The sequence below is a fragment of the Eumetopias jubatus genome, unplaced genomic scaffold (genome assembly GCF_037043125.1).
Source record: "Eumetopias jubatus isolate StellerSeaLion01/CBP00866 unplaced genomic scaffold, mEumJub1_p1.0 scaffold_6, whole genome shotgun sequence".
NCBI classification, from domain to species: Eukaryota; Metazoa; Chordata; class Mammalia; order Carnivora; family Otariidae; genus Eumetopias; species Eumetopias jubatus.
The window spans coordinates 106,266,528-106,408,869 of record NW_028274812.1 but is presented as its reverse complement, the minus strand read 5'-3'; the positions used below and the strand labels follow the sequence as shown (position 1 = coordinate 106,408,869).

Here is a 142,342-nt window from a genome sequence, read left to right as displayed (position 1 = left end):
GCCGAACTGGTGGCAGGCAGTAGAAGGAAAGCCTAGCATTTATTGAGAAATTACTGCATGCTGGGCATGCTGCTAGAGGGTATCATAACCATTATCTCGAACCCTCAGCATCCCAGGCACTTTACAGATAGAAAAGGAAGGCTTAGGGTGGATGGGTCATTTGTCAAGGGTCACACAGTGATCAAGCCCCAGAGGCAGGTTTGAATGCAGGTCTGTTTGATGCCCCAGCCCCTCGCTGTGCCCTCTTCAGCTGGCCAAGATCCACCAGGGCGAGGAGAGGAACTCTTGGAAGGAGATGCCAGGGTAAGAACCAGGGTGAGAGATGGGAAATGGAAGGATGGAGAGAAAAATGAAAGGATGGGGTAGGACTAGTGTGGGGAATACCGGAGATGGGAGCCCTAACCCTCCCCCTTCTCCCCAGCTCCTTCCACCCCTCCCTCTTCCTTGAGGCCCCTCCACCCTCTTCCCATCCTTCAGTCCCCTGCCAACTGAGAGCCTGTTGTCCCTCTTGTCATTTCATTGCACCTATCTGGCAAAGCTCCAATTCTGGATCAAGCCCACTCTCTGTTTTCTGCATATCGGTGCCCAAGCAACTGATGTGATGGAAAAATGTCACAGGACAGGACTGGTTGGTATCGCTGGAACCACCAATAGACCCTCAATGCTGTGTGCCAATCCAGCCCTGTTTCTCTGGACAACATGCTCTCTCCTCCTCTGAAACAATGACTTCAACCTTCTTCAGCCTCCTCAAACTTCAGGGGGCCACCGTACAGCCTCCTTTCAGCAGTCAAGTCTCCTCCTGCCTCCCCAGCCATTGAATGAGAACCCCTCACTTTCCTAATACCGAACAGCAACCCACTGCTACCCACCACATCCACTCTCTCCTCTGCCCAGAGCCAACTGTCCCACCTCGGTCCTCAATTCTACCTCTCCTGCCTTCTCAGGAGCCTTCCTCCGTCAATGAACCTGTGCCTTTCTCCTGGACTCGGCCGCTTTCTTGCTATTGGATGGAGCTCTACATTGGTTTTAAACACATGCAAATATCTTTTTAAGAAAACCCAAACCCTTCATCTATTACTGATTTCCTCTTCACTCCCGTCACAGCCAAGTTCCTGAAAAAGCTGATCACAGCCATCCTGTTTCCTCACTTCCCACTCTTTCCATAAACCACTCGGATCTGGTCCCTGTTTCTGGCACTCCACTGACAGTTCCGGCTCTGTGACCTCCGAGTTTGCTAAATTCGGTCCTCAGCATCACCACCCCCCATTGCTGCCTGCCCCTTTTCTTGAAACGCACCCCTCCCTTGGCTCTGTGACTCAGGGCCATGTCCCCCTTTTCTTCTTTCTCTGATTTTTTGGCAGCCTTTCCCTCTCCCAACCAGAATATTTGGGACATACTTCACCCAAAAAATTACTCGTTGTGTATTTGAGTTTCAAATTTAACTGGATGTCTTGTATTTTTATTTGCTAAATCTAGCAAGCCTATCCTAGTTGTAATTTTGCATTTACATGATTGCTGATGAGTGCCTTTTATCCCACCAGACTGTTCGCTCCAGAGGGCACAAATGGTTTAATTTTGCTCCTGTTGAATCTTCAGCACCTAGGATAGGGCCTGGAGCGCAGATGATCCTTGGACGGATAAATGGCTCGTGAACTGGGAAGGCAGTGCCTTGTTCATCTCTGCACCCCCAGAATCCGGCTTGGTGCAGGGTGCATTAAAGGACACTTGGTCAGTGAATGAGAAGGAAACGGGAGGGAGAAGATGGGGATGGAGGAGGAGGAAGAGGAGGGGAGAGGGAATCCAAGAGGCGCTGAGGATGGGAGGTGGGGGAAGGCTGGGCCGACGGGTACCTTGAGGGTGTGGCATGCCTTGATGGTGGCCGCCAGGGAGTGGCAGTCCCGATAGGTGAAGAGGAAGAGGTTCCCCTCGAAGTTCATGCCGCAGTCCTTGACCCCGTACACCAGGTCGAGCTCCTCCAGGTGGCTCAGGCCAGCCACCAGGTCGCGCAGTTGGTAGTGGTCGGTGGCGGGCTCCTCCGTCTCCCCATCGCTGCCCGAGTCGGACAGCTCCCCGCTCCGGGGTGGGCCGGGCAGCTGCACGGGCGGGAGGAGCTGGTCCACGCGCAGCCGGCGCACGTAGCTCCGGCAGAGCGGCAGCAGGTCGAGGAGCACGGTGGGGTCCGTGGTGCTTGGGATGAAGTGCTTTATCAGGTTCTCCAGGTGCCGCTCGAAGAACAGGCGCTTCCAGCTGCCGCCGTGCCTGGCCACGTGGCACACGGGCCAGCGGTGCATGCAGCAGCGGCGCCAGTAGTTCTCATCGTCGATAAGGTTGGCCGTCACAGCCAGCGGCAGCTCGGGTGACAGGTGGCTCAGCACCTTCTGCTGGTGCTCTGGACGCAGCTGCTTCAGGATAGGGTTGTCTTTGGGAACAGGAAGGAAAGCAGGAGTCACAGTGTGGGTGAGCCCCACAGCGTGGTGCCCTGGGTCGGGCCTGCCTAGGGGCACCGAGGAAATGGAAGACCCTCCCCGGCCCTCGGGGAGCCCCAGTCCGAGAGGGGCGACAGCCTTTACTCCCAGGGATGCTCAGGCTGAGACAGGGCATGCAGCCCCTGGCTTTGGGGTGTTCCTGCCTGAAGTGGACAGCGTAATATCTGGTTTCCGGGAGCTCCCAGTCTGAGCAAGAATCTCAGGTCTAGCCCTCAATTATCACTTGGTCCGATGCAGGACATAATCCTGAGTTCAGAGATTCCCAAATGATTTGATTCATTCATCTCAAAACAAGACAATGTTTGACCACCTCCTGTGCACCAGACACTGTCCTAAGTGCCGCGGATATAAGAGTGAACAAGACAGAGGAAGCCACTCCCTCTTAGGAGAGGAGGCAGACAACAAATCAGTCAGGTGAGTATATTGTAGGTAGGGTGGCAGTAGGTGCTGTAGATAAAATGATGATCCTGTCCTCAGAGCACCCTGTCTGGTAGGAGAGGTTGGCAACTCATCTTTGAAAGGGGTGACCATTTACAGAGTGCAGGGTACAGAACAAACCAAGAGCCTATACACACTGTGGAAGGCTCCAAGAGAGTGGAGGATGGTCCACCAGGGAGGGCTTACTGGAGGAGGTGTTGGGTAAACACGGTTTGGGCTGGCTTTGGCTGGAGAGAGTGGGAAAGGTGAGGAGAGGCCATAGGCGTGCAGGGCACAGTGTGGGTGGGAATCTGGTGGGGCCTGGAAGTGGGGGCAGTGGGAAAAATCATTCTGGCCCCAAGGGGGAAGGGCAGTGTTGAGCAGGGATGAGAACACAGTGCGGAAGGGCCCGGGCTGTGCCGGGACCCAGCCGCTGAGGTCTTGCTGAGGCTGGCCTCTGGGCAAATCCCACCCATCCTGCCCCACTCCTGGCCTTTCCCTCCTGCCCAGGGCAGGGACAGACTCACTCTGGAAGTTCTTGATGATGTGCTGAATGCAGAGCTCTGTGAGGAGGGGCACGGTGGCCAGTGACCATTCAGGATCTTCAGCTATGATCCTGCGCATCCGACGTACTTTGGTCCCAGAATTCCAGCCCTTGGACTTGCCGGGGGGTGGGATGTTTGAGGGCCTTGAGGGCTGGGGGCCTGTGCTTGAAGTTTGGTCTGCAGTGGAGAACATTTCCTGCGTGGAGATTGAGGATCGGCGGGGGGCTGACAGTGTCGATGTTGCTAGGGTTTCCTGCATGCTGTGGACTGGCAGCCTGGGGGCAGGTAGCCCCTTGGTGATGGCCTTGTGACGAGGAGTCTCTCACACTGGCAGGTCCTTGATGCCCTGGAGGGAGAGGAGGGGTGGAGGTCTTAACTTTGGAGTGGGCATTTAGCAAGAGAGGTAGCACAGAGTGGTTCTTAAGGGTCCATCTCTGGAGTAGAGGTGATCCAGGTACAGATCCCATTGGCTAGCTGTGTGGCCTTGGGCAAGTTACTGAATCTCTTATAGTTTCATATGCTTCCTCTGTGAAATGAGGATGGCAGTTACCTATAAGAGGAACGGGAGAAGTGAATAAAATAATGCATCCAAAGAGGCACAGTGTACTGTGACACATGCAACTGTAGTAAGAAGCAGGCCCACATTTTGGATAATAATACCTACACAGCAATGATAAGTAATTGATATATGTTGGACACTTACTTATTTACTTATTTAAAAAAAAGATTTATTTATTTATTTGAGAGAGAGAGGGAGAGCGTGCAAGCATGAGCAGGGGAGGGGCAGAGGGGGAGAGAGAATTTCAAGCAGACCCCCCCACTGAGCATGGAGCTTGCCGTGGGGCTCGATCCCATGACCCTGAGATCATGACCTGAGCTGGAACCAAGAGTAGGATGCTCAACCGACTGTGCCACCCAGGCGCCCCTGGACACATTTCTGCAAAAGTTCTTTATGCATATTAACTCATTTAATCCTCACAAAAGCCTTTTTGAGATAGGTACTCATATTTTTCCCATTTTTCTGATGTGAACCTGAAATACAGGTTAATTGACTTGCCCCACGTCACACAGCTTATAAATAACAAGGATGGATTTAAATTCAGTCTATCAAGTTCATACCTTTTTTTTTTTTAGATTTTAAATAATCTCTACACCCAACATGGGGCTCGAACTCACAACCCCCAGATCAAGAGTTGCATGCTCTACCGACTGCGCCAGCCAGGCGCCCCTCAAGTTCATACTCTTAACCCTACATTGTACTGCCCCTCTGAGGGTGAGGCGTGGGGGTGTGCATTGCCAAAAGACCGAGGTATAATAAAGAACCATTTAGTTCAAAACAGCTCCCAGTGTTAAGTATTTTACAGAACAGCAACTGCCTAACCAGGAAGATGGAGTTGAGAACAGCACTGCCAAATAGAAATGCAATACATGTCAAAATGCAAGCCACATATACTGTTTAAAATTTTCTAGAATCCACATTTAAAAAAAATGGGTGAAATTAATTTTATGTTTAACCCAATATGTCCACAATATCATCATTGAAATATGTAATCAATATAAAATTAATGAGATATTTTATATACACTTTTTCATGCTAAGCCTTCGAAATCGGATGGCTCAATAGTCACGTGTAGCTAGCGGCCTCTGTTTTGGATAGTGTAGGCGGAGACGAAGACGGGGGGGGGGGGGGGGGGGAGGGGACCAGACCCTGGTCTGTCCAGGGTGCCTGCACCTTCCCTCTTCCCCTCTGAGAGCTCTGGCTCCGCCCCCCTCCCCCCCCCGCCCCCCATCTCCCGATCCAGTCTTCCTAGTTCTCCCAGCCTCCCGACATTCCAGACGGCAGCGGGAAGGCGTGGGAGGCGAAAAGGCAGCTAAATCTGGGGCTGGAGACAGGAGACAGAGGATGTATCCGGGGCTGGGGACCCTCCTCCACATCTGTCCATTCGTGCCTCCCTGCTGCAGGTGCCCCTGCCCTGAGGCTGCAGGCTGAAACGGGGCGGCTCCGCACGGAGCTCCTCTTCCCGGCAGTTTCCCCTCGGATTTGCTCCCTGACTCGGTGCACTGTGTAGTGCCCGGTGGGAAGGAACACTCTGAACCAGCAAAGGTGTCCTTGGCAGATGGAGGGGACCAGATGGTACTCCCCAGTCCACCAGGCATCTCAAGGAGGAAAAGCCTGGCTGTGTGTGGGGGGAGGTGGGGGGCAGAGAGAGAGACGGGGGTGAGGGGGCATGAGGCAGTGTAGGGAAGACATCCATATATTTGTGACACCCTTATGCAAATCAAATGCAAATTCACAAACCACTTGTGTCCAGATTTGTGGAAGAACCAGCTGGTGTATTTGACTATTAGCCCCTCAGAGGGTGTGGCTGGGAGGGGATGCTGCTTAGAGGTGCCAGATGACTTTGCATTTCTGGCTTTGCCAGTGATTTGCTGTGTGACCTTGGCCAATTTACTTAACCTATCTGAGCTTCAGTTTCGCTATCTTCCTTCTGCAGGCGGTTATGGAAATTCCTCTGAGATAATGTTGAAACGAGTACTGGGGGTGGGGGGGTGTGGAGGATGGGGGACAGGGGTCTTGGGCTGGGGAGAGAATACCTCGGAGCCCTACCTCTGAGTGCTGACCTGAGATGGTATCCTTGAGTGAGGCCCTTCCCTATCTCCAGGGAAGAGGCAAGAGGGCAAGGTGGCTTTGGTGGTGACTGGGGCTGCATAAGGATGGAGGGGCCTGGCAGCCTGGGCACCAGGAGGAAAGAGACAACAGGCCAGCCCTATTCCTCCCAGCTCTGTCTCTGGGCTCTTGGGGCTCCCGCCAAAAGTTCCCTCCAGAGTTCTGGCTCAAAACATTCCGGCATTCCCTTTGGGCCCAGATGTATCCCAAGACACGCTGTGGGCCACACCCAAGGGAGCAGGACCCAGCTTGGCGGGGGGAGCCTCAGGTTTGTGTTGCCCTGGAGCCGACTGACTCTCCAGATATTTCTCACAACGCTGCCCAGACTCACCATCCAGGTAGGCCCTTCCCTCTCCTTCCTCCTGGGAGGCCTCCTGCTGGGGAAACCCCACCTGGGGGCAGGCAGGCCACCCTCTGGAACAGGGCCGCTTTTGCTGGTTCTACTGTCTAGTGCTTCATTGTCTTAGGACCCGACAACTCTTCCTGAGGTCTGCTCTTCATCTTTCTTGCTGCTGGTTGGAGCTGTGGTCCCCTCTGGGCATGACACTGCAGGACCCACCCCGTGGTGGGCTCCGGGGTCCTGAGCCCCCTCCTCAGAAAGAAGAGGCAGATGCGCTCCAGGTACATGGTGGGTATCAAAAAGAGTCCCTATTGTCCTGCAGGGCTTACAGAAACCTCCATACCACGGGGTCTGATGTCATTTGTAAGGTTAAAGTGTGAAACCATTAACCTCATAATAAGGTCAGAGTTGACAGTTTTCACTTTCCCCATCACCTATATAACCCAACCCCCACCCACTTCCCCTCTGATAACTATTGTTTGTTAACTAACTGGAATTAAAAAAAAAAAAAGATGATATAAAGCATGGTCCCTCCCTGCCCAGGCAGTTCATCTGACCCCTGCCCTTTATCAGACCTCTGTACTGCTGTCCCTTCAGTGATCTGATTGATCACCCTCCATGCACATCCACCCTAGACTGTGAGCTCCTTGAGGTGCAGGGGCTGTTTCTGATTCCTTTTTTCTCCCTAATCCCTGGCCCATGTTAAGTCAGCTTTACAGGAGGTAGCTGGTGTTCTGAGCTGCCCCGCCCCCTTCTGAGAACAGACTCTGGCCAATAGGAGTGTCCCATACTGGTCAGGGTGACTGGCTCAGGGGTGGCCACCTGATGCAAGCCAATCAGGGCCCTTCTTGGGATTTGTTGGAGCAGCCGCAGAGGTGGAGGTAGACACCAAGGACGGATGTGTATCCTTGAAGGATACTCCTCTCCTGCTGCTGGGGGCTGTTTCCCTTCACATGGAGCCCTGTCTGCCGCAGGAGGGAATGAAGCCTGGGGGAGACCAACAGAAATGAGAGGTGGACAGAGAACACCCGGTACCTTTGGTCCCCAGTCTCATGCTCCCAGGCCCCCGAGAACTGCCTGGCTCCTCGGCAGTTCCTCTGGTTCTGAGACCTCCTTGGCAGCCTTCTAATAGGTCCCTTTTGCGGAAACTGAGTTGGGTTTCTGCCCCTTTGTGGCCAAAGCGTCCTGACCATTTGGGCAGGCTCACAGTTTGGTGAATGGAATTATGGAAAAAATCCTAAATCAGTAGATGAAATAGTTCAGTGGGATGGCTGAGAAGGGCCAGAGGCCCCCAGGTTCATTATACACAGGGCCTGGCATCTCACTCGGGGGCCTCTTCCTCCCCCGGCCACCCTGGGCCTCCAGCTTCCCTTCTCATCTCTCCAGCCGCAGGATAGATCAGCAACCTGACCTACTCAGCATGTAGCAGTTAACAAGCTCCTTTCAGAGCTTTGAGGTCGTTTGGGTCTTACAGCCACTCTGCTGGGGAGGCAGGGCAGGCTTCTCAGCCCCATTCTCGGGATGGAGAAATGACTGGTCCTCAGACAGCTAGGAGGGCTGGGCCCAGGGCCTGAGGGCAATCATCTCCCTCTCACCACAGACACTGCCCACAATTTTCCACCCTCCGCCAGGAAAGAAGGCACGTCCCTGCTCCCTGGGAAGCTAGGGGCCTATCTTTATGCAACGAGAACCTGTCAGGGAAGGCCTCTCCAGGCTGAGAGAGCAACCAGACCTTGGCACCCTGCTATGGAAATTTCAGGCCCCTAACATATAGATATCTCCCTTCTTATCAGTCATCCACACCTGAGTGTGAATGAATTTCAGATTCAACAAGCCAAGTTAGGAAGGGAGCAAGGAAAATACACCACTGAATGTGGAGGGCCCACAAGTCAGGGGCCCTGTGATAACTCCCCCTACTTCACGGGGTGGCCTCGTCTGGCCCAAGCATCACCAGTTTGCAGCTGAGGGTGGTAGCAGATGGCACTACCTTCCCCGGAAGCCTGAGGCATGGCTAGACACCCATTAGCCAGGGGCCCAAGGGCACCCCGACAGCTCCCAAGGGCCCAAGGAGGACAGCCCCAGAAATGGCAGCCACCTTCCTTTTTGGAGCTTTGTCTCCCTAGGGAACCTATGGGGCAGACAGAGAATCCCAGAGTTTGAAGACTGGAAGCGTGTTAAAGACCCTGATCCTTCTTTGGGGCAGGAATCTTTTCTGACATTCCAGAGAGAAGGTCAGGGCCATGGGGAGTGACTGCCTCATGTGCCACCACCTGGGGTCCCTAAGGGCACAAGTTACCCTAGGATGGGGAAAGTGGGGACATGTCCTGTGACCTTTTGCCTCCTGGCACCTGTTTCATGGGCCTATTGGGTTTCACATGCTGTGTCTCCAGCATCAACCCTAACCCCACACAGGACCACAGTCCCTGTAGAAAGGCCAGTCCTCCCCCCAACCAGGTCCCCACTCTGTGTCCTTAGGACCAGGGTCCAGGGTCCTGAAATCACGTTCAGGCCCTAACTCAAAGGGTTAGGTGTTAAAGTCCGCTCTCTATGTGCCCAAGCACAGGTAATATAAAGGGACAACATGCCCTAGTATGGCCAGCTTGTCCTCGTTTTTGATGGCTTGTGTCTGCTGGACAAGTGTTCTGGGAACCAGATCCTTGCCTATGTAACAGCTATGATTTATTGAGTGTTAGGCTGTCAAAGTGTTTGCAGCTGGCTAAGGACTCAGGAATTACACTGCCTTAGGGCCAATCTGCACTCTGCCCCGGAGCATCTGTGAGACCTTGGGCAAGTCATTTTACACCCCACTAAGCCTCCATTTCTTTATCTGTAAAATGGGGATGGAAATGAATAGTACCTACTTCCTAAGATTATCCAGAAGATTAAAGGAGCTGATGTGTGTGAGATGTTTCATGTAGTGCTGGGCCCAGAGCCAGCATTCAAAATAAGTGATAGATATTGTGATGAAGATGTTACAAGGCCTCACCTACATAAGTTTATTAAATCTTCAAATTTATTATTGAGGGCTATCATTGCTATTATGACACTATTATCCCCATTGCACAAACGAGGAAATAGGCAGGCTTAGAAAGCCTAAGTAACTTGCTAAGCATCACATAGCTAGTAAGTGGGAAAGCTAAGGTTTGAGCTGATATCCGTCCATTACTTCCATGCACAAAAGCATAGGCAAATAATGAGCTGTTGGTGTTGCTTCCTAAATTGTCCAGACTTGGTTGTTCACAGCACTTTTCCAGCGGGCCTCCCACTTTCTCCAGCTCATGATCTCTCGCCATCTCGGGGTTACCCTTTTGATGCTGGCCTAAACAGCTCAGGCTCCCTCAGCCCCTAAATCACTGCCCAGCACGAAGTCCTTCCACAGAATTGGGCCATTGCCTGTATGCTTCAGCCCGAGGCCTTCTGGGGACCCAAGAACATCCCGCAGAGCTGCGCTCTCCTGGCCCATGATGTTCCTCACAGACCTGGGATTCAGTGCCTGAATCTAGCACATTCCCTCCTCTTGGACATCTCAGACTTCTCAAGTCCCCAGTTAAATCTAACCATTGTGGGCAGAGGCTTCTCCCTCTGCCTGAATGGTAAAGTTGAAGAGACTGGGGGAGCACACTCTCCCCTTCCTGCTCATCACATCTCTGGCCCTCATTCCCCCCCCCCCCCCCCCCCCCCCCGCCTTCCTCTTAGCGGAGGAGCCAAAGCACCTCTGTGCCCCTGGGCACCACCCTCCGGGCTGGCTCAGCTAGATGGGTTCCCCCCTCCACCCACTTCTCCCACTGTGCTTCCCCTACCTTCTCAGCCACCTTCTCCTTCACCTTAGGATCCCCAAGGAGCACCCTCCGTGGGCATGTCCTCAGGGGCCCTGGGCATTTGTCTGACTTCCCCTGATCTCTTTCATGCCCCTATCAGACCCTAGCTCGGCCCATATCACTCTCGAATTCCCATTTGGGAACTCCCAGTTTGTGAAATCACAAAAGAGGGACAACAAAGTACTCCGACAGAGCCCGGCCCAGCTTGCTTGGTGATTGGCCCCAGTGAGACCGCATACTTAATCACACCCCTGGGCCTGGCCCTCCTCCTAACTCCTGAGCACCTTGGTCTGTTGTCTTTAAAAGGACTCCAGAGTATTCATTCCTCACCCCTCACTCCAGCCTTGGGCTCAGACACCCAGCAGGGAAGCTCACCTCCAAAGGCGAGCAAGTCTCTCCCCCAACCTGCCTGGGGTGCAGAGGCCCTTGCTGTTCCTTGGTAACCAAGGGAAACCAGCCGTGCTGTGGGAGGGAGGGTGGAAGGGAGGTCCCGAAGCTTCTGGACCTGCAGGAAGGACTGCAGCCCGCAGGAGCTGGGCATGGGAGTCAGCCTTTCTGAGAAGCCTGAGGCTCCGGGGCTCAGGACAGGTCTGACCTACCCATGCCCCACTTTCCCCTTTGTCCTTCTCACGGTGCCCTCCCACCCCCACCCCAGCACCCCTTTACTCGCAGACCCTAAGCCTCTGGGCCAGTATGCAGACAGTGACCGTAGCTGGGGGAGAAGGCCAGAGTCCCGCCTCAAATGGGTGGGGGTGGGGGGCTTCCTGTGGGGACAGACCGGCCCGGAGCCAAGCCAGCCTCAGCCGGGCGGGAGTGGGGGGCAGGGGGAGTTAGGGAGACCCGGGGTGGAGCGTCCTCTCTTCCGGGGCTCACCTCACCCACTCTCGGTGCCCGAGCGCTTACCTTCCTGCAAGGCCCCCCGCGCTGCCGCGCCGGTCGTTAAGGACGCCCCGCGTCGCCAGGGGGCGGGGCCGAGGGCCGGTGCGCATGTGCGCGAGTACACCCGCGTGTGCACCGGCTCTCCACCGCGTGCGGCCGTGCGGGGACCGCGAACTCAGTGGGGGGAGGGGGCGGGAGCGGGGGGCGTGCTTTCTGGTTCTGGGGGACATGTTTAGGAATAGATGGGCTTTTCTGGGGGGAAGGGGAGGAGTGGGAGCCAGGGTAGGGCTCCTGGACTGGAGTGCTCTGTTCCTTCTTGCTACCTTTGTGTGGAAACGGGGGTGTGGGGTGACGAGTGGAAAGACGGTCCAGGAAAAGCATCGGCAGTTTCTTCTGGAAGATGAGGAGATGGACGGGCACCTGCAGGGGTTACTGGAACTCCTCTGAGGCCTGCTGTTGACCCCGGGCCTTGCAGGAGAGCTGTGGGTTGCAGCATCCGTGCAGAGTGGCACCTTCCACCTTTCTCCAGAATGTAAACAAGGCTGATGTCAGGCACCAGGCAAGAAGGTTCCAGGTCTCCACAGCGCTCCTTCACACAGACCTAAGCGTTATGTCACCCCTCCCCCCCTCAGACGTTTCACATGGAGGTAGTTTAGCTCCACTTTCAGCTCTCCTGATTACTAGTATGTTAAGTCTAAGTTAACATCTTAGAAGCTCGCTTAACTCATCAGAAAACAGGGGCGCCGCCACAACTCCTCCCCCTGGTGTTCACGGTAAAAAGCTGGGCTTCCAGTGAGCACCACTGAGATGTGGCTACTGTGGCAGTTGCCGAGGTCCGGAAGTACAGTTTTGTAAGCCCACAGGGCTGAGCAAGCAGTCCGGCCCTGCAGAATTCCCGGCATCCCATGCAGGCAGGGACTAGTCCCCTTGCAAGCCCTTTCACCGGTGCAATTAGAATGAGAAATCGTGTCAGAAGCCACGCTCTGCGCTTATAATTTTAACGAAACAGCCCCAGAACTTGGTCACCAGGGAGCCTTTGACTTGGAGATGGGTCTCCTGAGGTCCTTTCCCTCCTCTAGCAACGGAGATCTGGGAACAGAGGTGGAGCTCCCGAGCCTGGGTGGGTGCTAAGTGCATTCATTCTGGTAGAGAAGGAGGGCTTCCTCCCACTCTGAGCTGCCATTTCTCAGCTTTAGCTTCAGCTCAGTTTTGGGGCAGGTGCTGTGCAACTTGTCTTTAAGAGTCAGGTGTCTCTGGCCCCCTGCACTCTCGCAGCTCCCTGTGCCCGCTCACCTCCCCTGCAGGGCCCCTGCCCTGGCTGTGCCACTCCTCCCTCAGATAACCTTGTGGCTCACACCCTCCCCTCAGGTACCACCTCCCCGTGAAACAACAGTCACCCACCCTCCGGATCCCTGTCCCACTTTCTCTGCAGACCTCATCCTTGCCTTACATCCGCTTCCTTCTCTTTATTGCGTATTTCCCCACTAGCAGCAAGCTCCACAAGTGCAGCAAGTTTTAGGCCTTTGGTTCTTGCCGCATTCTCAGCAACTGACCAGTTACCCGTTGCTCATTTCATCGACGGGGCCCTTATGAAAAGCCGCTGTTACTGAAACAAGCGGCACCGGAGAGGATCTGCCCTGTTGTCATGACTTTCCTAGGGCACGTCTGGCTCTTGGTGGCCAGGGAGGCCCTGGTGGGTACCGAGAACAGGCTGGCTTTGGAAAGCCCACTGAGCAACAGAGGCGAGGAGGATGGTTCTGATGTGGATGCTGGGTGGGGAAAGCTGCTCCTTTTTAAGCAAAACACCTCCTGGAGCTTTCTAGCCTCGGTGAAATACTTTTTTTTCTTTTTAAAGAAAAAAATTTATTTACTGACACAGAGAGAGAGAGAGAGAGCACAAGCAGGGGGAGAGGCAGAAAGAGAGGCAGAGGGAGAAGCAGGCTCCCTGCGGGGCTCGATCCCAGGACCCTGGGATCATGACCTGAGCTGAAGGCAGATGCTTAACCGACTAAGCCTCCCAGGTGAAATACTTTTTAATGAGCAATCACAGCCGAGACAGTCCGTGGCTCCACATTCATCCAGTGAGAGGGGAGTATGTCTCTGGGTCCACTCCTGCCTCCTGTAGCCCTATCTCGTGTCCGCACGGGGCCTAGCCCAAGGTGGCCCTCCTGGGCTTAGCTGCTTGGCCTCCAGCCTTCAGTCCTTTGCTTCAGCCTCCGGGGAGGTTCTGCTGGCTCCTTCAGGGCTCCTGTCATGGGTCCGTCGGCTGTCTGTTTAGTCTATGCAAGTCCCTGGGTGAGCCGGGTCAGAGTTGGTCGAGGGCATAGGCTCGTGCTGTACTGAGGGCAGCTTCCAGGTCAGCAGTGGTTCCGGTGCCCTGGGCGACCACCTGAGAGCCCCAGGCCTTGCCCCCCATGTGGCTGCATACTGCCAGTGCCCAGGCCTCTGCTGTGAAGGCTGGCGTGGCACTCTGGGGACAGAAACAGAAGCGGCAGGGATGCAGGGCAGCCCTGCCCACCACCATCCACTCCACCTGCCCTCAAGAGTGGCATCATGGTGATTAGCTGGGTACATGGTAGGGGAATCAAGTAAGGAGATGGGAGAGCACTGGGCTGGGAATGTGGATGGAGGTTAATGAATGTCTGCTACTTGTTTGCAAGGGATGTGTGGCCTGGAGGGAGGGTGGTGGTAATTAGGGGAGCTCATGATGCCTTCTCTGGTCGGGGGGTGTGGTTAGGGCTAAGAGATGGCCCTATCCCCGTTCTGGGGTGTCCCCATTGATACCCTCTACCCTGCCTTGGAGCAGTCAAAGGCGTGGAACCAGAGAGCTAGACCGGAATGGGTGGCGGGGGGCAGGGGGGGGTTGCTCTCCTCCGTCCCTCACCTGGGTCACCTGACAGGCACACAGCACGCGCCCCAGTGGCTGGGGGCTGAGGAGGAGCACAGAGGTGCCAGGCACCCGCTCACACAGCTGCCGCACCACTTTCACCAACACCTGCGCAAGGGAGGGCAGATGGTGACCCTGCCGTTCTCTGGATTCCCAGCTGCCTCCCACTCAGGACTCTCCTCCTCCCGGACCCTGGGGCCACCCCCCCCCCCCAGCCCCAGAGCTCACTGAGAGGGACTCGGCAGCAACTGTGTCCACAATCAGGGGCCCCTGTGAGTGCCGCTGCAGCAGCTCCTGGGTTTTCTGTGTAGCCTGGGGGTGGAGGCAGGAAGGACGGCAGGGGCATCAGGCGGGAAGGCAACGGGGCCCCCCCTCCACACTGAGCCCCAGTCCAGAAATCCCCACCCCCAGCCAAGATCTTCGGCTTTGAGCAGAAGTGCCAGTGGCTCTGCCTCGAATGGCCTGTGTCCTCCCTCTCCCCACCCCCCACCTCTTCCCCTTTCGCCACAGCTCCAGGCCCCCACAAATAGGCCATTGAAGGTGAGGGCCTAAGGCTGGAGCCCAGATGGACGAACCGAGGCTGGGGGGGGCGGGGGGAAGAAGCCGGATCCAAAGTCAAGGAGTAATGCAGGCTGAATGGCCTTATCAAGTCAGTCGGCTTCCTGGAGGGAGAGTCTGAGCCAGACTTGGGAGGTGAAGGAGAGGCACAGTTTGGCAGAGAGGGAAGTGGGGGGATGGCCTGGTGATGGTGCCCAGCTGACGGGGGAGGGAGGAGCTGCCCCCCGCCACACGAGGCCCGGAAGCTTCTCGGTGTGCGTGCTGCAGCGTCTCTGACCCTTGCTGGCTGTCAGCTGAACCTCCTCTTACCTGGCCCAGCTCCAGCTTCCGGACGGCCGTGTTGGCACGCCGCTGCAGCACCTTCAGTGCGGCCTGCAGTTCCCGCCGCTGCCACTGGGGCATCACGGCCGTGTCCACCGCCTACCGCCAGAAGCCTATGAGCCAGGCCCTTCCCTGGGCCACGGACTCTGAGGCGGGGGGAGGGGGGGAAGACATCACCCCCCCCCCACCCCCACCCCCTGCAGACCAACATCGAGGCCAGCTGGAGTCCAGCAGGAAGCCTGGGGAGTGACAGGAAGGGTCTGGGGAGGCACGGGGAGGGGAAGAGGACCAGGAGAGGGTGGGGAGCAGCTCTGTGGTAGGGGTGACCCTCACATCAATAAGTCGTCCCATGTCCTTGGAGAGTCTCTGAGCCGCCACCACATCCTGGCTGCCCCGACTCAGCCGCTCTGTGGCAGCTTCGACCTCCTGGGCCAGGCTCTGGCCCACCTCTCGGGCCTGAGGAGATGGAACAGGATGCTCGGGGCTGCTCGGCTTACTTTCGCCTCCCCAGCACAGGGGCTCTCAACCTATTGCTAGTCGGGGCCAAACTAGAAATACTGAACCATCAGGACCAATCAAGGCAGCAGATAATCACGCCAGGGGCCAGCAGCTGGCACGGCCCCATCCGCACACCTGTGCAGACACTGCTTCTGCTGCTGGTGTCCCCTAGCCTGAGAGTGTCAACTGTGTGCCCCCCCCCCAATCCAGCGGCCTCCTGGACCCTGCTGGCACGCCAACCTGCTGGGCCTGCTCCCCAGTGACGGCCAGCAGGCGGGTGGTGCCCTTGGTGAGCTGGCGCTCTGCAACGATGACCAGGTCCCCTATAGCCCCTGTGCGCAGAAGGTGCCTGAGGGCAGAGGGAGGGACAGGGAAGTCAGTGGGAACGCTGGGATAGGAAAGAGCAGCCGAAGCTCCGAACCAGGGGCTGATGGCTCCAGACACTAAAGAAGGGTGAGGATCCGGGGGCCCCGGGTCAGGAGAGGCAGGCAAGAGTGACTCACGTCCCACAGCACAGCTCCACAGAGGTCTGCAGTGCAGCTCGGGAGCCTGGGTCCAGCGCACGGGCCACAGGCACCCCCACTGACACCACCCGCACAGGGTCTGGGTATACCTGAGGGTGTACGGGGACAAGTCTGTTAACCAGCGCGCGCGCGTGCGTGCACTGGTGTGTGTGTGTGTGTGAGTGTGAGTGTGTGTGTGTGTGTGTGTGTGTGTCAGGGGGCAGGTGATCTTCACCAAGGGGGGGGTCCCCAACTCACCTCATCCAGGGAGCGCAGGCCAGGGACACGGGCAGTGCATGCCAGGGCCACGTCCTCCATGTACACTGGCTCGTCCTGCCCCACGGCGTCTTGCACAGTGCCTTCCACTGCCCGGAGCTGTTCTGGGGTCAGTGGAGCCTGGTGGGGTGGGGAGAAAATGGACAGACTGACAGGTCAGTTCCATGCCTCTAACTGATGCGGTAAGAGGCAGTAAATGTTCACGGACTATCCTCAGGTGCCAAAGCAGTGGCTGGCACATAGCGGTGCTCACTCAACCTTGGTGGAGCAGACAATTCTTTTCCTTAGCGGGGCCTGCTGGCAACTGCAGGCCTTTCATTAGGCACTAAAAGTTGATGAAGAAACGAACACGCTCTTCTGTACCGAGGGAGCTCACAACAAGGGGTGGCCCAACGGAAGAGAAACCCGGGATGGGCGGATGCGGGAGCAAGGGCGGAGCCCGTGGCGCGGGGAGGAAAGGGAGCCAGGGTGGCAGGGAAGGGAGGGCAGCTCAGTTGGAGCAAGGAGGGCTTGCGTGACAGCAGCAACAAGGAAGCTGGGTGGCTGGAGGTGGAAGGAGGGCTCTGGACACTGTCTGGCCGCCCACCCCCTCCCCAGTGCACAAGGAGCCTGAGGGCAAGAGCCACGGCCTCACAGTGAATGAGGGACAGGGGGCCCGGGTCCTAGGACTGGCCAAACCCCCCTGCCACCTGACCACCTCTCTGTAAGCCTGCCGGCTCACCTGAAGCCTCTCTGTGCCCCGCTCACCTGGGTGGCCACGTCAAAGCGCAGGTGCTCGGGACTGAGACAGGAACCTCGCTGCTCCGTGCCAGGGCCCAGGGCCTGCCGCAGTGCCCAGCTGAGCAGGTGGGTGGCTGTGTGCTTCTCCATACAGCCTAGACGCCAGGCCTGAAACACTGTTGTCACCCAGGAGCCTGGGGTGTGGGGAGAGCCCAGAGGCTGCAGGATATCCTGAGTATCAGGGGTGCGGTCCTTACCTCATCCACGTGTAGCTGCACCTGGTCCCCCACCTTCAGGCCCTCAGGGGCCACGGCCTCGTGTAGGATGAAGCCTCCACAGACCTGGGCCCGGGCCACTGGGAACAGCACATCCTGGGGAAGGGCGGGGGGCCAAGGCACTGGAGTGACGTAGCTCTTCCCTCCCCTTGGCTCCCTTCCCAGCTCAGGCCCGCCATGGGCAGAAATTAACTTGTGTGTGTGTATGGGGGCTCACCTCCTGGCCCACCCGCACCAGGTAGCCTCGGTCTGAAGCCTGACCCCCCTGTTCAGCATAGAAGTTGGTTTTGTCCAAGAGGAGGCCACAGCGCTGGCCCTTCCCCACAGAGGCCACGGCTGTCCCGTCCTCTGCATACAGCTGGAGCACCTGGGCCTCACAGGTGCTGAACTCTGCCAGGGAGAAGCATGGTTATCAGTGCTAGGCAGGGCTGTGGGGCCCCGGGTGTGGGTCTGTGCCTTACTTGAAGGCAGCAGGCACGGGGCTGGGGAGGACGGGGCACTTTCAGGCGCCACAGCGACCCCTGGGGGCTACCCCAGGGAATGCCCAGAGCTGGGAGCGCCCATTGCAGACAGACATCCCTCCCTATCACCCCCACGTACACCTGTGGCCACCAGCCTCGGTCCAGCCTCTCACCATAACCCCCGCTGGGTCGCAGGGAGTAGCTGTACTTGGGACTGTCGTCAGTTGGGGGCACCCCTCGGCGCTGCAGCTCCCCCAGTGCGTGGACATTCAGCTGCAGTCCCTGCTCCTGAATGGGCTCGGCCTGCCGTGACCCGTGCTGCGGGATGGGCACATGCGCATGGAAGGGGCATGTGTACGGTGCGATGGGACCTGAGCCTCCCCAGAGCCCTGTCCCTGCCACACAGCTATGTGCACCCTGCCCTCCCCTTGGGAATAAGCCGTCAGGGCTTGGCTGGCTGCTAGAGACCCTGGGCTGGCCAGTGAACCACCCAACAGGCAGGGTCTCGAGGTCAGGCCTCCCTCCCACCCCTCACCCACTGCTGCCCTTGGAGGTCCCCTCTCTAGGACGCTGCGCTGGCCTCTCACCTTCTGCTCTGGCTTAGCCCACTGCACTAGTGTTCTCTCCAGGCCTCGGGGACAGACCCTACCTCAGCCTCCTGTTGCCCTTAATAGTTGCAGCTCCTCCCCCAGGAACTCAGGGCTGGGGAAGGGGCTGTCCCAACAGAACCCTGGGCGGGGGTGCCCCAGCCTGTACCTGGGCCTCCTCCTGGGCCAGCCGTGCCAGCCCAGCCGAGTCCAGCTGCACCCCTTTCTCCTCCAGCATCAACTCCAGCAGGTCCAGGGGGAGCCCCAGGTTCCCAGACAGTGATAAGGACCAGGCCACTTCAGCTTTGAGGAAGGAAGACAAAGGGTGTTCACGGGGGAGGGGCAGGATAGACCGAAGAGGAAGGAATGGGGGAGAAATAAGGGCCAGGGCTTTTCTAAGCACACACAAGCCACCGGATGCCAAGCACAAGTGTCCCCTCCCTACATCAGGTGGGTCCAGGAGAGGGGTTAGGCTTCAAGCTCTAAGGCTATAGGGTACTCCTTTGTCATCTGTCATTTCAGAGGCGAAGGGAAGCTCATTCTAGGCATGAAGCCAGCCTTTGAAAGCAAGGACTGGAGGCAGGGCCAGCTGGGGAGTGGGGAAGTGGGGAGAAGCAGGGTGGTGTCCAGCTGCAGAGAGGTCTGGGTGCTGGAGACAGTGCAGGGAGAGGGACATGGGGGGAGGAGGGTGTGGATGCTAGGCATAGGCCTGCCCTGGCTCACCTAAGTGAGGCCCTCACACCTTGGCTAGGCACCTCACTCACCAGGGAACAGTTCAGAAGGCCCCAGGCGCCTCAGGGTCCGATCGATGATCCGCCGACCCCGCTGCAGGGAGGCCAGGAAGGCTGCCTCATCCTCTGACACCAGGTTGGTTATCTGAACGGGGGCAGGGCAGGACTGGAGCTAGGCCTCCTCCGAAGGACAGCCGCTCTCCACCTGTCTCGTCGGCTCCTCCCTCCCCATCTGAAGCCAGTACCTGGGCTGAGTTCTTCTGTAGTTCTGGATAAGCATCCCCCTGAGGGAGGTAGATGGCTGAGAAGTGTGAAAGGCAACCTACCCACTCTGCACCTCCCCACCCTGGGCCTCCCTGAGGACACCTGCCTTGGAAGCTCAGCTCAGGCCAATGGATGGGGAATGGACCCAAATAGGGAATACAGGCAGAAGGGGGTCCCAAACTTAAAGGCTCAGCCTTCAGGCAAGGAGACCTCCTGAGGGCTCCCTGCTTCTCGTATGCAATCCCAGCTTTCTCAGCCCCACAGGACCTGGACTGGACATTTAGGGTGGGGAACCTAGGCTGGGGGCACTGTCTGGGCTCAGCTGCAAGCTTCCCGAGCACCCAGGGAGGCCCAGAAGAGTTAGCTCTGCCCTCACCAGGGTCTCCACCACTATAGGAACCAGGCTGCCTAGGAAGCCAGGCGGTGCCCGCAACACCTCTGTAGAGAATCGCACAGCTCGACGGAGGATCCGACGAAGAACCAGCCTAGGGGATTCAGAGGCCAGCTATGAACCCCCAGTCACCTTGGTCAGCAGTATGGAGAGTGGGGAGGGCAAGGTCCAGGGTGTGTGCTCTCATCCCGGAGCCCTTGCCCTTTTCCCACTCCTCCTGCCATCTCAACCCAACCCACCTCTCTATCCCCTTCCTTCCTCTCCTCTGCAACCCCCCAGCAGCCCCTGCCTCTCTCTGTAGCCCTTCCAGACTCACGGGGCGCCCGACATTCCAGGGTAGACGCCATCAGCGATGCAGACACTGAGCGTGCGGATGTGATCGGCCACCACGCGGTATGCCATGTCTGTGCGCCCCTCGTCTGCTGCTCCTACCCGGCCCAAGTAAGGGGGTGCCCTGCAACCCTGGCAAGTGGGAGACAAGGAGACATGGCTGCTGGCCCTGCCTGACATGGCCCAGGTGGGGTGCTCTTCATCAGCCCTAGAGCATCTGTCCTCACCCCTAAAGCCGACTACATCTGGACCGTCCTAGCTGGAGAAGCTTCCAACATGAAAGGGAGCCAGGCCCTGCCCTCCTGGGGCCACATTCAGCATTAACTATGATCGCAGCTGTGATCACGTACTGAATTTCTGCTATCAGAATGGCGTGGGTGGTTGAAGGATGCATTGTCTAATATCCAAAACATCCTGCTCTGGGAGGTATTACTAGCCTCGCTTTTAAAAGGAAACGGAGGCCCAGAGGAGCTAGCTGAGTGCCACAAGGCCATGCAACACATCAGAGCAGATCTGAGATCTGAGGCTGGCCCATCTGACCCCAGGTGCTCTCCGCTGCCCACACCCACTCCTCCAGCCTCTATGGGGGGGGTGGTGGGGGGAGGGTGTAAGCTGTGCCTACATGTAAGTGCTCCAAAGCACATGCCCGGTTCATCCAGCTCCACACCTAGAGCTCCACACCTGTCTCTTCCCAGAGCTTCCCCCTCCCCATGAACAGTCCTGCCACTCACCACATTGCTCGAGTCAAAAACTAGAGAGCAGGCCTTGACTTTTATTTCCCTTCCCCATCCTATCGATCACTGGGGCCTTCTGTTCCTCTGTCTGTGAGATCTTTCAGAACAATTACTCTTCTCCAGTTCCACAGCTACCAGTCTAAGCCAGGCCCTGTTGTCTCTTCCACGGATGATGAAATAGCCTCCCAGCTGGTTTCTTAGCTTCTTCTCAGGTCTCCCTCCAGCCCATCCTCCACACAGTAACAAGAGTGGCCTTTAAAAGTGTCAATCAGATCACGGCCCTCCCCATCTCAGAACACTTCTCACCACACTTAGAAAAGCGCCACTTTGGACTTCAAGGCCCCACAAGGTTGACTTCTGCCTTCCTTTGTATGGTAGACAGTTTGCAAAAATGGCCACAATCCTTTCCTTTTCTGTGTGCACGCCACTTTACAACGTGACCACAGCTGCTTCCCATCCAGGGATAGAATCTATTTCTCCACCCCTTGAATGTGGGCTAGCCTTGTGACTTGCTTTGGCCAACAAAATGAGGCGGAGATGACACTGCTCTGAGCCTAGGCCTCGAGAGGCCTCGTGTGCTTCTGCTCTCCTTCTTAGAACCTTGCTGAGCTGTGATGTGATGTGAACAAGCCCCAGCTAGCCTGCTGCTTGATACAGCATGGTCACTCCCAGCGACCCAAACAGCTAGCCAGCCAGCCCATCCTCAGAAGTAGAACTGCCTAGCAGCTGACTACAGATGTATGAATGAACTCAAGAAAACCAAAAGAATGACCCAATGAAGCCCAGCCAACATTGCTGGCTCACAGACTCATACGCTAAATAACTCACTGTTATTTAAACTACAAAGTGTTTGGTGGTTTGTTACACAGCAAAATCTCAGGGACACATTCTCCAGCTATATCCCATGTGATTCTTCTTTAGCTAGCTGGCCACCTTTGTATTCCTTTCCTGCCTCAGGGCCTTGGTATCTGCTGTCCCCTCTACCTGGAATGAGCTTCCTGGGGCTGGCTCCTCCTCTTTCAGGTTCCAGCTCAGAGATCATCTGCTTGGTGAGCCTTCCCCAAATACTTGGTCTAAGATTCCTCTGTACCCAAGTCCTCTCCTAGTTACTATCACCCACCATGTTTACTGCCTGGTCACAATCTGCAATCTTGTTCAAATCTGCCATCTTGTTCTTTAATACGTTTACTTATTATTTATCTCTTAGGCTACAATGTAATCTCCACCATCTCTTTTCTGTTTACTGCTGTTCTCCTGTATCAAGCACAAAGGACTTCACCCAAAGTAGGCACTCAAAACATATTTTTTGAATAAATGAAGGAAGGAAGGAGTTAGGGGCAATTATCAGGTAATAAACATGAACCCTAGCCTCATGTTTGACCTTGGTATCCTTGGTTGATCACTGTTTCCACATGCAGGTACATGCAGAATTCTCAACAAAAATGGAAAGCAATAGCTTCTGGAAGGGAAGAGGCAGGCTCACCTGGTGTATGGCACTGAGCAGCGGGGAGAAGAGGTCAGTGTCGTAGGTGGAGCGTGCGCCCTGCAGCACAGCCACCAGCCTTTCCAGGCCCATTCCTGTGTCCACATGCCGCTGGGGCAGGGGCTGCAGGCTTCCATCTGCCTCTCTGGCCAGGGAAGGTGTGCAAGGTGAGGCCCCACACAGGATTACAGGGGTGAGGCAGATGCCCAAGTGCAGGGGAGGAATGAGGAGGGAGCTGACAGTGGGAGGAACCAGAAGGCAGTATCCACCCCTCCCCACCAAAGGCAGACAGCGATGGCCTTGGTTCCTGTATGTACTTTCTCATAAAGGGTGATCTCCACCCTCACCACTACCTGGGCCCTTGCCTGGACCCACGCATCCCCTTTCTGGGACAGAATTCTTTGCCCTGAGGAAAAGACAGGTCAAGGCTGGAAGAAAATCTTAGGGATCACGAAGCTCAGCTTCATCATGTGATCAAAGAGCAAAGGCCTGAGAGCAGCAGTGACTAGTTTAAACTGTTATAAGCATAGTCAGTTGGGCATCTGACTCTCGGTTTCAGCTCCGGTCATGAGGTCAGGGTCGTGTTATCAGGCCCGGCACTGGGTTCCGTGCTGAGCATGGGGCCTGCTTGGGATTCTCTCTCTCTCCCTCTGTACCATTCCCCCCACCACCCCCGCTCCTGTGTGCCCTCACACTCTCTAAATAAGTAAATAAATACAAACTGTTAAGAGCACAGACTAGGGTTAAATCAGTTATTATGTGGAAAGTATTCAGAAATGTGCCTGGCACACAGTAAACACCATTTAAGTGTTTGTTTTTTATAAGAAATGGATCAAAGTCTCCTGACTGCTACCTTCTCCAATTCTGGCCAGGGATGTTCCTCCTGCTCTAGCACCCTATTACCTGTTGTGTTGAATGAAGACCAGATTCCAAAGCTCCACCAGCTGGGGGGCTCCCACCCTACCAGCAAGGTCATAGTGGATCTCGGTACAGGGCCCACAAGGGCCAGTGTCCCCCATCTCCCAGAAGTTCTCTTGGGGTCCAAAGGAAAGCACATGGCTGGCAGGCACCCTGAGGAGAAAGCCAGGCGAGTGGTGGGGAGACAGACAAGCCTGGGAGCCAGAACCCTCTCGGCCATGAGAGCCTCTCCAGCAAGCTCAGCAAGAGCGGAAACGGGGCTGACCCCAGTCTCCTAGGATACACCGAGATTCTGAGGACTGATGCTGGTACTATTTGCCGGTCCTCTTGCCCTCCAGAAACGGACATAATGGGCTGAGGCAGACTTACCCTAAGCGGAGCCAGATGTCCCTGCTCTCCAGGTCTGGGTCCAATCCTGCCTTGGGGTCACCACCAAAGTAGGAGACCCAGAGCCTGTCCTGAGGGATCCCATAGACCTGAGTCAGCAGTTCCCAGGCCATGCTGCAAGCCTCCTCCTGCAGGGGAAACCCACATGGGGTGGGAGGAGGAAAATGGGTGAGAAGAGGGCCCCACTGAAGCGCCAATCAAGCCACATTGAGTTTCAGCCCTCAACTTAAGACAAAATTCCACTGCCCACCTCATTTCGAGAACAAACCATTACCATTTCTGCTTGAGTTTTTTTTTCTCCTCCCCCTCTTCTAAATCCTTTATTTCAAGTCCCCTCCTCTCCATGAAATTGTCTTTCCACCCTAACCCGGGCTGATTTCTAACTCCTGCATTTTAGCGTTTCTGCCTGACCATTTATTCATACAGTTACTGATTAGCCATTAGGCAAGAAGCACAGTCCTGGCCCTCAAGGAGGGCCTCCTTTACAGTCCAATTAGGGAAGTGAAACACATTCATACCATACATGTTCACCTAGCACTTTCCCTCTGTGTCCACTATGAGTCCTGTCTACACAGACACTAGGAATGGAGACAGGACTAATCTTGAGCCCCTTCTTGGTTGACCACTGACGCTTTCTTAACTCCAGGGCTTCCTGGAGACTTACCTTAAAATATTCACCCCCAAAAGCCCAGTTGCCGAGCATCTCGAAGAAGGTATGATGGGAAAGGTCTCGGCCCACATCCTCCAGGTCGCTGTGGCGTCCTCCAGCCCTCACACATTTCTGGCTGTTCGCCACACGTCGGAAGCCTGCCATCTCGCTTCGCGGATTCACAGTGCCCAGGAAGATTGGCTTGAACTGGAAACGCATGAAGGTCCCAGTTCTCATTCCCTCAGAAGGGAGAGGTGGGGAGTGGGGTGTTCAGACTGAAGGCTGACTGTGCCCCTGAGAGTGCCGTGCATGGCCAACGGGGCAATCTGGGAGCCTGGGGGCACCTATCTCTGGTGTGTGTGGAGCAGCCAATGGGTCAATAAATCATGAAACAGAGACGCTCTGCTAGTAAATTAGGCAAGGTAAAAGGAGGAGGAATGTGTTGGTGGCTGGAAACAGGGCACTGATTGGCTTCATCCTCCATTTCAGCTTCTTCAAACCACACCCAATAACCTCTGGGTATAAATCCGAGACCACAGGGCATGTCTCACAAAGTCAGCATTTAACAGCCTTTAAGGTTAATCTACTCCCCCCTCCTCGCCCATTTTACAGATGAAGACAAATCTAGAGAGTAAGTGGTGCTCAAAGTCAAAAGCTTAGAGAACACAGTCTAGCCATACTGAGTACTCAATAAACATTTATTTAATGAATCAGTTATCTTTATTTAAAGCATGAATAAATGAAGCAAGACTTTCTCCACCACTCTTCCCCCATAAAACTCCACACCCTCCATTCCTGGACCTAAAACTCAATCCAAACCCTTAAGTTCCCAAGTGCAGCCTTCCCCAAGCCCAAACACGTGCCCGCAAACAGCCTAACCACGAACTGCCCTTTCCCCAGAGGGCATGAGCTCCGCCCCTCGCTTCTTTTGCCCAATCCCGCGGCGCCTTTCTCCCTGCAAAAAAATCACAAACTCCGCCCCCGATCAGAGTGGCTCAGCCCCCACCTGGTTCATGCCCGCATTGACGAAAAGCAAACTGGGGTCGCCGCGCGGCCGCACGGAAGCGGACGGCACTAGCCGGTGGCCATGGCGGTCCCGAAAGAAGTTCAGGAAGGCGTCGCGCACGATCGTGGCCTGGGCTGGAGGGGGCTCGGATGAGAAAGGCCGACGGCTGGGGCTCCCCCATGGGGGCGACCTTCGAATGGCCCGCCTCAGTCGCCCGGCGGCAGCTGCCATCGATACCGCCATCTTAACTCGGGGCAGTGACTTCACGGGGTCAAAGGGCACCGCGGGGATAGAAGGTGACGTGGAAAGGAAGCCGCGCGTTTCCTACAGCGGCCCCTGGCGGTGGGAGGACTGAAGGCAGCCTCTATCGTCCGGGTAGAGTGAGTGGGAAGAGGGGACTTCAGCAGGAGTAAGGCCAGCTGGCCTAGCACAGCTGCCTGGCACGCAGTAGGCCCTTAATTCTTTCATCATTAAACAAATATTCATTTAGGGGGCGCCTGGGTGGCTCAGTCGTTAAAGGTCTGCCTTCGGCTCAGGTCGTGATCCCGGGGTTCTGGGATCGAGCCCCGCATCGGGCTCCCTGCTCGGCGGGAAGCCTGCTTCTCCCTCTCGCACTCCCCCTGCTTGTGTTCCCTCTCTGTGTCTCTCTCTGCCAAATAAATCTTTAAAAACAAAACAAAAGGATTTAAACAAATCAAAAAGATTTTATTTATTTGACAGATAAATCTTTAAAAACAAAACAAAAAGATTTTATTTATTTGACAGAGACACAGCGAGAGAGGGAACACAAGCAGGGGGAGTGGGAGAGGGAGAAGCAGGCTTCCCTCAGAGCAGGGAGCCCGATGCGGGCCTCGATCCCTGGACCTTGGGATCATGACCTGAGCTGAAGGCAGACGCTTAACGACTGAACCACCCAGGCGCCCAAATAAATAAAATCTTTTAAAAAAACCCCAAAACACACAAATATTCATTTAGAGCCTACTAGTGCCAGGCATTGTTTTAGGCCCTTAAGGTATATTAGTTACAACTTTAACAAAAATCCTTGCTCTCCAGAAATCTATACTGTAGTAGTAATTGTTATGTTTATTAATTTTGCAGGGTTACAATTGGAGTTGCAGTGAGCAGGCATGGATTCAACTTCATTGGTGTGTGCGTGTGTGTGTTTGTGTTTCCAGGCTGAGGGAAGAACGCAGAGTGCCAAGAGAGGTAATATCAGCATTCATTCAAGAAGCATTCAATAAATATATATTGAGGGGCACCTGGGTGGCTCAGTTGATTAAGCATCTGCCTTCCGCGCAGGTCGTGATCCCCGGGGTCCTGTGATGGAGTCCTGTGTGTGTGTGTGTGTGGGGGGGTCCCTACTTAGTGGGGTGGCTGCTTCTCCCTCCCCCTCCCCCTGCTCCTTCTCTCTCACTCTCTCTCTTAAATAAAATCTTTTTAAAAAATATATATCGATTATCAACTATGTGCCAGGCACTGTTCTAGACAATGCCCTTTGCCCTTGGCATTGGAAATGACCGTTTTTTTTCTTAGGGACCAAAGCAGGCCCTTTGGAACAGGAGTCTAGTGGAGACTGAAGCCAAACAGCATCTGCTCCATTATTAATTGCTTAATAACATTTGGTCTTTAAATTTGCCTGGGGATTAGAGAGAATCCAGGTTGTCAGGGCAAGATGAAGCTGCTGACCAACAGCTGCAGAGATTTCTCTCTCTCTCAGCTTCCCAGTGCCCTAGGGTTTTATATGCTTTACATTAGGGTAAGAGAGATACCTGCTCCACGTCCTGCTTCTGTCTTTTTCTCCATGGTGACAGGTGTGACCGTGATGCCAACACAGGCCCTTGTGGGTACAACCCAGGTCCTCATGGGGCTTCTCATGATAACCTCTGCTCTTGGTTTGGGAAATTTAAGCAGGTTAAGAAGAGACATCGCCAAGGTTAAAGCCCAACAGGGGCAGCAGAGCTGAAATCAGTGTGTTCACCTACAAGGCCTCAGCCATCCGCGTGGGCTCTTTTGATCATTCTTTATGAGTTATGTTATTTAAGGACTTCTGAAACATGGTTTCCTTGGGAAATGTGTATTCTTTTTTGGACTTGAGTTTCTATAGCAATGGTGAATTGTCAACTTTGTATTCTGACAGAGCACATAGCATCTATCCCATGATCCTCTGTTTCTTCCCTTGCCCACGTAAATTAAAAGAGTTGTTTTGAAAGTGTGTTTTGCCTGTTACGGTTTTTCCAGTGTTTTTGGAACAGGAACCCAAAGCCAGATGGGGATTTCTGTGAGATTGATGATCTTGAGACAAGACTGTGAAATTCTTCCCCAAACTGAGATGGGAGTGTTTTGCTAGAGAAACCTAGCTGGGGCCTCTAACCAATACTGATGTCAACTTTCTTTTTCAGATTTTTTTTCAGAAACTTTTTATATTAAAGTAGGAACTCTGTGTTTTTAAAGATTTTATTTATTTTAAAGAGAGAGCATGAACAAGGCAGGGGGAGGAGCAGAGGGAGAGTGGAAGGGAGAGGGAAAGAATCTCAAGCTGACTCCATGCAGAGCGCAGAGCCTGACCCGGAGCTTGATCTCATGACCCTGAGATCACGCCTGGAGCCAAAACCAAGAGTCGGACACTTAACCAACAGCCACCTAGGCGCCCCAGGAACTTTTTGTTTTTAGACTAACATGGAAATAGTGTGGAGCCATGCATTTTTTTTCCAAACAGCTTTACTGAAATATAATTCACATACCCTACAATTCACCCATTTTACATGTACAATTCAGTGACTTTCAGTACATTCACAGAGTCCTTATCTGTTACCATAATCACTTTCACAACACTTTCATTGCCCCAAAAGAAACCTCATGCCCTTTAGCCGTTAACCACCCCCAGCCCTCTCATCCCTAGACAACTACTAATCTACTTTCTCTTTGTAGATTTGCCTATTCTGAACATTTCATATAAATGGAATCACATAATATATGGTCTTTTGTATCTGGCTTAGTTAGCATAATGTTTTCAAGGTTCATCCATATTATAGCTTGTGTTGTGGACTTTTAGAAATTCATTTCTTGAGTTCTCTGTTTGAAGAAGGGTTTTTCCTCCATCTTACTATTTTGTCCCTGCCATTAAAAGATGATCATTTTCTTTTCTTTAAATGTGGTATTCTCTGGTAAGTCAGTCTCTTTTTTTCCCCAGGGAAGCCAAGTGGTTCTTTTAGGATTGTGATGTATCTATTCTGATTTACCACTGTCCTCGGATGAGGAAGTGAAGCTTAAGGTCCGCAGCTTCTCAAGATAGGTATGTGTGGAGAGAACTCACCAGACTGGGAAGTTACCGACCTGGGAAATTCTCTCCGAAGTACTTATGCCTTTGTATTTGTAAGAATTTCATTTTGGGGGGCACCTGGGTGGCTCAGTTCTTAAGCATCTGCCTTTGGCTCAGGTCATGATCTTGGGGTCCTGGGATCGAGCCCCTCATCGGGCTCCCTGCTCAGTGGGGAGTCTGCTTCTCCCTCTCCCTCTGCCCCTCCCCGTTTGTGTTCTCTCTCTCAAAAAAATAAATAAAAATCTTAAAAAGAGGGGCACCTGGGTGGCTCAGTCTTTGGGTGTCTGCCTTCGGCTCGGGTCATGATCTTGGGGTCCTGGGATTGAGCCCTGCATCAGGCTCCCTGCTTGGCGGGAGGCCTGCTTCTCCCTCTCCCACTCCCCCTGCTCATGTTCCCTCTCTCGTTATGTCTCTCTCTTTCAAATAAATAAATAAATAAATAAAATCTTAAAAAAAATCTTAAAAAGAATTTCATTTTGGGGTTTAAGATCCAAATTGAGTCTGTTTCCTGGGAGCTGTTCAGCTGGGTTTGGGCACTGCCTTCCCTGGGTCTGGGATTGCCCTTGTGTTGTTTGACTTACTTACTTTGGCAGGTCCAAGGCATCCATTCTTTGTGCCTTCTCTTTTCACCTTATTCATGAGAAGCAACACCCTTACTCTGGAAATGGAAATGGTCCTTCCTGATTTCCCCATTGGCTTTGAGAGCAGGAACCTGAGGTCAGTGATGCATTCTGTCCGGGACTGATGGTCAGAGAAGACACAAGGGAATTTTTACCCTTACTGAGCACAGGGAACTCAGCTTTGGGAACTTCCCTTATCATAAAAGCTGTATTTTAGTGTCGAGGTTAAAAGTTCAACCTATAAGAGGTATTCCTAGTTTTATTTATTTCTTTATAGCTTTGCCTTATCTGGATTTTGAAAGCAACATTTGTCAAACTTCAGTATGCATAGGGACTTCCTGGGATCTTGTTAAAAATGCAAACACTGATTCAGTAGGTCTGGGTCAGCTCGAAATTCTGTATACCTAGCAGGCTCCTAGGTGAAGCTGCTGCTGCTCCTAGCCTACTAGACCATACCTTGAGTGACAAGACTGTGGTAGAGGACTCGTGGGAAGAATCGGGACACAGACTTTTGCTTAGGGCGAGGTCATAGGGTTTGGGTGCTCCCGGGCTCTCCCCTTTCTCTCTGAGCGAGTGGGTGGAGCCAGGAGCTCCTCGTGCGCATGCGTGCTCGCTCTCACCCGCTCCAGCTCGGGTCCACGTGAGGGTGGTGTCTGCGTTCTCCTGTTGCTAAGAGACGCGGAGATTGAGGGGAGCGGCGGCGGGGGATGGGAGCCGAGCGGAACCGAGCGGAACCGAGCGAGGGCATGGGGACACGGGTGGCGGGGCTCCACGGATGGAAGCCTCCTGGGATCGGGAATTCAGCAATTAGTGGACCCTCAGGGTCTCAATGACCGCGTTTGTCCTTATGCATTTTGAAAGTGATTACATTTTAAATGGTTATATATAAGTACCTACCTATTTTCGAGTTGCCTCTTGGCCAGGAAGATCTAAATAAAATATTTTCTATCTGGCCCTTTGGGACAAAAAAAAAGCCCAACCCCTGTGTTAGAGGTGGTTTTTCTTTTTACTATTTTTTTTCCCTAAATCACATAATAAAACACAGATGTAGAAAAGTCAACCAAACCAAATGTATAGCTTAATTATTAGAAGGCATACATCTTTGTGTCCACAATCCAGATCGCAAAATAGAACTTTGCAGCAACCCCAGGAGCCCTCTCTGGACTCTCCCCCTCCCCAACCACCTTCCTCCTTCCAAAGGTGACCACTACCCTGACTTTCATAGTAATCACGATTTGGGGTATCTTTATAGTTTTATCACCCCTTAGATGTATCACATCCTTAGATGTATTTTAAAAAGCTTACTTGAAATGCATTTTCAGTCTTTTTTTATTTGTGGATTCCCTCCTAATCTCCTTCTTTTTCTTACAGTGTGTAGAATTTTTCACAGTCTGTTTTTGCTGACTGCATATTCAATGTTCAACTCGTTTAACATGTTCTTCTGCCCTCTCTTATTTTAATCCAGTTAGCACGTGGATCCAGAATGGTAATCAGACACAGGTTTGGATCCCTTTGGCGAGACTCTACCTGGTATACTCTTTCACCAGAGGGCACACTGATGTCTGGTTATCTATCTATGATCTTCAGAGCGACATATAGAGGATGTCTATATCTGTTAATTCACTGAACGGAGCAACATGGTGATATTCACATTCTATCATCTCTTTTTCATTTATTAGTTGGAATCTTTCTAAAAAGAGATGCTTCCTCTAATCTTTTTTTTTCACCAGTGGTACAGTTAATGTAGAAAAGGCAGGATAGGTGCTTGATTTTTCCCCATTGAGTTATCAGTGTTTAAGATAATGAATTTATTTCCTATCACCCTTCAAAGGTGACTTTTTATTATATTTTTCAGTATAATTATGAACTCATGAACTGCAGCATATTTGATGGTTTCATTCCTTTGCAATTATTATCTCGGTTAAAACTCAGATTGTTCCATCTTTCCTCAGTGGGAACCCCTTTGATTTGACTTCCAAGTCCTTTTGTCATGACCCTGGTAGTCATTGATAGGTTTCTTGCTTTCTGTTATGACAAGATATTTCTGGCTCCCATTGTACATTTCTTGTCTTAGACTTGGAAACTGCTGTTTCCAAAAGCCCTGGTTACTTTTAGTAGGAAATGATATTTCCAAACTACAAACTGGCTGTTAGGGATGCTCATTGCTACTGGGTTGGTCATTGTTTCTAGGTTTCTATGGAGGACAGAAATAGGAAGAATATCTATTTACAGATAAAATGTTCCATCAGAGGGTTTTTTGTTTTGTTTTGTTTTTTTAAGGGAGAGTGAGCAGGGGAGGGGAGGAACGAGGGGGAGAGGGAGAGAGAGAATCTGAAGCAGGCTCCACACCAGCGCCGAGTCTGATGCAGGACTCCATCTCACCCTGAGATCATGACCTGAGGTGAAATCAAGAGTCAGAGGCTTAACCAACTGAGCCACCCAGGTGCCCCTCCATTAGAAGGTTTTAAGCACAGGAGTGACATGACCTGATTTAAGGTTTTGAAAGAGCATTCCATTGTGAGAGGATGGACTATGAGAGCAGGAAGGGGAGGCAGAAATGCCTATCAGGATGTTGTTTTTCAGGAGAGAGGTGCTGGACAAGACTGAAGCAGCAGAGACAAGAAGTGCTTGGATTCAGGCTATATGTAGAGACAGCTATATATGCTAATGGAGGGGATGCAGGGAAGGAGGGAAGAGACTCAGTTCTAAGTTTATGACCTGAGGAACTGGGCGCGTGGTGGGTGCCATTCACTGGCACAGGGAAGCTTGCAGAAGGAGCCGGTCTGTGGAAGGGAAAACAAGAGTTTGCTTTGGGCATATTAAGTTTAAGTTCAGACATCTTAGTGGACATGTCACTCAATGGGTATAAAAGTCTGGAGTGCAGAGGCAAGTCAGAGCTGCAGCTATAGATTTGGGAGTCACTAGTACATCGGTGGTCCTGGATGAGATAAGATCACCTGACGGAAGAGCGAGATGAAGGAGAAGCAGAGAGGGTCTGTCCTCAGCTGCGTCCTGGGGAGCTGGAAGAGGAGAGTCCTGCAGGGAAGCTTGAGAAGACACTGGGGTCAGGAGGAAAACAAGAAAAAGGGTGGCCACGCCGAAGCCTCAAACAGAGGAGATGATGTTCAAGAAGGTGGGAGTGGCCAGTTGTATCGAGTGCTGCTGAGGGTTGGGCAGTGGAGACCTGACCAGCAGACTGAGCGAGACTGGAGAAGGTTCAGTGGACGGGTGGGAAGGAAAGGCCGAGGCGGTGAGAGTGGTGGGGTGAGAAGGCGGACCCAGGAAATACAGGCAATTCTGTAGGAAATTGGCAGGGAAGAGAAGCAGAAAAAAAAAGTAGAGGCTGGAAGTGGCTGTGGGCTCAAGAGACCATGTTTCTTTCTTTGTGAGAACAGCCACATTAAGGCTTGTTTGTGTGCAGATGGATATGATCCAATAGAGAGAAGAAACCGATAAAGCCAGAGAATGAGAGGATTATTGCAGCAGCAAAGTTTTTAAGTATTTGAGGAGATTGAAAACCTCACTACAAAGGGGAGACATAGGCCACAGCCAGGAGCTGTGACACTCCTTCTATTATACTCAGGAACAGAGGTCTGGGTACCGATGCCAGTAGGTCGGTGGAGGTAGGGCTGGGAAAGCGAGGGAAGACTCATCCTCCTGCGTCTCCTTCCTTAGTGAACATGTAGTAAGTGAGGAGATGAAATTGCTGCCTTGAAAAAAAGCTCCTTTAAAAAAACAAACATGCATTTGATTCTTTTTTTTTTTTTTTAAAGATTTCATTTATTTGAGAGAGGGAGAGAGAGAGAGTACACACCTAGCAGGAGTGGGGGCCAGGAGGGCCAGACGCGGGGCTTGATGCAGGGCTCGATCCCAGGACCCTGAGCCAAAGGCAGACGCTTAACCCACTGAGCCACCCAGGTGCCCCTGCCTTGAAAATCTCCTTGAAGGAGATTTAGGAAAGTGTAGTAGATTAGCTGACACTATTGGCTGCCCATATAAGATTTAAGGTAAAAATAACTTTTTTGTGACTCTAGGGTCACAGATGGTGACTAGATTTATTGTTGGTGATCATGTATATAAATATCTCAATGTATACAGATATTGGAATCATTATGTTGTACACGTGAAGCTAACACAATGTCACATGTCAATTATACCTTAATAAAAACAGAAAGATTTGGGGGTGCCTGGGTGGCTCAGTTAGTTGGGCGTCCGGCTCTTGGTTTCAGATCAGGTCATGATTTCAGGGTCCTGCAGTTGAGCCCCGCATGGGGTTCCACACTCAGCAGGCAGAGGAGTCTGCTTGAGGATTCTTTCTCCCTCTTCCCCTCCCCTCAAGCACGCTTGGGAGTATGCACTCTCTCTCACAAATAAATAAACAAATCTTAAAAAAAGAGAGAGAGAGATTTGAGGTCATGGATTTAAACTGAGACTGGTCAACACAGTGAGATTTTCTCCGTCTATGCTTAGCTGCTCAGGTGCAAGCCCAGAGCAGATGGATCATTGGGCATAATTAGGGCTGGGGTTCTGCTGAGTGTGATGGAGGGAGGGGGGCAGACACGAGTAAGGTGTTTGCGGGGAACTGGTTCAAGGCCTATACTTTGTTCAGTATTCGAGTTCTAAACCCTATCTGTACAGGCGCTCATCTCAACCAATAGCTTTAGTTGGCATTATTTCCCCAGTCTTGAAAGACAAACCTTAAACAAAAACATGATATATATATATATGTGACTCCTCCCTCTCTTCCTCCTTTGGAAGCTTGTTGTTATTTTTTAAAGATTCTATTTATTTGAGAGAAAGAGAGAGAGAGAGAGAGCATGCACACATGCAGGGGGAGAGGCAGAGGGAGAGGGAGAAGCAGGCTTCCCACTGAGCAAGGAGCCCCACCCTAGCCTGAGTCTGATCTCAGGACCCTGAGATCATGACCCCAGCCAAAGGCAGATGCCTAACTGAGCCACCCAGTCGTCCCTGGAAGCTTTGTTTTTTTTTTTTAAGGTGGAGAAAAGGGACAAGAGACTCTTAGCCTGTAACATTTAAAAGTTATGTTAAAGTGATAGTATATTATCTTTGAAGAATGAAGACAAAATACAATTTCAGATAAAAAGGAGGAGAGCTTATCATCATTAGACAGCACCGCAAGGAAATTCTTCCGGCTGAAGGGGAATACTCCCTGATGGGAAGTTGAGTCTTCAGGTAAAGGAAGAACACCGGGATTGATAACTATGGATAAATATAAAAGCCCATCTTTTTTTTTCAATTTATTTAAAAAACATTTAGCCATTTAAAGCAAAATAATTTTGTAATTGTGTCATTCCATTTATTGCTCCTGTCCCATTATGTTATGTAATATATATGTCATACATATGGTTATAACATAAAGGATGGGCGTGGTAGTGGAACGATACAGTTGCAAAGTTCTTACATTTTCTAAGGAGCAGAATAATATTCACCCTAGGTGGACTCTGGATAGTTAAGGATATATATTAAAATCCTTAGAGCCACAGTTCTTTAAGTGTGATTCAAAGACTTTGGGGGATCCCGGAAACTCATTCAGGAGGGCTGCGGGGTCCTCCTTTTTCCAACAAGCTATGTTTATAAGGCTGCATTCTTCTTCTTCTTTTTTTTTTTTTAAGATTTTATTTATTTATTTGACAGAGAGACAGACAGCGAGAGAGGAAGCACAAGCAGGGGGAGAGGCAGAGGGAGAAGCAGGCTTCCTGCAGGGGGAGTGGGAGAGGGACAAGCAGGCTTCCCGGTGAGCAGGGAGCCCCCGATGTGGGGCTCGATCCCAGGACCCGGGGACCATGACCTGAGCCGAAGGCAGACGCTTAACAACTGAGCCACCCAGGCGCCCCTAAAATATATTTTAAAAATATATTTTTTCATAAAAACATGTTAACATGAAAATATTTAAATATTTAAAAATTTTTCAGTTTAATTTCATATGTCTGTATATCTATGTCTGTCCCCCGTAAAAGGTCTTTGGGGATCTTCAGTACTTTTTAGGAGTATAAAGCGGTCCTGAAACCAAAATGCTTAATAATGGCTGTTGCAGAGCCAACACTCAAAAATAATGCAATGCGTAGCATTATTCACAATAGCCAAAAGGTGAAAACAATCCAAATGTTCATCAGGGGAGGAATAGATAAACAAAATGTGGTGTATACATACAATGGAATTATGACTCTGCCTTAAAAAGAAATGAAGTACTGATACAAGATACCATGTGGATGATCCTGGAAAACGTTATGCTAATTGAAAGAAGCCAAACACAAAGGGCCACATACTGTATGATTCCTTTTATATGCAATGTTCATGGTAGGCAAATCCAGAGAGACAATGCAGACTGGTGGTAGCCAGGTGCTGAGGAAGGGGAGAATAGGGAATGACTGCCTCATGGGTATGGAGTTTTATTTTGGGAAGATGGAAATGTTTTAGAACTGGATAGAAATTGTGGTCCCGCAACATTGTGAATGCATTAAATGTCACTGAAGTGAACATTTTAAATGGGTTAACTTTATGTGATGTAAATTTCACTTCAATAAAAAAAAAGAATAACATAACAAAGTATAGATAAAAAGCCAGTGGAGGGGGCGCCTGGGTGGCTCAGTCCGTTAAGCATCTGCCTTCGGTTCAGGCCATGATCCCAGGGGCCTGGGATCCAGTTCCATCAGGCTCCCTGCTCAGTGGGGAGCTTGCTTCTCCCTCTCCCCCACTGCTCCTGCTCTCTCTCTCACTCTCTCTTTCAAATAAATAAATAAAATATTACAAAGAAAAGAAGAGAAGGTATCAAAAAGAAAAAGCCAATGGAGAAGTTAAAATGGAATTATAACAATGTAGTTCACTCCAAAGAAGTGCAGCTCATGAACTATTTTTGATAGCAAGAGTAAGGGGTAGAAAAGGCTTTAGAAAAAACCCTAAACAAAGACAGTCTAGTTTATGGTAAGCCTGCCAAAGTGTTTAGGAGTGGAGTGGAGTGTCCTGATATTTGCAACTTTGAATTGCATCAGAAATAGAATGGATTCATTGATGGATGTGATAGATGTGTGGTATGGGGATAGGGCACATACAGACAAATGTTAACAATTGTAGAATCTCTTTGTATTTGAAGTCGATATGAGTATCTCTTTGTATTTGAAGTTGTCATGATCTTTTCTTGGGGGAAAAGGTTATTTGTCTTGGGGAAGGTTTCTTGCGAAGGAGTGAGAGTCCTTTAGTGAATGGGGCCCCGAGAGGCTGAGAGGACCCCTCCAACAGTGCAGAGGCCTCAGGGGGAAACTGGGGGGGACCAACTGGCCTGGAACCAGGACCCTCGAGGCACCTGGGTGCTGGGGTGGGACAGGAAAGAGTAAAACGATCAAGGGGCCCAGGTATGGAGAGTGGGAAAGAAGGAGGGCAATTAGAATCTCCCTTTGAATGTCCTTGGACAAGGAGATTACATCTATTACTTACTGGTTTTCCTATTGTCTTAGGCGCTTAAAGCTCAAGAGAGCCAAGATTAGCAATGTGAGCTAGTACAATTCAGCTGACCACTTGGGCAGCATTTCCAAATGGCAAGATAGTACCAGGGCTCAGGGTTAGGTTCTCAGGATTACGACACCAGAAATGAAAACATCTGAGTGCCCCATGTGTGCCCAGATCCTGCCTGCCCACTTCACAGATTACTAATAAACCAGAAGGGTGAGATCTGGAACTGCCAAATGGATCAGACGCTTGGGGCAGATGGCCATTGCATTTTCTCTCCTGCGGGCTTGAGAAACAGGTATCTTCAGAAGCCTCCTTAATGAGCAGAGCAACGTAGCAAGGGGGCTGAGGGGAACGAGTGGATGATGGGTTAGTGGCTGACACTGACTTAGGCTGGTTGGATGCAGGCCTGCACGTCCAACTGGAATGTTTGCCTTGGCCGGACTTAGCACACTTTCCCCTGGACTGGGCTGGAGACACATTCTCACGTTCTTGACCCGTGGTCTTCTCCTTTCTAGATGCTACATTTCTTCCGTTAACAGATTTTTTTTTTCCTTCATGTGACACAATGGATTAAGTTGTGACCTCTTAAGTCAATTACCCCAAGGGTATTTTCAATGACTTCTTTTTTTTTTAAGATTTTATTTATTTATTTGAGAGAGAGAGAATGAGAGATAGAGAGCACGAGAGGGAAGAGGGTCAGAGGGAGAAGCAGACTCCCTGCTGAGCAGGGAGCCCGATGTGGGACTCGATCCCGGGACTCCAGGATCATGACCTGAGCCGAAGGCAGTCGCTTAACCAACTGAGCCACCCAGGCGCCCTTTCAATGACTTCTTAACCACACCTTTGCATGCAGGAGTCAGAGGTACATAAAATAACCCGTGGTTGGGGCGTGGGGTGGGAGTTGCTAAGAAAGAAGAAAGGGTGGTTGTAGAGATAGATAGCCAGTTGAGTACCCAGACTATTTAAGTCAGACCCTTTTCAGAGTTTATATGGTCTCTGCGGCTTCTGTTTGGATTTTAATCCTGTGAGGTTTTCATGCCTCCCACTTACATCCTTCCCAGCTGGTACATGGAACCATTTTTGATGCTTTGGAAAGTGGCATTTTTCTGTAACATTCTATTCCTACAGTGCATCTTTGGTTTGAGCTCAATCAAGTATCCACTTATCATTAAAGTTGAATCTGATGGGATTCTCTCTCACCATCCCAGCTGCAGCTCCTAACAGAGCAGCCTTTACCTGACTGGCAGATAGCAAATTGCGCATCGTCACGATCTTGGCTAACTGAGGTATTGTGGGCGTTTGTCAAGACTGGTGTCAAAACATTTCATTGTGTGTAATTAAGAAAAAACCACACACACACACACACACTAAACCAGTATTGAGTCTAGTTGATGACATGCATGCTGAACTGTTTAGGGGGTAAAGTTTTCTGATATTTGTAACATATTGTGAATTGCATCCGGAATCGGATGAATTTAGAGATCTTCATTTTAGACAGGGAAACAGACACAGAGCTTGTAGGCCACATGTTAAGGAGCAACATCCCTTACTGATTTGTATGTAAAAAGTAGTATTTATTAAATTTTTTCTAATTTCAGAAGAAGTGCATGCGTTTTGTAAAAAAGCTGAAGATTGAGTAGCTTCATTTAAGTGTGGTTGTGAATGATGAGGTTGTGTTGTGTGGGAAACGACCTTTCTGTTGTGGGCCTGAGATACTCTGGGGCTGGAAGAGGGGGTAAGGTGTTAAATAACAAACATTCAACTGCGGAAATTCGAAAGACCTAATTGGCTTTATTAATAGATTCACAAATCAAGGGTGCCTGGGTGGCTCAGTCAGCTAAGCGTCTGCCTTCGGCTCAGGTCATGGTCCCAGGGTCCTGGGATCAAGCCCTGCATCGGGCTCCCCGCTCGGCGGGAAGCCTGCTTCTCCCTCTGCCTCTGCTAGTCTGCCTACTTCTGCGCTTGCTCTCTCTCTCTCTCTGTCAAATAAATAAATAAAATCTTTAAGAAAAAATAGATTCACAAATCAGACAGTACCCCATCTAGCAAGTAAAGGAGAGCTCCAAAGGGCTACAGAAAAGGAAATGTTTTTAAAGGTAGAGAGGGAGTGGAAAAAAGGAAATTATCGGCAAAGAACCCATTGTTTTAGGCAAGGTCGCCTTCTTAAGGGGAACTGATAGCGTCTATCAGTAAATTTCTTAGGGCTGCCCAGGAAATCCCTGTGTGGACTGGTGAAAGGTCACATTTCTGGGGGGTTGAACCTGCAGTTAGGTTAGGTATTAAGTCTGGGTTTCCTGACTTGGAGCCTTAACCTAAGTGACACCATTTTGGGCCTGTGGTTTTCATTTTAACAATATACAGAGAGCATATCCATGAACCCTGGCCTGTTGCTCAGCAGTGGGTTTGACTAGCCCATAATACTTATTGGCGGAAGCACCCAAGCAGCTTTCTTAGGGGCTGCATAAATAAGAATCCCTTCTCTTATCAGTGTTGACCATGGCCAGGGGTCCTGTGTAGTGTTTTTTCTTACCTTGAGAGAAATCTGGAAGGAAGAAATTCTGGGGGCGCCCGGCTGGCTCAGTCGATAGAGCACGTGACTCTTGATCTCAGGGTTGTGAGTTCGAGCCCCATGTTGGGGGTAGAGTTTGCTTAAAAAAAATGATAAAGAAATTCTGTATGTAATGCTACAAAAATACCTCTAACAGCGAAGAGAATAGTGTGAACGTATGCTAGTGCTCTGCACAAAGGGATGGAGAGACAACATACCCATATTTGCTTGGCTAGCTCTGGAAGGGATACACAAGCAGTAATGGTGGCTTCTGTTGGGATATTGGGTGGAGGTAGGGCCTGGCTGTATGGGGGAAGCGGGGCGGGGGGAGCGAGGCTTGCCTTTATAGTTTTTGAGTTTGCAACCTAGGTACTTGGATCCTACTCAAAATTAAAGTATGGAACACATAAAAATGGGAAATTTTAGGGCTTTGGTATTCCCTGACTAAGCACAATTTCAGTCATTAAGACCAGCACTACACTGTGACAGACTCTTTTTTTTTTTAAGATTTTATTTATTTATTCATGAGAGACAGAGAGAGAGAGAGAGAGAGAGACAGAGGGAGAAGCAGGCTCCCAAGGAGCAGGGAGCCCGATGCGGGACTTGATCCCAGGACCCTGGGATCATGACCTGAGCCGAAGGCAGACGCTCAACCATCTGAGCCACCCAGGCATCCTCTTTTTTTTTTTTTTTTGAGGGGGGAGGGGCAGAGAGAGAGAGAGAGAGAATCTTAAGCAGGCTCCATGCTCACATGCTTCCCCTTTCACAAAGATATCTGGGCAGACCCCAGGCTTTGTGGGATTTGGGGGATGCAGAATAATGTTGTCTTCTAGAGCACGTGCTCCAAAAGCATGCATTATGGGATGTTGGTGGTTCCTGGGAATCAAATCCGCTCACTTGCCAGAGTATCTGACTTCCCTGTGGCTCCCTCCTTGTCGCTTGAGCTTTTAGGGATGGAGAGATAGTCACTCTGGCTTTGGTCTAGAGACTTCTGATGAGAAGCCCTTCCGCAAAATGTACTGAATAAATTAGAACACAGACTTCCATTATCCGTTCTTGAAATGGGGCCTCCATCTGTCTGCGAGGATGTCTGGAGAATGGAAATCCAAACACAGAATTAGGAATCCTAACATTAATGCAATTTTCATTTGCTATCGGCTTACTCCATTGTCTCTGAGAGCCTATTAAAAATGCATGCAGGATGTGCATGAGATAAAACATATCAAAATTCAAACTGATTCCAATTTCCATTGACACTCCATTGCTCTGGCCCTCTGGCTTCTAGCAGCTTTAGCCATCTGGGGCCCAGCCCAGAGCATGCAGGTGAGGAAGAAGATCCCTTGAACAGCCATAAAGCTCGAGAAGCTTAGTTCAAAGGAGGTTCTTTCCCACCCTCACTCAGGGACTGTGGAATCGGTAACTTATTTTATATTAATAATAATAGCTTTCCCTTTTTGGGCACTTACTATTGTGCCAGGTTACATGCTTTATACGTAATAACTTAGTTAATCTTCACAATCCAATGAGGTAAATTGCTGTTATTGTTCCCATTTTATGGATGAAGAAACTGAGAGAGGTTAAGTGACTTGCTGAAAGGCCTACAGACAGTGAGTGATAGAACAGGAATTTCAACCCAGGCAGCCTGGCTCCTGAGCCTTGCTTATCAACCACCTCTCCTGACTTCCCAGCTGAGCGTGTGTTTGCGTGTGTGCGTGCATGTGCGCGTGTGTGCATTTAAAACGTGTAATTCTAAAAGCTTGGCTAGTTGGTTTTCCAGCTCTCAGCACATAAATAGTGGGGTCATGAGAAGCAAGCATATTCATAACACCAAGAGATGGCCTCATGGTGATGGAGCAGAAGAACCCACAATCCTGAGCAGTCTGGGTCCTTTCTAGGAGTCAGCCCTGCACGGTTCAGGATACAGCCATGATGAAAATTTTATTTATTTATTTATTTATTTATTTTTAAATTTATTAAAAAAATTTTTTTAAAATTAACATATAATGTATTATTTGTTTCAGGGGTACAGGTCTGTGATTCATCAGTCTTACACAATTCACAGCGCTCACCATAGTACATACCCTCCCCAATGTCCATCACCCAGTCACCCCATCCCTCCCACCCCTCCCTCCATTCCAGCAACCCTCAGTTTGTTTCCTCAGATTAAGAGTCTCTTATGGTTTGTCTCCCTCTCTGGTTTCATTTTTCCCTCCCTTCCCCTGTGATCCTCTGTCTTGTTTCTCAAATTCCTCATATCAGTGAGATCAGATGATACTTGTCTTTCTCTGATTGACTTATTTCGCTTAGCATAATACCCTCTAGTTCCATCCACATCGTTGCAAATGGCAAGATTTCATTTTTGATGGCTGCATAGTATTCCATTGTATATATATACACCACATCTTCTTTATCCATTCATCTGTTGATGGGCATCTAGGCTCTTTCCATGGTTTGGCTATTGTGGACATTGATGCTATAAACATTGGGGGTGCACATGCCCCTTCAGATCACTACATTTGTATCTTTGCGGTAAATACCTAGTAGTGCAATTGCTGGGTCATAGGGTAGCTCTATTTTCAACTTTTTGAGGAACCTCCATACTGTTTTCCACAGTGGCTGCACCAGCTTGCATTCCCACCAACAGTGTAGGAGGGTTCCCCTTTCTCCACATCCTCACCAACATCTGTCATTCCCTGACTTGTTAATTTTAGCCATTCTGACTGGTGTAAGGTGGTATCTCATTGAGGTTTTGATTTGGATTTCCCTGATGCCGAGCAATGTTGAGCACTTTTTCGTGTGCTGTTGGCCATTTGGACGTCTTCTTTACAGAAATACCTGTTCATGTCTTCTGCCCATTTTTTGATTGGATTATTTGTTCTTTGGGTGTTGAGTTTGGTAAGTTCTTTATAGATTTTGGTTGCAAATATCTTCTCCCATTCTGTCAGTTGTCTTTTGGTTTTGTTGTCTGTTTCCTTTGCTGTGCAAAAGCTTTTTATCTTGATGAAGTCCCAATAGTTCATTTTGGCCCTTGCTTCCCTTGCCTTTGGCGATGTTTCTAGGAAGAAGTTGCTGTGGCTGAGCTAGAAGAGGTTGCTGCCTGTGTTCTCCTCAAGGACTTTTTTTTTTTAAGATTTTATTTATTTATTTGACAGATGGAGACACAGTGAGAGAGGGAACACAAGCAGGGGGAGTGGGAGAGGGAGAAGCGGGCTTCCCACTGAGCAGGGAGCCCGATGCGGGGCTCGATCCCAGGACCCTGGGATCATGACCTGAGCCGAAGGCAGATGCTCAACGACTGAGCCACCCAGGTGCCCCCTCCTCAAGGATTTTGATGGATTCTGGTCTCACGTTTAGGTCTTTCATCCATTTGAATCTATTTTTATGTGTGGTGTAAGGAAATGGTCCAGTTTCATTCTTCTGCATGTGGCTGTCCAATTTTTTCAACACCATTTGTTGAAGAGACTGTCTTTTTTGCATTGGACATTCTTTCCTGCTTTGTCGAAGATTAGTTGACCATAAAGTTGAGGGTCCATTTCTGGGCTTTCTATTCTGTTCCATTGATCTATGTGTCTGTTTTTGTGCCAGTACCATACTGTCTTGATTTCAGCTTTATAGAGCTTGAGGTCCAGATTTGTGATGCCACCAGCTTTGCTTTTCTTTTTCAACATTCCTCTGGCTGTTCGGGGTCCTTTCTGGTTCCATACAAATTTTAGGATTATTTGTTCCATTTCTTTGAAAAAACTTGATGGTATTTTGATAGGGATTGCATTAAATGTGTAGATTGCTCTAGGTAGTATAGACATTTTCACAATATTTGTTCTTCCAATCCATGAGCATGGAACGGTTTTCCATTTCTTTGTGTCTTCCTCAATTTCTTTTATGCGTATTCCATAGTTTTCTGAGTACAGATTCTTTGCCTCTTTGGTTAGATTTATTCCTAGGTATCTTATGGTTTTGGGTGCAATTGTAAATGGGATCGACTCCTGAATTTCTCTTTCTTCTGTCTTGTTGTTGGTATATAGAAATGCCACTGATTTCTGTGCATTGATATTATATCCTGCCACTTTACTGAATTCCTGTATGAGTTCTAGCAGTTTTGGGGTGGAGTCTTTTGGGTTTTCCACATAAGGTATCATATCATCTGCAAAAAGTGAGAGTTTCACTTCTTCTTTGCCGATTCAGATGCCTTTTATTTCTTTTGTTGTCTGATTGCTGAGGCTAGGACTTCTAGTACTATGTTGAATAGCAGTGGTGGTAGTGGACATCCCTGCTGTGTTCCTGACCTTAGGGGGAAACACTCTCAGTTTTTCCCCATTGAGTATGATATTCGCTGTGGGTTTTTCACAGATGGTGATATAAGCCATTTTAAATCTCTCTCTTAGAGCAGCCAAACTCACAAGCCAATGAATACACCCAGGATGTCAAGGAAAGTTTACATTATGTTTGCTGTATTTTGTTAACAAATCAAGGAAATATTCAAAGCGTTTTAGAAAGAGTTCAGTAACAGTGTTTGAGGCCTAATAGGGGCAACTTTACTTGTTTGGAAACATCCCCAGAAACTTTCTAAATGCTGGCAGAGAAAGGAGTATACTCCACTTGGTTGATGTACTATGTAGAGGATGTAAATTCACTTTGGTCCCAAAGATATTTACGGAATGGCTGCTACGTGCCAACAGAGTCCTTGTCCTCAGGGAGCTCATAGTCAAGTGTGGGGGGTGTACAGGGACCCTGATAGGTGAGCACGTGGATATAAAAAGTGATCAGCATTGGTGGCCACATATCCAATCCCGACTTGGGGCATCGGGCGAGGCTTTCTGGGGGCACATGCCAGCAGAGTTCTAAGGCTGAGTGAAAGGTTTGCTGGCCATCATTCTATCTCCTGGCACTGTTACACTTTCCATAAAGAGAGGACTATCTGTGTGTTATGGAAGTTGGAGCTGAAAAGCCTGCTCAGAGGCTTCTCTGCCTTGAGAAATGTAACCAATGAAACTAACATCTTGAGTTTCCCTTTCTCCTTTCCTTCTTCTTCCAAGATCTTCCCATGCATGGGACAGATTCCAGCAAACTTGAGGGTAAGATGTGGGTAAGCAGACATTACCTAGGATATGTCATTCAGCAATCAGAAGGGTCTTTAGTTAACAGTGTCTGTTCTCTCATTGTTAAGTAGCGGTAAGAGCTGAAGGAGTGGCCGGGAGCCTCAGAAATTAAATCTGGGCTCACAAAAGCACGAGTTGGCTCACTCTCTCACCCTTAATGACAGGCTGATAGATAATGGGCAAGTTCTTTAACTCTGGTTGTCAGTTCTGTGGATGATGATAGTACCCTCACTGGAGCAGGGGACTGTAGGGAATGATAAATCGAAGGTATTAGATGGCATTTGGCAGCCTGAGGAAAAAAAAAGGCAGTAATTAATGACTTTGGAGCGGTCTTGTGAAATACCAATGCCTGAAAGACACTTGACATTTTCTTTTCCCCGGACAGCATGAGCTCAGGGGAAGCATCCAGGTTGTGGTAGCTGGGGTAGAGGGGTGAGCTGCAGAACACAGAGGAGAAGCTAGGAAAGACAGAGTAGAGCCGTCAAGAGAGCTGTCTTTCCCTGGACTGGGGTTTGAGGCTAGCTGCCTTGGGGTCTTGCCCCAGACTTTTCCCTTTCCCTTACCTCTCTAGTCCCCGGAGTTAGGACTTGGGTCTGAGTTTAGCTGAGTCCTAAGTCAAAGCCTAAATTTAGCAGTATATGGTCATGGATTTTTTTTTTTAAAGATTTTATTTATTTGAGAGAGAGAGCACAAGCTGGGGGGGTTGGGCAGAGGGAGAGGGACTAGCAGACTCCCCGCTAGCAGACCCACTGTGCCACCCAGGCTGGTCATGGATTTTTAAGAAAATTGCTTAAATTTTATTTTAAGAAAACTTGCCCCCACCACATCTGTGCACACACACATACGTATATCTGTGTGTGTGTATATATATATATGTACATATGTGTGTGTGTGTGTGTGTGTGTGTGTGTGTGTATGTTTTTCTTTGGGGCGCCTGGGTGGCTCAGTCCATTAAGCATCTGCCTTCAGCTCAGGTCATGATCCCAGGACCATGGAGCCCCACAGCAGGCTCCCTGCTCAGTGGGGGGTCTGCTTCTGCCTCTTCCTCTGCCCCTCCCCCCTGCTTGTGCTCTCTCTGTCTCTCTCTCAAATAAATAAATAAATAAAATCTTTTAAATTAAAAAAATGTTTTTCTTTGACTTTTAAAGAACACTTATCACATTTGTTTCTCATGCAAAACTGTGGCCGGATAAAAAATATCCTAAAATGAAATAAAGTATCAAAACAAAAAGCATTTGAATTTGGTGAAATGAAATTTCAATTATAAATAAGAAGGCTTCTATTTACTTGGAATGAACATTGTCCTCTTTGATATAATAGATAAAAATATTGAGCAGTAACTCTTTGGCACACCGTGCTAAGTACTTGAATTTTAATTTAATCGCTCCCTGCAAAAAAAAAAAAAAAGTATAAAATTGCTTCCTGATGTTCTTAGGAGAGAGTGAAATCTGCAGCCCGTGTCCTGAGCCCTGTCTCCCCCTCCGCATTTGCTGTCCCCCTACCTGGTTTCACTTTCCCCACCATTTATTTTAAAGCTTTTATTTATCTGAGAGAGAACATGAGTGGGGAGGGGCAGAGGGAGAGGGAGAAGCAGGCTCCCTGCTGAGAGCAGGGAACCCATGTGAGGTTCAATCCCAGGATCCCGGCATCATGACCTGAGCCGAAGGCAGACTGTTCACCGACTGAGTCACCCAGGTGTCCCTCCACCACTTTAAACCTTATTATTGAAATATAATATAGGTGCAGAAAAGTTCATTTAGGTGAACTGCTGGATGGGTTTTCCAATCGTCGTGGGCTTAAGGAATTTATTTTTATTGTGAAATATACATAACATCCTTACCATTCTGTTTTAAGTGTACAATTTGGTGGTATTCAGGAGAGTTGCACTGCTGTGCACCACCCATCTCCAGAACGTTTTCAGCCATGTCAGCTGAAACTCTGTCCCCAGGCAACACTAGCCCCCTATGCCCCTTCCCAGCACCCGGGAACCAGCATTCTACTTCTGTCTCTAAGCATTTGACGCCTCTGGGGGCCTCCTGAAGGGCTATGGACTTCTGAGATGAAGTGGACTGCCTGTGGCCCTGAGACCAGACACAATGTGCCGCTCATTTCTTTTTACTGGTGTAAATTTATTAATATCCAGCTGTGTGCTGACAGTCCCCACCAGCAAGTGTGCCTTGAAGACTGTTCTCATGGATTTTTCTCTCAGCTCCCACCATCACCGGGAGAAACTGCTCTGCTGCTAAATGTTTCAGTGTCAGAACGTGGTCTCCAGGGTGAGTGACGGGAGCTATTGGCTTCCCAGTGATCAGTGGATCACTGTCGCAGTAATCAGTGGAGTCCTTCCCTTTAAGTGGATTCGGTTACATGCTCAGTGGTGGTTTGAATGCCATCTCTTAGAATAAATCGAAGCTGCATTTGAAGGATGCTGCTTCCGATAGTGATGATTTCTGAATTTTTCTTCTTCATCTGCTCTGAAAGGCTTGCTCCCTAAATACGAAGGTTTTGTATTCGAGCGCCTTGGCTTCAAAGAAAAATGTGTGAGGCATGCAGTTCTGCCTCATTCCTGCCCCAATTCTTTCCCTAAATCGGAATCCTGCGGAGCTGAGAAGGAACATCTGGAACTTTTAAAGACCTGTTTCATCTGGGAGAAAGGCACATCTGGTTTAGAGTGTCTCTGGAAAATGAAAAAGCAGAATCAGAATTTGAAAAGATTGGAGTGTGTTGGAACTTGTCCATGCCTTATTCCAGAGCATGAGAATCGTGAGGACATTTGGTTTGGAGGAAGTGGGCAGTCCTGCAAATGAGGCCTTACTCTCTCCAGAGCCCCTTAGAGCCAACCCAGTGAGCGGTCCAGGCATCAGAAAAGTGGATCAAAATTTTGTCAGAGGAGTTAGAGAAGACAGAAGAGAAGCTGTATTTCCCTCCACTCTAAAGTAACAAGGACCAGGACGCCTGGGTGGCTCAGTCGGTTAATTGTCTGCCTTTGGCTCAGGTCACGATCTCTGGGTCCTGGGATCTCCCTGCTCTGCTGGGAGTCGGCTTCTCCCTCCCTCTGCAGCGCCCTCTGCTGTTCCCCTGCTTGTGCGTGCACGCTCTGTCTCTCTCAAATAAATACATAAATAAATAAATAAAATCTTAAAAAAGAAAATAAAGTAACAAGGACCAACAACCTCTAACCCCCTGTTGTTTTAGAGGAACTACTGAGGATGGATGAAGTTTCATTGGAAAATTATGGTTCTCAACTCATAGTGCCCTCCCTGTATTAGAAGTACACAGGCACGTCCTGTGCCACGTGATTTTGTATTACTCTCCCACTGGTATGGATGGAGTATCTGTCCTCCCTTCAGTGGTTTTAGGCTTTCCCACGTAACTTGCTTTGGCCAACAGAATATGGGCAGAAGTGACAGCGTGCCATCTCACTCAGCCCTGTTATGCTGATGCCTTTGACGTGAGAAGAGCATGCCCTGGGGGAGCTGCCGATCCCAGGGGAATGAGACCAATCTCAGGGACCAAACCTGAATCTGAGCTGCACCTTGGAGCCAGGCTGACCCGCAGCCTAAAGTGTACTGATCTTGTTGGCTTCTAAATTCATGAGTGATTAAATATATGCTTGTTGTGGGCCACTATATTTGAGGAAGTTTGTTACAGGGCAGTATTATGGCAATAGATGACTCATGCAAAGACCAAAATGCAGAAGCAGAAAGTAAAAGGCTGAGTGAAGCAGACGGCTGATGCCTAAGGAAGGAAGGAAGTGATGGTGGGATCTGAACAAAGAACAAGTAGGGACGGGCCTCCACGAAGAATAAGGTGAGGACGAGAGGCAAGGGGTATTAGAGCTGCCACAGCTCCTTTAGATGTTGGGATGGGCATTGGCATAGCAACAACACACGCGCACACACGCACACGCACGCGTGCACACGGACACACACACACACACACACACACGACCTAGCCCCTCTGTGCCTTTGATGAGCACTGGGCTTTTCTGGTGTCAATTGTTCAATGTTATCTGAGAGGTTTCCAGGGAGGGAGTCGGTGTTGGATTCCCAGGAAGGTGTAGACTCCCAATTTTAGGGTCTACCTGGGCTCATGGTTGCAATATATGGATGGAGCAATAAAGGAAAGGTGGGACATGGGAGATCTAAGGACAGAACTCTGCTGAATGGGTATTAGCACCACCGAAACATTTTTTTTCTTTTTTTTTTAAAGATTTTATTTATTTATTTGAGAGAGAAAGAATGAGACAGAGAGAGAACATGAGAAGGGGAGGATCAGAGGGAGAAGCAGACTCCCTGCTGAGCAGGGAGCCCGACGTGGGACTCGATCCCGGGACTCCAGGATCATGACCTGAGCCGAAGGCAGTCGCTTAACCGACTGAGCCACCCCGGCGCCCCGAAACTTATTTTTTTAATTTAAATTCAATTAATTAATATATAGTGTATTATTAGTTTCAGAGGTAGAGGTTCATCAGTCTTATATAACACCCAGTGCTCATTCCATCCCGTGCCCTCCTTAATGTCCATCACCCAGTTGCTGAAAAATTTTTTTTTTTTTTAAGATTTTCTTTTAAGTAATCTCTACACCCAATATGGGGCTCAAACTCATGACCTGGGATGGGCCCTCTGAAGCACATACGCCGGGTGTGAGCTGGGTCTGTAAGGTCTTGTGACCTTGGGAAACTTATTTAATCTCTTCAGATGGAGATCTGGAGAATGGAAATAGTACCTACCCCATAGGCTTGTCCTGAGGTGTGAGAGACAGTGAGCACCTGCCACACTGCCTGGCGCAGAGTGAGGCCCTCCCTAGATTAACGCCAGTGACCATGCTGCCATTTTGTAACAAGAACTGATATCCAATGTTCAGTAAGGAACTGACACATCTTGTTTTTCTGAACCTAGACGTTTCATGAAGACAGGAGTCCCACCCAATGGATCGTAACACCTGACCAAGTCCTGAACTCTCAGTGGCGTGCTCTGAGGAGGAAGCAGTTCTCCCACCATTTATTATTTTCTTCTTCAGTCCACATCAGTCCAAAGTCACTGGCTTTTGCTGTTCCTCTTCTGTTTTTCTCAGGGAAGTCTGTTTATTCTGAAGCTTGTAGGGGAGAGCAAGTTGGAGGTGGACCTGAAGAAGCAGATGGCAGAACTCAGTAGGATGCCCTACCTTATCACCAGCTTGGGCTGTGGGCAGCATTATTTTCTAGTTGGCTCTTCTGCCACGAGCTGGGTGACCCCTCTGTCGCACCTCTGGTATATAAAAAGGATCAGATGACCTTTATCACAACTTCGGCTGGGGTATTTTTAGCTAGACTGTTCTCTAAACACTAACTTGCATTTAGTTTCCTAATCTACTGTATATGATTGCTCTAGTTCTGTCTTGTGCTCTCCTTTTCCAGGGGGAGAAGTTCCCAGATCAGTGGGCTCCCTGCCCAGCCATTTTTACATTTTTTCTTAGAGTTTGTATAGAAGAGCCCATCTGCCCGAGAAGACATTTGCTTCCAATAGCCAGTCCTTCTGGAGGCTCTTTGTCCTTGGTCCTGGTTCAATACCTGACTTGGGGGCACAAGGGGGTTTAGCAGCCCTCTTCATAGAGTATGTGGTGCGCAGGGTAAGGGGGATGACCTTACTCCCTCCCCAAAGGCCTCTGACTCTTCAACAACTTGCCACATTGAAAATTGCTTCTACTGTTTTCTCTCCTCTCTCCTTCCCCAAGAGAACAGGCCAAACGCTGTTCAGTTCCTCTCGCATCAAATTTGAGTTTGTACTTCATTATAGAAATCAGTCGTAGCAGGAAATGCTCTTAACAAAAGTGCACACTTGCTAGCTTCTTACCACATGCGTGTCATTCTAAGTGCTTTATGTGTGTTTATTCATTAATCCTCTCAATTACCTTGCAGACTGGGTACTACCATTATCCCCCTTTAGAGATGAGGAAACTGAATCTCACAGAAGCTGAGTAGCTTGCTCAGAGGTGCCCAGCTCCCTCTCCCCGCCCTTCCCTACCCCTTCTTCCTTCCCTCCATTGCCTCCCAAGGTTGCAGGGGAACGCATTCCGTACAAGTCAGCCTCTGGGCACAGAGTTGGGTGGTGACAGTGGGGAGTGGACCTGGAGGGGCAAAGGGAGGAAATGACGATACGTAGCACACATCGCTTTCGCCTCCTTCTTCCACTGGGGGATCTGCAGGGACCATTTCCTATTGGGTCAAACCTGGTATTCAAGGAATTCCACAACAACCCCACCAAATTCAGCCTTCTCTCTGAATCTGTAAAGAACAGGCCTCGCACTCCATTTGCTGGAATCCTTACTCTTTGTGTCTGTTTTATATATTGTGTATGTTATTTAAATACATTTAAAATCTTATTTGTTTATGTTACTCTGATATCCAGGCCAAGGGGATTTTTGTGCTTATGGGGGCAAACATCACCCCAGGCCTCTCCTGGGCAGTCTGGCAGCCTAGGATGGGAATAGCCTGGCCGGTATGGAGATGGCAAATGGACCCTCTCCCTGCTGAGAACACATACTAAGAAGGTTCTCACAGAGTGGTGAGACTCTCAGCTCTGAATCTAGAGAAACTGGGTTTACAATCCAACTTTGTCACTTATTGATTGGACTAGTACTTCACCCCCTGGAGTCTGTCTTTCCTCATCTGTAAAATGGGGATGGCTCTTACAGCACTTTACTATGGTAAGGATTAAATGAGATCATTAGGTACAGAGATTGGCATATCAGAGACTCTCCCCTGGGGAAGGGGCTGGGCTTTACTCACCTTGCAGTCCCTGCCCCTAACACAAGGCCTGGCATATAGCAGGTGCTTGGGAGCTGTTTCCTAACCTGAACGGATGTTGAGGCCCTTTGAGGATTTGGGCACTGGTAGTGTTAGCGGGCTCTGAGATAATCAATGCTCCCTCTCCCTCGTCCCTGCCGAGCCCCCTTGCCTACCCCTGAAGGTCTTCGAAGGTGATTGTGTGTCAGTAATCCACTCTACCCCCATTTTCCCAGCGCCCTCTTTGTCGGAGGCCCTGTGAGGCCTCAGCCTGAAGGCAGCTGTACTCGCCAGCACCTTGTATTTCCCTTGGCCTGGCTTACACTGCCCTCTGCCGTGTGCTTGCGGGACAAGCGTGTTAAGGGAGGGTTTGCGGTGACTTTTTCTTGACATTGGGGAAAAGAGGCTCCCCTGTAGGGGCTGTTTGCAGTGCTGTTGTGAGGAGAGGTAGTATTTAAGACCCCCTTCCCAATTTAGCTTGCAACTCCTGAGGCTTGCCAAACACAAGAGCCTTTTTACCAATGTCCCCGACCACTCTGGCCATCAGATAATGCCATCTTTGTAGGCTCAGGTACTTTGTGTTTGGACTTGGCCAAAAGGAACAGAGTAGAGTTTATTTGATACTATTCCCCATCTGCTGTCTAGTTTCTTCTGAATCCCTGGATACCTAATTCTTAGAGCTGTCCCAGCTGTCCTTAAGCATCTGGGGTCACAGGAGACATTGGAGCCAAGTGAGAACGGGAATGGACCCTCCCTAGCTGGTGCTTGCAGCAGCCTGCCTCATCCACCTGCTTACACCATCCAGCCTTCTGTCTGTTGTCCCTTCTCAGAGCTCATCCCGGTCTGGGTCTGTGAACACGAAATAGGGTCCTGCACGTCAGAGTGGGAAATTGGGGGCTAAAGACCAGGCTACCTACCATTGACCTTGCTGTGGAACCTGCTAGAAGTATACACCAAAGCCCCAGCTGAGATCCCAGCTGATGGCCAACACAAGTCACCAGACATGAAGGAGGAAGCTCCAGGCACCTTCTGACTGCAACCTCATGAGAGACCCCAAGCAGGAACAGCCTAACTTAGTCTAGCCAATCCCTAGAATCAGGAGATAATATGATAGTTGTATAAAGCCCCAGAGTTTGGGGATGACTTGTTATACAGAAATAGATATCCTGAAAAAGTGGTTTATTAGGATTTTGGGATTCTGGGTATCATCACTGCTTTTCTATATTTTCCAAGATTTCTGCAGTGACCATTTTTTTCTTTCTTTTTTTTAAAGATTTTATTTATTTATTTGACAGAGAGAGACACAGCAAGAGAGGGAACGCAAGCAGGGGGAGTGGGAGAGGGAGAAGTAGGCTTCCATCGGAGCAGGGAGCCCGATGTGGGGCTTGATCCCAGGATCCTGGGATCAGGACCCAAGCTGAAGGCAGACGCTTAACAACTATGCCACCCAGGTGCCCGACCATTTATTTCTTTTATAATTGATTAGAAATTGTTATTGAGAATAAAAACAGGGGCGCTTGGGTGGCTCAGCTGATTGAGTGGTTGAGTAGCTGACCTCAGCTCAGGTCATGGTCTCCGGTTCTGGGATCCAGCCGTGCATGAGGCTCCCCATCAACGGGGAGTCTGCTTCTCCCTCTCCCTCTGCTCCCCTCACCCCCCCCCCCGCTCCTGCTCTCTCTCTCACAAATAAATAAATAAAATCTTAGAAGAAGAAAAACATGGTCTAATTTTTTTTTCCACTTCACCAAGGGAGAAATTAGGTCCGAATTTGAATTGAGGGACTTAAACCTGACTTGGGGAAAAATTTTCCATGAAAGATTAATTAGATGCTGGAAAGCATTAGAGACACATCCAAGTTGGTATGATGGAAAGAGTGGTCGATTTGGAGTGGGGAAACTTGGAAATGAATCTTAGGTTTTTTTTTTTTTTGTGGGGGGTGACCTTGAGCAAGTCCTTGCTCAAATTCAGCTTTCTATTTTGAAAAATGCAGCTGGCTGCTTAGGGAAGATAACATCCAGCAGGGCGCCTGGCCCAGAAAAGTAGTAGGTGATCCTGCCCAATCAATGCCAATTATGAACAGGCATCTGCAAGCTCTGTGCACGGCCCGTCCTTCACTGCCACCAGAGGCTACAGTTCCAATAATGAAAATCTGCCTGGAGAAAAACCACAACTCGTAAAAAAAAAAAAATCCAGCAACCCTGAGCAGCTCTCCCAGCGGTCCTGGCCTGCGCCGCCCGCCCTAGCTGGCTGGGGGTGGGTAGCGCCGTTCTTTCGGGCACCCGGGCATCCGCGGAGGGCCGGAGCGCGCCGGGCTGGTGTCCTGGCAACCCCAGAATGCGCCTCCGCGCGGGAAGCCGGCGGCCCAGCTGCGCTCTTGCCCTCCGCTCGGGTTCCTTGCCCGCCCGGCGCCCGGCAGTTCCGCCGCCGGTTGGTGGCGTTCATCTCGCCGCGTTCTCTGTGGAAGCCCTGGAGGTGGAAAGGGAAGGAGCACCTGCCGCGGGCGGGGGCAGTAAGTCTGGGCGGGGGAGAGAACCCACGGGAACTCCGGAGACGCCCCGACCGAGAAAAGCCCGGGGAGAAGGAAGCTCTGATTAAGATGCCAACCCTGCCCTCTGGACTTTCCAATCAATGGCTTGTAGACTTTCTCTTTGCTTTGATCGATGCCTCTCTTACAAAGGTCTTTTCTTGGTCTCCGGGTTGGTTTTGATACTTAAAATCAACACACGCATAGATGAGTCCATGTCCCCTGGAAACGGTCCATGGAACTGCTCTCTCCCCTCCATCTGCAGAGAGCCCTGCAGCAGAGAGCTGGAGAAGGTTCAAGAGAAAGGAGACTCTGACCTGACCACGGTGGAGAGGAGATACAGTTAAGTTGAAGAAGTCAGGAGGGCTGCGTATGGATTTGGTCGCCAGATCCACGCATACCAAAGCCGGGAAGTTTAAACCACTTAAAATTTAAAGGGAGGCCAGTTTGTGGGCATATAAAAAGGATTCCTTGAATAGTAGCCTATGCCTGTGTTGACCCAAGATTTTTTTTTTTTTTTAAGCAAAGTTTATTGAGTGATAGTAGAAAGCTCCCGGAGAGGGAGGGACCCAAGAGAGTTGCCACTTAACACAAAATCTGATGAGGCAGATAGTAGGTCAAAGCAGAGGTTCTCACAAATTACCTCCTTCAATCCGGTAACAGCCCCAGAGGTATATTACTAATGAGCAGGAGGAGTTAGAACCGTCAATTGTCCAATGTGGCTAGGTCAGCAAGGAGAAAAAGGCTTTGGGCTTCTAACTTTAAGCTCCAGACTTTTCCACAGTTTCCAGGTTGAGCTCAGGTAATGGAACTGCTGTTTCAAAGGTGTTTAAACATGTTTAAGGGGGTACTGGAAGAGCACGGGACCCGGAGATCCCCAAAGATCCGTGACTTCCTTTTCTGCTCTGTAGATGTGTCCACTCAGAAGACCACATCTGAGCTCAGCCTAATGTGGAGTCCATGGGTTTCGGGAAGGAAGGGGCTCCACGAACCAGTTGAAAATGAATGCAAAACTGGGGGTGGATATGCATTTTTCCAGCAAGGAGGGCCCATTGCTTTCATGACTTCTCAGGGGAGTCTACGATTCAAAAAAGGGTTAAAAACCACTGTCCTACACCCTTAGGTTGTTTGTTGAGCTGATAAGCAGGGGTGAGAAACTTGAGTGTTTTAAAAGGTATCCACGTTAAGCTAACTTGGCTTGATGTATTATTTTCTGCCCCAGACCATGCTATTGTGTAAATGAGCTGTGATTGGCAAGTGTGTGAAAGCGCCTTGGTTATGTAGAGTGTTATTCCTGCCTAAAGACATGGAAATAATTAGCGTGAATTCCGCAGGTGGTACCAAAGAAACAGACTTTCTTCACTCCGCATTTCCCCCTGAATTCCTTTCTAGTTGCCAGAACCTTCTCTCAGTCCTTTCTATTGCGTCATCTTATATTATAGCGTTTCAGCAAACTTGTTGAGAGTCTCCTGTCCTACGGCTGGCTGGACATTGAGTTTGAATACCAATTATTATGCAAAGTGATGACCTTTCCAAGAAGGATGTGCCTTAGCTTCTCTGTATCCCGGCAGCCTCATGAGCTGGACAGAGGTGGGCCAGGTGTGGGTGGCTGGGCTGGAGAGGTAATTGACTTGCTAGAAGTAACTGGAGGTTACTTTACACAATGGGAACATCACTGTCAGAACCGAAGGGGTCAGACTTGCAACTGCAGCTCTCCTTCTACTTGAGGAGATGTGGAGTGGCAGCCAGAGGCCGTGGTTAAGTGTCTCCAGGTTGTATTTGAGGCTGAGTGACTTCTAGGAAGATCCTGTAGTCAGGGGATTTGGAGGATGTGCCCTCTGCCTGTTTAGCTGAGAGACCGCTCTTCCTACCCTTGCTTGTCAGACAAGCCTTCCCTGTCACAGCAGCCACCTTCTGGACAGTTGCCAACACAAAACTTAAGCAAACAAGGAAATATGCTAAATTTGGAGACAGCAATTTCACTGCTTGCGGCTCAGGGTTATGTAATATATTTAAATTTTGCCCCTAAAATTGAAAAAACAAAACAAAACAAACTGAGGAACTTGTGATGCCATCCCTAGCAACCAATTCTTGCTTTGGTGAACTCTCAAGTCCTCTAGTGGCAAATATACAATTAGAATTGCTTACATGCTATGAAAAGGCAACCCCTGGGGCGCCCGGGTGGCTCAGTAGGTTAAGCATCCGACTCTTGACTCTCGACTCCTGGAATCGAGCCCCACTTCCGGCTCTGGGCTGGGTGTGGGGCCTGCTTAACATGCTTGAGATTCTCTCTCTCCCTCTGCCCCCCACCCCCAGCATGCACTCTCTCCCTCCCTCCCTCTCTCTAAAATAAATAAGTAAATTTTAAAAAAAGGCAACCACTGTTAAAACTGTTAAAACCTATGGGCAAAACTTATTATAAGTAAATGCTCTAATAAATAACTCAGAACTTACATATGAGTATGAACCTAGAAGATATCTCTACTCTTGCTCTTATTTCTTCTCGACATGTGTAGATCCTTTCTGCATCCTTATAGATAAATTTCATATCTTTTTCATAGATATGTTTCTAAAAGTAGAACCCCCGGATCAAAAGTGCACTTCTCACAGGCTTTGGAGGATGCATATGGCCAAAGTGCTTTTTAGTAAGATGGAGACGTTTCCACCAGCAATGTACAAGAATGCCATTCCTCCAAGCTGTGCCAACCTTGGGTATTTGCAAACTCATAGCAAATACTGGTATCTCATTTTAAATTCAGCTCTTTGATTACTAGGAAGGATGGATTTTTTTCCAAGGGTGTATCAGCTATTTGTGCGTGTGTGTGTTTTAATGAGTTACCTAATCATGTCCTTTGCCCATTTTTTTTTTCTCTTTGGGTATTTTCATCTTATAAATTTATAAAAACTCATAATTTGTCATGACTATTAATGCTTTTTCTTATTGTGTATGCTATGAACTTTCCTCCAGCTTATAGTTTGCTATGGAAGTTTTAAATGTATATGTATTCAAATCTATGCATCTTTTCCTTTATTTTGCCTATATTTGATATCTTTCTTAGAAATAACTTCCCCGAGCTAAGATTATATAAACATTCAATGATCACTTTTTCAGGTACATCCTTTATTTTAAGTTGTATATTCAAATCTATAATTCATCTGGAATTTATCTGGGGATTAATTAATTAATTTTATTTTCATGCAAATGGTTAATCGTTTCAGCAATTTTTTTAAATTTTTTTAAATGTTTTATTTATTTATTCATGAGAATCAGAGAGAGAGAGAGGCAGAGGCAGAGGGAGAAGCAGACTCCCCGCTGAGCAGGGAGCCCGATGCGGGGGACTCCATCCCAGGACCCTGGGATCATGACCTGAGCCAAAGGCAGACGCTTAACCATCTGAGCCACCCAGGCGCCCCTCAGCAATATTTTTGAGTAATCCATTCTTTCCTCATGGACATGAAATGCCTCTATTATATAAAATTTTATTCTATCTACATTTTCTATTTTGTTCTCTTGATTTATCTGTTAGGGTTAGTGTCAGTATCATCTTGATTATTGTAACATCAAGTTACATTTTATAAATTATACTCTATAGCTCTGTAAACTTGAATAAGTAATTGGACATTTTCGACAATTTATTTGTAAAATTATTTCTATTTTATTTGCAATTATGGTATTTCATTGCTAATACTGTTTACTTTTCTTAAAGATTGGTTTTTCTTGAACTTTGTTTATCTACATTACTCATTTTTTCCATGAAGCCATAGTTCTAATAATCTTTATTTCATTCATTTCTGTTTTTATTTTATGATATCCTTTTTTTTAAAGATTTATTTATTTATTTTGAGAGAGTGAGAATGAGAGAGAGAGAGAGAGAGAGCACATGAGAGGGGGGAGGGCCGGAGGGAGAAGCAGGTTCCCCGCCGAGGAGGGAGCCCGATGCAGGACTTGATCCCAGGACTCCAGGATCATGACCTGAGCCGAAGGCAGTCGCTTAACCAACTGAGCCACCCAGGTGCCCCATATGATATCCTTTTTTTATTGTTTTGGGGGGTTTATTCTTTTTTTCCTTATTTCTTGTATTGCAAGTTTAGCTCATTAATTTTGGAATCCCTGTTTTTTTGTTTGTTTTTAAAAATTTACCTATTTGTTTTAGAGAGAGAGAGGGTGAGAGAGAGAGAACACCAGCGGCAGGGATAGAGGGAGAGGGAGAGAGACTCTCAAGCAGACTTCATGCTGAACATGGAGCCCGATGGGGGGCTTGATCTTATGACCCTGAGATCATGACCTGAGCCAAAACCAAGAGTCAGATGTTTAACTGACTGCGGTACCCAGGCACCCCGGGAATTTTTTTTTTTTTAACACTATAACCTGTCAGATGGACATTTTTCAGAGTTTGCATCTCGGAGGTTGGATTGGTCTTCCTAGTGCAGGGGGCCCAGCAGCAGGTGTGAAGTAGTTGTTAGAAACTTTGCTAAATGAGTGCTGAATAATGCAGAAGGTGTGCCTGTGTCTTGGAAGAACATTCCAGAGGCAGTTGAGGAGCACTCATTTAAGAAGTGCTGCATCACCCATGTGCTTGTTGCACAGATGTCAATTTAGGTGGAAAATGTGGACATCAGTGATTGAATTGAAAAGTGACTCAGTAATCAGATTTTTGAATGCAAGATTTAAGAAAGTCTTAACCAATTTGTTTGCTTATATTTTCCTTCTTTAAACATGCGCATGAATGGTATGTGCTTAAAATCTACATCTAAGTAAGTCTGAAAGAGTGCTTCAATAAATATATAATCAAGACTCTAAGTGGTAAAGCATCCTGTCATAGTTTTGTTCTTTGTGGTACATAAAATACTAATGTTATTACAATTGCTGGTGCCTCATATTCAGTGAAATACAGGCTATACAGTAAATGCATTTCAGGCTCTAGTTTCTACTTACTGCTTTACTTTGGATAACGACAAGTTTTGATTTATAGTACTTAAGTCATTGACCATTAAGCACCTCATGATTTCCAATGCGGTGTCCTCGTTTATATGAAATATTTAGAAGTGTGGTTTGAGTTTCCAAGCTTACGGATGTTTTTGGCTGTCTTTTTATTATTGATTTCTAATTGTATTGCATTGTGGTCGGAGAGTGTGGTCTATGTTACATTTGTTGACACGACTTTTATGGCTTGTAGGTTGATGGTTACTCCTTTGGCTGTTGGGAACCTGTACTCTCTCCTTCATAGCTCCGTGTCTTTCTCAGCTCCTCCCCTGTGCTCCACTCCACCCAGCTAGCTACTCACACCTCAAGCAACCAGTCGACCCTACCTTTACCTGGGGCTGCTCTAGGTGCCCTGGCATATTCCAGAACTGCTCTTCTCATGCTTGGCCGGCTCTGAGAATCACCTGAGGTGCTTCTTAACCATACTGACACCCAGGTCTTCCCCTGCAGGTCTGGGTCAGAGCCCTGGGATCTTGAGTGTTGAACCAAGTGCCCTAAGGTGATCCTTGTGATTGAGCAAATGCGAGAAACTCTGGGCAGTTCGGCATCGGGAAGTGGGATGGTATAGAATGCAGTGGTGGGGCTAGACTTGAAGAGGAGGAATATCACTGCGGAATGTGAGCCTAATTGCTGCAGGGGATGGAATTCAAATGGCGGGTTCCCCGGCCTCACTTAGAGAGATTCCAATTCAGTATCTGTGATGGGATTTAAGAATCTGTATTTTTAACAGGGTTCTCAGGTAATTCTGGCGCAGACAGTCCTTATGCCATATCCTGAAAAACCCAAAAATGGGGATCCTGGGAGGGGAGGGAATTGTACTCAAGAGTTCCAGAAGTCTGACTCCTATTTTTTGTAATTTTCTTGTAACTAGGGGTTACATTGTGTCTGTTGAGCTTCCATGCACTTTAAAGTTATGCATAAAGAAATGCAATATCCATTCCTCTGACTTTTTTTTTTTTTTAAGTGACTGGGCAGGCACACAGCTCTGTAGAATGATGAGAGAACATGAATCAGTAATTCTATAGCAGAGTGAATATAATGGTTATGATTCTGTATCTGAGAGCCCCGGCTTTCAGGACTCCCTTACTTGGGGAGTTTGGGGAGTTATAATTCTTTTTCACTTATTTGCTCAAATATTTGTTGAGCATCTACTTTGTGTCAGGCACTTTTCTGGGTGCTGCGAAGATGAATAAGAAATAATAACAAATCTGGTGGGGAAGACGTGTATATAAATTAATGACAACGCTCCAGTGTGAGGGGAATCCATGGAAGTTTCTGATGGCAGGTCTTTGGATTACTCCTCAGTCTTTCCATGAATAAATCCTTTGGAAGATTGTCTTGAGGTGCTCAATACAATGTACAGATCTATAGCTTGATTCAGATGTTATCTCTTTCACTTAATTCCAAGTAGGTAAACTCTGGAGGGTCAAGTAGTCTAGCATATGGTTAGGATTTTTGACTTTAGTGTCACAAGAGCTGCTATCAAATCTGGACCCAGGTGTTTATTTTCTGTGTGATCTTAGGCAAGTTGCTTAACCATCTGTGCCTTAGTTCCCTCATCAGTAAAATGGAAGGATAAGCAATACTTACGTCTGTGGGTGTTATGGGAATTAAGTGGGATAACGTGTGTAAAATGTTAACATAATCCACAGTACACAATACATGCTCAATAAATGTTAGTTTTAAAAAAAAGTAATTTATATAATCCAGGGAACAAGACGGAGGGGTAGGTATTTCATTTCATTAATGAAATCCAATGGTGATGTGTTACAGGTACTAAACACAGTGATTTTCCGGAATCTAAGGGATGCTTTGCTAACACGACATCCTCTGGCAGAAAGGTCAGCCCCTCATCTTCTGTTGAAACATGTCTTAGTGTGAGTGAGCCTCCAGGCCTCTGCAAAGTGTCTGTTCACCTAGAGTAAGTAAGGGTTCAATAAAGACCATAACTATCGGGGTAAATTCTGACCAGGAAGCCAACATTCTGAGAGGTAGCATGGCGTGTTTGGCAAGAGCATGGATTCTGGAGCCAGGCTGTCTAGGTTCAAACCCCAGCTCTGCCAAGTTCATCTCTGTGAACTTGGGAAAATTACTTTACCTTCCTGGGCCTCAGTTTTCTCATCTGTAAAATGGAGATAATACTTCATAGCATTGTTTTGAGGTTTAAATGAGTTAATACACGGAAAGGGATTGGAAGACTCCATGACACACAATATGTGTTGTAGGCATGCCTGTTATTATGAAGTTCAAAAGCAAGCGAAACCAAGCTATATTTTTTGGAATACATACTTAGGTGGTAAATCTTAAAGAAAAGCAAAGCCATGGTTACCGTGAGAGTTAGAGTCAGGATAGTGGTTAATTCTCGGGGATGGGGACACACAAATGGTTTCTGGAGAGCAGTGGGTTGGGGGAAGAGTGGGAGGGGAGGGCTGGCTTTATAATTATTTGTAAAACTGTATTTGTTGTGAGTGCTTTTCTCTGTTTAGATTTCTTTACAGTAAAAAGTTTTGGAAGCCTTTTTTTTTTAATGGCTTTTGTTATAAGGAAATTAAGTACACTGTAGAAATTTTCAAAGTATAAAAACAATATTAAAAATAAAAATCATGGTAATTCCACATCTTAGAGAATCAATATTAACGTATTTTTTATTTTATTTTATTTTATTTTATTTATTTATTTATTTTTTTAAATAAATTTTATTTATTTATTTGACAGAGAGCACAAGTAGGCAGAGAGGCAGGCAGAGGGAGAGGGGCAGAAGGAGAGGGAGAAGCAGGCTCTCCGCTGAGCAGAGAGCCAGACGTGGGGCTCGATCCCAGGACCCTGGGACCATGACCTGAGCCGAAGGCAGACGCTTAATGACTGAGCCACCCAGGCGCCCCTTAACGTATTTTTTAAAGCTTTATTTTTAAGTAATCTCTACGCTCTACGTGGGGCTTAAACTCACAACCCCAAGGTCAAGAGTCACACATTCTACAGATTGAGCCAGCCAGGCGCCCCTTAATGTTAACATTTTGATGTTATTTTTTTTATGTGCATAAGAAAAAAATCTTCACCCTTATAAAGTGTGCAATTCAATGATTTTTAGTGTATTTACTAAACCATCACCACGATCAATTTTAGAACATTTTCATCACCTCCAAAGAGAAGCCCATCCTTTTGAGCAGTCGCTCCTGCCATGTCCCATACCTGCCCCCCCCCGCCGCCCCAGCCCTAGACAACCATGGATGTACTTCCTATCTCTATAGACTTGCCTAGTCTGGACATTTCATATAAATGGAATATGTAGTCTTTGGTGTCTGGCTTCTTTCATTCAGTGTTATGTTTTCAAGTTTCATCTATGTTGCAACATGTATCAGTACATCATTCCTTTTTTAAAAAAAATTGGGGTGAATTATACATAACAAAACATTTGCCATTTTATCCGTTTTTTACCCATTGGCATTAATTACCTTTCAACCATCACTGCTATTTTTTTAAGGATTTTATTTATTTATTTGACACAGAGAGAGAGAGGGAGAGAGCGAGCACAAGCAGGGGGAGCGGCAGAGGGAGAGGGAGAAGAAAGCTCCCCGCTGAGCAAGGAGCCCGATGTGGGGCTCAGTCCCAGGACCACAATATCATGACCTGAGCCAAAGGCAGATGCTTAACAGCTGAGCCACCCAGACGCCCCCATCATTGCTACTTTTTAAAACATTTTCATCAGTCCAAACAGAAGTGCTATACCCATTAAGCAATAATTCCCCATTCTCCCCTCTCCCCAGACCCTGGTACTCTCATCTGCCCTAATCTACTAACCTGATCTATTTTCTGTCTCTCTGAACTTACATATTAAGATATTTCATATAAATGAGGTCATACAATATTTGTCCTTTTGTGTTTGGCTTATTTCACTTAACACAATATTTCAAGTTTCATTCATGTTATCAGAACTCCATTCCTTTTTATGACTAAATAATATTCCATTGTATGTCAATGTTATCTTTTGCTTATCCATTCATCGGTCAGTGAACATTTGGGTGGTTTCCACTGTGTGGCCAATGTGAGTAATGCTGCAAAGAACATTCATTTACAAGTATCTGAGTCTCTGTTTTCAATTCTTTGGGGGTATATGGCTAGGAGTGGAATTGCTGGGTTATATGGTAATTCTATATTTAACTTTTTGAGGAACTACCACAATGTTTTTAAGGATGCATCTTTTGACTATGTGTCAGTCCCCTCAAATTGTGAGCTAATAAATAATATGTCATGGACATATTTATGGAGGGGCAGGCCTAGTTGTCATAAGGGAGGGTAATTCTAGTGTAAAATATGTAAAATCAGGTTCTAACTACTAATTTAAGCACATGGGTGAATCTAATCCTTCAGCTTCCTTTCCAGCCTGGCTGCAGATTTGGGTCTGAAATCCTCCTCCGCACATTCTGATCACTCCTCTGAAACCTCATTGCCTGACGTCCCAAAGCATAAATATCCTGAGGAGTTCAGCCTGCTTAAATTGCAGACAAGTGAGTGCGTCATAGCCCCTCCCCTGCCTGTGTCCATGCCCAGGGCTTTCCAGAAGTCTGCTGTAGGGTTAGGCACTGTTCATTGGAGACTCAGGAAGTGCCAGGTGTTGGACACGCTTCATCTCTAAGTCTCACAGTGACTCTGCTGAGGAGCTGTCTTTATATGTTTTCCAAAACTAAAATGGCTTTATATAAAAACCATAAAAGTACCATAGTAAAGTATTAAAATAATAAGGGAATATTTAGAGTATAGAAACCCCTTCCCCAGTGTTTTCCAGCAGTATCCCCATTATGCCCTGTATCCATGAGGAATTTTGAAGCATGTATATGCATGTATGTATGTACTTAGGTATATATGGTTTGTAGGGTATATACAACCATATTTGCACTCGTGGAAAATAGGAGACAAACTGTTTTCACTCAAGGCAAATAGATCATGGACCTCTTTCTGTGTCATACATGTAAATCTAGGTGGCTAAAATAGACCTACCCATTTTACACAGAAGGCAACTGAGGCTTGGAGAGACTTAGTCACTCATACGAGAACACCCAGCTAGGAAGTACAGTGGTGGGATTGGAATCCGAACATGCCGGTCTCCAGAGCCTGTGTGCTTTCTTGGCCACCACGGAGCCCAAGGGCTTCTCATGCAACATTAGCACTGTTAGGGGATCTCTCATTGTTTAACATCACGGTTTATAGGAAAAGTATTGAATGAGGAAACAAAGACACGGACAGATCCAGTAACCTGCCTGAGGTCCCGCAGCGGCCTTTGTCATTTGCCCAGGGTTGCATGGAGACATTTTCCGGTGTCATTCTAGCTGTTGCTGCTGACACCTGCCAACACCGCGGGTCATCCGGCTAAGATGCTATGGTTGGCCTGGCCCTTCCCTGGCTGATGGGCATTCTCTTTTTCCTACCCACTTATCTGAGTGAAGGTTGGATTGTAGGTGCTTGTAAAAGTGTCTCTGAGCTTCCCATTCCATACATTACTTCCAACCGTAAAATTGGCTTTATTTTTGGACGATAGGATAAAAAGGGAAAAAAAAGAAGCTTCTTAGATACCTTTCTCCTCACTTCCTTTCCTTTCAGGCCTAGCTCCCCAGAGGTTAGCATTGGCCCAGTTGTAGAACCAAGGGATTATACACGTTGATAAAGTACAGGCCAGTCAGAGAATGCCTGGGACAATTTTTCTGTGATTTAATTGCATTATGGGAGGCTGGAAGCGATGCTGATGGAAGGATTTCTGATGTCTTGCAGAAGATGGGCAGCGTCCCGAATGGACATTTTACCCGAGATTTATTAGCAATATCCACACCTACCATGTTGGAAAGCAGTGTTTCTTTAACGGGGTCTTCCTCGGCAACAGGAGGTCTCTGTCAGAGAGAATGGTGGACAAGTGCTTTGGGAGGAAGAAATATGGTAATATTTTTCTCCTGGACCTTGACTGTGCCATGCCTAAAAATACTCCCTGAGTTATGGTTCTGCAGGCCCAACACTCCATGGCTGGCATCCGCCCTCTGGGGTTACCATGTCACTCTAGCACAGCCAGGAAGATGGGAAGGTGAAGGGGATGGTTGGCAGACTGCACTTTCTGGCAAAGAACTTACAACATATGCTGATCCACATTTTTGTTTTTCTCTGAATTTTCATAAAATGCTAATGTGACATTTAAGTCCTCAGATAAGTTCTCTCAGATACTTATTAATAGAAACCTTCATTCAAGTCTGCAGAAAATAATTTATGTTTCAGTTAGATGCTGCCCATCATATGTATTTAAATTGTACATTATAGTCTTCAAAAGGAAAATATTCCCATAAACCTTACCCTGAAGTGCATGCTGTTATTTCATAGCTTATTTAATTAAAGGTAATTGAGATGAGTGTGTGTATATATATATATATATATATATATATATTTGCTACATAGTGAGTTCTCTGTCCCAACCTACCCATAATAGGTTTATGCTGGGGACCATCAAGCCAGGGATCATAGGAGAATAAATTGGTGCTTCACCTGATGCATTGTGGAGGGGGCTGGCTTCCCGAGGATCAGAGTAGATGACACATTTTAGCAGACCCCAGAAATAAATGCCAGCCTTCAGAGAGTATCAGAGATAAGGCGAGTATCAGATACCAGTGTGGTTTGTAGTCGGTGACCCAGGACCCAAAGCCTTCCACCAAAGCCCTGATATGTGAACCTGTTGCGCACACCCTGACTTCTCACTCCCAACAGAGATGGGTAGAGTAGGAAAGATTTATTTAAATATAAAACAACTGAGAAAAATCAGGAAGGGACTAAGTTTAGCTATATAGTACTTAGGAATGCTCTCGGCCCTAGTAGGACAAAAACCAAACTGTCAGAGGCTTAAATCATAAGATATTATATGCTTTTAAAAAAAGATTTTATTTATTCATTTGAGAGAGAGACAGAGAGACAGAGCACAAGCAGGGGGAGAGGCAGAGGGAGAGGGAGAAGCAGACTCCCTGCTGAGCAGGGAGCCCAATGTGGGACTCGAGATGCAGGACCCCGAGATCATGACCTGAGCTGAAGGCAGATGCTTAACCATCTGAGCCATCCAGGCGCCCCAGATATTATATGCTAGTTTTTAAAAATAAAAGATTTATTATATATTTAACGAGAAGCTTTGAAATCTAGGTGGCCTATATGGACTGGTTGCCCAGTGATGTCATCAAAGAGAGGCTCATTTTGTCTTTCTGTGCTGCTATTCTTAGACTGTGTTGGATTATTGTCTTCACACTTGTCATCTTATGGTCACAAGAGAACTGTTGCAGTTCCAAGCATTGCATCTATATTTCAAAACATGAAAAAGAGGACTCTCTCTTGTTGCCTTTCCCTTTTAGAACGAAGGGAAAATTTTCTCATATGGTCCTTAGGACCTGTGTCTCACTGCCTAGAACTGGGCCAGCTGCAAGTATTTATCAACAATAAATGGGGTTATCATGATGAACTCAAATCCTCACCCTAACCTGTCACTTCCCTCCTAACTCAAGGTAAACATTATCCTGAATTTTGTGTATTATTATTTCCCTTCCATCCTTCCTTCCTTCCTTCCTTCCTTGCTTCCATCCTTCCTTCCTTCCTTCCTTCCTTGCTTCCCTTTATGGTCTTTATACATACTGAAAAATGCAAAGGTACGCTTATGAAATATTTACTGAATATATAGAATAAAGTATCACAATCACTTGCATGCTTCTTACTCCATTTAAGAAAGGGAGTATTGTCTTTATATTTGAAGTTTCTGAGAGGCCCCTTCCTGAATACATCTTTCCTCCCCCAACTCCGCTAAGAACCCCTATTCTACCTTTATTACAAAGAAAAACTTTTTATTGGGGACATTTTCAAACATGTGCCAAAATAGAGAGAAGAGCATAATATACCTAGCTTCAACAATTATCAACATGTGGCTTATCTTCGTTCATTTTTACCCCTCTCTCCCAGGGATTATTTTAAAGCAAGTTCCAGGCATCAGATAATTGCGTATGTATTTTTCAGTGTGTACCTCTAATAGATAAGGATTATTTTTATTAATATGATTGCAATACCATTTTCATATCTTAAAAAAACAATAATTCCTTAATATCACCAAGTATTCAGTCAGTGTTCAAATATTCAATTACCTCACAAATGACAAAATTTAAAAATATTTATAGTTTGAATCAGGATCCACATAAGGTCCACACTTAGCAATTAGTTAAAATGTCTCTCAAGTTTTTCTCTCTCTTTTTTTAATTTTTTTTATTTTTATTTATTTATTTATTTATTTATTTTTAAAGATTTTATTTATTTATTTGACAGAGAGAGACAGTGAGAGCGGGAACACAAGCAGGGTGAGTGGGAGAGGGAGAAGCAGGCTTCCCGCTGAGCAGGGAGCCCGATGTGGGACTCGATCCCAGGACCCTGGGATCATGACCTGAGCCGAAGGCAGACGCTTAACGACTGAGCCACCCAGGCGCCCTCTCTTTTTTTTAAAGAATTTATTTATTTATTTATTAGAGAGAGAGAGAGAACACAAGTGGGGGGGAGGAGCAGAGGGAGAAGCAGCCTCCCCGCTGAGCGCAGAGCCCAACTGATGACCCATCCCAGGACCCCGGAATCATGACCTGAGCTGAAGGCAGACGCCCAATGGACTGAGCCACCCAGGCATCCCTCAAGTCTCTTTTTAATAGAGGTCCTCCCCCTCTTTTTTCTTACAATTTATTTTGTATAGAAACTAGGTCATGGGCACCTGGGTGGCTCAGTTGGTTGGGCATCAGGTCAGGTCATGGTTCAGCTCAGGTCATGATCTCAGGGTCCTGGGATCTAGTCCTACATTGGGCTACCGGTTCAGTGGAGAGCCTGCTTCTCCCTCACCCTCTGCTGCTCCCCCTGTGTGTGCTCTCTCACTCACTCACTCTCTCTCTCAAATAATTAAAATATATATATTTTTAAAATTTTATTTATTTTTGAGAGAGAGAGAATGACAGAGAGAGAATGAGAGGGGTGAGCGTCAGAGGGGGAAGCAGACTCCCTGCTAAGCAGGGAGCCCAATGCAGGACTCAATTCCAGAACTCCAGGATCATGACCTGAGCCAAAGGCAGTCGCTTAACCAACTGAGCCACCCAGGCACCCTCTCTCAAATAATTAAATAAAATCCTAAAAAAAAAAAAGAAACTAGGTCGTGTATCCTGTAGAGTTTGCCACAGTCAGGATTTTGCTGATTATACCCCTTGGTACCATTTAACAGGTTTCTCTGTCCTATGTATTTCTTGTAAACTGATAGTTGGACCTATAGACTTGATTCGTTTTAGTATGATTACTTCTTAGGTGATGTGCAATGACTTCTTTAAACCCTGAATACGATGGTCTTTTTCCATTTTTTTCTCTTCCTCAATCTCTTGTGGCACTTGATACTGTTAAGCTTGGCACGGGGCATTTCTTCTTTTGTGACATTCTCTTCTCTCTTGTTATTGCTTGGATAAGATGGAGAGGCAGCATCATGACTGCCAGTCAGCTTCCATTATGAACTGAAATTCAACACCTTTATTATAGAAAAAAAACAATCAAAATATTTCTCATTAATGGTTGACTCTAACACATTAGCTATGATCAGGCCATTGGTGGAGTTCCTTAAAGGCCTAATTTGTTGTCATAGAAGGAAGAACAAAATGTTGTCTGTGGTTATAGGTTGTAGTGAAATTGACCTGAAAATATAACTTTTCTCTTCTGTAGCTCTTCCTCATTAGCTAATTTCCTTCTGAGATCCAGTCAGAGAGAAGGACCCAATTACGGTTGCTTCTTAAGCTTTATAGGGCACAGGGATTCAAAGTATACCAATGCTCAGATTTTAAGCAGACTTCTTGCATATCCTTTGCAGATACCTTTGATTCACCGTTCACTTTAAACCAAAACATCCCCTCTGAACCTAAGCTATTCTTATTTCCTGGGGTGGGGTAATCATGACATTTTCTGGAAAATCGCCCAAACACAGCGTTTCTCAAGGACACTTTTCATCTTCTCAAGGCAAGAAAATCACAAACATAATAATAATATGTACCTCATAATAAAACATGAAATTTTTTGTTTCCATTGGCATATTGATAGAGCCTATCTTTGGATTACCTTCAGTCCTTTTATGATCTTGTTTTTAAATATCTTTCACAGATATTGATCCTAGGAATGGAATACCAAAGTTAACTCCAGGAGATAATCCATATATGTACCCAGAACAGAGTAAAGACTTCCACAAAGCAGGATCAACTCTCCCACCAGTGAATTTCTCCATGTAAGTGTATGTGAATAGTAGGGTTAGTTTGTTAATTTTAAAGGAATTGTATCTCTCTGTACTATATATGTTATATTTCATAAGGAGTAGATTCCAACAAAACATGGTTGCTGACAATTCCTAAAAAAGTTAATCTCTAGGGATGCCTGGATGGCTCAGTTGGTTAAGCGTCTGCCTTCCACTCAGGTTATGCTCCCAGGGTCCTGGGATCGAGTCCCATGTCGGGCACCCTGCTCAGGGGAGCCTGCTTCTCCCTCTGCCTGCCGCTCCCCATGCTTATACTCTCTCTCTGACAAATAAATAAAATCTTTTAAAAAAACGTTCATCTCTAGTTCCTTAGTGTCCACACACATGTGTGTGTGTAACTGAAATTATATACAGGATCTTGACTACAAAAAGGAGGTTGTTAATTTTGTCCCAATTGTTGTTACCACAAATCTGAAGACTTTTCAGTTTCATACTGAATCAGGTTATTGGTGACTACTGTTTGGATTGATGTATACTTGGAACTAAACTTAGGCCAAAGTGGTTGAGGAGAAAGGGAGGTTCATTAAGTTAAAAGAAAAATAGTTGGTATATTACATTAATATTTTAAAAAATTAATCATGTTTGGTTTAATGATGTTTAGTGAAAATTATAATAAGAATTATGACCTTTACAGTTGTGAAGCCCCTAGGTGGCCATTAAAACCAGAAAATAAGACATTTTCTTGAATATGATGATGTATTGATCTCTCTGCTGTAGAAGCCCTACCAATCATACGGTTGTCTGTTCTGTTTTTCAGAGTGCCTTATGAAAAGAAATATGATACTTTTATTCCACTTGAGCCTCTTCCACAAATTCCTACGTGAGTTCTCTTACCATGTTTTTATATTATCCGATCTTTATGAAGTTATCGGTTATTTACAGGTTTCTCCTATGGAGGAGCTCATAGACACCCAACACAGAGAGACCTTTGGTATCCCAGCAGGTGGGGCAGTGTGTATGGAGGGTTTTTGGCGAGACACTTGGAGGGCAAGTACTGTGGAGTCTGGCAGCTGGGTCGCCCACATCTTCAGCCGATAAGATGGACAGCCCGCCAGAGGCCCTGTGTTGTGCTAGGTATGCACTGTGGGGGGTTTATATGGAGCAAAAAGACAGGGTCCCTGATTTCCAAAACCCAAGAGTTGTTGGAAAAGAAAGACCCATGCTTAAATGAGTGCAACCAGGGAGGATGGTTAGAGCTTGAAGAGGCAGAGAAAAAGCCATTGGAATGCTTGAGGGAAGTATCATCCCTCTGATCTCATATTTTAAGTTCAGCTCCATTCTGAACCTCATTTATTTGCCCAAGTAGGATTTAGACCTAGAAAATGATATGTGTCAGTATAAAAAATTCCACTTTCCAGGGATGCCCGGGTGGTTCAGTGGGTTAGATGACAGACTCTTGATTTTGGCTTGGGTGATGATCTCGGGGTCCTGGGATTGAGCCTGTGTCAGGCTCCCTGCTCAGTGGGAGTCTGCTTGTCTTCCTCTACTCCTCCCTTTGCCCCTCCCCTGCTCTTGTGTGTGTGCTTTCTCTCTCTCTCAAATAAATAAATAAATCTTAAAATAATTTCACTTTTTAAAAAAATTTATTTATTTATTTGAGAGATGGAGAGAGCATGAGTTGGGGGGTAGGGGCAGAGGGAGAGGGAGAAGCAGACTCCCCACTAAGCAGGGAGCCTGGTGCAGGGCTCAATCTGAGGACCCCGAGATCATGACCCAAGCTGAAGGCAGACATTTAACTGACTGAGCCACCCAGGTGCCCTCCAAAATTTCACTTTCTAATACAAAACAGTCTCACATAAGTATGGCTAGAGTGGGCAAGTGACCCACTGTCTGACCCACCAGAGTCCAGCTGGGAGACCAAACCCTGGAGCTCAGTGGAAATAAAAGCCTTTTATTCCAAACTTGGGGGCTTTAATACCTGCATGATACTGCATTAATACTTGAGGCACATAATTGGGGCCTCTATGTCTGTACTGTATATTTTTTGTAAACACTCTTCTAGAATATTTAAAATAAAAGTAATTGCCAGGGCACAAAATAAGTCTTTATACATTTAAGAAGACTGAAATCATATCAAGTATCTTTTGTGACCACGATGGTGGGAAAATAGAAATCAATTACAAGAGGAAAGCTGGAAGATTCACAAATAAAATGAAGACTAAACATGTTCCTGAGCAACCAATGGGTCAAAGAAGAAGTAAAAAGAAGAATAAAAAATACTTTCAGACAAATGAAAATGGAAACACAACATACCAAAACTTACAGTATGCAGCAAAAGCAGGTTTAAAAGAGAAGTTCATAGTAATAAATGCCTATGTTAAGAAAAAAGAAAGATATCAAATGAACAACCTAACTTTACACCTCAAGGAACTAGAAAAAGAACAAACTAAACCCAAAGCTGATAGAAGGAAAGAAATAACAAAAACCAGAGGGGAAATAAATGAAATAGAGACTAAAAACACGATAGAAAAAAAATCGATGAAAGTAAGAGCTTTTAAAATTTTTTTTATTTATTTACTAATTTTAATGATTTTATTTATTTGAGAGAGAGAGAGAGTGCTTGCATGAGCAGGGGGGAGGGTCAGAGGGAGAGGGAGAAGCAGACTCCCTGCTGAGAAGGGAGCCCGATGCTGGGCTCAATCCCAGGACCCTGGGATCCCGACCTGAGCCAAAGGCAGACACTTAACCGACTGAGCCACCCAGGTGCCCCAGCCCCTCTATTTTTTTTTTTTTTAAGTAATCACTATGCCTAATGTGGGGCTTGAACTCATGACCCCTAGATCAAGAGTTGCACTCTCTATTGACTGAGCCTGCCAGGTGCCCCTCTTTTTCTATTTTTGAATGGGATGTTTAATTCATTTTTTAAATTCTTTAATTTTTCTTAATATCCATACTGAAGGTTATGAAAGTGCCTCTGTCCACTGCTTTGCTTATATGTTGTAAATTTTGATGTGTAGATACATATACACATATGTATAGATATATATATATATATTTTTTTTTTTTGGAGAGGGAGAGATGGGGGGGCAGAGGGCGAGGAAATCTTAAGCAGACTTCATGCCCAGCGCAGAGCCCAACTCAGGGCTTGACAGATTTGATTTCACAACCCTGAGATCATGACCTGAGCCAAAATTAAGAGTTGGACACTTAACTGACTGAGCTACCCAGGCACCCCAGATTATCCTTATTTTTTAAAGAATTCTGCAGTTTGTGTTGGTCTCTTCCTTTCGGCTAAAGAATTGCTTAATAGATTTAAAATTTCCGAGTGAAAGAGGTTTTTGATTTTTATTTTGTAATTCAGTTTTACTTTTATCACCTAATGACCAGAAAATATTGTTTTTATTATTTTTATTTTATGGAACTTACCAACTTTTCATTGTGACCTAATACATGCTCAATTTGGGGACTGTCTCTACATACCTTTGAAGGTGTATCTACTTCATCAGGATGCAAAGTTAGGTACATACCCAGAAGATTTACCTTTTTGGGTTTTTTTAAAGATTTTATTTATTTATTTATTGCAAACGAGAGAGAGGGAGAGTGTGTAAGTGGGAGGGAGAGGGAGAGGGAAAGAGAATCTGAAGCAGACTCTGCACTGAGGGCAGAGCCCAATGCGGGTCTTGATCTCATGACTGGGAGATCATGACCTGACCTAAAACCAAGAGTTGGATGCTTAATCGACCCAGCCACCCAGGCACTCCAGATTTATCTTTTTGATTAAAATTGTTCATTTGGCCTAGCTTGGACTGCAAATGGGTCTGTTAATGTATTTCTATCTTTATTGCTAACTGTAGCCATTAACATTATAAAAATATCTTCTTTTTAGACAAACCAAAACCAGACTCTGTAGAGAACAAACTGGTGGTTACCAGAGGGGAGGTGGGTGGGGGGAGATGGAGTGAAACAGGTGATGGGGATTAAGGCGTGCACCTGTCATGATGAGCACTGAGTAATGTATAGAATTGTTGAATTACTATATTGTACACCTGAAACAAATATAACACTGTAAGTTAACTGCACTGGAATTAAAATTTTGAAAAATCTTCTTTTTCTCATTTAATGCTTTTTGTCCTGTATTATACATTGCCAGATATTAAGATTATAACTCTTACTTTGTTTTGTTTGCATTTGACTAATATACCTTTACCCATTCTTTTGTTTTTAGACTTTCAAATCACTTTGTTTTAGGTCTGTCTTTTACACACAGAGTTGGATTTTGCTTTTGTGAGCCAACCTGAAAATTGTTTTCTTTTTTTGAAAATTGTTTTCTTTAATAGCTGAATGAAGGGGCGCCTGGGTGGCTCAGTCAGTTAAGCATCCGAGACTCTCGATTTCGGCTCAGGCCATGATCTCGGGGTTGTGAGATAGAGCTCCGCGCTAACTGGGGAGTCTGCTTGAAATTCTCTCTCCCTCTCCCTCTGCCCCTCCCCCCACTCACGTGCGCACACATGCGCGCTCTCTCTCTAAAATAAAAAAAAAATAAATCTTTAAAAAAATAGGTGAATTAAGATCATTTGAATTAATGATTTGACAGATTTGATTTCAGTTCTATCATAATATTTTGTTACACTTATTATGTGTATTATATTATTTTTACCATGAGTCTGTTTTCTTTGATTGCTTCAACAAAAGTTGAAAAAAATGATTTCTTTTGATGTTAAGGAATCCTTGTGGTTTTGTTCCAGTGATTCTTTTTTATGCTAGTATCTTCTATATTGCCCAAATAACGTCCCGCTGGTCTTATTTGGGCTTCTGCTATTGGTTTGTCAGCTTTACATGATACCCTTGACTCCCCCCTATTACCTATGTGGTAATCCCTTTTCCTTCCTGCAGGGACTTCCCCATCCCTAGCAGATTTATCAGGGCATTCTTCCCAATCATGGTGCATTTCTCCCTAAATGTATGAAAATTGTAGCCGCCAAAGAGGAAAAGATTCTTCATCTCTTTTCTCTGACTCATCCCAGGAGTCACACAATTCCTGGTACCTCCTGGAACATACACAGTATAGTCCAGCATCTCTGCAGACTTGGGAGGGTACCGGGGGTCTGCATTAGCTGAGGCGACAGCAAAACTACAGAAGGCACACTCAGGTGGGATTCTGAAGAGGGCTTAATGAAAGGACTGTTTACAGATGAGTGAACAGGTCAAGGGAAATTATATGGAAGGGCGAAGCCCCCCTGATGTTCTCTCCAGTGGGCCGCTACTACCACTCCCAGGTCTGAACAGCAAGAAGAGTGATCTTGTTGCCCAGCTTGGTGGGAGATGCAGAAGGGCTGTCCAGAAGGGGTTGTGGCAGTAGAGTGCGGCTGTGGCCAGAACTGGGGTACCTCAGGAGATGAGCGGGGGTAGAAGAGCTATGTGAGAAATACCCCAACCTCTGCTTGCTTTCTGGTCTCCTGCTGGTGCCTCCAGTGTGTTAGGGGCACATGGTGGGGTCAAGGTGATGCAAGTTGCAGGGGTCAGCTCTCTGGGCAGAGAAGGGCAGAAAAGAGATCTGGGTTTGGGGTAGAGGGGAATGCTGAACAACTAACATGGTGTTTTATTTCATCACTGGTCTCCTAAATTGGAGGCCTTCTTACTTTTGAGGATGCAGTACCATATCCCTTGAAGGTGTTTGTACATTTCACAGCAGACAAAATCAAACTCAGCTGTTGTTTTCTTTCCACAGCTTGCCTTTCTGGGTGAAGGAGAAGGCCAACAGGCTGCAGAATGAGATAAGAGAGGTTGAGGAGCTTGACAATTGGCAACCAGCATCCCCCTTGATGCACGGTTTACTCCTTCCTGGTGGGTTAAAGAACCTTCAAAGAATAGTATAAAAACTGGAGGCAAGCACAGAAAAGCAGGCTTTTGAGAGGCTTCGCAGTGGAGAGGAGAGAAGACAAAGCCTCTCCCAGAGTGGATGGTGTCCCTTGCCCAACATGGTTCCTTGGGCCTATGTCACGGCCACGCATCGCTGGTTGAGTGTGTTGGTTGAGCACTGTTAGTCTTGTAACAACCTTTAACTCCGTGCCTTTATCCACAGGTTCTTTGGATTCTGCAAGACAATCCTGAACAGAAACAGGCCCACAGAGCATGTACTGACTGTAGTCTGGAGAGCCTCTTTCAATTGATTGCTTCTGTCAGTGTGACTGCTCTAAATCAAATGTTCGACTTTGATGACTAATCACTGTGCTTTGCTCTTTTTAACTTTATATTTTTGAAAAACTTTCAAACTTTACAGAAAAGTCGTGAGACTCATACAATGAACAAATACCTACGTATCCTTCACCCAGAATCTACAATTGTTAACATTTGTCAAACTTTGTGCATTCTTTCTCTCTCTTTCATTACCCTTATTATTTTGTGGAATTATTTGAGAATGAGTGGCCGACATCATAACCCGTTACTCCTACATACTATATACTTCAATATGTATCTCCTGAGATCAAGGATCTTCTCCAACAGTTGCAATACAAATACTGAATTGAGGGAACTTAACATTGATGCAATTCTGCTGGTAGATAGCCCACCTTCAGTTTTATTCAGTTAAATTTAGTTTTCGAAGGATGCTCTCAAATCAATGGTAAAATGCAGACACGGAGCTTTCATTAATTTGGTAAAATTGTTCTCATTTTATTAATACTATTTGAGATTTTCTCTACTATTCACTTGGTACATGTTGGAAAAATGTGAAGGCTAGATCTGCACAGGTAATTCATACCACTGTCCTGCAACTCCATTCCCCATTTCTGCAGGATTTGTCCACCCAGCCATGCAGGACTAAAGCTCAATGAGGCCCCAGTCTTGAGTCTTAAGGCCTTTCATCAATCAGGCAAGAAGCAAATATTTGGAGAAAAAATGGGAATAAGAGCCAACCGTATACAGTCAGGCTGTGACCCTCTGCAGTCAAGCCAGTGACTCAGCATCTTCGTAGCCAATCTGCTCTACTAAGGAGACCTCGCTGGTTGGCTGATGAGGGCTGCAGGTCTGGTCTCCCCAAACCTCAAAGTGGAAAGAGAAAACTGGGGCCCAGACTGACACTCAAAATGCCCAAGACACAGATATGGTTTCTTTCCCTGTCAAAGCATTGTTTCTAGACATAGCCAAAGTAAATGAAGCAGGTTTAGAACACAGTACATTCCTGGTCTCTTCATACGGGCCTTTGGACCAACTAGCAGAGAACATGATGGTCTATACCACCAGCAACTGTGTCTGACTGCTCCTTGGGTTGACATCAACATGCCTCTGTGCTGATTCTCTTGTCCTGGGACACGAAGCTCACCCCTAACAAAATCCAGAAAAGACAATAAAACCAAACAATTTAGGAAAGGAGAGAAAAAAGAGGTTGCCAACAGATTTTCTCAAATACATCCACTCCTGAAAAAAGTAATTTTTTGTGCTTCTATGAGTTAAAATATAAAAAAGTCAGTTGCGACCACCCGTGTGGATGCATAATGGAGAACACAATATAAATGCAAAAAGTGATTCTGCAGGAATTTCCAGATGGGATTATCTAAGTGGAACAGGAAAGCGCTCTCAGAGGGGACTCTGGTGTTTTGGAGGGAAGAAGTCCTACACAGTAAAGATATTAAGAAAAACAACCAAAGTACAGTTTCAGAAGATGTATAGCAGCCTCTAGATTTCAAAGAGGTCTATATAATTCCTACACGCGGCTCTAAACCAAAGTAGATAGGATTACAAAAGAAAACTATTGAATAATTGACCTCCTGGGGTTGTAGCGCTACATTCCATCTCCTGGAAATCCGGGCAATTTTCACTGGATTTGGGGCGCTCTGTGGGCACATCTCAGTGGCCAGGTCTTAGACCCCTTGGCGTTACCAACAGCCGGCAGGTGAGGAGTCCCACTGCTAACTTTGGGCAGGACATAAATGCATGTGCACGCATCTTTTGGGGAGACTAAGGCATAGAACGAATGGCCAAGTGGGAAAACTATGTGGGTGTCCTAGCTGTTCCAGTCCCCCTTTCTAGGCTCAAAAATGTTGGACCTTTTAAGGTGTGAAGTTCCCCTTCCTCTCACTTTAGGTCCTTGGTAAATAGCATGTGTGTGCAGGTGTGCATGTGGGTGTGTGCGTGTGTTCATTTCCTTAAATAACTGCAGCTCGAAGGCTTAATAGAAACAACCTGTACGTGACATTTCCAAGTAAAGGCACTGGAGTAACAACTTGTTGTTGTACACAAGGTATTCTAATTTCAGATCCTGGGAAAAATGAAAACTGGCTCCTGTGGCCTGGCGGGAATATTCTGTTTAGTGCTAGTGGCTCTGAAGTCCAAATAAGCTAAATGAAGACCATTCCCAGGCTGTTTCTATAGTCTCTGCACTCTCAGTTGTCAAAATGTTAAGATTTTAGAATGTTAAACTTTTACAATTCCACACACGATTTATGAATATTCTGTATAATTCCTTTCATTGTCTACATTTCCAGTATGAGGTATCCAGTTTGATTAGACTGTTTCCTTTTGCTCTTAGGCATTTGGCCCTCAAAAGCTGGGTGGATAAAAGCCTTATTTATAGGATTTGACTTGCCGGAGTATGTTAGAGCTGGAGCTCCTCTAGATTATGCCAGTGACTGAGAGGCTGGAAAATCAGGACACAGTGATGCTTGACCTGAAACTGAGCAATGGGCTTGATGTGGGATGGTGCACCTCTTAGGGGGTCTACTGGCCAGGTTCCCAGTGGGCTCTGGGAAAGGACATGGGAGCCCATTTGGTGTCCTTCCAATGCTGGGGAACTCTATGAAAGATTATGGTGTGAGCTTACCGTGGGAATGAGGGGCCCTTACTGACCTGAGGAGCCAACACTGAGGCTCCCAAACCCGGATTTTGTAAGAAATACATATGTGAGAAGTAAACATTTCTTAAGGCGCATGGAGTGACCCAGCCTCATATCAAACGAGAAGCCAAATATCCCAAAGACTTGTCTTATGAGGAAATGTGTTGGTCTTCACCAAATAGGGGAACGAGGTGGGGGCAGTTTTCAGTGGTGATGGTGTGCACATGGCTCTGGTCATCTGGTTAGAAATGTGTTCTTTTCTTTGGGTACAGTGTGGGTTGGAGTAAAAATTGGGGTCCTTTTAGAAAGGGAGGACAGAATGGACACATGAGGCATAATTACACTGAAAATTATGTTTTTTATTTGAAATTCAAATTTAACTGGGAGTTCTGTATTTTTATTTGCTAAATCTAGCAACTTACAGAAGTGGCACAAAGGAGATGGATTTGAGGTCTAAATAGGAGGTAAAAGGGCAAGACTCCGAGATAACTTGGATACGGTTGGAGGGGCGGAGTCGTGGGAAAAGAACAAGTGGCCACAAGGTGGATGGTGGTGCTCTTGCCAGGGTGACATGTGGTGTCCAGCCCATGTGGCATCTTTTTTTTTCTTTAAGATTTTATTTATTTATTTGACAGAGAGAGACACAGCGAGAGAGGGAACACAAGCAGGGGGAGTGGGAGAGGGAGAAGCAGGCTTCCCGCAGAGCAGGGAGCCCGATGCGGGGCTCGATCCCAGGACCCCGGGATCATGACCCGAGCCGAAGGCAGACGCTTAACGACTGAGCCACCCAGGCGCCCCAAGCCCATGTGGTATCTTTATACACTCAGAGGAAGATGCCATCTTGGTGGACACAGTCCTGTGGATGCACTGCTTGGTAAGCAGCGTGCAAGCTAGATTTCGGCCTCCTTTTGTCCCTTGTGCAGTGAACTACTTATACTACCATACGTGGCAGCCTGGTACTATTTGCTGAAATAAGGAATGCTGGAGAAGGATAGGCTTTATGGAGGAGCTCAGTTTTGGAAAGTTGAATTTGAGGAAGCTGTGACACATAAGTGGAACTGTTTGGGATGTAACTGGGTATATGGGTCTGGGGTCTGGTACATGAACATAGAGAAGTCTTCTTGTGAGAAATATAAATCCCAAGTCTGTGCCATGTGGATGCAGGGTCTAGATATAAATTACCTGATCACAATATTGATCCCAAACTGAGAAATAAGCTCAAAAAGACTGTTGAGCCTCTGTGGCCTGAGAAAAAACAAAATCTCTTTGGGAACACTTTGCCACCTCAGGACACAGGGGACTTCCTAGAAATAATGAATATGAGCACCCGAGGGGGCGGGGAGAATTACAAACTACAACTGGATCCACCACAAAGAAGTGTCAGTAAGTGAAATCCAAGCCAATTTAGCATCATGGTATGAATTACTAGCATTTAGGGTGCATGGAATACCATTTCTACCCAGACATTAGCCTCTTCCTACATTAGCTGAGGAGTCTCTAAAGGGAAGGGAGAGGCTTAGGGGTAGCAATCTGGTAGACAGGGCAGGGCTAGAGGTTTTATCTTGAAGTTATATTAGCAAAGTAGCACAGTGTTTCTACTAAAATTCCATCTGTTTATTTGGGGAGATGATGACGATTTTGAGGGTGGCTATCCCCAGCCCTTAATGGCTTGGTGTTGTCACAGGCTTCTGACCCTAACTTTAGCCCTTTCCTGCACAGTATGATGGTAAAAACAAGAAGGAAACTAGAATTTTGATTGTTTTCTTGGCTAAGCAAAGTTGCTCTAGTCAGAGCTGGCTCCTCAGGAAGGAATGAGAGGTGGGAAAATGGGGGACAATGCAACCTACAAACCCTCCTGCTAACATCTACTCCTTTGTAACTGGATGGACCTCCAGCTTCTTTTTCCTGGGCCAGATTTTCCCCAGTTGTGTTTCCTAAATATCAATAGATATTATAAGAAGAAAGGTTTCCAGGGTCAAACGAGTTTGGAAATGCTATATTAAAAAGGGAGGGTAGAGGGCGCCTGGGTGGCTCAGTTGGTTAAGCGACTGCCTTCGGCTCAGGTCATGATCCTGGAGTCCCGGGATCGAGTCCCACATCGGGCTCCCTGCTCAGCAGGGAGTCTGCTTCTCCCTCTGACCCTCTTCCCTCTCGTGCTTTCTATCTCTCATTCTCTCTCTCTCTCTCTCTGAAATAAATAAATAAATAAATTTAAAAAAAAAAGGGAGGGTAGGGATGCCTGGGTGGCTCAGTTAGTTAGGTGCCTACCTTCGGCTCAAGGCATGATCCCAGTGGGTGGCCTTGCTTGGCGAGGAGCCTACTTCCCCTTCTGCCTGCCACCCCCCTTGCTTGTGCTCTCGCTCTCTGTCTCTCCCTCTCTAACAAATAAATAAAATCTTAAGGAAAAAAAAAAGAGTGTATTCATTTCCTAGGGCTGCTGTAACAAAGTACCACAAAGTGGGTGGCTTACAAGAAGATGAATTTATTCTCTCACAGTTCAGGAGGCTGGAAGTCTGAAATCAAGGTGTCAGCAAGGTTGGTTCATCCTTGGATGCTCAAAGGGAGAAGATATTCCATGCCTTTCTCTTAGTTCTGGTGTTGCTGGCCATCCTTGGCTTTCCTTGACTTGTAGATGCATCATTCATTCCAAGCTCTGCCTTCTTTTTCATATAGGGTTCTCCCTGTGTGTCTTGTCTCTTCTTTTATAAAGACACCAGTCATTGGATTAAGGTCCACCCTACTCCAATATGACCTCATCTTTACTTGATTACATCTACAGAGACGATTTCCAAATAAGGTCATGTTTACAGGTATCAGGGATTAGAACTTGGAACATATTTGTTTGGGGTGCACAATTTAACCCACGACAGGGAGAAACAAATTTCTTCATCTTACAACTTCTCTACTGGTTTTGATTTTGGCAACTGTGTAAAAGGGAGTGAATAGAGCATGCCGCTTTTTTCAAATTCAAAGAATTATAAAACACTTCTTTATTTTAATGGAGTGTCCCCATGCAGCCAGTGCTCTGAGGAACATATGTGGGTGAGTGAGGAAGAAGTGGAGTCTCTTTCTCATTAAGCTTCTGTCTAGAAATGACCACTCACTTTTTTAAAGATCACAGTGACTGACTGTATAGTCTTGTTGCTTGATGATGGCTGCTTCTTATGGCTACCATGCCAGAGATCCTTGGCAGCCCCTGGGGTGGCATGGCCTCTTTGTGGGGGTCCTGAGTTCTGGCTGATGAGGTTGGGGTGATATGGTGGGGGTGCTGGCCAATCCATGCCATACTGGAGGACAGCCTCTTGTGTTCATGGCTCTACGGTCTGGTTTTAGACATCCTGGAACTGGCATGATGTTGCATTTTCTGAATCCTCAAGTGAGACATGCAGTCTGCATGTTCAAGGGTGCCTTGGAGGACATTTGACAGGGCTGCTTTGTTCCAGTGGGCAGGTTGTACAAGGCATGATCCTAGGGGGCACAATTTACGCCGTAGACATGGTAGATCTCTTTCCTGTATTTTATCTCTTATTTCCAAAACATCAGTATTTTGTGATAATTTTCCAGCAGGTATTAATAAAGTGCCTTGAAGAAGCACCTTTTTCTAGTTGGTACAAAGGTTTACATATAGGGTAAATGTGGTCCTGAGTGAGAAGGAGAAACCATCATCATGGACACTTGTAATGTTAGATCTGAAATGGTTCTTGAGAGAGGACTGGTCCAAATCTGATTTGTTAGGAATCTTGCTTATAAATAATAAAAACCCAACTCCAACTGGCTAAAGCCAGAGAGGGAACTAATCATAACTCAAGAACAGGAATGCACCTAAGACCGAGGAACGTACTGGATCCAGGGACTCCGGCATAGTCAAGACCTACCTCTGTTGTTTTATACTCTCCTCTCTGCTTCTCTGGAACTTGCTTTCTTCCCTTCTTAGTCTACATCATACAGAAATGTGGTGACAGACAACTCCTGGGTGTCACGTGTTAGAGATTCATTGGCCAGCAGAGAGACTGGTCTTTTCTGGGTTCCAGTGTTAAAATTCCTGGGGAGGAGACTTATTGGTTCAGCTTTGATGAGATCAATCAAATGGCCAGTGGTGTGTGTGTGTGTGTGTGTGTGTGTGTGTGTGAGAGAGAGAGAGAGAGAGAGAGAGAGAGAGAAAGAGAGGGAGAGAGTGAGAAAGAGTGAGACACTGTAGCCACAGTAACTGAGTGGATGATGGGAGCTGGGCTGGGCAGGAGGTAATGGTCACACATCCTACAGAGAAGCATTGCAAACAGAGGTCCAGAGACGGAAAATGGCTTGTCACTAGTCACACAGACAGTTGATAGCAGAGATAAGAGTGGACTGAGATCTTACATGGAGTCTGTGTGTCCTTCATAAGCCAACATTTCTTTCTCTCAACAAAGTAGTGATTTTATTGGTACAACTTCCTATTTCAAGGCAAAGAAATTTAACAAAAATGTAATCAGAAAATTCCGTAGCTTTTCCAGAAGAGGCAAATGAAGAAATGAAGAAATAGAAAGAGAAAGGCATTATATAAATATTCAGATGTTCCCAGTCCACTAAATATTTTCATACCTTCCAGGGCTGGCACCAAGGGGATGTTTTAAAAGGGCAAAGGACACTGAGTGAGTCCCTGGGAGGCAGAATGGCAGTCTGACAATCTCTACCTCATTGGGTTTTAGGTATATCTCAATTAATTTGCCACCCAAATTTATGAGGTAGTTTTTTTTTTTAAGATTTTATTTACTTATTCATGAGAGACAGAGAGAGAGAGGCAGAGGGAGAGGCAGGCTTCCAAGGAGCGGAGAGCCCGATGCGGGACTTGATCCCAAGACTCTGGGATCATGACCTGAGCCAAAGGCAGACACCCAACCACCTGAGCCACCCAGGCGCCCTATGAGGTAGTTTTTAACTCCACTTTTCAGATGAGGATACTGAGACTCCGCAAGGTTATTACCCAAGCTGATGAGGGAGCCAAGATTTCAATCCAACCCGAGTTTGTCTAATACCAGTGCCTATCAATGGTAACTCTTTATTATCAATCCATATAGACTTAAGAGCGATGTATGACAAACTCTGACAAGATATTTTTGCAGGTTTCTGGGACAATCACCGATCATCCGGGGTTGTCCTTCTTGTAACAATAGCTGCCATTTTGGGGCGTAGTTATTATGTATCAGATACTGGGCTAAGTTCATGATCCCATTTAATCCTTAGGACAACCCTATGAGGTTGCTATACTATTACCTCTATTTTACAGATTAGAAAAATAGTCTTAAATAAAATATTTTCTTTTCCTGAGTATTCTGCGAACAAATTCCTATTAGTTAAATGCTTAATAAAGTGCTAAGTTAATAAATTAACAAAGCTCTTCTTAGAGCCCCCGGGCCAATTTCGCATGCGTGACGTTCCCTCTCTTCGCCACTAGGTGACGTCACGATCAATCCCACCTCAACCTTCCCTAAGAGGCACCGGCGATATCTCGCGAGAGCCGTGGTTTCCTCCAACCTGTTTTGGGCATGCGCGCGGCGTAGAGCCCTTTAAGCCAGAGGGGTTTGATGGTTTTCTATCAGTCTTCCTAGAGTAGAGCTTTCACAACAGGGCACTTATTCCTTTCAGCAACCGGGTTCTCGCGAGACTTGCTTCTCTGCTCTCCCCCCTCCCCAGCCTTGCGCCTGCGCAGATCTCTTCAAACCAGAAGGTCGCGCTTGGAGGAAGTGGCGGCTTTAGGTCCCGTGGCCGCAGCGCCGTTACTACTTAAGTGAAGCTCCTCTCGGCTGCTTGCCGAGACACCCCACAGCCAAGATGCCTCGAATTATGATCAAGGGGGGCGTATGGAGGAATACCGAGGTAAGTCCCCTTTTCCCGCCGTCCGCTGCCCTCCGCCCCCTTTGGCAGCTTTTGCGCACGCGCGCGGAGATCGGGGAGGCGAGGAGGATGCCTTGCTTGGTTTGCATGGGCGGGGGGGGGGCACCGCGGGGCGGACCCTCGGGGTCTTAATCTGGTGTCCGGCCCTGCGTTATCTGAGCACCCCAAGGACGGGGACTGTGATTTAACCACTTGATGACGTGCGAGGCACTTGTTAGGCCCTTAATGAATATTTGTTGAATTGAGGACGTGCCCCCGCCCTTTAGGAACTCGCAGTGTAGAGGGGGCGGGGCAGGATATCAGTGATAGTTGGTAATCTGGAACGCTCCCGTCCCTCAGCCCGGGTACGGTGGTGCCTCTCTGATAACTCAAATATAGAGAAGTGCTGTGGCCACAACTTTGTTTCTTCGTTGACTTCCTTGCAGAGGGGAAGCAGCTTGAGTGCCAAGTTGAGAGTTCATTTATGCCCGCAACCCTCTTGTTACCTGTTATCAAGGCATAACTTTTCTGTCATCACGAGAGATCCAAGGCCTGTCTCTTCCTGTCACTCCGTCTCAGCCAGGATAGAAACCAGATAGGACAAACTGCCTACAGTAGTGTCTTTGCTTCCAGAAATACAATGGATGATGCCAATGACTAGCAGAAAGGCAGTGGTGAAGGAGTAAGATGCAAATAAGATTTTTGTGCAGTTTGTATTCAGAGTGCACTGAATTTGTCATTTTCCTGAGCACATTATATCTTTTTAGGCAGTCTTTTTACTTCTTGTGCCTTCTTGGAATGTCCTACTGCTTGACATCTTTCTGACCATCCTTCAAAACTGTTAAAAACTCTTGGAATTTTTGCCCAGTCACTCTGTAAAAATAAGTTACAACCCCAGTGGTCCCATGGCACCTCTTTCATCCATTTGGGATAGCATGCTTTACCCTTTTGCAAGGATCACATTCTTCTGTGTGATGCTGATAAGTTTTTTAACCTCTCAGAGCCTCAGTTTTCTAATGGGAATCATCATCATCATCATCATCATCTTCTTCTTCTTCTTCTTCTTTTGAGGATTAAATGAGTCAACATTTAGAACAGTCTGGCACACAGGAGTCTTTCAGTGAGTGCTAGTTGATAACTGCTTTTTCCCAGCAGGCAGCACCGCAAGAGGACCAGATCTTGGAATCCCTAGAACCTAGGACAGTAACCAATATGAAATAGGTTGTTTGGCAAATGTTTGCGGAATGAATCTAGTAGGGTGGATAACTGCTGTATGTACTTAGTTGAAGATGTATTTAAGGCTAGCAGTATTGTGACAAAGTTACACATAAAATTCGTGACAGCCTTGTCTCACAGCTTGCACAGAGGGAACCAGGGTGTTTAAATTGGGGAAGAGATGACTTCTGGGGGAGAGACAGATGTACAAAATCAAGTAACAGCCGGATTCCTGTGTAGTGGCCAAAGCAGTCTTTTTAAATCTCTGATGATGGAGGGGGGGCTGTGGGGGTGTGGAATGGGGTGGAATGGCTCATGTATGAGGCATGTATCTCAAGTTCAATGTGGAAAAAAGCCTAACAGTAAAAAGCCCCAAATGCCTTCCTCTATTGCTCTGTTATCTTTGGGGTCTGTGGCTTACCTTTCTGGACTCCCCTGGAATTGGTAAATTCCATATCAGAATGGGTTCCTTGGTGAAACAGTAACTAGAGCCTGGAGGAAGAACTGACTGGTGTGGCAGGGAAGAAATACTTAATTCCTAGTTTAGACTTGAAATGTGGATTTTTAGGTCAAAGCAGGGGTTATGGGACTGGAGAGAAAATGATATTTGTAAACTGGAGTGGAGAATGGATTCACCGGAGTCTTGACTTGCTTCTTGAGGGCTGGATGAGGCCTATTTCACTCTCTTTTTCTAAGTATGCAAGACCTGGTACAAGGTAGGTGTTCAGGAAATGTTTTTTGAATGAATAAATAGATGATTGAGCTGTATCCTTTTGAGGAGGATGACAGCCAGACATTGGAGAGTACTTTTTGTTAATCACCGCCAAGTAGGGTTTCTCAGATTGGCCAGTAGTCCCAGTTTATTGGGGTGGGGGAGGGTTTGTGTATAAGGAGATGTTGGATGTCCTTCTGAGGGATTTCTTCTTAATTTTTTGCGTTTTGCCAATTCTGGTTTGTTGTTTATTATTATAGTAAACGAAGTTCTTGTACTTTTTCCCCCCTTACCTGGGGGTGTGTGTGTGTGTGTGTGTGTGTGTATGTATGTATGTGTTTATGACTTTCTCTTTCTCCCTAGCAATCCTGTCAGAGTTAATTTAAATTTTGTCTTTTGTCACTTAGAATTTTGTGATGAATATATTGTTTTTCTTTGACAATTTTTTTAGGATGAAATTCTGAAAGCAGCGGTAATGAAATATGGAAAAAACCAGTGGTCTAGGATTGCCTCACTGCTGCATAGAAAATCAGCAAAGCAGTGCAAAGCCAGATGGTATGTACCACTTAATGAGTGGAAAGCAGAAAGCGACCTTAATTATGATGAGGAAAATGTCAGTTCTTTGAACCTTGCCAAAGAAAGCAGGCAGTGTGATGGAACAGGAAGTATGGAGTGGGAGATGAGAATTTAGATTTAAGCCTTAGCTGTCACTTTTTTCCTTTGTGATCTTAGGCAAACCATTTTTCTATCCCCTCTTTCCTGTCCCTGTTTTCTCCCAGTTGGGATAATAATACTTGGCCTTAACTGATGGAGATACGAGATTCAAACAAGTTAATGTACTTGAGTGTTTTGTGAAGCATAAAATAAATTTACTTTCTGTACAATACTAAAATTTGCTTTAGTGCTGTAAATGGATTGCGTTCCAAAAGTTTATAAGTTGATTTAGAACTTACTTTCCTGAAGAAATTAATGATAAATAATGGTTAATTCTCTAGGCTAGCTCACAACTGGCTGGGTTTCCTTATTAATACAGTTGAAATACTGTTTTTTTAAGATTTTATTTATTTCAGAGAGAGGGTGAGAGAGAGCGAGAGTGCGTGCGTGCAAGCATGAGCAGGGGGAGGGGCAGAGGGAGAAGCAGACTTCCCGATGAGCAGGGAGCCCACTGCGTGGCTTGATCCCAGAGCCCTGGGATCATGACCTGAGCTGAAGGCAGATGCTCAACCGACCGAGCCACCCAGGTGCCCTAATACAGTTGAAATATTGTATATTTGCTATTAAGCTCTTGGCATGAGTGATCTGGCCCCAGCCTTGACCCATGTGGTACTAGGATCGTATTTTGGATTGTACAGGAGTGACTTAATTTCCTAGGCACCTGGGTGGGAGAAAGGATCAGAGTGTAGAGGTTGGATCCCAAAGAGGAAGATGGTCCTCAGCCTGAAGAAGTTTTGATTTCTGCTTCTCTCGGTGGAGTTAAGCTCCTGCTCCAATATTTAGTAAGGCTTGTATCGTACTTGCCAGCTATGTAGACTGGATGGAAAAGGTGGGTTGGGTGGTATGATAGGAAAGATAGAGGATGGCATAGTAGTTTTATTTAAATTTAAATCCAAATAAAGCGTATGATGTTGGAAAGCCATTTAATGAGTGTAAGTCAGGTACTCGAAGTAAACCAAGGTGTTGGGAACTGAATCAAAGTATGAGACAGTGTTTTGAAAACTAGAAACACTAAAAATGTGAGGTGTTATTGTCTTACTTCAGATAATTTCAAAGCCTCTAATAAAGTGTAAAATGAATGGAAACGATGAGAAAGAAGCCATATGATCATGTTTCAGTTAGGTTACCTTTTTCAAGCATTACTAGTCTTGCATAATTAAAATACAGTAGGATTTGGTGACTTAGAGAATATTGAGTGGGGTAAAGTTAGTCAAATAATGAACATTTTGTTGTGAACAAAGAACAGCTTTAATAATTGAAGGCTGAGAGTTAGCTTGTGTTTTTCAGACAGTAGAGGTTAGTATATCTAATGTGTAAGTAGGATATTCACGCTAGGTGACCAATCAATGTATAAAATGGTATCTTTTTAATAGGTACGAGTGGCTGGATCCAAGCATTAAGAAAACAGAATGGTCCAGAGAAGAAGAAGAAAAACTCTTACACTTGGCCAAGTTGATGCCAACTCAGTGGAGAACCATTGCACCAATCATCGGAAGAACAGCTGCCCAGTGCTTGGAACACTATGAGTTTCTTTTGTAAGTCAGTTTCCAAAAGCAGTATTAAAATATATGTATATCTCCTGAATGAGACTGAATAAACTTTTAGCATGTTCTGTCTTTGCAGATCGGAGTAAAGACAAAGGAGCTAAAGCTATTGAATTATATATAAGTCTCATGTGATTGATTAAAATTATATACTTGTTATATATATATTTTTTAAGATTTTATTTATTTGACAGAGAGAGACACAGTGAGAGGGAACACAAGCAGGGGGAGTGGGAGAGGGAGAAGCAGGCTTCCTGCTGAGCGGGACCCCGATGCGGGGCTTGATCCCAGGACCCTGGGATCATGCCGGAGCTGAAGGCAGATGCTTTAACCGACTGAGCCACCCAGGCGCCCCTTGTTACATATTTTTTAAAAGAATAATTTGAACGTGTTAGGCTAATCATATATATTTATTCTAGAAAATCGGGGGAAAAGTAGTAAGAAAGCAAAAAATCACCCATAATCACGTTGCTGAGAGTTAACCAGGACCTCTTGGTTCTTCATTAAAAGTTTTTTAATTTGTATAGCTTTTGTGCATTTGTGATTAAGGAGCTGCTTAGATTGTATTTCATAGTGAATGGAAACACTCATTGAAATTAGAATTTTAATACCATTTCTTTCAGGTGAAGCAATAGTAGAATCACTTTATTTTGTGAACGTCCATCTGTTGGGTTTTTGAAAGAAAAGAGTACCAGCGCTAGGAAACCTGGTTTTCTACGACTGAATGGTTTGATAGTGTGACTAACTTCTCTGGGCCTTTTTCTAGGGATAAAGCTGCACAGAGAGACAATGAAGAGGAAACAACAGATGATCCACGAAAACTTAAACCTGGAGAAATAGATCCAAATCCAGAAACAAAACCAGCAAGGCCTGATCCAATTGATATGGATGAGGGTGAGTATATGCACCTGAGGAATTTATTTCTTTGGTAACCATAGATTCCTCCAGTCTCTTTTTAACTGTTTGAGTTTCTTTCTAAGCTTCTCTGACTTTTTAGAACCCCAGTTCTGTTTGCAGTTATTATTCTCTTTCTAAATGTGTCCAGTCTTCTGTGACAAAGTAATTGCTCTTTCTGGACACTGTGTCTTTTAACTTTCGACTTTTCAATTCATGTAATAAATGAAGCAGCGTAATACTACTAGACAGATTTCCTAAAGGCTAGTGGTAAGCACTTGAGGATTCTGTTTTCTCATTCCCATTCCATGGAGAGAGGCAGCAACAAGAAGACTGGATTTGGGGTTCCAGTCCTGTTAACTACTTTGACTTCAGGCAGGTAATTTCATCTTTGTGGAAAGGCAGCACTGCAGTACTATGAGGCTGACTTATGATCCCTTTTTCAGACATTGAATCAAGAATCAGAGGAACTGGATTTTAGACTCAGCATCTGCCACTTACTAGCTCTTTGACCTTAGGCAAGTCATATAATCTTTCTGAGATTTGAGTCTCTTTCCTGCCAGATAGAGAGTAATAGTTATCTTACCCCACAGGGTTGTTGTGAAGCATTCAGTGAATATTTGTTGAGATTTAAAAATTTTAAAGTTTAAAGGTAGTGGTTTCCACCTGCATCATTGTCATTTGGTGAACTTTTAAAAACACAGGTACCAGGGCTTCAGGAGATCTGAGTCAGTAAGCTGGAGTGTGGAAAGGGTAATTCTGGAATCTGAGTTTTTAAAAATTAATTAATTTTTAAAAAATTTCTTTTTTTATTTTTAAGATTTTATTTATTTATTTGACAAAGAGAGACACAGCGAGTGAAGGAACACAAGCAGGGGGAATGGGAGAGGGAGAAGCAGGCTTCGCGCTGAGCAGGGAGCCCGATGTGGGCCTCGATCCCAGGGCCCTGGGATCATGACCTGAGCCGAAGGCAGATGCTTAAAGACTGAGCCACCCAGGCGCCCCTGAGTTTTTTTTTAAAGTTCCCTTGTGAGTCCACTGGACAGCCTTATATAGGAATTGCTCTAAGGCATCAGTAATGAAATCTGTTTTACTCTGGGAGCCATGGAAATGTATTGGAAGAGAGAAATAGAGGGGAAAAAGGTGTATCTAATTGAGATTATCAATTTCTTTATAATTAAATAGTAGTCTTTATAATAGTTTTTCATGATTGGTGCTGTGCCAGCTAGTTACGATGATGAAGGATATAATTATATGATAAATATGCTTTACCTGTTTTATTTAGTTCTTCTCAACATTCCTGTGAAATAGGACTTGTTATTCTCTTTTTATAGATGATAAACATGCCCAGGGAGGGTAAATAAATTATCCGGGGTCACATAGCTAGCAAGTGATGGGCCTAGTTTTTAACTTCGGTTTTTCTGACTTCAAAACCCAAGCTATTACCATTATGCTCTGCTATATAATGATTTACATTTATGGTTTTTCTCTTCTTAAGCAATACAGTGTGTCTCTCACATACCTTGCTTATGTTGGAGAACTTAGTTTTTCTTCTCTTTATTTTTGCAGATGAACTTGAGATGCTTTCTGAAGCTAGAGCCCGCCTGGCAAATACTCAGGGAAAGAAAGCCAAGAGGAAAGCAAGAGAGAAGCAATTGGAAGAAGCAAGGTGTGGTTGTTTCCATCTATAGTTGAACAATTAGTCTGTGCATTTTTAGGCCCAGTAAAACTGATATATCAATTCTGTTGGGTGAGTAATAATTAGAATTGTCCAATTCCAATTACGCTAATATTCTTTAGTTCCTTTATATTTTGGAAAAGTTTTTTAAAGTTTATTTTTTTAAATGTTTTATTTATTCATGAGAGTCAGAGAGAGAGAGAGAGAGAGAGAGAAAGAGAGGCAGAGGGAGAGGGAGAAGTAGGCTCCCCGCAGAGCAGGGAGCTTGATGCCGGACTCGATCCCAGGACTCTGGGATCATGACCTGAGCCGAAGGCAGACGCTTAACCATCTGAGCCACCCAGGCGCCCTAAAGTTTATTTTTTTAGTAATCTCTACACCCAGCATGGGGCTTGAACTCACAGCCCCAAGATCAAAGAGTTGCATGCTCCTCCAACTGAGCCAACCAGGCACCCCATACTTTGGAAAAGTCTTATTTTCCCCCTTAACCATTGTAGAATAGATATAGGGGAAAAAATGTAGTTGAAAAGATGTTGTAAGAAGTAAAAGATGCTGGCAGCGGTAATGCCCAGATAGTCATTTGATATGTTAATTTGTTCTGTTAACATAGGAGAGCTTCATTTGTTATAGCCATCTTGGAGTCAGATGGCTAGAGGACACACAAGGCTATGTGACTTTTGCATGACTGCCACTTAATCTTTTTGATTAGTATTGTGCAGGCACTGGCTGTGAAATAGGAAACTTGGCTGAATGTAGAAGGAGTTAATGAGGCTTGAACCAAATTTTAGGCTCTCAGAAATTTTCATTTAAAAAGTGAGTGGAATTAAGTATTGCTGTCTGTTCAAGGTTTTCTCCACTTTCCCCTTCCTTTTTCCTTTTGGTTAGATCCATGATTGATATAATTTCTAATGGCCCAGAAACCAAGATGAAGTGGATAAAAGGAAAATAATTCTGTATAAGAGCTTGTTAGCTTTTGGAATTCAGGCATTGGAATAACCTTCTCAGCCTTCACAGCTGCCTTTTTGGTCCCCATACTGGGAAGTGCTTCCTGACTTGATGACTAGCATGTGATAGTTTCCCTAGTAATGACTCTGAGGTTCCAGATCCTGGGATGGAGGATTCATGCTTGAGGATGCTTGTTGGCATAGCTGGCCAGTCACTAGACCAAAATAGTTACCTAAGGGGGGTATGAATGGCCTGGAACAGTAAACCAAGAGGAGATGCTCAATTTTCTCCCCAGTTTCAGTCGTTTTTCTCTTTTTTACACTATTTAAGATTAAGTAATGTGAGTAGGGTTGAAAAAAATTCACTTTTTCATTTTTGTCCATTGGTGTTTGGAGACCAAATATTTTGAGCCTTTTAACCATGTAGATTGGGCCAAGGATGCTTCTCTCTGAGTATAACTGGTATTGCTTGCTTTAAATACCGTTCTGCAGATTTAAATCTGTACTATCTCATAGATTTTCTTGTAGAATCTATAAGTCTTAATAACTTGTGTTGTACGTGTATCTTAAATTAGATTGGTTTGTATGCAAAATACATTGCAGGTCTGTTTCCTTTTTTAATGCTAAATTACAGATCTGTTTTAAAGCTTTTTATTGATTATAAAAGTAATACACTTTTCCTCCCATGTTGTACTATTTTCTCTTTGGGGGGAGTGGTTGATACGATGCTTTATGGCTTGGTTTTATTCACTTAGCGTGATATTGTAAAGGTTTTCTGATGTCATTTGAAGTCTTTATTTCCCTTATTTAAAGAATGAAATTACTTTACTTTGTAAATGTTTCCTTGCAGACCTTTCTTATAATGCAGAGCTGCATTTATGTGTCTACATACACACGCAGTAACATTTGTATAAAATTGGATCATATTGTATATGCTGTTTTGATGAGAAGTTAGCTGTTAATCTTATTGGAGTTCCCTTGTAAGCCATGAAATCATCTTTTCTCTTGCTGCTTTCAAGATTTTCTCCTTGTCTTTGGCTTTTAGCATTTTTAGCATATGTTTCTGTTTGCGGATTTCTTTATGTTTGTCTGACCTGGAGTTTGTTGATTGTTCTGGATGTGTAGGTTCAGTAAATTTGGGGAATTTTCAGCCATTATTTCTTTGAATATTTTATTCTCCTTTCTCTTTCTTTTTTTTGGTATTCCTATTGTGCACATGTTGGTTCACTTAATGATGCCCCATATTTCTGTGAGGCTCTGTTCCTGTTTCATTTTCTCCTTTTTTCCAGATTGTATAATCTTTACCCAATTCTTCTGTAGGTTCACACCTACTGTTGAGCCCCTCTAGTGAAGTTTTCCTTTTAGCTTTATACTTTTCAACTCCACAGTTTGTATTTGGTTATTTCTGTCTCTTTACTGATTTTCATCATACCTTCCTTTGCTTCTTTAATCACAGTTTCCTTTTGTTTTTTGTTGAAGTCTGTCTACTAAATCTGACAGCTGGTGGTTCTCACTGGCAGTTTCTGTTGCCATCTGTTGCCAGCTTTTTTCTGGTGTATGGTCATGCTTTCCTGTTTCTTTGTGTGTCTCAAATTTTTTTGTTGGGAACTAGACACTTTAGATGGTATATTGGAGCAATTCTGGGTACCATGTTCTCCCTACCCCCAACTTATTATATTATTTGTTTGCTTGTTTAGTGACTGTGGGTTATTTTAGTGAAGTCTCTTCTCTCCTTCCCTCCCCTCAGAAATGTAAAGCCTCTGATGTTGCTCCTCATGGAGGCTGCGGTCTTGGGTATGCCCACAGTCACCCTGGGATGATGTGGTTTTGACCATACTTTGACATCTTTTTCCCTGGCTGCACCCAGTTTTTAAACTCTACTAATTGCCAGCTGATTGCTGTATTGTTTTCAACAATGTCGTGGGGCACAAATTGTTCCACAAACTGATCCAGTTACACTTGGGCTCCTTGGAAGGGATAGTTTCAGAATTAACCTTCAGGTCAGGTATTTGTTCTGACCCCAGGAAGGCCCTCCCATTTTTTTCTTTCTTTGTTTCTCTCTGGCAAACTAGTGGGCCTGTAGTTTAGCCTGTATCTTCAGTGAATCTGCCAGTTTCTTCCTTGTTACCGTTCACAAGTTCCACTGTTCTTGAGAGTGCTCTTAGGCTTGAACATTTTCTCCATACTCTGTGGCAAATGAAGTCAGTTTCTTTTGGGGGAGAATTGGAGTTCTCTGTTCTACGCCTGGGCTCTGGTGTGTTTGTCTTTGAATGACATCCTCACCGTAGGAGCTGAGTGCTAGGTGTGGGCAGCAACTGCAGGTCTCCATGGCTTGCTTCTCCTACTATGGAAGCCTCATCCCTCAAGCTGGGGCAAGGGCTACTTACTGGAGCACCAATATTCTTAACAGCATTGTCCCAAGGTAGAGCCTCTATTTGGGCAGAAGAAGGAAGTGGCCCCGGTCTGGGCAACGCTTGTTGGAATTTAGCCTCTGCAACAGGTTTCTGGAGGCAGGATGGGAATTGCTGATGTTCTGCCCCTCCTGGAATGAAAGCCCTCCTATTGGGAACTAGAGCTGGGGGCGGGGGGAGAACCTTGTGTTTTTGGCTGCATCAGCGTGGAGTAGAGTTTCTATCTCCCAGACCTGAGAGGGGGTAAGAGAAGAGGAAATGGGTCTTAATTCAGCTACCACGCTTTTTTTAAACTGAATTTTACTAGATTGGTAGCTGGGGCGCAGGGATGCAAGCGCACCCAGCTCCGGGGGGTTCCCAAATAGACCAGGTTTGGCCACTCGCTGCCAACAAAATCCCAAAGGCAGAGAATGAGTGGTGGTGAATCACGAAAGGAATTATTTCGGTGAGGCCATCACCAGGGAGACCACGGACTGGCATCTCAAAGACTGTCTCCAAAGTGCCGAAAATATTTCCGGGTTTATGTAAGGAAAATGTGGGACAGAGGTCAGTGGGTATGTGCAGGTGGGCGGGAAAGGGCAGGTGGATCGCTGTCTAGGAGTCACTGACACAGGGTCTCGCTGGCTCAGGGCAGCCATTATTGCTTGAGGGCGTGGTTGCTTTGCCTGCAGGATTGTCTGAGTTAAGAGAGAAGCTGGAAAGAAGACCTTAATCAATTAGAAAGTACAGACTGAGGCACGCCTGGGTGGCTCAGTAGTTAAGCGTCTGCCTTGGGCTTGGGTCATGATCTCAGGGTCCTGGGATTGAGCCCCACGAGCCCCACATCTCCCTCTCCCACTCCCCTTGGCTTGTGTTCCCTCTCGCTGTGTCTCTCTCTCTCTCAAAAAATAAAATCTTTAAAAAGAAAGTACAGACTGATGTCACCATGGGGGTAGTTGAAATCCTCCTTTAGATTTTCTTGAATAAATGTTTCTTCATGTGCTGTATCTCCTGAGGATCCTTTCCAGAGACTTAAATATTTTTCCTTTCCAGAGACTTTTAAACGTTTTTTTTTCTAATTTTCGTCAACATATAGGAGCAGTGGGCGTCTGGGTGGCTCAGTTGTTAAGCGTCTGCCTTCAGCTCAGGTCATGATCCTAGGGTCCTGGGATTGAGCCTCGCATCGGGCTCCCTGCTCCGCGGGAGGCCTGCTTCTCCCTCTCCCATTCCCCCTGCTTGTGTTCCCTCTCTCGCTGTGTCTCTCTCTGTCAAATAAATAAAATCTTTAAAACAAAAACAAAAACTTAGAGGAGCAACTTCCAGCATGAGGCTCTGCATACTGATTTTCCCCCATTAATATTGTAAATAGCTTTTCTCATTAAATCATTAAAATTATAGCATTACGGGAAAGTACAAAAAAGTAAAGATGAAATGAAATTCCAACCTCCAGTGATTATTACTGTTAATATTTTGGTAGACATGTTTCACATCTATGTTCACTGATATCCATATAATTTTTTACACGTTGCCCTGTAACATGTGAATTTGGTAACGTTTTTGACACACCAGTGTGTCTTGAGCATCTTTCCGTGGCAGAGTAGATTTACAGTTGTTTTTTTTTTTTAAGGTTAGGCAGATGGCTGTGTAATATCCTATCTTACAGCTATGCGGTGAATGCTCTTAACTAATTTCTTACTGTTGGATGTCTGGATTGTGTCTGGTTACCAGCTAATGAACAGTGCTTGGTGAAGTCTTGTAGCTAAGACCTTGTTCATGGTATTTATTTTTTTAGGCTAAAGGCTGAGGAGTGAAATTTTTGGGTTAAAAAATATGAGAAACTTTAGGGGTTTTAATGTGTATTTCCAAATTCTCTTTGGGGAAGCTTTACCAATTTACTTTCCATTACCAGTGTGGGTGATTGTCCACTTTTTGCATGCTTGCCGTTAAAACAAAACAAAAAAACTAAAGGCTACTAATGAGATAGGCAGAATTGGTACTTGATTTAATTTGTGATTCTTAGCTAAGTATACCTTTTATCATTTTGGCTATTTGCATCTTTTTACTTAATGAACTATTTATTTCCTTCTGCTTTTTTTCTCCCCTTAGGATACATTAAAAAAAAAAACAAAAAACCTGTATAGATTGTTTATATCTAACCATTGCCAATATTAATTGCAAATGTTTTTCCTGTTATTTGCCTGTTAATTTTGTTTCATGATTTAAAAAAAATAGTGGTATAGAGATATAAAATTTAAAATTCAAAGCTGTTGGGGCAGCCACCTGGCTCAGTTGGTAGAACATGCAACTTGATCTCGGGGTCGTGAGTTCAAGCCCCGCATTGGGTGTAGAAATTACTTAAAATAAAATGTTAAAAAAATGCAAAGCTGTTGATCTTTAGCTTTGTCCTTTATTTAATTTATATCAAGTGAATATATTCCCATCCAGAGACCAGACACATATTTACTTGTAGTTCCTTCTGGTTTTTCTTTTTGCTTTCTTTTTGCTTGTGTGTATAACCTTTAAATCAGAAGGGGAATTCCATTCTTCAGTGTTTTGGTGAATGGTGTGAGGTGAGGATTTAAATAAATATTTCTTCCCCAAATAACTAGATAGTTTTCTTCACTCTGTTTCTTCACAAAATTACATGGTATGTGATTTTGAAAGTGATCTTGGGTTCGTTTTCTTCAGGCGCCTTGCAGCCCTCCAGAAGAGAAGAGAACTTCGAGCAGCTGGTATAGAAATTCAGAAGAAGAGAAAAAAGAAGAGAGGAGTTGATTATAATGCTGAAATCCCATTTGAAAAAAAGCCTGCTCTTGGTTTCTATGATACTTCGGAGGAAAACTACCAGGCTCTTGATGCAGATTTCAGAAAATTAAGACAACAGGATCTTGATGGGGAACTAAGATCGTAAGTCGCCTTTCTGATTTTGAAAATGAAAAAGTATAGTAGGAATTTTATGGAGGGCCATGCATTATCCTTGTCAGAGCCAGATTTTTATTATGTAGGACAATGTGGCCTACATAGTGTTTTTATTTATTTACTGGATTCACCTTTCTGAGAAAACCAGTGACCCTTGCTCTCATTTTTTGGCACAAAAGGGTGTTTGCATCTCTTGAAATGTCAGCACTTGGCTCTGGTGTACTGTCTGCTCACTGAGTCACCATCTTAACGTTTATGCACGTTTGTGAGCGGGTTAGTTATTTTACTAATGGCCTGAGGAATCTGTCAAAATTTGGTTTGTTTCTTTTTGTCTTTCCTAGTGAAAATTTTATCTTGTTTTTCTTAGAAAGAAATTAAAAGAAAAAAGTTACTGATGAATACTTAAATCTTTTTAACTAATGGGGATAAGTGTGTTTATAAAATGTTTGTCTAAGGGTACAGAGGATTTTGCCTATTTTTAGGGATTTTTAGGGTTTCTCCATTCTTGCATCTGAATATTATGGGGAGAACCTTTTCTGATTGTCAGAGAGTTTTGGTTTTCTACTCCCTCACTGACCTTCCATTTTTGTTGACATGAATCGGTACTAAATGACAGATGTCAGGCACTGTGAAACAGGATTTTCTTGGATGTACTCCATTAAATTTATTTCTCAAATTAAAACCTTGTTTTAGGTAGCCTGTGCAAATGAAGAGGTTGAAGTGGGAGAGGATCGTCTGGAAGGGGCAGGCTAGAAGGGGAAGAGACGTGCAGACTGGGAGGAGGCATTCTTGGAGCTTTCAGAGGTGGCCTTGAGCCTGGTGTTCGTAATTAATTGTCAGGACTTAAATATCCTTTAAAAAAATTTGTGAATTAAAAAGAATCATAATGGAAAAAAAGAATCATAACGAACAATTGAAGAACAGATTTTCGAAGATTTTGTTTATTTGAGAGAGAGAGTGGGAGCAGGAACCAAGGGAGAGGGACAAGCTGACTCCCCACTGAGCGTGGAGCCCTATAGGAGCTTGATTCCACAACCCCAAGATTATGACCTGAGCCGAAATCAAGAGTCAGATGCTCAACTGACTGCACCATCCAGGTGCCCCAAAGAACAGTTTTATTTTATTCTATTTTATTTTATTTTATTTTATTTTATTTTATTTTATTTTATTTTATTTTTTAAAGATTTTATTTATTTATTTGAGAGAGAGAGAATGAGATAGAGCACGAGAGGGAAGAGGGTCAGAGGGAGAAGCAGACTCCCTGCTGAGCAGGGAGCCCGATGCGGGACTCGATCGCGGGACTCCAGGATCATGACCCGAGCCGAAGGCAGTCGCCCACCCAACTGAGCCAAAACAGTTTTAAAAGGAAATTTAAAAATTCAAATTTTTTTTTTTAAAAGATTTTATTTATTTGACAGAGACAGTGAGAGCAGGAACACAGGGGTAGTGGGAGAGGGAGAAGCAGGCTTCCCGCTGAGCAGGGAGCCCGATGTGAGACTCGATCCCAGGACCCTGGGATCATGACCTGAGCCGAAGGCAGACGCTTAACGACTGAGCCACCCAGGCGCCCTAAAAATTCAATGTTTTAATCCCATCTTGTCATATAATTATTTCCCATTTTGTATGCTTGTCACCTTCATTTTCATATGTGTGTACACGTACTTTTATAAGAGTATTAGCATGATGTAGGAGTAGTTTTGTTTTCCTTTTGAAATTATACATAACATTTTGTTTATCATCATAGTCTTTAGGCTTAACGTTTGGTACATAAGTTGCTTAGTACTGTATTTTTATTTTCTTAATAATTCTATTGCTATTCTAAGCTGTATTCCTCTTGAATATAGTGGGTAAGTGATGGTTTAGGGCACAACGTAATGTATTTGGATTTTGTCTTTTTATCAGTAATTTTCTTAGGAATGGGATTATTTTGTTCAAAGTGTATGAGTTTTTATATGGCTTTTACTGTTATTGATTATATGTAACTTTACAAAATCTCTTACCTACTTTGATTCATGATAGTGAAAAAGAAGGAAGAGACAGAAAAAAAGACAAGCAACATTTGAAAAGGAAAAAAGAATCTGATTTACCATCAGCTATTCTTCAGACTAGTGGTGTTTCTGAATTTACTAAAAAGAGAAGCAAACTAGTACTTCCTGCTCCTCAGGTAATCTGTTAAAGCAGTTTTTCATTGTGTGAACTCATATCTTTATCATTTATTTAGCAAGCAAATGTTTGAGGGTTTATGTGCCAGGTTTTTCCTAGGTGTCGGGTGCCCTTAAGTTCACAGTGTAATAGATGAGCCACATAAAAATAAGTCCTTATGATATAGTATGATAAATAAGTAACAACTTCTCTGTATAACTTATATCAGGCCTTAAACTGTTCTTGTGATGGTTTAATTGTCAGCTTTTAGCAGTTTGCAAGCGGGTTAGGGCTCCTGGCCTCTTATTGACTAGCATAAAGGTGATATTTGGCTTTGTAGACTTTAGGCTGCTTTCTTTTTTAAAGATTTTATTTATTTATTTGAGAGAGAGAGTGCGTGCTCGCGTGAGTATGAGTTGGGGGAGGGGCAGAGTAGGAGGTGGAGGGACAAGCAGACTCTGTGCTGAGTGCAGAGCCTGATATGGGGAACCTTCTCATGACCCTGAGATCATGACCTGAACTGAAAGCAAGAGTTGGAGGTTTTAACCTACTGTGGCATGCAGGTGTCCCCCCTTTTATTTAAAGTAGGCTCCAAGATCAGTGTGGAGTCCAGTGCTGCGCAGCATGGAGCCCAGTGCTGCCCAGCGTGGAGCCCAATGCCAGGCTTGAACTCAACCCTGAGATCAAAACCTGGGCTGAGATCAGGAGTCAGATGCTTAACTGACTGAGCCACCAAGGTGCCTCCTAGGATGCTTTCTTATAGGGAATGTTTTATTGTGTCATACTTCTCTTTTTGAGACAACACTGTGAAAATTAATGTGGGAGTTGTGGAGAAGAGAAAGAAACATACTGTCATTCAGTTTATCCAGGCTCTCTTCCTTTGACTTAATTATAGTTGGTCAAAACTATGGGAGTTCTGAATAAGCTCTTGTTTTATTTTGAGTAGTACAGCTCTGTAGAATTGGATGGTTTAATGGAGCAGAGGGATGGAACTAGGGGGACAGAAGAGATTCTTTCTCCAAATGATGTGCTGGCTGCATCAACACAAAATTCTTGGGTATAAACATGACATAAATTTGTCAGATATCGTTCCAAGTAGTGATATTTCTTAAATTAAGAGTCTGCCTGTAACTTTTTTTCTTAGTTCTCCTTAGGATGCTTATTTTTGTAAAATTACCAAGGGTAACGCCTTTTGATTTTTCTCAGGGATCTTGTGGCTCAGTGGACTGATTTTTTTAAAAGATTTTATTTATTTATTTATTTATTTAAAGATTTTATTTATTTATTTGACAGAGAGACACAGCGAGAGAGGGAACACAAGCAGGGGAAGTGGGGGAGGGAGAAGCAGGCTTCCTGCTGAGCAGGGAGCCCGGTGTGGGGCTCGATCCCAGGACCCTAGGATCATGACCTGAGCCGAAGGCAGATGCCCAACGACTGAGCCACCCAGGCGCCCCTAAAGATTTTATTTATTTATTTGACACAGAGAGGGGGTGGGGGAGAGAGCAAGCACAAGCAGGGGCAGCGGCAGGCAAAGGGAGAAGCAGGTCCCCCTTGAGCAAAGAGCCTGATGTGGGGCTCCATCCCAGGACCCTGGGATCACGACCTGAGCGGAATGCAGCCTCTTAACTGACTGAGCCACCCAGATGCCCCTGGACTCTGATTTTTTTTTTTTTTAAAGATTTTATTTACTTATTTGACAGAGACAGCAAGAGAGGGAACACAAGCAGGGGAGTGGGAGAGGGAGAAGCAGGCTTCCCGCTGAGCAGGGACCCTGATGTGGGGCTACATCCCAGGACCCCGGGATCATGACCTGAGCCAAGGGCAGACGCCTAATGACTGAGCCACCCAGGCGCCCCTGGACTCTGATACTTTAATTGGCTTTCAGTCCACTCCCCCTTTGATAGTTTTGTACAAACACGATTATTTTATGTTCTTGGTTTATTAATGTTAGTTGGTTTGAAAGAATTTCATTATGGAAATATAAGACTTTACGGCTTGATAGTATATCATATATGGAATTTTTTCCCATATTATATAGGGTAGACTTTTAAAAACTTTATCATAGAAATTTTCAAATCCACAAATAGTAAAGAAAGTAGTACCCCTGTGTACTCATCACACAGCTTCAGCAATTCATCTTTCTGGAATGTGGAAGTTTGAAGCTATGTTATTGTCTGGTTAAAATATTGCTGTATGGTGATAACTGTGTCTTTTTAGATTTCAGATGCAGAACTCCAGGAGGTTGTGAAAGTGGGCCAAGCAAGTGAAATTGCACGTCAGACTGCTGAGGAATCTGGCATAACAAATTCTGCCTCCAGTACTCTTTTGTCTGAGTACAATGTAACCAACAACAGCATTGCTCTCAGAACACCTCGCACACCAGCTTCCCAGGATAGAATTCTGCAGGTAAGCTGTCATATAGTAGCGTGAGCCTTTCATCTTGTCCTTGAAGGTGTCATGAAGGAGGACAGTATGAGATTTGATGTGTTTTTTTTAGGGTAAACAGTTTAAAACTGAGTCCTGAATGCATAGATTCTAGAGATTTTATTAGGGAAGCTAAATTAGCAGATTAATTATGTGGTTTCATTTCTACATTTATTAACTCATAGGTTTTTTTTCTCAAAGCCAGCTCTTCCTCTTTTATTAATCTTTAGTACTGTTACTAAAGCACAGCGTTTCAAAATTTCATATTGCTTAGCAATCCTAGAAAGCAGATGTATGTAGCCTGGGTTCTTTTTTTTTTTTTTTTTAATTTTAGTTAACATATAGTCACTATTGGTTTCCGGAGTTGTAGTAGTGATTTTTAAAACTTCTTGCATTTCTGTACTTAGGTTGGGACAGGCTGCCATCAGGACTGTTTTCCTCTCTCCTACTAAACGCATGGGATGTGTAGTTCTGTGTGTTCCTGATTAGGGAGTTTATATGCCAGAGGATAGCTACACTTAACAAAATCCTTGATCACCCTTACGTCTCATTTCCTCTTCTCTGATAGTCAGAAATACAATTTTATTTTATTTTATTTTTATTTTTAGAGAGCGAGTGCACACAATTGGTGGTATGGAGGGGCAGAGTGGGGCGGGGGGAGAGAATCTTAAGCCTGATGCAGGGCTCGATCCCACGACCTGAGATCATGACCAAAGCTGAAGTCAAGAGTCGGATGCCTAACTGTCCCACCCAGGCACCCCCAGAAATATAATTTTAAGGTATTGATTTGGAGTCAAAAAGTTCCTGTAAACTTAGTAAGAGAAACAATTGTGCTCCTCATTGCTTGCTGTCACTCTTTGTTTTTGCCACCTTATTGCTAGGATACTTGTTACTTATTGATTTATTTTTAGTTTTAGCCTTTTTTCCACTTGGGAATTTGAACATTTGGCTCTCACACCCTCTTCCTCTACCATGCATACGCACTCTTTACATTACCTCATATTCCGTTATGGTTATATCATAATTTTGGTTAGCTCTGTATTCATGGTTTATCTTACGACTGTGTAAACCATATTCATTAATGAGCCTACAAAGTGCCTTATGATAACTATACTACACATTGTTAGGTTTTTCTTTGAGTTAATGCTTATTTTATTCAGATGCTAAATTTTCTGATTACTTAGCAGGAATTTAACTCTAGACTTGACACTATCTTTGTAAATCTCCTGTAATATGATCAAATTTTAGATATTTTTAGCTTTTTGACTAAGTCTTTCCCAGAATTTGTGGACATTCTATTCTGGACTGATTACTCTTTAGATCTTGTTACAGCTTGTTGTCTTGATTTCCTGGCATCCTAGAAAGTCCCTTGGATTGCCTCTTCCCTGGCTCCCATGCCTTTGATTTTCTTGGTTTATGCCCTTGTTAGTGAAGCATATTCTTTAGTAACTTTCTGAGGATGGATTCATGGCAGATGGAATTTTTAAGACCTTGCATATCTATAAATTACTGTGTTATTAACTGATTGATAGTATAACCGGGTATAGAATTCCAGATTGAAGTCTTTTTTCTTTTCTTTTTTTCCCCCCTTTTAAGTAAAGAAGCTTTATACCCAACGAGGGGCTTGAACTCATGACCCTGAGATCAAGAGTTGCGTGCTCCACTGAGTCAGCCAGGCACTCCCATGTTGAAATGGTTTTTATTTACAGTTTTGAAGGCAGTGCTCCAACATCTTCTGGCTTCTGTTACAGCTATTGAGATCACCTGTTCCTTTTAGGTTGTTAATAGCAAACCCCTTTTTCTCGTCCTCTGGAAGCTTATATGACCTCTTTTTCACATGCATATTTTTTTGGTGTGGGTCTGTTTTCAGTCACTGTGCTAGGTACTTGGTGGATCTTTTCATTCTGGAGACTGACTCATGGCCTTCGATTCTGGGACATTATTTTGAAAATTTTTGTTTCCTCCTTTCATTGGTCTATTCCTTTTTATGAACCTCAAATTTTCTTATTCCTCTCTGGTTTTCTGTTTTAATGGACCTTTTGATTTATTGCTAGGAGATTTTCTGAATTTTATCTTTGTTCAGTTTTTACTATCACATTTTAATTTTTTAAATTTTTTAAAGAGTTTATTTATTTGACAGAGAGAGATAGCGAGAGAAGGAACATAAGCAGGGGGAGTGGGAGAGGGAGAAGCAAGCTTCCTCCGGAGCAGGGAGCCCGATGCGGGGCTCGATCCCAGGACCCTGGGATCATGACCTGAGCCGAAGGCAGATGCTTAACAACTGAGCCACCCAGGCGCCCCTACTATCACATTTTTAATTTCTAAGAGCTCTTTTTAAAAATGTGTTCAATTTTTAAGTATCTTATTTAATGAATATTTTGTTTTCTTTCTCTGAGGCTATTAATGATGGTTTTGTTTTGTTCTGATAAGTTTTCTTGTCCCTGCATAGTGTTTAAGTTTCTTTTGTTCTCTGTTTTTCATATTGGCTGTTTCCTCAAATATATTTTAATCTTTAGCTCTCTGCCTGTATCTGCCTATATCTAAGGGTTAAGGGCAGGGCAATTAAAAGTAGACTAGAAGCTCCTTGGGTATGGGTAAGGCCTCCTTGATTCCAGGCTGAACTGGCTGGGGGTTTCATTGGCAAATTCTTTTTTTTAAAGATTTATTTATTTGTTTTAGAGAGAGAGCTTATGCACACAGGGGGAGGAGCAAAGGGAGAGGGAGAGAATCTCAAGCAGATTTCACACTGAGCATGGAACCTGATGTGGGCCTTAATCTCATGACCCTGAGATCATGACCTGAGCTGAAATCAAGAGTTGGATGCCCAACCGACTGAGCCACTCAGGCGCCCGTCATTGGCAGATTCTTGATGTCAGTATTTCTACATCTTTTCTTTTGGGTTGATTTAATCAGATTCCTGAGAGAAGTGCCTTCCAGTCTCCTGCCCAGAGGTATAAAGCTGGTCAGCCTTTTGGGAACCTATTTGGGGAAAAATGTTTTGTATTTGGACTAGCAAAGAGAACATACATAGGACTTCGATAATGTGAAATTCAAGGTTCTTTTCACGAATATGAACAACAGAGTAATGGAATAAGTCTTGCTCTGGTTATCTTCTTTTTGCCCCGGAACTTACCGGCTTAAAACATTTCCTTGTGCTAATGGTCTCTGTTGGTCAGGGATTTGGACAGGACACACAAAAGAATGGCTTGTCTCTGTTCCATGATGTCTAGGGCCTCAGCTAAGAAGACTCAATATTTGGGGGTATCTTGACACATATGGGCTTGAATCATCTTTCCATGTCTGGTAGTTGATGCTGGCTGTAGGTTAGGTCCTTACCTGGGAATGGGGAGTAAATCTGCTTGTGGCCTCTGTATGGCTTGGGCTTTCTTTCAGCATGTGGCCTCAGAATAGTTGAACTTCTCCCATGGTGTCTCCAGGCTCCAATGGGGATGTTGTAGTGAGTATGGTGGAAAGGTGTGTTTTTGCTCACCCTCCCTTGGAAGTCAGGCAGTGTCACTTTGCTGCATTTTGTTAGTTACAGGTAATTCACAAGGCTACCTGGATTCAAAAGGAGGGGACATAGACCTCCACCTCTTGATGGGAAGCGTATCAAGGTTGAATCCTAAAAAGAGCACATGAGATGAGAGATATGGCTATGACTAGCTTGAAAAATGTAGTCTCCTACAGGGCTGGAGCTGGGGATGAGGAGATTGTGGGTGCAGTGATAGTAGTGAGTGTAGAGTTGTGGTAGAGGGGCTAAAGAGAGCATTGTCAGACCTACCTAAAGAGAACAGCAAGACTTCAGAAAGGAACCCGCTCTCATGAATTTTCTCAGGAAGTGGATAGACAAATTAGTGGTATCTTAACTTCTCAGTAGAAGAAACTGAGACTCAGGGGCTAATGAAGACTGAATAGAGTTAGTGATAAAGCCAGACTAAAATCTGGGTGTTCTGGGGGTGCCTGGGCGGCTCAGTCAGTTAAGCATCTGACTCTTGATTTTTGGCTCAGGTCATGATCTCAGAGTCAGTGAGGTTGAGCCGTGTGTTGCGCTCTGTGTGGAGTGTGGAGCCTGCTGAAGATTCTTTCTCTCTCCCTTTGCCCTTACCCTCTCCCCTGCTCACGTGTGTGTGCACACGCTCATGCTCTCTCTCTCAGAAAAAAAAAAACAACAACTGGGTGTGCTGACATTTAGCCTAGGCTCACGTTGGGAAATTTGAGTTCTTCGTTCTTTATGATTGTAAAGAGATTTGGCACAGGTAATAGAAGATTTTGGGTCATAATAATTTCATTTCAAAACATTTCTTACCATTTAAACTTCATTCCAAAACCTCTGTGTTAGGCTGTGTTAGGCTGACAGAGGAACAGAAGTATTGAATTCTGCCATGGCCCAGAGTTCATTTTCTCTCTTGGTGTTCATTAAGAAAATGTATAAGAATTCTGGGGTGCCTGGGTGGCTCAGTCATTAAGTGTCTGCCTTCAGCTCAGGTCATGATTCCAGGGTCCTGGGATCGAGCCCCGCATCGGGCTCCCTGCTTGGCGGAAGGCCTGCTTCTCCCTCTCCCACTCCTCCTGCTTGTGTTCCCTCTCTCGCTGTGTCTCTCTGTGTCAGATAAATAAATAAAATCTTAAAAAAAAAAAAAAAAAGAATTCTGTCTCCTTTGAGATTTATATCGTAGGACCAGAAGAGAGGATTCTGCTATCCTGGCTGAACTGGTTTTTTTTTTTTTTTTTTTTAAAGATTTTATTTATTTGAGAGAGAGAGAATGAGAGATAGCACGAGAGGGAAGAGGGTCAGAGGGAGAAGCAGACTCCCTGCCGAGCAAGGAGCCCGATGTGGGACTCGATCCTGGGACTCCAGGATCATGACCTGAGCCGAAGGCAGTCGCTTAACCAACTGAGCCACCCAGGCGCCCCTATTCTGGCTAAACTGTTAAAACACATTTCTTTACCTTCTTGTTTCTCAGGAAGCTCAGAACCTCATGGCCCTGACCAATGTGGACACCCCATTAAAAGGTGGACTAAATACCCCTTTGCACGAGAGTGACTTCTCAGGTGTAACTCCACAGCGGCAGGTTGTACAGACTCCAAACACAGTTCTTTCTACCCCATTCAGGTATTGTGAATAAATAGATCTTTCCTGTTTTAGGAAAACTCGAATTCAAGGATTGGACATGTTTGCTTTAGTAATGTTGATAGAGAATGGAAATAAGTGTTTAACTTGCCTTTTTGATTTCTTCTCGCTCATAGTAGTAAATAACAATAATATCCAGGAATTGGTTAAAACCAAATGGAACTTTTTTTTCCCCAGAGTTTCTGATGCTGTCACCTTGTTTCTGAATACATTTTATCTGATTTAAAAGAACAAATCAGTGCACTGTTAATGATCATTTGTTGAATTTTATAAAAATTGTAGTCCTTTATCTGTGTATTACTATTGTTTTTCTCCCAGCATTTTATTTTGAAAATTTCTAACATTCAGTTAAATGGTTAAAAGAACCGGAAAACAAACATCTATGTCACTTATCACCTAGATCTACAGTTGTTAATATCTTACTCTATTTGCTTTATCATATATCTATCTCAGTCCATCTAATTTTTTAATGCATTTCAAAGTAAGTTGCAGGTTTCTTTCCCTTCACTTCTAACACTGTCTTGTGCATATCATTAACTAGAGGTCAGAGTTCAGTCTTTGTTTACAATTTTTTTGTTTTGTTTTAAGTCACCATTTTTAAGAATTTTTAAGATAAAAATGCTGTAGAAGAAATTCATATTAAAATGAAATTTGAGCGTTTAAGGTTGGAAATCTTTGGGCTTTACTTTTAATTTTCAGTATTAGCGTCAGTCCTTCTAGTTGTTTAGTATGGGAAGCATCTCAGACTGTTGGAACTGTACCCGACAGCAGGATCAAGAAGCATTGGCAACCAAATCCGTAAATAATATTTAGTACTTTTGCAAGGCTTGTAGGAGAGCCTGTTCCCTCTTTTTCCTGTGTATGTCTTGTCTCAACTAGATTGTAAGCTCCTTGGGGATAGGGACCATGTCTTATGATTAACACCCCACCCCACCTTTGGGAACACCTGTCTGGCAGCACCACTTACCTGCAACAGAGCCAAGATACAGGAAATAAGCAACAACAACAATGAAAGGCTTTGATCAATTAAAATATAAGTTGCAGAGTCTGTGGACTTTATTCCTAAGAGAGTCTCTGCCCTCACTCAGTATATATAGGCCTGGTGTTTGGTTTCCAAACAAAATGTAAAGGGAGGAGCTATCATGCACACCCATGATAGTGGTGTCTAGCCAACAGACCCTGGTGGTGAGGGGCAAATGATAAGATGAAGACACTGAACTCAAAAAGAGTTTCTTTCCTCGGGGTCTTTGAGCATGGTGGCTGACCTCCATGTTCTTAGCCACCCTGCAGTGCGTCAAGGAAAGGTTGAAATAATGTTTGGTGGGCCTAGTTTAGCAAGGCAAGAAAATGTCAGATGTAATAATTTAAGTCATTAAAGTGAAAATACTATGTGTAAATACTAAGCTACTTGAACTAAACCTGTATTTTAACCTAGAGAGCTAACTTAAAACCAGGTAGGGAGACAGAATTTCCGTATCTTTGTTTCTTTCTTTTATGCTTTCTTATAAAATATTGTGAAAATTATTTTCACATAAAATAGTTTATGTGAAAAACATTTGAAAGCACGATCCAGATAAAATTGGCACTTTTATTAATTGGAATTTCTGTCTTTTTAGGACTCCTTCTCATGGATCTGAAGGGTTGACTCCCCGCAGTGGGACAACTCCCAAACCAGTTATTAATTCCACCCCGGGTAGAACTCCTCTTCGAGACAAGTTAAACATTAATCCTGAGGATGGAATGGCAGACTACAGTGACCCCTCTTATGTGAAGCAGATGGTACATGTCAATTCCCTTTTAATACTCTTTTTTTAAAAAAATTGCGCTGTCTCATGGGTGCTGTATTAAAATATTTCCCCTTGTTGGTGCGTATTACATGCACCTTAAGATACTGTACACCTGCGGAAGCCAGAAAAGAATGATTGGAGGACTTGAGAAGGAGAACCTTTTGGTCTCATAAGCCTACTTATTCTTAATATGTTTGTGAATATTGATTATGCTGATAGTAATGCTCCTTGTATCTCATATGATTTTATTCTTTATCATTTACTAGTTTACTCTCTTGAATGATACTTTGTATTTCTGTAAAATAAAATTTGAGTTTGGAATGCCTCATAAATTAGGTTTTGAGCCTTGATTCCTCTGTTTGCTCTATGCTTTTAGAATAGTCTAGATCTCAAAGTTAAGTTGATGTTTTTTGCTTATTTTAGTGAAGTTTTCCTTTGTATATTTTGCAAGCTGATGTAGACAGCTAATTATAAAAGCCACAGTTTTATTTCTACCCTTGTTACTGCCTTTATTATGTCACTATTGGATCTTATTATGTGATGCCACAGAAAATCATTGTGAGATTTTTTTTTTAAATTAGTTCCAACGATTTTGGCCTATTTTCACTTTACAAATTAAGTCTAACTTCATGTATAGATTTGGTTAGTTTAGAATTTTTTTTGATGCCCAAATCGATATCAACTAATGTCAACTGTGAATGGCTACATGACAACGAAACAAATGAAGAATGTAATGTGTGCAAAGTGCTGATCTGGAGACTTGAAAGGATCTAAGATTGAGTAAAGATGTCCTTTGTCTTAAGGAAATTTATACTCTGGAGAGATTGGTGTACTAAACCAAGTCTGAAAATAATTGTAATATAAGAACAGAATAAGCTCTCTGAGTACAACCAACATACTTAGGGTGGCCAAAGAAAGAAATAATCACATTTGCTGGGTGGGCACTTGGAAAGCCTTCGTTGAGGAGGTATGCTCAGAAGGAGATTGGGGGCTATCTCAGATGGAGGCCACGATATGAGTAAGCATGGAGCATGTTTTGGACATAGCAGCTCATCGGGTCCTCACACCTACCATTCATGTAATGGAGCTGGGGGGAATGACACTGGAAAGGTAAGCCAGGGCTGTACTGGGGAAAACTTTGGGTACCAGGCAGTTTCTTTTGGGAAATGTAGACTGTTTTCTTTGGCCATCATATGATCTAGTAATTCCTCCCTCCCTCCCTTCCTTCCTCCCTTCCTCTCCGCCCCCCCTTCCTTCCATTTGTTTTTAAGTAAACTCTGTGCCCAACATGGGGTTTGAACTCAGGACCCCGAGATCAAGAGTTGCATGCTGTACTGACTGAGCCAGCCAGGTGCCCTATGATAATTTCTATTAAAAATACACACAAAAATTCAAGCATCTTTTCAGATTAGGTTTTATTAGTCCAAGGACAAATTGACTTTTGAACTTGTTCTTTTCATTTGCTGTTAAATTTCAATGTCAGAAATGTTTTCCATAGATAGAAATCCTGAAGGATTTTTCTGTCCCTACAGAGGTAGTTCCCAAACGTTCTATTAGAATATCCCAGAGTAATTGTATTGATCACAAATCAACGTTTTTGATAATAATTTAGAGAAGAACGTGAGATAGAAATCAAGCAAAAAACTTGTCTCAGCTCTGAAGTTAGGGATCATTTTTCTAGAATTAATATATGCTAATTATTTTTTAGAAACTCTTAATATTGGTTGAATTCTTAATGTCTATGAATTGAGAAGGACCAATTTTTTTCTACAGGAAAGAGAATCTCGTGAACATCTCCGTTTAGGGTTGTTGGGCCTTCCTGCCCCTAAGAATGACTTTGAAATTGTTCTGCCAGAAAATGCTGAGAAGGAGCTGGAAGACCGTGAAATAGATGATACTTATATTGAAGATGCTGCTGATGTGGATGCACGAAAGCAGGTAGGTAATTGTGCTAGAGGGGAAATGTGAAGTTGCTGAGTGTGTCAGTAGGCTGAAAGAAGGAAGAATGGTCATTAAATTTGTCAAGATCCCTACTTAAAAAAAAAAAAGTTTTTTCAGTACTTAAAAGGATTGCCCTAAAGTAAATTACTTACCATCATTAATAATACAGAGTCATGTAATTAATGATATACTGAGACTGTCTTGATAGGCGTTCTTAAAATGTGTATATATGTATGTATATGTGTATACACATAATCTTTTATTTTTATTTATTTTTTTAAAGATTTTATTTATTTATTTGACAGAGAGAGACAACGGCGAGAGAGGGAACACAAGCAGGGGGAGTGGGAGAGGGAGAAGCATGCTTCCCGCGGAGCAGGGAGCCCGATGTAGGGCTCAATCCCAGGACACTGGGATCATGACCTGAGCCAAAGGCAGACGCTTAATGACTGAGCCACCCAGGTGCCCCTATTTTATTTTTTTTAAAGATTTTAATTTTTTATTTAGAGAGAGAGTGTGCAAGCGGGGCGGGGGGAGGAAAATTTAGAGTGTGTCAGAATAATATTAGTAACATCTTGTACTGATAATCTTATAGTTACTTGTTCATTTGCACTTACCAACCTGGTGATGTAAATAGGATAGGTATTAGCTTCATTTTTGAGGTAAGGAAATAAGCTCAGGTTACTTAACTTTCCCAGCTTTCATATTTGGAAAGGGGTGAATCTTGATCTCACACTGAGGTCATGTGACCTCAAGAATTCCTTTTAGGAATTCTTGCTGCAGTCCATTTCAGGATGATTTTAGAATTTCTAAATGTGAATAGCTTTTAGAAGTGTGAATAGCATCAATACAAATATATTTTAGAAATCACACGAATGTGCTTTTTGGTGGGTAATACAGGATAATACTTTTTGTGTTTAGTTCTCTTAGTTACTTTGCCCTACATTTACTCTTAGAAATGCTGTGAAATTCTAATGTGTTAACTCACATTATTCATGATTTAAGAATCAGGAAACAACACATTCATTGGCTGGCTTTTTAAATTAAAAATCAGTAACTCTCAGGGTGGAAGTAAGGGTTGTATTACAGGATGAATAATTGAGAGTCCTGTCTAAGTTTAGGATTCCAATTTACTTATTTTAATTTTTAAATTTTATTTTAATTCCAACATAGTTAACATACAGTATAATATTAGTTTCAGGTGTACAGTGTCGTGATTCGACACTTCCATACATCACCCAGTGCTCATCATGACAAGTGCCCTCCTTAATCCCTATCACCTATTTCACCGTTTCTCCACCACCTCTCTTCTGGTAACCATCAGTTTGTTCTCTGTAGTTAAGAGTTTCCTGGCGCCTGGGTGGCTCAGTTGTTAAGCATCTGCCTTGGGCTCAGTTCATGATCCCAGGGTCCTGGGATCCAGCCCCGCATCGGGCTCCCTGCCCTGTGGGAAGCCTGATTCTCCCTTTCCCACTCCCCCTGCTTGTGTTCCCTCTCTCGCTGTCTCTGTCAAATAAGTAAATAAAATCTTAAAAAAAAAAAAAAAAAGTCCGTTTCTTGGTTTGTCTCTCCTTTTTTCCTTTTGCTGGTTTTATTTTTTGAATTCTATATATATTAGTGAAATCATATGGTATTTGCCTTTCTCTGATTGACTTAATTTCACTTAGCATTGTACATTTCGCTTAGCATTATACTCTAGCTCCATCCATGTTGTTGCAAATGGCAAGATTTCATTCTTTTTTATGGCTAAAGGCTGAATAATACTCCATTCTAATGTGTGTGGGTATGTATTATGTCTTCTCTGTCCATACACACACACATATGCATATACACACCAACCTACATACACCACATCTTGATCCATTCAGCTCTCCATGGACACTTGGACTGCTTCCATAATTTGGCTATTGTAAATAATGCTGCTCTAAATATAAGGGTGCACGTATCCCTTTGAATTAGTGTTGTGTGTGTGTGTAAATGCCTAGTAGTGTGATTGCTGGATCGTAGGGCAGTTCTATTTTTAACTTTCTGAGGAACTTCCCATACTGTTTTCCAGAGTGGCAGCACCACTTTGCATTCCTGCTAACAGTACAGGAGGGTTCCTTTTTCTCCACATCCTTGCCTAACACTTGTTGTTTCTTGTGTTTTTGGTTTTAGTCATTCTGACAGGTGTGAGGTGATATCTCATTGTAGCTTTTTAAAAAAATTTTTTAAGTAGGCCCCACACCCAGTGTGGGGCTTGAACTCACAACCCCGAGAGCGAAGAGTCAGATGCTCTACCGACTGAGCCAGCTAGGTGCCCCTATCTCATTGTAGTTTTGATTTGCATTGCCCTGATGATGAGAGATGTTGAGCATCTTTTCATGTGTCTGTTAGCCATTGGATGTCATCTTGGAGAAGTGTCTGTTCACGTCTTCTGCCCATTTTTTTTTTCTTCTCGTGTTTTAATTGAACCATTTGTTTTTTGGTGTTGAGTTGTGTGAGTTCTTTATATATTTTGGGTATTAACCCTTTATTGGATATGTCATTTGCAAATATCTTCTCCCATTCAGTAGGTTGCCTTTTAGTTTTGTTGATCATTGTTTCAGTGTGCAGAAGCTTTTAATTTTGATGTAATTCCCATAGTTTATTTTTGCTTTTATTTCCCTTGCCTCAGGAGGCATATCTAGAAAAATGTTGCTACAGCTGATGTCAGGGACATTACTGCCTTTGCTCTTTTCTAGGATTTTTATTAGGATTCCAATTTAAACAAGAAAAGAACGACTATCTGATGGATGGAGTCATGTAAACTTGGAGAATGTTCTAGTAGCTGTTGGCAGTTCTTAGTTTGTATTGTAATGAAAGAATGAATAGATTGATTTCTGTTGCCTTATATTGTCTTTCTGCAAACCTACACAGATTTCTACAGCATTAGCTCTTGAGCATACATGTTCTTATAGACTGAAATGTTTTCAACTTTATTGAAATGTGGCAAATACTGCATAGCTGTAATAACGGATATAACAATAATTTTTTAAGGCTATACGAGAGGCAGAGCGTGTAAAGGAAATGAAACGAATGCACAAAGCTGTCCAGAAAGATCTGCCAAGACCATCAGAAGTAAGTGTTAGAATTTCTGGCTTAGGAAGTTTTAAGTTTCTTCTTATATGATTGATGTTTTTATATCATTCATAAAGTCTGTAAAACATAATTTTATCTACTTTCTGAATATAGTAAAGCAGTTCCCAGATTTAATCTCTGAAAATGTTTCACTGGTACAAATAAGACTTTAGAGGGGGAAAAAAATTTCTTTTGAAAATGTAAAACTGCTACTTAATTCATGCTAGAACAAGTAATAGCATCAGTGTTGCAGTGATATGTTTGGTAATTGTACTTATTTTAAAATTTTAGGTAAATGAAACTATTCTAAGGCCCCTAAATGTAGAACCACCTCTAACAGATTTACAAAAAAGTGAAGAACTCATCAAAAAAGAAATGATCACAATGCTTCATTATGACCTTCTACATCACCCTTATGAACCATCTGGAAATAAAAAAGGAAAAACTGTAGGATTTGGTACTAATAATTCAGAACACATTGCCTATCTGGAACATAATCCTTATGAAAAATTTTCCAAAGAAGAGCTGAAAAAGGTAGGATTCAAAAGGAATGTTTTGGTCTCTGTTAAAGTATTTATTAAGTACTGTGTATCATGGATGAACATGAGCTTATTTTCTCATGCTGATATTTATAAACAAATGAATTATGTGGTTAGGAGATAAATGTTCACAGTAAGTGGTAGGAAGGAGACATACTTGACCTGCCCCCTTCCCCTTCCATGATAGAGCTGCTTCAGGTGATCAGTGGCTTGAGGTGGCAAGGCGTTTTTGTTTCATGGGTGTATGTCTGATGGACAGTTGCTGCGATTTGCCATTTCCTGTGTTTAACTCTTCTACTTCTGATTAGAATTGAATACCTTTAATACTTAAACCTCATTTATTTAGATGAATATGAAGAAGCAAGCATATATTCAAAATGTTTCTTTCACATAGTCAGAGAAAGGAAGTACTGTATACTGAATTTATTCCCCTCACAGGATTTCCCGCTATCCTTTTGGATAAGTAAATACAGAAACATTTTCTTGTATAAAGTCTGTCCTGCCTCTTCCTCCATATGCATTTGATTATTTCTGCTTTGACAGAGCAAACAGCTGTGATTGTGAATAGAAATCTGTTCCACGGTATGAGAAAATACAGTCGGTGCCGTGGTTGGAAGCAGAGTGGTCATTAGCTTTAGTCTTTTTTCTGTAGGCCTTGGCCCCGAGGGGCAATGACAGAGCTGTTGGTTGGTATGGGCTATTGCATACTTGGGAGAAAACCCATAAAATATCTTTTTTCTGTCTTCTCTTCTGTGCTTTCCCTCTGCCTTTTTCTTTCCGTTTTCCTTGTTGCAAAAGTAATAACGTGTTTATTAAAGGATTTTTAGAAAATGAGAAAGGAAGGAGGGTTTAGATTTATATTGAAACAGTTTGCCCCTGATTTCTGAGTAATTCCGAATTGCTCTTTTTTAGCAAGTGCGGTGGGGACTGACATCGTGTCGAGGGCCTGTGCTTGTGGCAAGCGGGTTTAATCAGTGGGCTGAGGTTGAGAATCACACTCTGAACTCTGTACTTGAACAGTCTCCTCTTTTTAGAGTGAAAATAGGGGAAGCTGGGATTTAGGAATTTAGGAATATGTATGGAAACCTGAAATAAGGATCACATTGTAATCTATTGTTGCCTAATAGAAGGTTCTGTAGGGGGTAGATTCTAATAAAGTTTTTGAAAATAATAATTGGAGTTAGTGCTTTGGGATTATTTGAAACCGTTAAAGAGTAGTTTGAATATTCTTTTATATTTTATGTGTGTATTTATATTGCTCTGTGTTCCAAAAAGAATTTGAAGCAGCTGTTTACTTAGCAGATTCTTTATGGAGAATTTAAGATAACTTAGTCATACTCTCTTCTAATACTTATAAGAGCTGAATTTGTAAATTTTTATTATGTATAGTTTGGGAGTGAAATACCATTTCTCTTATGAAGTGTCAGATTTTCATTAAGGATGTTACTGGTTTGTTTTCATTATTTCCTCTCAGAGATACTGTTTTAAAGTATCTTGTCTTTATCTCCTATAGACATGGTTTTCCATTGTTTTTAAGTTTTTTTGTATTTGATTTTATATATTTTGGTCTGCCTTATTTTCTGATGTACTAGAATGATTGAAAGGTTTCTTTAAGGCACAAAAAAACAGTTGTCAGGTTTGAGCCATGAAGCAAAGGGCTGGTAAAAGTTCACGTGGTATGGTCATGGAGTCATTGTGTCTGATGGGCTAGGCTCTGATGTATATTGTATCACTTCGTCCTAATAACAAACACGTCAGGTAGGTATTATCCTCATTTTACAGATGAGAAATGGGCTCAGAGATGTTAAGCAAGTTCAGACAGCTCCTTAAATGGTAAAGCTATGATTTGTATCCAGGCCTGTCCAGCTCTGTCCCCCTCATTCTCTCATTTTAAACTTTCTTCAGTAGTAAGTAAAAGCTGGTCTGTGATCCATTATTTTTTGATCTGTGCCCCCATGTCATTCTTCGGCAATGTCAGGGGTATTTCATCAGGTGAGAAAAAGGCGTGTACCAAAAGAAATGCCTGGTTCCCTTTCACAGTCCTGTGGACTCTGAAGTGTAGGGTGGGATTGGTAGAGTAGGGGGAGCACAGCCAAGCATAGGCGCCGTTTGGCTTGGGCATGATCCTGCCTTGCCTTTCCTAGAGATGTGTTTTTGAACAAGTTGCTTAATCTCTCTGAGCCTGTTTTATCACCTTTAAGATGAGGTTAATACCAACTACTTTGTAAGGTGGTTGTGGTGTTTGGAGATCATGTAGGTGAAACCTTTAAATGTTTCCTGCATACAGTAGCTATCCAAGAAATGGTGGCTACAGTTACAGTAAGTGAAGGCAAAGGATGTTTATATCATTGGGGATACATGGACACTTGACTTTTCAGATCAGTCTGTACCAGCTAACTGGCTTTTTGATTCATTTTGCTTAGGTATTGTTCCTCCCTTCCCAAAAAACAACCAGTCAACCAAAACTCCTTGCCTTTACCAAAGAAAATGGAAAAACTAGTGTTTTAAAGCTCTCTCTTGATGGCAAGTTATTGTAGTACCCAAACTTACTGAAATTATTACTGTACACAGGCCCAGGACGTTCTGGTACAGGAGATGGAAGTGGTCAAACAAGGTATGAGCCACGGAGAACTCTCAAGTGAAGCTTATAACCAGGTGTGGGAAGAATGCTACAGCCAAGTCTTGTATCTTCCCGGGCAGAGCCGCTACACACGGGCAAACCTAGCTAGCAAAAAGGACAGGATTGAGTCACTTGAAAAGAGGCTTGAGGTTGGTATCCTTTTAAAATTCTCATTTAAAGTGTACCTGGATTGAAATAATGAACCAAATAATACCACTGGAGGTCATTTCAGAAAAGTAGACCTGAGGTCTGAGGTGATGATTGCCTTTGCAATTCTTTGTTTTTAAATCTATGTATTTGTTTTCGTACTCTCTGTACCCGGTGTGGGGCTAGAACTCACGGCCCCTGAGGCCAGGAGCTGCATGCTCTTCTGACTGAGCCAGCCAGGCGCCCCTTGCTTTTGCAGTTCTTGAGGGAAAACTACACCGAAGTGTTTGATCTTCTTTGACGTTTTATTGGTTTTCAGCATTGCTGGACTTAATGATAAAGGTGCCCTCCAGATTGATCACAGGTCAGACAGAACCTTTGAAATGTGGGAGCAAGAGACAAGAAGTTAACACTAGTCACTCAAAACAGTGTACATCAATGCTGGAATAGGAGAGATCTCGGTGGTACCAAGAAGCTTTTTTTCCCTATAGCCAATGGAGCACATTTATAAAACTTTGGTTCCTTTCCGTTCACCCTGATTCCTTTGAGTTTGTTAGAGAGAGAGCACCGAGCTGGATCAGACAATGGCTTCTGTGATTTTTTTCACATCTGAGGAAAATGTTGAAATGTACTGGATGGGAGTTTCATTGGCATATGGTTTCTTAATATAGTCTGTGTGTTTTGAATTCCAGAATCTGTGTAGGCATTTTGCCAATGGCATGTAAATTGTGGTTCATCGACCACTAGGTTGCCTTGTGGATTCTTAATGGTGGTCTTCAGGGATGTTTCTGAGGCCAGGATGGGATAGGGGAGCAAGGGGTGCTACAGGCAGTCACATGCAGAAGTGGCCTCAATTTCTTCTTAGTGATTATCAATTTCTTTTTACAGAAAGCAGGTTGGAAAATATTTTTATTTAGGGTTAAAATAAAAAATGATAACATTACTTGGGGTGATTGGTGCTGTGTGGGGCTAGTGAAATGAACAGGAAAAAGCATTCTTTGAATATGAAATTATTCTAAGTCTTAATTTTACCTTTAAGACCACATGTATAGGCACCTGATGGTTAACACCTGTGGGCCTCTTTTATCATTTAGTGGGAAAGTAGTTTCTTTTGGAAGTAATTCTCATATTGGGTGAAATCTTTACAATCCCGTTGCTGCTAGTTACTCCAGTTGTATTACTCTGACTTCCAGCAGGGTGTGCTGTTGTGCTGTGTTTTAATTCACAATTTTAAAGTCAGGGAAAGGAGAACATCAGTGGTCACATTTTAAGTTCTACTTTCTGTTGTGTAGGCTTCGTTTCTTATGTATAAGTGGTAGTTAGCAGTGTAATCCTGATCTAAGGTCACATCATAATTGATTAGAAAGCTATTTGGAAAGCTTCCTTGCAACATTGATGTATAAATACTTTGGTCTCTCACTTAGTTTGAAAAGCTGCTCATTTGAGGTGGGTAAACTTTTTCTACTTCAAGTGGTAAGGACATTTTGTGCTCTTTAAGATATAAAAAAAGTTTTTCCCTAAATCTCATTTACTTTGTTGAGGCACTAACTTTCATGACAGCAAATAAATGTGTCACAAAGTGAGTGGTGCCATAAAGTACAGTAATTTTTATTTTTATGTTGAATTCGTCTTGTGAGTTTTGAAGGGAAAAATACAGAAAGAACCACTGCTGTCCTTTTGGAGATTTATTTGGATCATTTATGAGCAACCATTAAAAACATGTGGTTCTCTTTGTTCAGTTCAGTACCAGGAACTGAAATCTTCCGTTGAACTATTTTTGTTGAAGGATTGGTGATTTTGGAAGAATATTCATAAAACAGTCTGAAGTAATTTTTCTTTTCTTGACTTCTGGATAACTTACTTTATTGTTTACCCAGCTAGTTACTTTTAAAGAATATGTAATCAAATCCTTTAATTTAGTAAACTACACTTATTTCAAATGAAAGTTCATTAAATCTTTAAAAAGAAGAAAAGAGACTCAAAAACCCAAGTAAACAAATCCCCCATTTTATTTGTATCCATCCCTAATTCAGAACTAGGTTTGTTAGCTTATTTTAGTTTTTGAAGACACAATTCTACTGGTTTGAAATACATAAATATTTTATTTCAATTGTGGTAATTCTTTCATCATTTCAGTTGATTGCTAAATTATAAACATTATTCAAAGTTTGTTGTGGGGAAGGAACTCCAGTCATATATAAACTAAATGCTATACTTAAATTATTCTTTCCACTCTTAGGTTCAGGGAGATATGCCTTTCTGTGCAAGCACAATACACCATGGCTGCCAGTGTGTTTGATTTTTGCTGTCATGAACTTTGGAACAGTGAATCTAAATTACGGTCCTATCACAGTGTATCAAGCAAGATGAAATCCAGCTTTGTCGTGGTTGGTGTCTCCTAAATGGATTAAAAAATATGCCCCGAGGATTATATTGGAGCTGGTCTTTGAGCCATTACTCATGATTAGTATTTGCAACATAGAACTTAAATGAAAACCCTTAAGATACTCATTTAAAACTAATAGAATGATCTCAGATTTTACGTAGAATGTGGTGGGTGGTGTAAGGAGTCTCTTAAATGCATAGAATCAGAATGTAGTCACAGGTCAGAAGTAAGTGGGAAAGGCTTCAGAATTGTAACCAAGTTCATGTATTTTATTCTGCTTTGGAGGCAGAATTAATTTCAGAACCTTCCCAGATATATGTGCAGCAGCAGCAAACACAAGTGATAGCTAATATCAGAAAAGGAGAAGTTAGAAAGCATAGCACATTGAGGCCATTTAAATACGATATTTTAATAACTTCTGAGGGCATTGTAGGTGTATGGTAGGAGGAGTAGAGTTATTGCTATTTGTAGTGATGTGTCCCAGATTTTTAAAAAAAAATTTTTTTTGTTCAGGGTCATTTCTTTCTTTTTTTTTTTTTTTAAAGAGGAATGGCTAAAACAGTAGGAAAATTTTTATTAGATGGTAAAAAATAAAATGGCTTTAGCACTTGATGTAATCATATGTTTAGTGACTATTACAGAGCATCTGCTATGTGCCAGCCCTTGTTCTAGCCCCTGGGAATATAGCAGGAACAAAGCAGACAGGTGCTGTGCTCTTGGGGACTTCAGTTATCTGGAAAATGCTTCATGTGGAGAGCTTCATTTTCTGATGATGCCAGATAAATGAGTCATTACTGTATTTGGGAAGTGCAAATAGAATTTGAAGTGTTCTAATTTGTTTCCACTTTAAGTGGAAATAGGACATCGTCTGAAGACATAATTATTTTGAGTGAAATAATTTCCAGTAGGTGCAAAAGTGAAATGAGAAGTTTGAATTTAGGCCTGCTATTAAATTTAATAGTATTTGAAATAGTATCTAAACTGCTGTGTTGAGGAGGTTTGGCTGAAAAGTAGATTTTGTCATGTTAGCTATAAAAATGGAAAGGCTTTCCTTAGAGGTGGAAACTAGGTCCAGAAGTAATACTTCTCCCCGTATTTTACTGGCGCAGTCAGTTTAGTCAAGAAATATTATGTAATATCGACTTCTTGGAAATAAAGTAACTTAAAGAACACAGATAACACATTTAAAATCTTTCTCAATGTATTTGTAGAACTCTTATGAGGACCCCTGCCTTTATTGAATGGTAATATTTCAGCAAAATTCGCTGTACAATGGATCAGATTTTCTCTGATTTTCATTATAAAGTCAGATATTTTTACATAGGAAAAAATTCACCCTTAATACTTTAAAGAGTGAAAGCTTAGGGTAAGGATCAAATTGTTGGGCAAATCTGGGTGGAGGACTCTGTGTTGTAGTCACTCGGCAAGTTTATGTTCCCTTGTGGGTGTGTGTGGGGAGGGGTGACACGGGGCACAGGAGAGAAGTTTTTAGTACTTTGGAATGCTCCCTTTCTCAAGTTCTGTTCTTTGCCTTGACCCTTAAAGGCACTGACAGATTTCTTGGTTGTTTCTATCAAGAACTCTAGAGCTGGATCAGAGATCTCCTTGGTACAGTTGTGTTGCTTCTGTTATGCCTCAACATGGAGTTGAATTTGTTTCATGTGTTTCATTTCCTAACGCATGCAGATGTAAAGTGCTCTTGGTATTTCTTTGTTGGTACATTACTGTTCTTGAAAAGGCTTTTAGTAAGGTTTTGCCTCACTTAGCTTGCTTTGTGGGAATGCAGCCTGGTGGTTGCTAACTCGGGGAGATGCTAGCAATAATCACTCAGACCTGCAGCTCATCAGTATGGAGAGGGTTCATTGATAGAACTGAATGCTAGTGAGTAGTATAGAGATTAAAGGAAAGGCACTCATGGACTCTTGTTGTTTGCAAACATTTCGGTGGTTGAACCACATCGTTACTACTATAGGATCATATTGCTAAATGATGGACTAGGAAGTGGAGCTGCCATCAGCTCTGTATTTATTTTGGGTATCCTTAAACCTGTTTTTCCAGTGGTATAAAGTTATATTCTGGCCCCCCAAGCAAGAGTTTCACTGAGGGATGCTCTTAATGTTTCTGAACCTCACTGTAACAGACTTTAACTGAAGACAGTATTGGAGACCCAAGGATAATGTGTTTATTTTGGAATTACTTAAGCTTAGTAACCTTAACAAACTTAGTGAGTTCGAAAGTAACAATTACACTTTTATAAGTCCCATACAGCCCCCTTTTGTAATGACCCGAGGAAACACTTACGGTTCCACTGATTCATCTCCTGGGGACCATCAGTTTTCCATTGGTCTCTGGCCAGTCTTTTTTAGACAGTTTCTCTTCTATGCATTTAAAAAATAACACTTGTAGGCGTTTTTCTAAAAATAATACCTGTACTTTGTAGAAAATTTAAAAAGAAAAAACAATTTGAGAAGAAGCCTACCATCCAGACATAATTGCCTTAAACGTTTTGAGGGATGTGTATGTGTGTATGTATATATTTATATATACGTGTGTGTGTGTATGTATATATATGACTAAAGACAGAAAAAATTACCATATGCATCTATGCGTGGATGAAAGGAGGAAGGTGTTTAGAAACTGAATTGGAATCACCGTATACTACTTTGTTAATTTAATAGTATATTATTACAAATATTATTAAAAAAAGAAAAGAAACCTGATCACTTGCTCTCATTTATAAAGCTGTGGCAAAGAACAGCTTTGGCGAAATCCCCAAGTAATTACGTACTGGTTATATTCTGCCCAACTTCTTAAAAAGTTGTTAAATAACCTTTTCTTCCCTGTAAAATTTTTCTACGAGATGTTTGTTTTCTTATGATCTTATAGCTTGTTAAGAATAAAAGAATTAGGAATTTAAAAGTATAAGCTGGGGAAAGTCAAAGCTTTTCTCAAGTGTCAAATAAAATTCTTGTAGGCTAATGTCTCAGTTAAGGAAAGAATGATGGGCAGATCCATTAATTAAGATCTTGTTTATGTGTGTCTAGAATAACTTGTTTTTCAGGGAACTGTCTGATGGCATTAAGCCATTTAGACCCACAGCTTGAATTTCCTCAGGCATGTTTGCATTTCAGGGGCTGAGGCAGGGAGGATGTTCGGTTTATTAGTAGTGGTGTGGCCTAATGTGTTGAACTTTCAAGTAGGACACATTCTGTAGTTTCTTCACTTAGTCGCTGTGTGGCCTAGGGCAAGTTACTTAACCTCTCTGAGCCTCAAATTTCCTTACCTGTAATATTTGGGTAGCTAATAGTTTTTATCTCGGAAGTGAGAGTTTGAGATACTGTAAGATTAAATGAAATACTGTGTGCCTAGCAGTTACGAGGTTTAGTGAGTGGAAATTCTCTCCCTGTCGCTTCAGGTCTGTTGAATTAAACTTGGTTTGATACTCTCAGGTATCAAGAAGTAACTTTGGTACCTTGAACAACAGGGTGGCTGAGTTTTTATTCTATAAATTTTGATGACCGTCTGAAATTTGAGACATGGGTTGATTTTCACAGAGATTGAGTAAGGCTTAAGGCTCAGATTTTGGTTAGTATAAATGGATTTTAACATAATTGTGGATTGTAATTTAACATCTCATATATACATTTTGGTGTGTTGAAATTGTTGACATACTTGTAAATTTTGATGTCCCTTATATTTCATTGTATTGATGTTTCATGGTTTGTGGTGTACAGTCTTTTTTTTTAAAAGATTCTGTTTATTTATTTGACAGAAAGAGACACAGCGAGAGAGGGAACACAAGCAGGGGGAGTGGGAGAGGGAGAAGCAGGCTTCCTGCTGAGCAGGGAGCCCTATGCGGGGCTTGATCCCAGGACCCTGGGACCATGACCTGAGCCAGAGGCAGACGCTTAACGACTGAGCCACCCAGGTGCCCCTGTGGTGTACAGTCTTAACAAAATAGCCTCTGCAGTAGATACTGAATTTGAATTTTATAGAACCTTTTATTATGGGAGTTTTCAAATAAACCCTAACGTGGATTAGTTTAATTGAGTCCTCAAATGTTAACATCCAGCTAGGGGTATCAACTCAAAACCACTTTTGTTTCATATATTGTTCTCTCTTTCCCATTATTTTGAAGCACATTCCAGACATCGTATTATAAGACTGAGTTATAGTACATGAAATTTGTCAGTTTGGTGTCCCCCACACATTGGTGTGTAGATACATTCTCATTCATCTCCCCTTTCTGGATTGAATTTTACTCTTTCATTTTAGATGTAGTCAGCTTTAATTATATCAAGTGTTGTCCTACTTTAATTTTTTCATAGTTACAGTTTTCTTTTCCTCTTTTTTTTTTTTTAAGATTTTATTTATTAGAGAGACTGAGGTAGCGACAGGGAGAGGGGGAAAGCAGGGAGAGCAGGAAGCTCAACTCGGGGCTCTGTCACAGGACCCTGAGATCATGACCTGAGCCAAAGGCAGACGCTTAACCCACTGAGCCACCCAGGCGCCCCTAGGTACAGTTTTCTAATAGTGAATTTTGTGCTGATACATATTTAAAGCTTAAGCTTCCATTATAACCATATCTGGTAGGTTTGTCTGGTGACAAGTTTACAAGGTATTTAATCCTATGTCCACTCCTATCTCTGCTACTCTCTCTGTTGGATATTTTAAGAAAAATTTGAAGTGCATTTCTAAGTGCAGATAAGGATTTGAAAAAAAAATTTTTTTGAGAACTTTTTATAAGTCAGCTCTAACATACTGTCCAAGCTCCTTAAGCCAATATTGTTTTGTTCAAAATAAGTTGTCCTTCAGGAAGGGCAATTGCTAATACTTAATTTTTTTTAGAAAGGCTTAGAAATATGAATTTGGTTAAGTCACAGTCTGGTTTTTCCTGACTTTTTTGTATTTTAAACAATAAGGTCTTATACCCTGTTGGACTTTAATATTTCTGTGGTGTATGAGTATGAGGTGGGGGAGTTGGACTAATTTAGAGCAGTTCTGTTCCATGAATACATGTGCATTTCATGTTTGAGGTTTCTTGGCTAGAAAAAAGCCAGACCTTACAGGTTAGCATTTTTCCCTCCTAAAGCTTATTGAGCAGGCATAGGTTGAACATTTTACAAAGTGTACATATAATCTTCCTTCACATTTTAATGATCAGATGGCAGACATAAGGTAACTGAGCTCAAATTGAATATTAAAAGCTGCATTTAATTTTTCCTTATACTTTTCGTGACTAAATTTATGTAGTTATTTGACTATAAATTAATTTTTTCTTGCGCTTAATTTTTTGGTATAATTTATTTCCATATTTGCTTGGAATCTTAGTATAGTATTTGAGCCAGAAGATTTTATATAAAGCTTGAACTAAATTAAATAAAATTGTTGGCATGAAATGGAAGCTAGCAACTTTTAAGTTTTAAAATCCTTGATAGTTCGGGAAGCCTAGATGACTCAACTGTATGAGGTGAGGTAATCCCCAGGTACAAGGTACCAGTCATTCAAAATGTGTCTTGATGACTAATTAAACACTTTTAGAACATAAGTATTAGGCTCTGGGACCAAATTGGAAATTGAATATCCATGGAGTGCAGTGCATAGCTATTTGAATTATCTTAACCAATGAAAATGAAAATTTGTCTAATTTTTAAAATGTGCTATGTATAGGGGCATCTGGGTGGCTCAGTCGGTTAAGTATCCAACTCTTGATTTCAGGTCAGGTCATGATCTCAGGGTGGTAAGATTGAGCCCTGTGTAGGGCTCCGTGCTCAGCAGGGAGTCGGCTTGAGATTCTCTCTTTCCCTCCCCACCCCCTCCCACCCCCCTCCATTCTCATGCCTGTTTGCTCTCTCTCAAAAAAAAAAATGTGCTGTGTGTATTAATTTGAAATTCTCTGCTGTTAATGTTAGGGTTTTGGAATGTTTATTTGAATCCACAGATGATTAGAGTATCTTAGAACATGCTGAATTATGGTATAACTCCATCCAGCAACTCCATCCTGATTGCCTAGTAGGGGGGCTTTAAAAATACCAAGATCTGAGACCATTTAAATAAGGGTCTCTGGGCTTAGGGCACTGGCACTGGTAGATTTGAAAAGCTCCGTGGGTGATTCTAAAGTTGAGCTGGGGTTGAAAGCCACTGGCTGGAGAAGACACATTCCAGTACACGTTACTTGCCATGGTTGTCCTCAAGAGGCAAACTGCTCTCTTAAAAGAAGGAATAGCTGTTTTTCCTTGCTTTATTTCCAGGAAGGATTCTGGCTCATTTTTTATTAAAGTTGGAATTTTAAGGTTTTAAAGCCTCATCATTAGTCCCATGGTCCATTAGAGAGGGGAGAGCAAAATGGTTGAACTCTTAGTGTATATAAGGTAATTGTCATCAGACCTGACTCTTGTTAACTTGTTTCCTCTGTGCTAGTCACTGGGAGGCTAAGGGTTTGGCATCTATTATATTACTTAAGCTCCATAATAACTTATAGCAGTGATTGCCATTTTACTGATGAGGCAAGGAAGACAGGTTAAATAGCTCGCATCACCTGAGAACAGTGGGGTGGCAGTGCTGGGTGGCAAGGGTGACTCGCTGCGCCCTCTCCTGTGCTGCCTGACTCCGCACAGTGTTTCCTTAGACATTGGTGCCATGGAACTTACTTTGATTTGTTATCTGTTAGGGGAAAATAGCTCCTTTATGAAGGACATTATTTATTATCCAAATGAATTGCAGATGAATAAAAGCTTACTAGCTTTTTATGGATTATTATTTGGGTGTACATTATCTTGAAACTGCTTAGTTTCAGAGTCACTTGATGGAATCAGTTGAGGTGGGGTGGGAGAGTGGGGAGAGAGAGGAAGTAAGTTGAGGGGGGGAGGAAAGAAAGAACAGACCCACGCATAAGAAAGTAACACAGATTTAATGATTATTCTTGTGGCTCTGACCTCATAATTGTTAAGTGTTGTATGTTGAAAACATGCATTTGCAGATCACTTTAAAATACGAAGTGATTATATTGTGGGACGTAGAATATACACCTAGAGTAGGTGTTATGTGAGTGGGATTCTGTATTACACACCTGTTTCCTTCTCAGCCAGCTCTCCTTGAACTCTCTCACCTGGGGCTTTCTCGGCCCTGATTCAGCTCCAGCATTTTGTTGATATCTTGCTTTTGTTAATTGTCCTCCTCTTCCTGTTTTGTGAGTTTGAATTCTTTTCCCCTAATTTTTAGAATGAGTTGAGGAGGTAGCCCATCTGTGCTCAGTATACATATTTAATAGGAAAACTGTCATCTCTCAATTTTCTGGTGTCTTCACTTTTCAAAAACTAAAGATTTTTTTTTCATTGCCAAATGTGATATTCTTTTTCCTTTATCGGTTTTGTGCCACATTTAGAATTATGATAAAAGTAAACCAGTAGTTTTATAGTTTAAGGGGATTACATTTTGATTACAACTAAGGTGCATTAATTGGACATTATTCAGTTGTTAAAAATGTGCTGGATGTATAATATAGACGTGCATTTTCCCCACTTCTATTGAGAAATAATTGTACATCACTGTATAAACTTAAGGCATTCGGGATGATGGTTTGATTTACGTGTGTTGTGAAATGATTCTCGCGATAGATTCACTTAACCTGCATCATCTCACATAGATAAAATATAAAGGAAGAAAGAAGAAAAAAAAATGTCCTCTTATGATCTTGAGATTTACTCTTCTTCACAACTTTCTGTATATCATATTGTATAGAAGTCCATTTTGGGATAAAGGTGGTGAAGATGGGTCTCTGCCAGCCCCCAAATCAGTGCGGATTAATGACAGCAGAAGTTATTTTCAGAAGCAGAGATTAGTTTTTCTTATACTATGAAATTCAAACTTGCTTTGAAATTGAATCATGGGTGAAGTTATAGACAGATGGTGTGGGACTAAACTGTGAACCCCTTCTAGTACAAGACAAACCCTTCTTAGGCCAAATTTTGTGTTATGGCAGCTAAAATATAAGGAGTTCTAATGTACCTTTGCTTTGAGGAGGTAAATGAACCAATAGTGCCTTTTTAGTTCTGTTATTTGGCTTGTTTTTCTCATGTCTGCTGATGACATCTTCCCCCAACCCCCAGATAAACAGGGGTCACATGACCACGGAGGCTAAGAGAGCTGCAAAGATGGAGAAGAAGATGAAGATTCTGCTTGGTGGGTACCAGTCTCGTGCCATGGGGCTCATGAAGCAGTTGAATGACTTATGGGACCAAATTGAGCAGGCTCATTTGGAGTTACGCACTTTTGAAGAACTCAAGAAACACGAAGATTCTGCTATCCCCCGGAGGCTAGAGGTAACATTATTGCCTTGCAGCATTGCTTAAGAAGAGAACTGCAAAGAATTACCAGGGCTTTCCTGTTTTTTCTTTTTCCTGTGCAGACTATCTCTGAAGTTGATACTGTCTGGCTTTTTTCAGTGAGAGCTTGAAGTTTTTGACTTATCTAGAATTGTCTGTGTGTAGATGGATAGACCAGGCCAATGGTGGATACAGTGGCTTTTCCTTTACTAACTTTCTGGTTTGTATATCTATACACCGTGACATGGAATAAGTAACCCTTGTGATTTGTCCCCCTGAAGCTTAATTGCATCCCATTCTTCTCGCTCTCTGAGGTCCATTGAACCATTGTCTGTTTTATAATTTAGGATGCTGGGAATACAGCTGCTCATTCTGAAGCATGAAATTCCTTTGGCCAGATTTGGTTTATTTCTCAAGTGTGCATGATAGTCACACTTGGGCAGCCAGGGCTTAATGAAGTGCATTTGTGGGTATTGATAGGACGACAGTGGCTTGTTTATTTGAGATGGCAGCAGAGATTTTATAAGATTTTACAAGATTTACAAATGGTAGTCATTTGACCAGAGAATGGTTGCAGTACTTGTTTTACAGCACAAGTAGTTGCTATTTCTTGTTTCTCTGGGGGAATACCTAGCCCTTAAGAGTCATGACGTAGCTCAGCTATTTGTAAGATGATAAAGTATCATAAGATGTTTTTAAATTTCAGTGTGCTTACGTATGAAATAATTATTTAATATTTTTGTCTCTTCAAGTGTCTAAAAGAAGATGTTCAGCGACAACAGGAAAGAGAAAAAGAACTTCAGCATAGATATGCTGACTTGCTGCTGGAGAAAGAGACTTTAAAGTCCAAATTCTGAAGCATAGTTTATATTCTGTCACAAGATGAATTAATTGCTGGTTTTCATACTCTGGAAGGCTGAAACTGATGATTATCTTCATTGACAAATTTACCCACAATCTGTGGTTTTTCAGTTGTTTGTTTTAAATGATATCAATCTTACACAGTCTATGTATAAAGACTTTAACTCCACAGGACATTTTAGGGTTTAAATTATTAAGATGATTCTTTTAGCAGTGTCATATTTACAAATTTTTTTTTAGTTTTGGCCTTTAATTTTAAAAGCCTGATTTTAAAGTGCTGCCTGTGAGTAAACTCTTGAATAAAAACAAAATATAAAAAATGGAGAATGTAGCCTTTTGTTTGAAGTAATTAGATACTTAGAGTGCCCACAAACCAGCAAGTATGTACTCTGTGTCATATTTAATGAGTAACTCTTGGGTAATAAAAATGGCGATCCAGTATTTTAATTCCTAAAGAGGAGTCCTTTTGTGGCTTTGTCAGTTTTAGCATAGAGTACTCATTTCTCAGTACACTGACAAGATAAACATTTTAACACCTCAGTTTTTTGTTTTTTGGTTGTTTTTTTTTTTTTAGTATAACTTTAAGGAAGATCTCTTCTCTGCCCAGCTACTCACACAGTTACGGATTAGGACTCAAAAGATTTCATTTTTATCGACCTGTTCTCTTCTTGTAAATGTCTTTTTGATAAAGGCATGTTAAAGATTAAAGATTAATTTCAGTAAGGCTGTTGAACTTTATTAAAGCTTGGTGTTTATCTTAACAAGTTCATTACACAAGTGTAGAATTTGGGGAATGGGTGGGAGTGGGAAGACCTGACTTTGTAATTCACATGAAATTATTTGGGACACTTATTAATTGGCTACAAGTTTGGTATAGACCAACAATATGTTGGACTAACCAGGCAAATTTCCCAATCTTAAGAATCCTAGGGACTAAAAGGAGGGAAGGAGGGATTGATTGATTCATTCATCAGATATTTATTAACTGTATACCCGGTGTCAGACTCGTGGAGATAGAACAATGAGTAAAATGGGCATGACTCCTGTTTTGTGGTGCTTATGGTCTGTTGGGAATTTTAGGTGATTAAAAATCAGATGTTTATCGAGTGACTCTTCTTATGTGCCAGGCACTTAGTTAAGTGTTGGAGATAAACTCTCAAACGGAGATGACAGTAGTAGGAGGAGATACTCCCATATACCAGGAAAAGTATCAGATCATGAACTTAGATTCTATGGAGGGAATTAAAATAGGGTGATGGGAGATAGTGACTGGGTGGCTACTTTAGGCTGCATGATCAGAAGAGTCTTTGAGGAGGTAACTTTTAAGATAAGATGTGATTAACATCTTAGAAGGAGCCATTCTTGTGGGACTCAAGGAAGAGCAATACCAGCAGAGTGAAGAACAAGCACAAAGCCCCTTTGGAGTGTTTGAGGAATAGAAAAGACGACCATGTGGCTGGAACGTCAAGAATGGCATTTGAGTAAGGCCTACATGAATAGGGGCATATTTATAAAGCCTTGGTAAGAATTCTTATTTAGATTTTATTCTATTATGGGAAGCTATGAGAAGATTCTGAGCAAAGGAACGACATGGTTAGATTTGGTTTAGAGAAATATCCTGTGGTCATACTGCATAATGTCTCACTGGCTGAAGACAGGGAAGCCAGTTAGTTGAGGAGCATGAAGCGGTAATGAGGCAAACAGCAACACTGACTGAAACCAGGATAGAGGCAGTCCTGGTGGGGACAGGTGCAAAGATTTGAGTGGTAATAATTCTGTGGTCTCATCGGACTATATATTTTTCTAGTATCTAGCCACTTAATTCTAGTACTTGTTTCAGTAATTTCACATCGTTTTCTAGGGAACACTTTGATATCATCTATGAATAATAATGTTTCTTCTAGTAGTTTAATTTTTGTTGCATGTTTTGTTGGCAGAAATGTTTAAAACAGTGTTAAATAAGAATGCTGATGGTAGGTGTTTTATTTCTGATTTTAATGGGAATGTCCATAGCATTTTACTTTTAGGCTGGCTGTTTTGAGTTACTTATCTAGAAAGGAAATATCCCTCCACTTTTAGTTTTTAAAGAATCTGAATTAGGGGCGCCTGGGTGGCTCAGTCGTTAAGCGTCTGCCTTCAGCTCAGGTCATGATCCCAGGGTCCTGGGATTGAGCCCCACATCAGGCTCCCTTCTCCACGGGAAGCCTGCTTTTCCCTCTCCCTCTGCTTGTGTTCCCTCTCTGTCAAATAAATAAATAAAATCTAAAATAAATAAATAAAATAGTTGATATAATAAAGACTCACTTTGTTTTCAAAATTTGAAATAATGCACATACTTACAGCCTAAAAAAACCAAGGTTTGCATAATTTCAGAATTGGCAGTCTCAGTGCACTGTAGACCTACGGCTCATGCTTTTGCTGTATAGCAGTGCGGCTTTAATTGGTAAACAGCTCTGCATCACCTCTGTTAGTGTCCTGTAAAGCCCAGGGTTCTTTACCGGCAGCACTCTGAGAGCGATTTTGGTAACTGTTTTCACATTCACATTTATCTTACTCTCTTTCATTAGCTGGTTGTGTTATAAAACTAGTGTTGAAAAGCGTGTTTAAGTCTCAGTAACTTTGGGACAGAAATTAAATATGATAAAGAGCCGCCCCCCAAAAAAAAACCCACCAGCAGGAGTGAGATCTCCTCTTTGAAATATTAGAAATAATGCTGAGATAAGAAAATTCAGTCTCCAAAGAAAAAATACCTAACAGAATGTGTAGATTTCTGCTGTCCAACCATTTTATCGTCCCTGTTTTCACATCTATTTTTCTGGGAACGTTAGTTGTGAAGTATGTGATGTCTGTCCTGCAATGCATTTCTCCTAAAATGTGGCTGTTCTGTTGGCCCTGTAAACTTTGATTTGCTAATAGGTTATTTAGGAAAATTGCATTTTTACGTTAAGTGAAGTTAGTCTTTTGGTCTGTTGGCCCCCCCCCTTTTTTTTTATAAGTAGGCTCCACACCTAGTGTGGGGGCCAAAGCAGGGCTTGAACTCACAACCCTGAGGTCAAGACCTAAGCTGAGATCGAGTTGTATGCTCACCCTACTGAGTCACCTAGGCGCCCCAGTCCAATTTTTGACATGGAGATTTTGCTAGCTGTATAAGGTGAATAGGATAACTATGTATATTTTTCTTTGCATCAAGCAGTTATATCATTGGAGGGATTTGTTCCATTAAAGATTGAAGGATTGAGCTTAGAAACCTTTGAATTGAGAGCCCTCTTGGGAAGTAACTTCTTGATAACAATTTGTTCTGTGACTATGTTACCTGTTTTTAAATTGAAGTGTCTTTAAATTTGATTTTAAACTTTTGTTTTAAAATGTATTTCTCCTTTTGTGTTTATTATTTGCTAAATTTAAGTAATTTATACTTTTCCAGAAAACTTAATTTTGTTGAAATTTAACACATTTGCAGAGAATTTTAATAGAAATCTCCTATATTTGTTACTTCTTAAGTTACAAGAAATTGACCTTAGTTTTACCATTTCCTATTTTTTCCTTGATTTGACTTGCTAAAGGTAATCTTTTTTTCCCTTCAAAAAAACCCGGTGTTTGGATTTATCACTTGTCATTTGTTTTAAAATATATTAATTTCTCATTTTATGTGTATTTCTTGTGTTTTCTGTAGAGTTTCTTGCCCTGTAACTTTTTGAGTCTGATGTTTATTTTTTGTTTTTATTTGTATACAAATGAAGGGTTTTGGTTATCTCTAATTTCAGATATGTTCACATCCCAGCTACATTGATGTGTCTTGTTTTCTAAGTAGTTTATCATTGTGTTTTAAGTTTTTGGTTAAATAAGAATATTTAAAAATTTCTGTGTGGTTGGCTTTTTTTAAATTGTTGCTACTTGTAGCATTTTTATCTTGTAGCAAGGAAATATGGCTTATGTAGTTTCTGCTTTTTAGAATTGAGGTTTTGGAGCCCAGCATTTAAAAAAAACGTTTTATGAATGTTTTAAGTGAAGCTTTATTTAGTTTGTGTGGGACAGAGGTGAACATGTATTCAGCCACTTTAATTATATTATTCAAATTTTATTTTCTTATCTTGGGGTGTAAACTACCATAGACTAAATGTTGTCTTAAAGTCTTCTAGATCTTTTTCTCAATTTTCAGCTTGTTTGTCTAAAGCTTTTGTTTCATATATTTTGATACTGTTGTTTAGTATGTAAATTCTTGTGTCTGTTAGGGGTCATTCATAAAAGACTTGCTAGTCTATAAAGTTTTTCCTTTTCTGACTTGCTAGTCTATAAAGTTTTTTCTTTTCTCCTTTATACTTTTACTTTGAAATTAACCTCTTTGAGATTGGAATATTCTTTTTTTGTTTATATTTGCTTGATAAGTTGTCTATTTTTTTTTAACTTCTATATAATTTTTTGTTGTCTCTAAATAGCATGTCTTGTTGGATTTTATATTTCAACCCATTTGGAGAGTTTTTGCAATTTAAGAGGGGAGACTAATCCATTTGCTTTTATGTTAATTACTGACTTTGGTCTTCTGTGATCATGTTTTATGCTTTCTCACTGATTCCTCTCATTTCCTAAATGGACTGTAATGTTCTGGGCTTTAATTTTCTTAGTGATTTAGGAAATATGCATTCTCTTTTAAGTTTTACAGATGATGATGGTATCATTTAGGATTCAGGACCCATGCGAGAGAAAGAAACCATACCAGTACTTTGAACAGGGAAATTTAATATGAAAAATTATTAACTAGTAACAGGAGATTAACCACTAAGATGGGCAAAGACAACTCTAAAGAATATAGGACTAGCAGATGTAGAGAGGAATCATACCTGTAGACTGAGAAGAGAGAGTACTCAAGTAGGGAACATTCTTTTTTATGGTTGAATAATATTCTGTGCGCTTGTGCACACAAGCTTGTGTGTGTGTGTGCGCGTGCGCGTGTGACGTTTTTGTTACCTGTTCATCCATTGGTAGATTATCTGAGTTGTTTCTACATCTTGCTATTGGAAATAATGGTGCATCGAACATGGGGGTGCAAATATCTTTTGGATTCAGTGTTTTCATTTTCTTTAGATAAATACCTAGGAGTGGAACTGCTGAATCATATGGTAGTTGTATTTTTAATTTTTTTTTTGTATTTTTAATTTTTTGATGAAGCTCCATGCTGTTTTTTATAGTGGCTGCACCAGTTTACATTCCCGTGAACAGTGCATGGGGGTTCCCTTCTCTTCACATCCTTGCCAACACTTACTATTTCTTATCTTTTTGATTCTAGCCATTCTGACAGGTGTGAGGTGATGTCTTTTTGCAGTTTTGATTTGCATTTCCCTGACGATTGATGATGAGCATCTTTTCATGTACCCTTTGGCCATCTGTATGTCTTTGGAAAAATGTCTATTTAGGGCTTCTGCCCATCTTCAATCAATTGTTTTTTTGCTATTGGGTTGTATAAGTTCTTTATTTATTTTAGATATTAGTGTCCCTTACCAAATACATGATTTGCAAATATTTTCTCCCATTCAATAGCTTGCCTTTTCATTTTGTTGATGGTTTCATTTGCTGTGCAGAAGCTTTTAAGTTTGATGTAGCCCCACTTGTTTATTTTTGCTTTTGTTGCTTTGGGTGTCAGATTAAAAAGTCATCACCAAGGGGCATCTGGGTGGCTCAGGTGGTTAAGCGTCTGCCTTCGGCTCAGGTCGTGATCCCAGAGTCCTGGGATTGAGTCCTGCATCGGGCTCCCTGCTCAGTGCAGAGCCTGCTTCTCCCTCTCCCTCTGCCATTCCCTCTGCTTGTGCTCTTCTATCTCTCTGTCAAATAAATAAATAAAATCTTTTAAAAAAATAAAAAAATAAGTCATCACCAAGACCTATGTCAGGGAGCTTACTGCCTATGTTTCTTCTAGAGTTGTGTGGTTTCAGGTCTTACATTTAAGTCTTTGATCCATTTTGAGTTAGTTTTTGTGTATGGTGTAAGTCAGGGGTCCATTTTCATTCTTTTGCATGTAGCTGCCCATGTTTTCCCAGCACCATTCATTGAGGAGACTGTTCTTTCCCCACTGTATATTCTTGGTTTCTTTGTTGCAAATTAATTAGCCATATATGGTTTATTTCTGGGCTCTATCCTGTTCCATTGATCTGTGTGTCTGTTTTTATGCCAACACCATACTGTTTTACTTACTACAGCTTTGTAATATAGTTAGAAATCAGGGAGTGTGATGCCTTCAGTAAATAATGGGCAGATATGACTCACATAAAAGATTTTTGGGGTCCTCAATTTTTAAAAGTTGAAAGGTATCCTGAGATGCCCCGAAATTAAGAACTGCCAGTTTAGATTAAACTGGCTGGATATAAGAAACATCTGCTCAGAGAATCCACAGCTGTCTGTGGTCTTTGATCAGAAGTGTGGTGCTGAGAGAGGCTGGTGGTGGCTGTGTCCTGCGTGTGCGGTGTGGCACTGTCCTGTCTTTATTCCTTCATTCTTGGATTCTGATGCTTTTCAACTTAAATAGCAGCAGAAGTGACTAGTTAGATTTTTTTTTTAAATTAAAGATTATTTATTTATTTGACAGAGCACAGGTAGGCAGAGTGGCAGGCAGAGGGAGAGGGAGAAGCAGGCTCTCTGCCGAGCAGGGAGCCGGATGTGGAGCTCGATCCCAGGATCCCAGGATCATGACCTGAGCCAAAGGCAGCCGCTTAACTGCCTGAGCCACCCTGGCGCCCCAGATTTTGTTGTTTTTATTGTTCTTTTTCCTATCTTGATATTAGGTGAGCAAAATAGCAATTAGTGCAATAAAAATCTCCTTTGCAGATGGGGTGACTGAAATCTCATGAGGGGAAGAGATTTGCTCAAATAGTGAAACTGATGCTCAAACCAAGTCCAGGCCTTGTTTCTCCACTGTAGCCAGTCACCATGGGATCTGAAATCTCAAACACGATGAATCCAAGGACACTTGTTCATTTTTATTTATTTTTATTTTTTATTTTTTTTAAGGATTTTTTAAATTTATTTGACAGAGACATAGTGAGAGAGGGAACACAAGCAGGGTGAGTGGGAGAGGGAGAAGCAGGCTTCCCGCAGAGCAGGGAGCCCGATGCGGGGCTGGATCCCAGGACCCTGGCATCATGACCTGAGCTGAAGGCAGACGCTTAACGACTGAGCCACCCAGGTGTCCTGGAAACTTAATATTTTATGGAGAGTAGAACTGTTCAAAATATGTGGGTGTTGGTTACTTCATTACTCCCAGGGAGAATTCCCTACTCCCCAACAAAAAAGGTTAGGTCTGCCAACTGTAGTTTTATGTTTAAAATTCTTTATTTGAGGAAGGAGATGTCAAGAAAACTTGCCCAGATTCAGGATTTGTTTGCTTGAGAAATCTACAAGTTTTTTTAAATTTAATTTTATTTAATTTTATTATGTTAATCACATTACAGCATTAGTTTTTTTTCATTTTTTTATTATGTTATGTTAATCACCATACATTACATCATTAGTTTTTGATGTAGTGTTCCATGATTTCATTTTTTGTGCATAACACCCAGTGCTCCATGCAGTACGTGCCCTCTTTAATACCCATCACCAGGCTAACCCATCCCCCCACCCCCCTCCCCTCTAGAACCCTCAGTTTGTTTCTCGGAGTCCATAGTCTCTCATGGTTCGTCTCCCCCTCCGATGTCCCCCCCTTCATTTTTCCCTTCCTACTATCTTCTTTTTTTTTTTTTTTTAACATATAATGTATTATTTGTTTCAGAGGTACAGGTCTGTGATTCAAGTCTTACACGATTCACAGCACTCACCTACAAGTTTTTAACATCCATGGAAGTGTCCAGTGTCTGCCCTCCAAAGTTCAGAATTGGTTCATAAAATCTGGTAGAGGAAGAGGAGGGTGGCAGCCATGTTTTAATTTGGTATTTGGTTATAGGAACTGAGGCCTGGCAGTGAGCCACTTTTCTGCTTGATGAGTTAAGAAGAGCCTATGTGAATGAATGGCTTCTGAATACTTACAGGATAGCACCTTGGAGAATTGGGCTCAGAGGGAAGGCCGGGGTCTTAGCAGCGATGAGGCTACGGGTGGGGACCAGGTGCTAAGCCAGAGGGATTTGGAGGCAGTCAACCAGCAGTAGCTGTCATTTTCACAGGGGGAGGGGCTGGAACTAGAGAGTGGGACTAGGGAGAATCATGACAGATTCTTAATGGAATTAACTTCCGAGTCACCTGTTTGGTTTTCTGCTATTGCTTCGATGATAATCAAGTATTTTGTTCTTGCCTTTAATAGTTCTGGAGTGACATGCTTGTTAGGACTGGTTAAGAAAGTGGCCGAAACACGTTCCAAATTCTAGTAGTCTCCATGAGGCCCTTGGGGTGTGGCCCTAAATGCCACCCAGCTGCCTCAGCATACCATGGCTCAAGTGCCATCTAGTGGTGACTTGGAGGAATTGTTCTAAACCAAGGAACAAACAACTGGGTTAAGACTTTTTGACCTTCAAATCCGAGAAATAGAACATGTTCATTCTCAAGTGTCTCAAGTTCATTTTCAAGTGAACTTACTGCTTTGGAAGTCTTTATTTTGAACTAGGTGAATTCCAAAATAATACTAAGCCCTAAAATCCCTAACAGGTAATGAAGACATAGAAGCAATGATTTTTTCCTTGATGACAAAATCACAACAAATACGTAAAGGAAAAACCAGAACAAAGCTAGTGCTGTCTGAGAAACAGGTTCATCTGACCTGAGACTTAACGCTCTCCCTCAATAGACTGAGCTGTTAATGCCTCACCGGCTAGCCCTAGTAGGGGCTCCCTGAGTGTGGACGAGGCAACGAAGGTCTGTCTGCATCTCTCTCCCACGGTACCTATGATGTGGCTCTAAAGTACCATGATTGATGGTGGAGCAATTTCTTAAATGTCAGGGTGCATTGTGGGTGGACTTTTCCCAAGGAGTCCTTTGGGAAGCCATGCACTTCCTCCCAATAGTGCTCCCCTGCTTAAAAAAAAAAGCCTTTGGAACTGCTTATTGGAATTGTTTAGAATTTCTTCAGTGGTGCTTAGGAAAGACTGCCGTGGAGGCCGTTTCTGTAATGGGGTTGGGAAGGAGACAGATGGGGGCAGGAAGACTGGTGAGAAGTTCTTGCAGGAGGAGCTCAAGGTGGGGTCACCCCAAGGTGACGAGGGTGGGGGCAATGAGGACAAGAATTCAGGAGGTTTTGTGAACTCAGAACTGAAAAGTGATCGGACCTGGATATGGAGGCAGAAAAACAGCTCTGGGTTGGTGGTCTCTGACAGAAGGTGGTGAGGGGAACTGATTTTGGAGAAAAGGTGAAATGTTTGCTTCTAGTGGAACTATCAAGCAGGCCTTGGGTCTGGATGTCAAGAGGATTGTCATCACTGGAGACTGTACTTATTCATGAGACAAACGCTGTAAAGTACCTGTAATAACAGCTTGCATTTAGTAAGCACTAAGGCTGCCAGGCCTCAGTTCCTATAACCAAATACCAAATTAAAACATGGCTGCCACCCTCCTCTTCCTCTACCAGATTTTATGAACCAGTTCTGAACTTTGGAGGGCAGACACTGGACACTTCCATGGATGTTAAAAACTTGTAGGTGAGCGCTGTGAATCGTGTAAGACTGTTGAATCACAGACCGGTACCTCTGAAACAAATAATACATTATATGTTAAAAAAAAAAGAAGATAGTAGGAAGGGAAAAATGAAGGGGGGGACATCGGAGGGGGAGACGAACCATGAGAGACCACGGACTCCTCACCACTGTGAGGGACAGTGCGAAACCCCTGCGCAGTAACTTAATCCTCACACAACCGAGGAGTGTGGGCGCGCTCATGTCCTCGTTTCATAGATGGACGTAAAGTGGTTTCAGAGGGCAAGTTATACCCATTTCATCCCCAGTTAAGACGGAATTAAGTGAGAGAGAGTAGGAAACAAGAAGAAACAAATGAAAATATCAACATTATTCCTGATGAAACAAGACTGGAAGATGGGGCTTAGATCTGTGCTAACAGTAGCTTTCTAGTACTTACCCCACTCGGCACAGCCCCCTTGTGAGCCAGGGTGAGTTTGTGGAGCAGAAGCATCCACTCAAGACTGCTGCCTCTCTGAGAGACGCTGGTCTCTCAGGGCTTTGGTCCTCTGTGCTTGGACGGTTCTGGCAACTTCACAAAGTTCTGTTGATTGCCGATGGCAGCAGGTCCGTTTATAAAGCAGGGCTGGTTTCCTAGAAGACAGGCTTCAAGATGAGGATTGCAAGAGAAGCTAGCCCTCAGCAGGCAGGCGTGGGCGGGGGGTCAGGGCCCTGGAACGGCCTGCTGGTTGTGCTCAATGGACTGTCTCCGTGGACTTCAGGAGCACTGTGGCCTTAAACCTCACTACACCAAGTGTGGTCTCTGCACCAGTGGCTTCAGCATCACTGGTCCCACTGAACGGGAATCTGCATTTTAACATGATTCCCCAGATGGCGTGCATGCACATTAAAGCTTGGGAAACTGCTGGAACCGTACCCAGGTGCTGCCTTATCCATGAAGGAGAAGCTTGTTTTTCTCCTGCTTGCTCCCCACTCTCGGGAAGCCTTGATTAATATTCTCCTCCCTGCAGAGGCCTTCCTGCTCTGAAGGCTGCCGACCACCCCCCTCCTTCGATCACTCATTATATCAACAATTTGTCTGTTATTTGGGAGCGTGAAAAAAGCCTTCTCAAAACATGCCCTGAAGCTCATGGGGCTTATGTGATAACTTACTCAAACCAACCTGATACTTATTTCATTTCCCTGCATAGTCCACTCCAAAGAGTTTTTAAAAAGCAATTTTCTGAAACCTTTGGATAGGCCGTTTGTTTCAGTATAAGACTTTTTCCCCAGAGGGATTTGTGATTATAACTGGAGTGAGAAAACTCTGTTATTAGAAATAATATTTGGTCCTAGAAAACTCTAGAGAACTTGGGTGGAAGGGGGAATGGTAGAAAGGGCAGGGGGGTCGGGGTGAGGATGGGGAGAACAAGGACTCTTGCTGTATCCACAAGGTGCCATTTTTGTACTTTTAACGAAGAGGCAGAGAAATCCAAGGAAAAATAAAGGTTCAGAAAGGTGCTGGTTCTGGAACTATGCCGTCCGATATGGACATCAGCTACATATAGCTATTAAAATGAACCTTTAAAAAAAAGATTTTATTTATTTATTTGGCAGCACAAGCAGGGGGAGTGGCAGGCAGAGGGAGAGGGAGCAGCAGGCTCCCCGCGGAGCAGGGAGCCCGACGCGGGGCTCGATCCCAGGACCCCGGGATCATGACCTGAGCCGAAGGCAGATGCTTAACCAACTGAGCCACCCAGGCGCCCCTAAAATGAAGATTTTAATTAAATTTAATAAAATTACGTTCAGTCATCCTAGCCACATTTCAAGTGCTCAATAGCCACATTTCCACCATCAAGAAAGTTCTTTTGGGCAATGCTATTCTAGAAAGTCATATAAAGTTGACATATTAGCTGCTAGCATGTAGTAGTAATGTTTTTTTTTTTAAGATTTTATTTATTTGAGAGAGAGAGAACACAAGCAGGGGGAGGGGCAGAGGCAGAGACAGAGGGTCAAGCAGACTCCCCACTGAGTGTGAGCAGGGAGCCCGATGTGGGGCTTGATCCCAGGACCCTGGGATCATGACCTGAGGCGAAGTCAGACACTTAACCAACTGAGCCACCCAGGTGCCCCAGCAGTAATGTATTTCTAACTCAAAACTGACTGTACGAGAGGAGGTCCGAAGATCTGCCTGGTCTTCCCGAGGCGTGGTGGGGTAAGTATGCCTTTCAGCTCTGTAATGCTTTGAAGACAAAACAAGGGCAACTGTGCTCGTTTTGTTGAAGTGATAAGGAGCTGTGGGTCACGTACTGAGCCCAAAGCCGGTGACCCGGTTTCAATGTCCTGTGTCACGCTGTGTGTCACACACACAGTAGGGAATGCTAGTGGTCTCATTACGTAAGGACAGTGTGTGTCACTGACTGGGAAGTGTGCTTGGGCTCCAGAGAGAGGGAGAGAGAGGTGGTGTGGTTCTGAATTACACACGGGGCTTAGAAGATGAACACTCATGCAGTAGATGCAGCAACAACAACAAAAGCCAACGACAGCAGTAACAGAAGGTACACTCTTGTCGCCCTGCACTTCCAAGAAGGTGCATATTATTCTCTCTAGAAGAAAACTGGCATGGTGAGCAAGTCAGAAGTGAACTATTTATTTATTTATTTGAGAGCATTCAAGGAGGGGGTGGAGGAGGGATAAGCGGACGCCACGCTGAGCACGGAGCCCAACGCGGGGCTCGATCTCACCACCTTGAGATCATGACCTGAGCTTAAATCAAGAGTCTGATACCTAGCCAACTGAGCATCCCAGGCGCCCCCAGAAGTGAGCTCTTTAAACTGTATTAGAATATGAAGCTGTCCAAGTTTAGTTTTGCTTTTGAGATTCAGTTTGAACAGGTTCAAAACTAACCCTGACTGCAGGCTGATTTACGTCACAGGCTGTCTGGCAGCTCCGCAAAATGGTATTTTCAAACACAAAGGTATTCGCATTCTTCTATAGCTCAACATTTTATATAAAATGTGTCTGTACATTTCCTGCCTAAAATTCAAAGCACCTTGTCTTTGCAGTTTTCTCCTCTGTCGATAAGGAGCTTTTTCCTTTTGACTTGTTTAGTCGGCACTGTTGATTGGTTCTCCTCGTACACAAGTACAACGGCGTCTCAGAATTCATTCTCTGTGCATGGGTGGGTCTTTGATAGCCTATTTCAATGTATTTCAAGCTCCGTTGAGATTACGTGGACACTGTGATCACAGGTGCAAACTTGCTAAGCAACACTGAAGTGGTCAAGAGGGAAGGAATGCCCAAGTCAAGGTCCACAGCTGAGGACGAGGTTAGGATGAGGTCAAGGGTTAGGGGGCCTTCATGGCTCAGTCCACTTCTCAGTCTCATGTCTGCTTGGCCATCTCGGGCCGGGGGGACATGGAGGTCACTGCCAGAGGTCACTGTCCTCCGCCCGGCAAATACCAGTCCATCCGAAACCCGGACGGTTCCCCACAGCACATAAAAGAGAGATTACTCACTGTATTTGGGAGTCATTGTGGGGTGTGCAGACCTGTCTAGTCCCCCTAGTACATTTGAAAAGGTCAGAATAAGCTTCTAAACCTTAATTTCCCTACGTTTCCTCAACTACACGATCAGGGCACACATTTCCACATCACGGAGCAGGAAAGAAGCAGGAGGGCAGTTCTGGGGCTGTCTTAGCACAGTGGCAGGGGAACAAAAAAAATCCCATCCTGCAATACGGCGTGGTATAAGAATGCCTGCAAACTAGGGGTATCCGCCTACGGCTACAGCAGCACGAGGGAGATGGAGTGCGGCGCTATGTCCCTGGACCGCCGGAAATGTCCACAAACGGGTTACATTCATCACGGCAACACCCACGCCCTGGAGCACTCTGCAGGCTTCTGCCCAGGGCTGGGGGAGCACGGGGCCTCACCCCTGCTTCAGGCTGGTCTTTTCTTTGTCCTCCCACTGGGCCCCGTTCAAGTCCAGCAAGGCCAGCTTCAGCCCACCCTCCCCCACTCAGTCCTCCTCTGTCACCCGTGGGGCTGACACACATTTGGTTTCGTGTATCCTAGACCTCATTTCTTCCCGTGTCTTATCTTAGCTCCTTAGCTGGATCGTGAGCTTCTTTGAATCACGTCTTCTCAAGGATGTCCCCAGAAGGAGTCTTGTGTATCTCCGTTATCTTGCTCACTCTTTGTCTGGATCCGACTCTGTTTCTCTGTCTCTGTGGGTCTCTTCCCCTTCTCTCTCTTGTCTCCTGGCACCTCTAGCCCACTGACACCAGATCCCCTTGTCAGCCCCCGCTCCTGACGCCCACGCCCGCAGATGAGCCTTAAATCTGGAAGTCCCCAAACGAGGACTTCTGCTGCGCTGGACAGAAGGGAATGGGAAGAGGGAGTCATTGAGGAGAAATTTCCTGGCGATGAGAACAAGCTCTGTCCTTAGAGTCGCAAGTCCTGGGTTTGAGTCCTACCTCTGTTAGTTGTTGGGCTGTGTGACGTGGGGCAAATGACTTGATGTCTCTGAACTTCTCTGTGTGGTAGGCAGCTGTCTGCTCTCATGGATTGTCATGAGAGTCGGGTTAGTGTGGTTTGTGAGCTGCTGAGCGCCCACACCTGCAAAGCTTCCTTATCACCCATGCTCTTCACGACTTCTTGACCATAGTTCATGGAGAAAGAAAGATACTAGAGAAAGCCTTGTGCCAGGTTCAGAGCCAAAACATCGACTGCGTGGGGGAGGCCGGGAGGGCCTGCAGACTCATCATTCCACAGTGTCTTGACTCAGAAGTCCTTGGCATTGATTTGTATCTGAGTGAGTGGATGTGCTGATTAGTTGTACTTGGTGAACCAAAAGCACAACCAAAATATGTTCCTTTGTGGGATTTAAACAAATTAACAGGAAGAGCAGTGTGGGGGATGAGTGTGGAAACGCATTTCAGTTTGAGTTTTCAAC

General features: G+C 44.3%; 4 protein-coding genes and 1 long non-coding RNA gene across 6 annotated transcripts in view; 3 read left to right on the top strand and 2 right to left on the bottom strand.

Moving 5' to 3' along the window:
* Positions 1–3,707, bottom strand: part of DRC5 (dynein regulatory complex subunit 5) — a 6,873-nt gene extending 3,166 nt beyond the window's left edge. Inside the window, exons 1-2 of the mRNA XM_028097848.1 lie at positions 3,431–3,707; positions 1,851–2,419 (exon numbers count right to left, since the gene is read on the bottom strand). Of these exons, the coding sequence (XP_027953649.1) occupies positions 1,851–2,419; positions 3,431–3,707 (846 nt within the window). The remainder of the gene's footprint in view (positions 1–1,850; positions 2,420–3,430) is intronic.
* A 9,280-nt stretch (positions 3,708–12,987) lies between these two features.
* AARS2 (alanyl-tRNA synthetase 2, mitochondrial) lies at positions 12,988–25,388 on the bottom strand. 2 transcript variants are annotated; one of them, XM_028097799.2, is made up of 22 exons: positions 25,133–25,388; positions 24,142–24,333; positions 23,460–23,605; positions 23,076–23,243; positions 22,173–22,317; positions 19,942–20,087; positions 19,611–19,719; positions 19,216–19,254; positions 19,004–19,115; positions 18,409–18,542; positions 17,826–17,970; positions 17,409–17,581; positions 17,174–17,287; positions 16,944–17,084; positions 16,179–16,316; positions 15,921–16,030; positions 15,658–15,766; positions 15,253–15,375; positions 14,908–15,018; positions 14,269–14,352; positions 14,038–14,148; positions 12,988–13,623 (listed from the first exon to the last, which is right to left on the bottom strand). In XM_028097799.2, exons 1-22 carry the CDS (start codon positions 25,373–25,375, stop codon positions 13,459–13,461), a joined length of 2,958 nt encoding a protein of 985 aa, XP_027953600.1. In that variant the 5' UTR covers positions 25,376–25,388; the 3' UTR covers positions 12,988–13,458. The 2 variants fall into 2 exon arrangements, with proteins under 2 accessions (XP_027953600.1, XP_027953601.1); XM_028097800.2 differs by lacking the exon at positions 19,216–19,254.
* LOC148164120 (uncharacterized) lies at positions 25,149–27,341 on the top strand. Its single transcript, XR_015768352.1, has 2 exons — positions 25,149–25,428; positions 26,231–27,341. It is a non-coding gene; the product is annotated as an uncharacterized LOC148164120 (long non-coding RNA).
* A 26,346-nt stretch (positions 27,342–53,687) lies between these two features.
* SPATS1 (spermatogenesis associated serine rich 1) lies at positions 53,688–74,587 on the top strand. Its single transcript, XM_028097847.2, has 7 exons — positions 53,688–53,814; positions 60,230–60,377; positions 62,837–62,961; positions 64,220–64,381; positions 68,624–68,744; positions 69,529–69,591; positions 74,440–74,587. The coding sequence occupies exons 1-7, from the start codon at positions 53,688–53,690 to the stop codon at positions 74,585–74,587; spliced, it is 894 nt and encodes a 297-aa protein (XP_027953648.2).
* Positions 74,588–83,104: 8,517 nt separating this feature from the next.
* Positions 83,105–128,528, top strand: CDC5L (cell division cycle 5 like). The gene is made up of 16 exons (XM_028097649.2): positions 83,105–83,397; positions 85,773–85,876; positions 87,409–87,570; positions 88,346–88,473; positions 90,043–90,142; positions 96,174–96,392; positions 98,424–98,568; positions 100,764–100,952; positions 105,935–106,083; positions 107,718–107,880; positions 109,662–109,826; positions 112,848–112,928; positions 113,220–113,462; positions 116,039–116,236; positions 126,729–126,941; positions 127,697–128,528. Exons 1-16 carry the CDS (start codon positions 83,353–83,355, stop codon positions 127,799–127,801), a joined length of 2,409 nt encoding a protein of 802 aa, XP_027953450.1. The 5' UTR covers positions 83,105–83,352; the 3' UTR covers positions 127,802–128,528.
* Positions 128,529–142,342: the final 13,814 nt, after the last annotated feature.

Bases quoted from the DNA above. Each gene is read 5' to 3' on its own strand.
- AARS2 (XM_028097799.2), bottom strand. From the start codon at position 25,375: ATGGCGGTATCGATGGCAGCTGCCGCCGGGCGACTGAGGCGGGCCATT. The intron at 24,334-25,132 runs GTGGGGGCTGAG...ATGCGTTTCCAG, and splicing joins TCAATGCGGGCATGAACCAG to TTCAAGCCAATCTTCCTGGG. The intron at 23,606-24,141 runs GTAAGTCTCCAG...TTTCCCCTGCAG, and splicing joins TTGGGGGTGAATATTTTAAG to GAGGAGGCTTGCAGCATGGC.
- SPATS1 (XM_028097847.2), top strand. From the start codon at position 53,688: ATGTCCCCTGGAAACGGTCCATGGAACTGCTCTCTCCCCTCCATCTGC. The intron at 60,378-62,836 runs GTAAGTAAGGGT...CTTCCTTTCCAG, and splicing joins AAAGTGTCTGTTCACCTAGA to CCTGGCTGCAGATTTGGGTC. The intron at 62,962-64,219 runs GTGAGTGCGTCA...GATGTCTTGCAG, and splicing joins CCTGCTTAAATTGCAGACAA to AAGATGGGCAGCGTCCCGAA.
- CDC5L (XM_028097649.2), top strand. From the start codon at position 83,353: ATGCCTCGAATTATGATCAAGGGGGGCGTATGGAGGAATACCGAG. The intron at 85,877-87,408 runs GTATGTACCACT...TCTTTTTAATAG, and splicing joins AAGCAGTGCAAAGCCAGATG to GTACGAGTGGCTGGATCCAA. The intron at 100,953-105,934 runs GTAAGCTGTCAT...CTTGTTTCTCAG, and splicing joins CCCAGGATAGAATTCTGCAG to GAAGCTCAGAACCTCATGGC.